The 144,179-nt window shown below is 41.2% G+C and overlaps 1 protein-coding gene and 1 long non-coding RNA gene across 3 annotated transcripts; one reads left to right on the top strand and one right to left on the bottom strand.

Moving 5' to 3' along the window:
- Nucleotides 1-30,802: 30,802 nt before the first annotated feature.
- SESN3 (sestrin 3) lies at nt 30,803-107,625 on the bottom strand. 2 transcript variants are annotated; one of them, XM_046015097.1, is made up of 10 exons: nt 107,209-107,625; nt 61,804-61,869; nt 58,886-59,083; nt 56,802-56,984; nt 52,519-52,755; nt 51,659-51,833; nt 45,516-45,655; nt 44,551-44,741; nt 41,027-41,171; nt 30,803-38,741 (listed from the first exon to the last, which is right to left on the bottom strand). In XM_046015097.1, exons 1-10 carry the CDS (start codon nt 107,284-107,286, stop codon nt 38,655-38,657), a joined length of 1,500 nt encoding a protein of 499 aa, XP_045871053.1. In that variant the 5' UTR covers nt 107,287-107,625; the 3' UTR covers nt 30,803-38,654. The 2 variants fall into 2 exon arrangements, with proteins under 2 accessions (XP_045871053.1, XP_045871054.1); XM_046015098.1 differs by having other exon boundaries at nt 45,516-45,634; nt 107,209-107,624.
- A 2,765-nt stretch (nt 107,626-110,390) lies between these two features.
- On the top strand, nt 110,391-125,628 carry LOC123948335. The gene is made up of 3 exons (XR_006819964.1): nt 110,391-110,522; nt 120,903-120,961; nt 125,139-125,628. It is a non-coding gene; the product is annotated as an uncharacterized LOC123948335 (long non-coding RNA).
- Nucleotides 125,629-144,179: the final 18,551 nt, after the last annotated feature.

Raw genomic sequence — 144,179 nt, 5'->3', positions numbered from 1 at the left:
AGTGACGTGGAGCACTTTTTCATGTGTCTGTTGGCCATCTGGATGTCTTCTTTGCAGAAATGTCTGTTCATGTCCTCTGCCCATTTCTTGATTGGATTGTTTGTTCTTTGGGTGTTGAGTTTGCTAAGTTCCTTATAGATTTTGGATACTAGCCCTTTATCTGATATGTCGTTTGCAAATATCTTCTCCCATTCTGTCAGTTGTCTTTTGGTTTTGTTAACTGTTTCCTTTGCTGTGCAAAAGCTTTTGATCTTGATGAAATCCCAATAGTTCATTTTTGCCCTTGCTTCCCTTGCCTTTGCCGTTGTTCCTAGGAAGATGTTGCTATGGCTGAGGTCGAAGAGGTTGCTGCCTGCATTCTCCTCAAGGATTTTGATGGATTCCTTTCTCACATTGAGGTCCTTCATCCATTTGGAGTCTATTTTCGTGTGTGGTGTAAGGAAGTGGTCCAATTTCATTTTTCTGCATGTGGCTGTCCAATTTTCCCAGCACCATTTATTGAAGAGGCTGTCTTTTTTCCATTGGACATTTGTTCCTGCTTTGTCAAAGATTAGTTGACCATAGAGTTGAGGGTCGATTTCTGGGCTCTCTATTCTGTTCCACTGATCTATGTGTCTGTTTTTGTGCCAGTACCATGCTATCTTGATGATGACAGCTTTGTAATAGAGCTTGAAGTCCGGAATTGTGATGCCACCCACTTTGGCTTTCTTTTTCAATATTCCTTTGGCTATTCGAGGTCTTTTCTGGTTCCATATAAATTTGAGGATTATTTGTTCCATTTCTTTGAAAAAAATGGATGGTATTTTGATAGGGATTGCATTAAATGTGTAGATTGCTTTAGGTAGCATGGACATTTTCACAATATTTATTCTTCCAATCCAGGAGCATGGAACATTTTTCCATTTCTTTGTGTCTTCCTCAATTTCTTTCATGAGTACTTTATAATTTTCTGTGTATAGATTCTTAGCCTCTTTGGTTAGGTTTATTCCTAGGTATCTTATAGTTTTGGGTACAATTGTAAATGGGATTGACTCCTTAATTTCTCTTTCTTCTGTCTTGTTGTTGGTGTACAGAAATGCAACTGATTTCTGTGCATTGATTTTATATCCTGACACGTTACTGAATTCCTGTACAAGTTCTAGCTGTTTTGGAGTGGAGTCTTTTCGGTTTTTCACATATAGTATCATATCATCTGCGAAGAGTGATAGTTTGACTTCTTCTTTACCGATTTGGATGCCTTTAATTTCTTTTTGTTGTCTGATTGCTGAGGCTAGGACTTCTAGTACTATGTTGAATAGCAGTGGTGATAATGGACATCCCTGCCGTGTTCCTGACCTTAGCGGAAAAGCTTTCAGTTTTTCTCCATTGAGAATGATATTTGCGGTGGGTTTTTCATAGATGGCTTTGATAATATTGAGGTATGTGCCCTCTATCCCTACACTTTGAAGAGTTTTGATCAGGAAGGGATGCTGTACTTTGTCAAATGCTTTTTCGGCATCTATTGAGAGTATCATATGGTTCTTGTTCTTTCTTTTATTAATGTGTTCTATCACATTGATTGATTTGCGGATGTTGAACCAACCCTGCAGCCCTGGAATAAATCCCACTTGATCGTGGTGAATAATCCTTTTAATGTACTGTTGAATCCTATTGGCTAGTATTTTGGAGAGAATTTTTGCATCTGTGTTCATCAAGGATATTGGTCTGTAGTTCTCTTTTTTGGTGGGATCCTTGTCTGGTTTTGGGATCAAGGTGATGCTGGCCTCATAAAATGAGTTTGGAAGTTTTCCTTCCATTTCTATTTTTTGGAACAGTTTCAGGAGAATAGGAATTAGTTCTTCTTTAAATGTTTGGTAGAATTCCCCTGGGAAGCTATCTGGCCCTGGGCTTTTGTTTGTTTGGAGATTTTTGATGACTCTTTCAATCTCCTTACTGGTTATGGGCCTGTTCAGGTTTTCTATTTCTTCCTGGTTCAGTTGTGGTAGTTTATATGTCTCTAGGAATGCATCCATTTCTTCCAGATTGTCAAATTTGTTGGCGTAGAGTTGCTCATAGTATGTTCTTATAATTGTCTGTATTTCTTTGGTGTTCGTTGCGATCTCTCTTCTTTCATTTATGATTTTATTTATTTGGGTCCTTTCTCTTTTCTTTTTGATGAGTCTGGCCAGGGGTTTATCAATCTTATTGATTCTTTCAAAGAACCAGCTCCTAGTTTCATTGATTTTTTCTATTGTTTTTTTTTTTGTTGTTGTTTGTTTCTATTTCATTGATTTCTGCTCTGATCTTTATGATTTCTCTTCTCCTGCTGGGTTTAGGGTGTCTTTCTTGTTCTTTCTCCAGCTCCTTTACGTGTAGGGTTAGGTTGTGTACTTGAGACCTTTCTTGTTTCTTGAGAAAGGCTTGTACCGCTATATATTTTCCTCTCAGGACTGCCTTTGCTGTGTCCCACAGATTTTGAACTGCTGTGTTTTCATTATCATTTGTTTCCATGAATTTTTTCAATTCTTCTTTAATTTCCTGGTTGACCCATTCGTTCTTTAGAAGGATGCTGTTTAGTCTCCATGTATTTGGGTTCTTTCCAGCTTTCCTCTTGTGATTGAGTTCTAGCTTCAGAGCATTGTGGTCTGAAAATATGCAGGGAATGATCCTAATCTTTTGATACCAGTTGAGACCTAATTTGTGACCTAGGATGTGATCTATTCTGGAGAAGGTTCCATGTGCACTAGAGAAGAATGTGTATTCTGTTGCTTTGGGATGAAATGTTCTAGAATATATCTGTGATGTCCATCTGGTCCAGTGTGTCATTTAAGGCCTTTATTTCCTTGTTGATCTTTTGCTTGGATGATCTGTCCATTTCAGTGAGGGGAGTGTTCAAGTCCCCTACTATTATTGTATTATTATTGATGTGTTTCTTTGATTTTGTTATTAATTGGTTGATATAGTTGGCTGCTCCCACGTTAGGGGCATAGATATTTAAAATTGTTAGATCTTCTTGTTGGACAGATCCTTTGAGTAGGATATAGTGTCCTTCCTCATCTCTTATTATAGTCTTTGGCTTAAAATCTAATTGATCTGATATAAGGATTGCCACCCCAGCTTTCTTCTGATGCCCATTAGCATGGTAAATTGTTTTCCACCCCCTCACTTTAAATCTGGAGGTGTCTTCGTGTCTAAAATGAGTTTCTTGTAGGCAACATACTGATGGGTTTTGTTTTTTTTATCCATTCTGATACCCTGTGTCTTTTGATTGGGGCATTTAGCCCATTAACATTCAGGGTAACTATTGAGAGATATGAATTTAGTGCCATTATTAGTCTGTAAGGTGACTGTTACTGTATATTGTCTCTGTACCTTTCTGATCTACTACTTTTAGGCTCTCTCTTTGCTTAGAGGACCCCTTTCAATATTTCCTGTAGAGCTGGTTTGGTGTTTGCAAATTCTTTCAGTTTTTGTTTGTCCTGGAAGCTTTTGATCTCTCCTTCTATTTTCAATGATAGCTTAGCTGGATAGAGTATTCTTGGCTGCATGTTTTTCTCGTTGAGTGCTCTGAATATATCATGCCAGCTCTTTCTGGCCTGCCAGGTCTCTGTGGATAAGTCTGCTGCCAATCTAATATTTTTGCCATTGTATGTTACAGATTTCTTTTCTCGGGCTGCTTTCAGGATTTTCTCTTTGTCATTAAGACTTGTAAATTTTACTATTAGGTGATGGGGTGTGGACCTATTGTTGTTGACTTTGAGGGGGGTTCTCTGCATCTCCTGGATTTTGATGCTTATTCCCTTTGCCATATTAGGGAAATTCTCTCCAATAATTCTCTCCAATAGACCTTCTGCTCCCCTCTCTGTTTCTTCTTCTTCTGGAATCCCAATTATTCTAATGTTGTTTCGTCTTATGGTGTCACTTATCTCTCGAATTCTCCCCTCATGGTCCAGTAGCTGTTTGTCCCTCTTTTGTTCGGCTTCTTTATTCTCTGTCATTTGGTCTTCTATATCACTAATTCTTTCTTCTGCCTCATTTATCCTAGCAGTGAGAGCCTCCATTTTTGATTGCACCTCATTAATAGCTTTTTTGATTTCAACTTGGTTAGATTTTAGTTCTTTAATTTCTCCAGAAAGGGCTTTTATATCTCCAGAGAGGGTTTCTCTAATATCTTCCATGCCTTCTTCGAGCCCAGCTAGAATGTTCAGAATCGTCATTCTGAACTCTTGATCTGACATATTACCAATGTCTGTGTTGATTAGGTCCCTAGCCTTCAGTACTGTCTCTTGTTCTTTTGTTTGTGGTGATTTTTTCTGCCTTGTCATTTTGTCCAGATAAGAGGATATGAAGGAGCAAATAAAATTCTAAAAGGATGGCAAAGACCCCAGAAAAATGCGCTGTAACCAAATGAGAAGAGACCCCAAATTGTGGGGGGGGGGAGAAAGGGGATAAAAAGAGGTTCAGAAAAAAAAAAGGAAAAAATTTAAAAAATAAAACAAATAAAGAAAAAATATAAAAAAGAAAGAAAAAATATATATATTTAGATAAACTAGTCAAAAAACATTAAAAAAGAAAAGGGTAAAAGTTTTAAAAAATTTAGCAGGAGAAGAAAAAAGAAAAAAGAAAAAAAATTGAAAAAGAAAAAAAAAATTGAAGTAGCCACAAGACTAAAGAATCATGGGGAGAAAGCCATGAGTTCCATGCTTTGCTTTCTCCTCCTCTGGAATTGCGCTGCTGTCTTAGGAATTGAACCTACTTTCCTTGATAGATGAACTTCGTCCTGGCTGGATATTTTGTTGATCTTCTGGGGGAGGGGCCTGTTGTAGTGACTCTCAAGTGTCTTTGCCCGAGGCGGGATTGCACCGCCCTTACCGGCAGCCGGACTAAGTAATCGGCTCGGGTTCGCTTTTGGGAGCTTCTGTTCCCTGAACACTTTCCGTAGAGTTCCCGAGGACGGGAATGAAAATGGCGGCCTCCTAGTCTCCGGCCCGGAGGAGCCGAGAGCCTGGGACCCACTCCTCAGTGCACCCCCAGAGGACAGCACCCAATCACTCCCATATCCCCAGCCTCTAACCTCGCTCCGAGCTCACCCAGCCTGCGACCAGTTCAAGGTAACCCCGAGCTGAGAGTTCAGTCCTCGGCTCTGTCTCTGCAGCCGGCTTCTCCGTTCTAATACCTGTGAGCTCTGCGACACTCCGACACCCCTGATCCTTCTGTGACCACGCGTGGGCTTCCTGGTTTAGCCTCTGGAGCAATGCCCCTCAGTGGAACAGACTTTTAAAAGTCCTGATTTTGTGCTCCGTTCCTCCGCCGCTTGCCGGGAGCCGGCCCCTCCCCCCGCGGTCTATCTTCCCGTCGTTTTAGATTCACTTCTCCGCCAGTCCTACCTTTCAGAAAGTGGTTGATTTTCTGTTTCTAGAGTTGCTGTTCTTCTTCTCTTCGATCTCCCGTTGGATTTGTAGGTGTTTGCAATGTTTAGATAAGCTATTGAGCTGATCTCCTGCTACCTGATGTAGTCTCAGCCTGCTACTTCTCCGCCATCTTGACTCCTCCCCCATCAGTCTTATACAATTCACAGCACTGAGAACTTGGGTGCCCCCTCTGCTGTGGTTTTTTCTCCCTGTCCTTTATTTTATTTTCTTCTAAAATATTTTATTTATTTATTTATTTATTTATTGGAGAGAGGGAGAGAGAGCACAAGCCAGAGGAAGTTGGGGGCAGAGGGACAGGGAGGAGCAGACACCCTGCTGAGCAGGGATCATTATACAGGACTGGATTCCAGGACTCTGGGATCATGACCTGAGCTGGAGGCAGACCCCTGACCAACTGAGCCACCCAGGTGCCCTCTCCCATTTGATGTGTCATTTGCTATCCGTGCTGTTGTGAGCCATAGCCACATAGCCAACTCTTGTGAGCAAGAGTTGCAGAAAAGCAGCTGCTGACTTCCAGTGCCAGCTGCAGGAGGATGGAGGTTGCAGACCAGGATGTGAGCTGTCTTCACCCCTGAGCAGGAAAGGAGGAAGAGGAAAATGGTGGAGTTGTGCTCGTGGGGCACCGACACAGACGGGAAAACAAATGGAGGCCCTTGGGACTGATGCCAAATGGAAGCAAGAATGAAGGTCTGTCTTTATCATCTCTCTCTAGGAGAGGTGTCTCCCTCTGCTTCCCAAGAGAAGACGAGGACTGTCTCATCTGTGCCATGGACCTTCCGTTTCTCATTGAAAATAAAAGTTCTAACCCTATATCTGTGGGAAGCTCATGGTGTGTGAGACATTTTTTATAGATAATTTTAAGAAGCCATAGACGTGGCTGTGTGTGGGAACCCGGGATGGCTCATAAATTGTAGCAGCTTTTTAGCTACTTGGCCGCAATGAACACTGAGTGAACCCTTCCAAGATTTAAAACAAACAAAGAAACAAAAAATACCTGGTTTCTGCTGTCCATGAAAATTACAGCCTGTGAAAACCTTCATGTCACTTTTGAAGCCTGAGAAAGCCACTTAGGCTGTCATTTGAAATGGACGTGGACTGGGCTTCCAATGGCAGCACCTAGACTGATACGAACGTGGATGAAGGAAATTTCTGGCATTTTTCTGGACCCACACATAATGGGAGACATTTTCTCGTTGTTCTCTTCTCTTCACTTTCTTCTTCTTTTCGTTTTTCTTGTTTGGCTTTGGTCGTTCCAGCAGCCGAAGCCCCAGTGGTCAACAGACCCAGGGACCGCCCTCACAGAGTCCGAGGTCCGGTGTCCAATTCCAGGCCCAGCCCGCCTTCCTGGAGAAGGGGGAGCCTGGGCTGAGAGGGGCAAGTGCCTGTGTAAATATTCAACTTCAGGATATGGAACGAGAAGACAAAGAGCCCGAGAACTGCCACTCAAAATACAAGCTTGTATGCAAAAAACAGATCGGCAGGAGCCAGAGTGCGGGGAAGGTGTGTGACTGGAGCTGGCTGACCATGCGGTGGCTCGCCCATTCCCTGCTGGGGACGTGCAGATACCGCACTGGGCCATGCTGTCCCTGCGCTTGTGCTTGGGTCTGGCCTTGGTCTCAGTCATCTTGGTATTCTGCCCCCATCGGCGCCCACAGAGAAGGGGTTAATAAGTAACTGTTGGATTGAGCAAACTTGCCTGAAGGAATGTCCTCCCTGGGGGCCAGGTAGAACTAGAAGAATTCCAAGATTCCTTTCTCCTTAGAGATTTTATGATCTTAAAGAGAGCATGGGACAGGGGCTTACTAAATATTGATTCAGAAGATGTCTGGTTACTATTGAGTTTATGTGTCCCCATCTTCTATCTCCAAGTGTAGTAATCACTGATCAAGCACTTCTTCCGTTTGTCTGCCTTGTTTCCTCTCACAAGAGCCCTAGGCGGGAGAGTTTGGGTTTGTACTGCTGCATAACAAACCAGCCCATAATTTAGTGGTTTCAAGCAACAGTTGATTATTCCCTGTCATGGTCTGGGGTTGGACTGGGCTCAGCAGGGCCACTCTTGTTGGGGTCTCATGGAGTCACAGTTGGCTGGGGCCATGAGCATCTAACGGCGCCGTGGGGAGAGACATCCAAGATGGCTCCCTCCGTTGGCTGGTAGTCGATGCTGTCTGTCCCTGGGGCCATTAAACTGATATCTCCACTGCTAAACTTCTCCAAGTTCTTGGCCTTCTCACAGCATGGTGGCTGGTTTCCAGCGGGGATGTTACATGAAACCCAGACAAAATGACCTGGTCTCATGTAATCTAGCCTTGAAGCTCCAGAACATTGTTTCTGCAACATTCTGTGGTGATGGGAGTCGCAGAGGCCAGGCTGGATGCAAAGGGAATGGGAATTAGATGTTATCTGTTGATAGAGGAATGGCAAGCTCATTTTACTTATTTATTTTTCATTTTTTCTTTTAAAAGATTTTATTTATTTATTTGAGAGATAGAGAGAGAGAGCATAAGCAGAGAGAGGGAGCAGCAGACTCCTGCTGAGCAGGGAGCCCTATAGGAGACTTGATTCCAGGACCCTGAAATCATGACCTGAGCCAAAGGCAGATACTTAACGGACTGAAACACCCAAGCGCTCCAAAATGACAAGGTCATTCTGGAAGAGCAGCTGGCGTGAGAAATATTACTGTAGACATTCAAGGAAAATACCATCTGTCATAAGTATCTACTGTTAATATCCTGTTCTACACGTGAGGATATTTTGCCGTGATTTGCTAGGGCGTTTGGTTAGTTTGCTCACTTACTGGCAACCAAATCCACTCTCCCTCTGATTTCTTAACCACTTTGCTTCACTTAAGACAGTGTTCTAAAACGTTAATAACGAGTCACCTCTTTCAAAGATGCAGTATTGTTTTCGAGAACATAAAAGTATATTCTAGTAAAATGTATAAACTTGACATGAAAGTTCTAGTAGGATTTGAGATGTCCTGTTTAATGAATATTAAAGAAAGAACTAACATTTTGAGCTGCTTCAGTGATCCAGGTACTTATACACTCCATATGAACTCACTTAATCTTTACTAAAATCTTTTCCCCCAGGTGAAAAGCGAAATTTAAAGGTTAGATAACTTGCCCCAAATCACATAGGTACTAAGTGATAGAGCCAGGATTTAAACCCCGGTCTGTCTCAGCCCACCTTCCAGGCAGCTCCACGGTGAGCTTGGGCGCTCCCAGGAATCAGACGATGAGATGAGATCAGCATGAAGGAAGGTCACTGATGAGATCAGGGATATCACCTGAAAGGGGATGTAAGGACACAGCATCAAGCAAAGGAAAAGGTGGGCTGCTGCTATCATAACAAAGGACTCAGCAGGCCCTTGGGGGGCTCTGAAGCCGGGATAGCCCTTCAGAGTTGTCCTGAGTAAGGGGTCTTGTCTTTATTACCACCCACTCCCCCGAGCTTGTGCAGGCATCATAGTAAATCGTTGCTGAATGAACCAATGCCAAGCCATTGATCCAGACTGAACTATAAAAGGAGGCAGCATCGTGGGGGGTAAGGGGTGGGGAATGCTGACATGCCAGAACAGCCAGCCATAACCCTGGACCAGGACAGCCTTTCCTGTAGCACACTAGAACATTCTTCCTCAAAAGGAGAAGCCAACTCTCTAAGCCCAAACAAAGCACTAAGATGAACAGGGCAAGTCCGTTCATCTACTTGCTCAAGGAGTCCTCAGCACAGACAGGTACATTTTTAATGTTGTTGAGTTTAGGCACGACCCCAAAATGAATCAAATTACAGTATTGAGGGGCGCCTGGGTGGCTCGGTGGGTTAAAGCCTCTGCCTTCGGCTCAGGTCATGATCCCAGGGTCCTGGGATCGAGCCCCGCATCAGGGTCTCTGCTCCACAGGGAGCCTGCTTCCTCCTCTCTCTCTGCCTGCCTCTCTGCCTAGTTGTGATTTCTCTCTGTCAAATAAATATTAAAAAAAAATTACAGTATTGAGTTTATTTACTCTAGGATTCCACGCTGTGACCACACACCCAATGAAAAGTTCCTACAAGTAAATAATTCAGGAGCTGTTTACTCTTTGATGCCGCTGGTAGGAGCTTGCTAGGTGATAAGCTATTAACAGCCCATCATAATGACAATCATCCAAATAGGGTGGAATGACATGAAGGAATCACACATTTCCCAGACCTACCCTTTGTCTCTGGGCTTGGTCCAGCCTCACTTTCCATCTCTGTACAGAATGGGAAGGGGGAGATGCAGGGAGAATCAGAAGTCAATGGGGAAGAGGAAAATAAAAGACAGCTTAAGGGAGATAGGGCTGCTTTATTGAATGTGTTATCCTGCTTAGCCCTTCTTGTGACCCTATGAATTATTCTGACTGCCAGGTTTCGATGAGGAAATGTGGGGAGGAAGGGGGAGGAGAAGGAGAAAGGGGTGAAGGGAAGAAGGAAGGGAGGGAGGAGACTGGAGTTGAGCCCATTTATCAGAAAAGGGGGACAATTTTTTAAATGTTGCCAAAACATACTCATGCTGCCAGAAAACCATGTTTTCTCCTTCTGCACCAGAAAACCATGTTTTTTTCCTTCTGCACCTTCTGTTTTCAACAGAAAACAAGAAGGAGGTAAGTCCCTGAACCCCCAGTCCTCATTCCACTTTCGCTTCCTCCTTTCAAAATAGCTCCAGGTCCTGCTTGAGGGGCCCGAAGACCTCTGATGGACCGCACTTCCAGAGGTTTTTTGACATGTAATGATGGAAATCCTTTTTTTGGCTTCATTTCTAATCGAACTGCCAACAATGAAATGAACACTTACTAAGCACTTGCTGTATGTTGGAAACTTTCAAATGTGCTTCATTTACTCTTCACAACAGCCCTGCCAAGATAAAGACTTATTAATTCTGTTTTTGAGGAAGATGAATTTGAAGCTCAGAGAGGCTGAATAACTGGTCCAAGATCACACAGCGAGTGTTAGAACCAGGACTCTAAGCCAGACTGGAACCTGCACAATATTTCCTTGATCGTCCTGCCTCAAGGTTACTGAGGTCCATGAGCCCCGCATAGATTACCCTGGTCTTGCTTTTGGTTGATGCAAACATTCAGCGAACATCAAGGACTGTAAATTTCACAGGGATCAGTTATCTGTTTCTGGGCATTTTATTTTTATTTATTTAATTCAATTGTGTGTGTGTGTGTGTGAGAGAGAGAGAGAGAGAGAGAGACTCTTGGTACCTGTAGAGTATACAGGCCTCCCTCAAATAGGCAAAACTTCCCACTGTACTGAGTCATTTGGCAAGAAGAAGTGGTCCATGGCCAGTGCAAACAGAGGAGGAGTGCAGGCAGGGACAGGGAGGGGTGGGAGGGGAAGTTGGAAGTATATGGAGATGTGAGTCCAAGCACCTCATTTTTGCCTCCTGCAAAATTACCAGCACCCCATATATGAATATTTTCCCCAGGAGTCACCCAGTCTGGACTTTCCGTCTGTGGGTCCCTCAGTGACCCCATAGCCAGCATCCACTGCTCTGGGCTTTGGCAGTCATCTTTGGTCTGGGACTGGCTCTAGCTTGTGTGAATGCCTGTGGAGGCTGCCAACAGTTGCCCAAGGTGGAGAAGGTAACCATTATTCCCAGCACCCCTGAGGTTCTGCCCTTTTGCGGAGCAGATGGCAGGGATCAGGTCTTGGCAGTGGACTGAGACACTGGCAGGAGTATTGAGGGAGGATGGACAAACCAGAGCCTGAAGGGAGAGGACCATTCGGGAGGTACACCCAAGCAGAAGGCACTACCTCTCAGATCTAAACGAGGAGGCAGGGGGCCTGTGCCAAGGTGAAAGAGAGAGACGGAAGGAGGAGGGAGTGGGGAGGTGTTCCTTCCTGGGGCACATGGGAGAACTCTCGAGCAAATGCCAGCCACAGTTTTGGAGGCTGTAGATGGAAAGGGAACAACATCAAAACACCATTAATTCTCAACCCTGGGTGGTGGAAAGGAAAAAATGTACATGTATAAATGCATATATTAATTTACGTGTGTGTAAAAAACGCATGTGTGTATAAATTCACACATGTATACATGTGTGTACATATGTATGCATACTTTCTCTACAACAGGGCTGGGTTTGGGACCCCCTCTACCATTCCACAACTGTGGACCTTGCACCAGGTACAGAACCTGAGAGGAGGAATTCCTCTGGACAAGGCTGGCAGGGAGGAGCCAGGTGCCTGCCAACACTCAAAGAGTAGGCCCTCTTCCCTTCCCTTCCACTACCCCCCAGCAATTAGGAAGGTCACTTTGTTTCCTTCCCCAGCAGGGACCTGAAGCACAGTGAAGCTCCAGTGGAGTCCTCGGAGAGGGAGCCCTGGGCATGGAGGGTTGGCCTCGGGCTAGGAGGGCGGGCTACAAAGGGGCATTGTTCCTGGAGGGCTGACTGGGCCAGGCGCCCACTCCGCCCAGGGCCTGGGGTGGGTAGGTTTGCTCCGGAGGGGAAGTCCTCCAACCGAGCCCATGGTGGCCAACCTTCAACAATAGTTTGGTTAAAAATCAGGAATGCAGGAAAATGCCAGAGACTGTTTCTTTTCCCCTGGGGTGGGTGGGGAAGAAAGCCACTCCTTTTCTTGGGCTGAATCGAGGCTGTGCACCAACCTCCCTTCTCACTCCAAGTTCCGAGGTCCTCCGGGAGGCAGCCAGGTGACAACACTGTCCCTTCCTCTGGGCGACAGCGCGTCCTTCCGAGCCCCGTCTGCCCGTTTCCTCCGGCGCAGAAAGGACAGGCTGATGCTTAGGACACCAGGGCCCGAACTGGGCTGAAAACTTTTCCCCTGTCCCAGTCAGTACGAGGAGCCTGAGCAGGTGCTCGGTTCCGAAAGCGGGCGGTCCGGCAGCTGCGATCAGGGGTGTACACAGCGTGCCCTGCTACCCGGACTGCTGGCGCCTCCTCCGACAGCCCCCCGGGTCCCACGAGGGCGGCCTTGAGGGGGCGGGAGCGGTGCAGGAGGTCGGCAGGGCTGTCGGGGCTGTCCGACGTCTCGGGGATCCCGAGGCGCTTCGGCAAGAACCATGCTTTTCGAGGGTCCCGGCGGTCCCGCCCACCCCCAGGGGGCCCTCCCTGCGGCGCCAGTCGGCCGAGTCCGACGGCGGTGGCCCTAGGTGGGGTCAGGTCCGTGGAGGGGGCTACGAGTCCAAGGGCTCTGCCCCATCCCGCTCCCGTCCCCCACCCGCTCCTTGCATCTCTGGTGACCCTCGCCGCGGCGGGGAAGACGAGCGGGAGAAGGACTGCGACGGGCGGGGCCGCCAGCGCTCCCCGGACTCGGGACCTCGCGTCCCTCCTCCCGGCGCGGGTTCTTCCCGGGCTTCGGGCTGGGAGTCCGAGGAAAGCCTTACACTCCCAGGACCGGCCACTCTCATCCACCCAATTACGCATTGCCCCCTGGGCCTCCCTGGATCCGCTGAAGACCCCGGCGGGGCCTGATCCTGCAGACCCTCCCCAGGCGAGGCCAGAGCAGAAGCTGCTGAAGACGTGAAGGCAAAGCGGGGACTTAGATGAATCAAAGGTACAGCTGCGTCAGGCTCGGACCGTCTGTTGACCCATCTCAGTGGGACCGTAGGGCCCGCCCTTCCCTAGACCCCGTGTCCCCTCTTTTGGTGATGCGCCCTGAGAGGTGTTAAGAGGGGCGTCGGGTTATGGTTAAGCCGGGCTGAGGTTGGCGCCCTGTACCCCCGCCCCGCACTCCTCCACCGCGCGCCGATTCCACAGGCTCGCCGGCAGAGGGCAGCCTGGTTCCAGGTTCTCGCCCCACCTCCCCGGTGAGGCGGGACCTGGGTACCTTCTTCCTTTACAGCGTCTCCATCACTGGCAGTAAGGCGCGGGGGTGGGTGCGGGGGTAGGCTGCTCATCTCGTTTCTAGAAAAGCCAGCATGAGCCCAGTTGACTTTTCTTTTACTCCTCCTCTTGAGAACTGTTTACATTTTAAGGAGCTACGAAGTCTACGCACACGAAGTGTCCTTAGCGGGCAAACCTCTGACGGAGGCTGAGGGAAGACCTTCCCTGTTTCCCGAAATCATCTCAGATGCTAATTTGGGAGCATACAAAAGCACCTGCTCTGTGCCAGGCACTCCACTGCACACTGTCTTGGTGGAAGAACCTCTGGGTTCGGAGTTATAAAAATCCAGCTGAAATTCTGGCTCTCTCCCTATGAGTTGCCTCTTATTAGAGGGATTCTTCTTCTTCTTCTTCGTCAAGATTATTTATTTATTTGACAGAGACAGCGAGAGGGAACACAAGCAGGGGGAGTGGGAGAGGGAGAAGCAGGCTTTCCGCTGAGCAAGGAGCCAGATGCGGGGCTTGATCCCAGGACCACGGGATCAGGACCTGAGCAGAAGGCAGAAGGCAGATGCTTAAGGACTGAGCCACCCAGGCGCCACCAGACTGCATCTCCTTATAGCACTTAACCGCTATAGTCATTTTATCCGTTCGACACATATTTATAGAGTCCTCACCGTGTGCCAGTAAAGGATTATTTGCTGGGTTTGGAGTCAGACAATAAGCAATACATATAAAAGCAAAATCATATCTTTTGGAAGGGGGCCCATTTTACAGGGCTTTGTAAAAATTTAATGGACTTTGGCATTCATGCGAAAGAAATGGGGAATCATTTGTAGGTTTTGAGCAGCGAGTGGGCATTTGCTTTTTACATTGGCTGCTGAATTGCACATAGATGGTAGGAGATCATGAGGCAACATGGCCACAGCAGGGACCCAGGGGAGAAGGGTGTTGTCTCGGGCCAGGTGGGGGCTGCTGGAGGTGGAGAGAAGTGGTCACATTGTGAGTATACATTTCAAAGTAGAATAAAAACAATTCCTGTCTGCTGTAAGGTGCGATTGATCAGAATCGAAGATGGCTCCAAACCTCTGGAAGGACCGAGACTGGAAAGCTGTGTGAAAGACACGGAGGAGCTGAGTCTTGGTGGTGCTAAGCTGGAAGGGTCTAACAGAAGAAGTGGTGGAGAAGCTGACTCTCGACGTCTGGGCTGGAGAGAGGAATGTGGGGCTGTCGGGATACACCGAGGTGGTACTGGAAGGTCTGAGATCTGGAGAGATCTGGAAACAGCGAGTGGGACATGAGAGTGTAAGCACGGAGTCTGGGGCTGCCCATACGCTCATCACGCCTGGACCCTTTGCTCAGCTGTAGTTCCCGTGATCCTCTCTGGTTCACGGTTCCATCCCAGCACCTGCTCACAGAACTTCTGATTCTTACATGTAAGGCAAGCAAAACGGGATGCCTACCTTATTAAGATGGTTGCCGGGAAATGCTAAATGGGGCAATGAAAGTGAAAATGCCTTCTAGATAGTAGGCACTCAGTATGTTTTTAAGATGCAGGCTTGAGGATCCCATTCTTATTTATAACTCAGGTATATATGAACTTCATAGACTCTATTACCTGATAGCAACTTCACAATTAATTCCTGATGCATGCGGGCAAGCACTGTTCTTCTCATCTTCTAGAGGAGGAAAGTAGGCTTGGTGAGGTAAAAGAATGTCCCAAAGGTGAACATCTAGTGCTCATACCAGCTGTTCATCTATTTGAGCACGTCTGTGTCAGGCACTGTGTTAACGATTTTTTTTTTTTTAAGATTTATTTATTTGACAGATAGAGATTACAAGTAGGCAGAGAGGCAGGCAGAGAGAGAGGAGGAAGCAGGCTCCCAGCCAAGCAGAGAGCCCGATGCGGGGCTCTATCCCAGGACCCTGGGATCATGACTTGAGCTAAAGGCAGAGGCTTTAACCCGCTGAGCCACCCAGGCGCCCCTGTGTTAACGATTTTGATTGTAACTTGGCAACAACGCTCTGAGCATAGAAAGAATGGTTACCGTAGCCAAGGTTGCACACTGAGTGCGTGGCAGAGCCTGGGGCACGAAGCAGACCCCACTCCCTCCTGATCCTGCCCAGAATGTTCTTTTCCCAACTCTGCAGCTCTTCTCCCTCTTCCATGAGCTAGACCCCCAGCATGGCTGGGCCCCACCCCTCACGAAGAGAGGGGCTATCTCTTTGCTTTGAAGGTAGCGAAATTCTCAGTCTTTCCACTTCTCTCCTACCAAGCCTGCTGCAGGATCTGAAAGTTCAGTCACACCTTGGAAGTTTCTAGAGCAAGTGAGGTAAAAGCATTTTGGTTCTTTGCTTCCTCTCTCTGGCACGCCCTTTCCCTTGTTCTCTATCTGGTGAACAACTATGTGTTCTTCCACGTTCTGGTGAATTCTTATGTGTGTTTTCACAGCCAACTCATATGTCTCTTCCACTGTGAGGACTTCCCTGGTTGCACTTGACAGAGTTAGTCTCTTCTTAATTCATGGGACACTTTGGTCATACCTCTGTTGTAGCAAGTGTCACAACAAAAGGGAAGTTTCCTGTGGATTTGATGGATGCCACCGTAAGATGGAGATTTCCTCTGGAATGCTTTTTTTGTGTGTGTCTGTGTATCGACGTGGTATTTGCTTCACACATATGTAAATGAATGAAAGGCCCATCAATAATCGTGATCAAAGCAATTATGGGTGTCAAATAATGTTTCAGAGACGAGGAAATAGGTTCAAAGAAATTACTTGCCCAAAGTCACTCAGCTAATTAAATATTGGAGCCTGAGCTCCAGAGAGATGATGAGGTTAGGTTTTGCCTCCTGAGGTCTCTGACAACCCCGGAAGCCTGAAGCCTTCAGGTTGCTGCTACCTTCTGTTTCCTGGAGCATGCAGGGTCACTGAACTCTCCCCCAAATGATCCTGCAGGTGGCAACAGAGGCCAAGGAAAGGTGCCTCATCCTGAGGGAGCCCTGATCCAGGGGGTGTGTGAGGAAGGCAGAGCCACCAAGGGCAAACAAAGGCAAGGTGATTTGAAGAAATCCAGGCAAGGGATCGCACTGTTTGCCTCCAACATTTGTAATTCAGGAAGAAATTGTTTTGACTCTAAAAATTGACATGAAGAAAGAAAAAAACAATTAAAGGAAAAGGACATCAAAAGGTGAAATGAAACCTTATCTCTGGATGAAAAAGCCACATGATCTGTCCCAAGTCACAAAGATAGAAAAGGCAGAAGGGAGGGTCAGTCTCTGGACTCATCTCCTATGTCATCGGCGGAGCAGGCTGCTCCTGACGGCCAAGCACAGAGAAACCAGGTGTAGCTGCAGGTGCATTTGACAGGCCCTGTAGAGTGTTTGATCATGGACTGAGGGCCCCCTAAAGGGCCAGGATTTACGGCTTGTGGGGCTCTGTGCCCACCTCTGCCTTCAGAAACATTTTCATCAACGGCTCCCTAAAAAAGCAGAGGGAAGGTCTTTAAGTTCGCCAAGGATAGGAAGCTGACCGCTTGCGTGTGCCCCTGGGGACGAATGGGGAACTGTGGAGGTCCAAGCAGCATGGGCCCATGGGGAAATGGAACAAGGGGACATGTCACCCTCATGTTCAAAATCCTCGGCCAAGAACAGCATGGAAGAGACATGACTTTAGCAGCCCGTATGTGGAAAAGAATGGGGCTGGGACCTTGTTTATGCCGCACCTGTAAGGCATTCCCACTGTCTCTTTAAACCTCACCACAGGCCATGAGGCGCGAATGGGGAAACAGGCTGGGAGAGTCTTGCCCCATGGAGCGCTGGAGCTACGGTGTAGACAGTGTTTCTTTAAGTCTTGGGTGGCTTCTGGGCCTTTGCTCCACATCTCTAACCAAGCTGTAGAATCTGTCCATTCTTTCCTCCGACCCTCTCCCCTCCTGCCCAGCCCCCTATTGAGTTAGAGGAACAGGTGGTCTATTCTCTGGGGGCATTTTGGACAACTTCCACAGTTGATCTTCTCTATTTCCTCCCAATAATCTGATCCATGCCAAATGGGTAGGCTTGCTGGATTCAGCCAAAGCCAAAAACCAGAGGCTCAGTTAAGTTTGAGTTTTGGAAAAACAATGAATAATTTTCACTGAGACATACTGGTATTAAAAATATTTTTTTTTTTTGTTTGCCTGAAATGCAGATTTATACTGGGCATCTGTGTTTAAATGCCAATGGTACCTGTGAGTATGAGTTCTGAAAGGCCATTTCCGTTATTGTGAAAGCATCCAGTTTTCCTGTTACCTGTCTGTAACCACAAGATCAAGTCCCTACCTGCCTGGACAGGTAACATAAATGCAGGAATTGGGTGATCAACAGGAGGAAGGGGGTCTGGAGCTGAACTGAAAATTGAAGCGAGGCAGGGCGCCTGGGTGGCTCAGTGGGTTAAGCATCTGCCTTTGGCTTATGATCTCAGGGTCCTGGGATGGAGCTCTGAGTAGGGCTCTCTGCTCAGGGGGGAGCCTGCTTTCCCTTCTCTCTCTGCCTGCCTCTCTGCCTAGTTGTGATCTCTCTCTCTGTCAAATAAATAAGTAAATTTTAAAAAGAGAAAAAAAATTGAAGAAAGGGGACACTTGGGTGACTCAGACAGTTAAACTTCTGCCTTTGAATCAGGTCATGATCCTGGGGTCCTGGGATCCGGTCCGCATGGAACTCCTTGCTCGGCGGGGAGCCTGCTTCTCCCTCTGCCTGCCACTCCTCTGCTTGTTCTCTTTCTCTCTCTCTGACAAATAAATAAAGAAAATCTAAAAAAAAAAAAATATCTTGATGAGCGAATCTTTCCCAACCTCAGACATTCAAATTCAGATGTTGAAAATGTATAATAAATCATGTTATAGCAAAGAGCAAACAAATACACACACATATCCATAGCTGTCAAGAGTTTGGCTTCCCATCTGGAACCTGCTCAGATGAACCCCAGGCTCAGATGGTGTTGGGGGCTCCTGCCCAAGCGTCCTGCCGTCCTCTCCCATGCCCCCTCTCATCGGCCAGCTCATGCTCCCACACCACGGCCCACCTCACCCCTGGCCGTCTCCTTGCTCCCTGTGGCCACAGGGGCCCACGGCAAACTTTCCCTCTCTGTGGTCAAAGCTCTGCTCTCTGCCACCAACACCTCTCATGGTCACATCACTTCCTCTCCAGCAGCCCAGAGAGCAATCAGGAGGTTACTTTAAGAGGTCCCTATCATGTGCCAAGTCCTTTGTACACAAAGCTTTGCTTACTTTTGGCCCCTTCTCCTCGGGGAGGTGATGAATCACTCAGAGGGTGACGTCCTGTGTTAGACACCTTCAAATTCCACCCTGACTTTTAGCATGAAGACGTGCTAGACAGCACAGACTTCCCAGTAGGGCCAGGAGTGTGCAAATTCATGAACTCAGTCACTGCAGACTGGGAGCCCCACCGTCCCCCAGTGCTTCCCCCGCCCCCACATTTCCTGACCACCTCCCAGGTGGCCTCCCAATTCTAGCTGCAAACAGTTTTCAAATCTGACATTTCAGCCTGAGTTTGAGCTTTGGCTTCAAATAATAACATTATATGTTAACAACAACAACAAAAAGCTACTATGATAAAAAAAAATCCCTTTTTTACAGAACTGATGAAGACCTGAATTTGAAAGACGTGTGTTCTGTTTTGGCCTCTGTCCTGCCGGGTAGTTTCGCTTTATTAAAAATTAGCCAGAGCACCTTCAAAGGCCTCCTCTTGTGCATGTTGAACTGCGCCAGACTTGGAGTTTTAAAAGGAATGCCATTCTTGGCAAAGCCGTACCTTTTGTTGTCGGGGGAGGACAAGGAACACGGATGATTTGGGCAAAGGACCAGTTGGCCCCAGACCTGATCCACTTCTGATGGGAAACACAAGAATCCTGGAAATAACTGAGTTAGACGCTAAACGGGGGGTGGCAAAGGAAGGGACAGGCACCTTTCCATCCTGCTGACTCTGAAGATTTTTCCAGGGTCCTCCCTCTCTTGGGATTGCTGCCTCCCCAGCTCCATTCTGTCCCAGATGTGTGAGGGCGGGGCTAGGCTCAGCCAGCTCACCTTCCTCTGACTTGTTAGCTGCCTCCTAGAGCTGCCTGGCCAGGAAGGGACCTTTTGAGGTCCGCTGTTACTCTTTTCTTTCTTTTTTTTTAAAGTTTATTTTATTTTATTTTATTTATTTGACAGAAGAGATCACAAGTAGGCAGAGAGGCAGGCAGAGCCGATGCGGGGCTCAATCCCAGGACCCTGGGATCATGACCTGAGCTGAAGGCAGAGGCTTAACCCACTGAGCCACCCAGGCGCCCCTACTACTCTTTTCTTTAAAAACAGAATCCCCTCTTTTCAATGGGAAAAGATGTCGCGACCAATGCTATGTCTCTGTTTAGAGTTAGGCTCCAGATTTCTCCAAGGGGCGGGGGGGGGGGTCTTAAAAAAGAACAACAACAACAAAAAACTGGATGAACTAGAAGTTCTTTATTATACATCAACTTCAAAGAGACTGTACTTGGCCCCTTGGACAGGACTCATAGCAGAATTTACCAATCAGAAGTCAGGGACAGAAAGAAAAGACCAGGACACATGGGTGAATTTTCCTGGATTAGTGGTTTTTCCTATAATAATCGGGGGAAGGAGGTTGCATGTGCTTGTTTGCCAGGTACAGGGAGGGGGTGGAGGGAGTGAGGGGCGGGGACACAAAATGAAACTCAGTCATATCCCTTCTGTCCCGCTCCCCAGCTCCTGCTCTCCCAGCCTCACATGGAGGAGAGAGACTTAGGCGCCCCGAACCCGGTGTGCTGTTTATGGCACCAGCTTTGCAATCAGAATTTTCCAGGGGGTTTGTGCACTTGTTCTGCTGCTTATGGACTGTGTGGCATTCGGCAAGTTACTTAACTTCTTTGCCTGACATTCTGTATCCTAAAAGAGAGTTAATTACAGAACTACACTATAGGTTTCATGGCGCTTTGATGAGTTGAAAAGTTGAGGTCCTTCAGGGCCCTGCTTGGCCCCGTGTTTACACTCGTTCAGGTGTGGAGGAAGTGTGTGGGAGTGCAGAGAGGCGAAGCTGACAGCCCGCCCCTGTGGGCAGCAAAGGAGGCTTCAAAGACCCGCTGGGGATATTTGATTTGCACGGGGAAGGTGAGTAGGAGTCGGGTAGAGCAAGGAAGTGAGATGGAACCGGCTGGAGAGTGCCTCAGAGAGAGTGGAGAGGAGGTGGGGCTGTTCGGAAGGAGCAGAGGCCAGTGTGGCTGGAAGGAAGGTCTGGCATCTGGTCTGGGGAGGGAGTAAGGGTGCGAGGGAGGAGTGTGGACCAGGAAAGCCTTGAGTTCCACGTCATAGGTCATTCATTCCTTCATACATTTCAGCCACGTTGAGGGTATCTGGGGTACCAGAAGTGCTCAATTGATATTAGCATCATTATTATTACTACTATTAACATCAAGTCCTCTCCAGGCATTATGTCACTGAATTCTCAAAACACCCTTGGGAAGTAAATTCTATTGTCCTGGTCTAGAAGACAAGAAGGAAGGTGAGTCCTGCGTCATTTGGCCAAGGTCACTGACTCTGTGGGGGCAGAGCCAGCAGCTGGACTTAGAGTCGGGGTCTTGAGTCCAGAGCCAAAGGACTCTCTTCCCTGAGACTTGGTACTTTCTCAATGTTTAAGGCCACTGCCCTAACATAGTGCTTCCTATCTGCCTCGCTAAATTGGATTGTATATGAACAATGCAATACCATTTACATGGAAAAGAATTAGATTAAAGGAACCCAGTAAATCAGTCAATGAAAGAGTATACCTTGAGTCTGGGGTGTATTTCAGATAGCCTGGGAGGGGGAACTCCCAAGTTAGATCCCCAAGGCCATCTAACTCCTTGCTGTCCTCACCACAAAAATTGCCGTGACAACCCTTGGCAGGGCTGGGTGTTAACTGACACCCTTTGGGCCACTTTGTTTGGAACAAGGGCTTGACTGCCTTGGGGGTCAGTGTGGACTGTCCCTGTCCCCAGGCTGTGACCAAGTGCCCAGACATCTTCTCATTGGCCCAGGGCCTGCGGTAGCTTCTCTTCCCCCCATTCACCATTGAGGCATTTGGGTCAATTCACCTGGTTCTCTCCCCTTCTTTTGGGAGACATTCACTGGTCAAAGACACTTGGTCATTAGGTACCTGTTGGTCCTTAACCCCTCCTGGCAAGTTGCTGGGGAGGGGAGAACCGCCCCCATGAGGAAGCAGACGGTGGGCCCCAGGGAACCACCCCCTTCCACCAAGCCCTTCCCGTTCACTGGGCCCTAGTTTCTTCAATCCAGATGCTGAAGAAATGAGTGTGGATCCTGTGGCATTGGAACAGCTGTCTCTCCTTAGCATCCCATGCCGAGGGGCCGATCTGCAGACACGTGGCTTCCTCCGACAACCCTTCTCTGCCCTCCGCCAAATCACCCTTATTCCCTGCCTTTTCTTTTACAACACTTCCTCTGACTTGTAGCTCATTTTGTGGATGGGAAACTCCACGTTGGCAGGGTGCATGTCTCCTTATCTCCTGTTGGGTAGCCAGCCATGAGCGCATGTGGGGTGCGTGGAATTTCAGCCTGCATCTCTGGACGTCCCTGTGTTACCCCCTTTTCCTGCTTAAGTGCCTTCTCTGCTCTCTGCCTTCACTGCTGAGTCCCTGGAGGCTGGCTCTCAAGTCATCTTCATTCAACCCTCCCTCTCCCTCCCAACCCATCAGGTCCTAAGCCATCCTAAGCATCAGGACCCCTACATGACATATTTATATGTCTTAAGGGCACCCCAAATTCCTGTGACCAAGGCAAAGACACATGACCTCTTCCCTACGGCTTGGCCCCTTCCTGGAGTTCTCTGAATCAGTGACTCCATTGGGCAGCTGTTTGGGCCAAGCGGGATGCTGGGAGTCATCCTGACTCCTCCTTATTGTCTAAGCCTGCCCCCCACCCCGTCTGATCCAGGCGGCTCCTTATCTGTCCCCAGATCCCTCTTCTTCTCCCCCTGTCTGTTGCATCCACCCCAGTCCATGCTCCCTGCTCCTCTCCCCCCTGCCTGCCTCCTTCACCAGTCTTCACACTTCTGTTCTGGCCCCTCCATTCTCCACACTCCTGCCAGAATGTTCTTGAAATTCAAATGCAGTCACGTGGCTGTCATTCCTCCCTCCTCCACACGCTCAGTTTAAAACTCTGCCGCCGATTTCGTTGCTCTTACACTCACAGCCGACAGCAGGAGGGGGACTCGGGAGATGTTTTCTGGGGTCGTCTCTGCAGACACCACAATCTGGCCTTCGTGTGGGGTGAGGCATCTCCCTCTGGCAGGGCCCCCTCTTAGACCGTGTCCCTTGGAGATGCCCCAGCCTGGTTACCCACCACGGTCTGCTCTTGGCCTGCAAGGAGATCCGGCCTCCTGGCATGCCAGGTGCTGGAGGGCCCTTGTGCTTGCCCCTTGGCCTCCGTCCTGTACCGGCCCACCAGTGAGGGACACTCAGGAGTGCAGTTCAGCTGCGGGCTTTCCTTTAGATGAGAGTTGTAGAGCAGTCTGTTAAATTCCCCTAAACTCCACACGACCTGTAGAAATTCCTTAGGGTGGTCTCCGTGAAGGGAGCAGGGACTCCAACCCAGTTCTCGCTGAAGAAATGTTCTCTTCCTGCCTTTCTCTCTCGGCTCTTCCATAGCCAGGAGGAAGGGTCAGCAGAGGAGTGGGGTCACCTCTGTTGCCGGCCGGCCGTACACGGGACATCGTTTCACGTTGTAATCTGGGGGCGCTATATTTTCTCCTGAATCCTTCTGGGGGCTACAGAATTCTAGTTACAGAATCCTGTTTTACACAGAAAGGGCTCAGGATTTGGTTAGAATCAACTATTATGAGGCAAGAAAGGGAATGTTCCTTCTGGAGACCTCCAAGCAGCTAAGAGCCCCATAAGGTCCTGGACATGGAGGGGCTGTACCAGCTGACTGCATCCCAAAGTCAGGGTGCGGGGTCTTCTGCGGCCCTCAACTTCCCCCTCTCACCCTCTCGGTCAGCCCCTAGATGCTGTCTGGGGTCCCAGTCATACACTGAGCACAGAGAGCATATGGACAGTCAAAGCAGACCTCAGGCCATGTGACTGTGGATAACATTGTCCAAGGGCACTTGCTTCCCAAACGTACATGTTTCTCCAAAGGAGACTTCTGAAGGATGGTGCCTAGTGCATACAAAAAAATGTGTGTGTGTAGCTTAGCAATAGGGAAATCATAGGGGCCCTCACCTTCCAATCTGATCCGGTAAGTCTTGGTATTTCTGGGAATGTTCATTTTAAACACTCTTCCCTATAGATTCTGATGCTTAGAGAAGGTCTGAGAACCACAAGTTAGACTATGATGGAGCACAGTACATTTAATTTTTAAGGATTCCACGTCTTGTTTTCATGGCTATATTTCATTCTAGCTGCAAAGCAATAGGGAGAAGAGCAGTGACAGAAGACACCATGTGGCTTGTGCACATAGAGATACATAGGAATTCAGACACATAGACATGTGGATATAAAAATGTAGAAAAATCTAGAATGACTTCAGTCTGCAAAAGCATTCTGCTCACAGGTCAAGAATGGGCACTTGCCTTCTTTTCCTCGGGGTCCTGGGAAATGGGTGTGTGTTTCCATGCTCACCTTCCCAGAGATGGCTGAGAGTCCCCCTAAGAATGTGGTCTTCAAAGAACAGGGAATTCCTTTTCATTTGTGCCTAATCTGACTGTGTCCTCTGACTGTGTCATTGTCTGCAGGTCAGAGCGGTAAATCAGGGGTGCAATTTTTTCCACTGTTAGGAAGACATTCATTCAGTGGAATGTGTTTTTAATTCTGCCCACTGGTTCTCAAAATGTGCTGGACATTGGAATCACCAGGAGAGATTTCAAAACCAAATGTCCTGGGACACCTGGGTGGCTCAGTGGATTAAGCCTCTGCCTTCAGCTCAGGTCATGATCCCAGGGTCCTGGGATCGAGTCCTGCATCAGGCTCCTTGCTCAGTGGGGAGCCTGCTTCTCCCTCTGCCTGATGCTCCCCCTGCTTGTGCTCTCTCTTCTCTCTATCTCTCTCCCCGACAAATAAATAAAATCTTGAAAAAAAAAAAAAAGACCAAATGTTCTGGGTGTAACTCTAATTCCAACAGAATCTCAGGGTGGGTGATCAGTTCTCAGATATTAGTATTTTTAAAGTCCCCAGGGGATTCTGAGTGCATCGTGGTCGAGGACTATTAATTTGACCTACATTCCACCCAAGGAAGAAATAAAAGTATAGCAGGAACGTTCACTGAAAAGCCAGGAAAAAAATATTCCTTTCCCTTGTGCCCTTCCCGCACTCATGATTTCATGATTATTTTCTGTATCCACTTGTCCTTCTGTGGTTTGATTTGCTTTTTTCCTTTTTCTTTTTGAAGACTTCAAAGACTATCCTGTGGTATGCACCTGTATTGTAGTTTTGGTACATTCAGAACTGGAAGGATCTTATGACCCAGCTGTTTTGCTTCAAAGTCTGACTGCGTGACTGTCAGTTATCTGGATGCTTTTTAAAGAAGGACGCTCCTAGTCTCTGGCGGATACTCGCTGAATCACAATTGCTAGGTGTGGTTCCATGAATCTGGATTTTTAACAAGTTCCTCAGTGATTCTTTTACTCCAAAGTTTGGCTATTTCTGCCCTGAACTCACTGGTCCAGTTACAGCACAGTCATGCTTAGGGTCCAAAATATTGGGGTGAGGATGCAAGAACAAGCTTAATAGAACTGTGATCTATTTTAACCCCAGGAAGATGAACATTCTGAGAACAGGGATGAGCAGAGGGCTGATTTTATTTATTTATTTATTTAAAAAAATTTTTTTAAATTTATTTCTTAATTTTTATAAACATATAATGTATTTTTATCCCCAGGGGTACAGGTCTGTGAATCGCCAGGTTTACACACTTCACAGCACTCACCATAGCACATACCCTCCCAAATGTCCATAACCCCCCTCCCCCTCTCCCAATCCCCCCCCAGCAACCCTCAGTTTGTTTTGTGAAATTAAGAGTCACTTATGGTTTGTCTCCCTCCCAAACCCATCTTGTTTCATTTATTCTTATCCTATCCCCCTAACCCCCCATGTTGCATCTCCACGTCCTCATATTAGGGAGATCATACGATAGTTGTCTTTCTCTGATTGACTTTTTTCACTAAGCATGATACCCTCTAGTTCCATCCACTTTGTTGCAAATGGCAAGATTTCATTTCTTTTGATGGCTGCATAGTATTCCATTGTGTATATATACCACCTCTTCTTTATCCATTCATCTGTTGATGGACATCTAGGTTCCTTCCATAGTTTAGCTATTGTAGACATTGCTGCTATAAACATTCGGGTGCATGTGCCCCTTCGGATCACTACGTTTGTACCTTTAGGGTAAATCCCCAGTAGTGCAATTGCTGGGTCATAGGGTAGTTCTATTTTCAACATTTTGAGGAACCTCCATGCTGTTTTCCAGAGTGGTTGCACCAGCTTGCATTCCCACCAACAGTGTAGGAGGGTTCCCCTTTCTCTGCATCCTTGCCAGCATCTGTCATTTCCTGACTTGTTAATTTTAGCCATCCTGACTGGTGTGAGGTGATATCTCATCGTTGTTTTGATTTGTATTTCCCTGATGCCGAGTGACGTGGAGCACTTTTTCATGTGTCTGTTGGCCATCTGGATGTCTTCTTTGCAGAAATGTCTGTTCATGTCCTCTGCCCATTTCTTGATTGGATTGTTTGTTCTTTGGGTGTTGAGTTTGCTAAGTTCCTTATAGATTTTGGATACTAGCCCTTTATCTGATATGTCGTATGCAAATATCTTCTCCCATTCTGTCAGTTGTCTTTTGGTTTTGTTAACTGTTTCCTTTGCTGTGCAAAAGCTTTTGATCTTGATGAAATCCCAATAGTTCATTTTTGCCCTTGCTTCCCTTGCCTTTGCCGTTGTTCCTAGGAAGATGTTGCTACGGCTGAGGTCGAAGAGGTTGCTGCCTGCGTTCTCCTCAAGGATTTTGATGGATTCCTTTCTCACATTGAGGTCCTTCATCCATTTGGAGTCTATTTTCGTGTGTGGTGTAAGGAAGTGGTCCAATTTCATTTTTCTGCATGTGGCTGTCCAATTTTCCCAGCACCATTTATTGAAGAGGCTGTCTTTTTTCCATTGGACATTCTTTCCTGCTTTGTCGAAGATTAGTTGACCATAGAGTTGAGGGTCTATTTCTGGACTCTCTATTCTGTTCCATTGATCTATGTGTCTGTTTTTGCGAGAGGGCTGATTTTTAAGTTACTATCTACGTGAACTCTAGAGATATAAATGAAAATCCTTAAGACTATTCCCCAAGGCTATCCTTAATAAACTGAGCTAGGAGAAATTTCCCAGTCCAGATTCTGTATGGGATGCGGTACTGACTGCCTCCAGCATTTCCATTGTATTGGCTACCTATTCTCACAAACATGCTGCGGAATATACAATCACAGGACCTCAATAGCACGATAAGAAATAGTGAGCTTTGGGGCGCCTGGGTGAGTTGGTTGGTTAAGCATCTGACTTTGGCTCAGGGCATGATCTTGGGGTCCTGGGACTGAGCCCCATGTGAGGATCGACCATTAGTGGGGAGCCTGCTTCTCCCTCTCCCTGTGCCTCTCCCCCAGCTCATGCTCACATACAGGCACTTGCACACGCAAAATCTCTCTCAAACTCTTCCTCTCTCTCTCTCTCTCAAAAAAAAAAAAAAAAAGAATGAGTTTTGCCCATGTGTCTGAGTTGCCTGGGAGATTCCTCTGATCTGGACTGGGCTTGGTGATTGAACAATCAGTTGTAGATAGGCTAATGTTGTTACTGATCTTGGGTGGGTTTCTCCAACCCAGGCCTTGGCCAGAGCATCTGGAACAACTCAGCGGGCTGTGGACGTCTCATCCTCCAGCAGGCTGGCCCCAGACACGGCGGGATTCCGAGAGACAGCAGAAGCATGCAAGGTTTCTCAGAACCTAGGTCTGTGACTCGTACCATGTCGCTGCCTCCGCACTGTTGGAGAAGCCAGGTCACCTGATGAACCCAGATTCGAGAGAAGTAGATGAGAGAAGTTGTCGAGTTCTAGTCCAAAGATGGTTGCTAGAAGGCTGCTAGAAGGCCATTAACTGCTGCACTTATGCAATCTCCCACATCTATTACTTAAAGTTTGCCTGTTTGGGTAATGCCTAGCTCGAAGGCGCGGAATTCTAATGGCTCCAGATTGGTCCTGGGCATCAGATGGCTCTTGTGGGGAAAGGGATGACCTTGCATGGCCATAGTGTGCTCACAGGATCTTATACTTTACTGATGGGAGCCTGGCATACATCGTCAGAGGGGAGGGGCAAAAGTATCCAGGCAGAAAACTTCCTAAAGATGGCATTGCACTTTCTTTGCACATCTTGTTTCCGTGAGCCCCTGAAATTCTAGGCAGGCTCTGGTTGTCAAGGTGATGCTGTGGTTTCAAAGTGGGACATATCAATTCCTGTGCTCAAGACCTACTGAAAATGGCTTTCATCTCCTTTTCCGAATGAATAAATACAGTGCTTTAGCCTGACCATGACAACCCTGCATGGCCTGGGCAAATGACACTTTCTAAATTCATCTAATGCAAAGCCTTACACATCTGGCCTGAATATTGTACTTCGGGTTTTTGCTCCCTCGGTCGTCTCTGCCTAATTGTGCTGTTCCTTAATCTCTGCGAACCCAGATCTTACCAGTTCTACCCGTTAAACCTTCACTGAAGACACCAAACAAAAGGAAAGACTTTCCTCTTTATTTGGCAAAGAAGAAACAGAGCAGCAACTAAAATGAAACAGACCTGACAAAGTTCTACCATCCACCTGTTTGACCTTAAACAAGTCGCTTATTTTTTTCACCTATTTTTTTTTAATGCTTTCAAGGGGGGAGATACCTACCTGAAGGGTGACTATAATAAAACTAATGTATTTAAAGTTCCTAACATTTAGAAAGTTCTTGATAAATGATAGTTTTATGACTCCCTGCTATATGAACTATTCCCTTATTCTTTCCTCTGTTGTCCGATGTCCCTAAGGTAGCCTCTTCCTACCCACACTTCCCCTTTCTTCAGGACAGGGTCTAGGCCCTCCTTCATACTGTTATCTGCATTTTACAGAGGAGGAACTCGAAACCACAGGATTAGGCAACTTGTTCCAGGCCAGACAGCTAGCAATGCTGGCGTTGAGATTTGAATTTATTCTGGGATGTTTTCTAAATTCCTATCCTGTACTGCCTTATCTTGGTCTAGGCTATCCTGGAAGCAAAGCCAGAAACCACTGTTTAGGAGACTGGAGAAAGTGGAGAGGATAGGGGAGGGAGGAGGGAAAGAGGGAAAGGCAATAGAGTTGGGCCAGTCCTTGATTCTCCAGGCCCCCGGAGTCTCTAGACCATTGCCTGGGAGATTAAAAGAAGGAAGCGTCCATCCTGTCCTTATGGCCAGGGGTTAACTGTTCACTCCCAGCATTTCACATCCCTCGTGCAAAGGCAGTTCCCTCTGGCATCCTACAGTAGCACTCAGGGTAGCCCCCCTGAGGAGAGTGGTGAGCAGAAGCCTGATGTCAGTAGTCCCAAGGCCACCAGACATGCTCCCCCGCCGAACCTGGGTCAGCAAGGGGCTACAGTGACTGTGCAATGGTGTTGAAGGGACATGCCCTAATGCCTCTGGGCAAGTGAAGGAGAGAGCCAACGGGTGGTGGAGAGTTCTGTAACCGGGCCTTTTTCCTAAATTTCACCTTGTTACGAAGAGTAAGGATTTGTTCACGTTCATTTTAGGAGCAGGCTTGTGCCAGAGAGAGTATGAAGTCTTGCCTCAGCTGCTTTCAAAAGAGTTCTAGGGAAAGGTTTGCTCACCTGTGTTTCGAAACGTGTCAAGGATGTGAGATGAGGGACAAGAGACGTCTTCTGTGTGAGAAAGTGAGGTGCGTTAGCAACTATGACTTTCAACTGGTGACTTCCACCACTTGGTGGAATGGTGCTGAAAACAGAAATGTAATATAGTTTTAAGCTTTCCTGAGTCCTCTCTAGGATCAGGCTTGTTGTTCTCATGGGGGAAATTCTTAGCCTTTGAATTTACAGGTACAGATTTGATATAATTGGTTTGGGAATCTTCCCACTTGGGGACCATCTTTTAAATCAAAGTGCCCCTACATGACTAGAGGAAAGAAATCCGATTTTTTTAAATTAAAAAAAGTTTCAAGTTAGCCGGATAGGAAAGTTATCTAACCTCTTGTTTGGAGCATAGACTATCCTTCAAGTTTTCAAGTAAAATGTCGTGTTGGTAGTATTTACACCATCATGCAAGAAACTTAGATTGAACTAAGGTAGGAAGTTCCTTATAGGAAGTGGTATTAGAAGGACAGAAGGTCAAACCCTCACTGAGCGAGGTTCTCTGATACTCAGTTTCCTCACCTGTAAAATGGAGGTAACAATTCTTCCCAAAGTTAACCCGAGGAGTAAATGAGATCATGTATGTGAAAGGACAAAGCACACACAGAAACCTGGACTTTTATTTTACTTTTAAGAATGGTTCAAAGTTAATAAATTCCCAGAGAACAAGTATCAAAAAGGCGGATTCTTGGGGATGGGGGGCGGGTGTCTTGGGAAGGGCTGGGCTGCTGAGTTGGCTGGATGTATCCCTTTCCTCTCCCGTAAATGTTGTCTATTATTGAAAGAGACAAGGTCTCATCAGCAAGGATCTGGGTTCTGCCAATTTTCAGTGGACAGCTGGACACAGGGCCCAAAGGGAGAGCTCTCGCCTTTGAAACGAATTTTTATGTAATCAGCATAAATCAAAATTAGGACTTTCATGAAAGGCTTTACACATCCTCTGTAGCTTTCCAAAAGCCTGTCTTCCATATCTCCTTGAGACCTTACCATCCCTGGCCATTACAGGTGAATAACCTCCCCTTCCCCATCTGTTGTCCTTCCCAACTCTTTATTTCAATTAGAAACAACACTGTTGTCAAGCTTTCTCATCTACCCTTTGAAACCCACTACCGTTCTGTATATTTCAAATACATGATTACATTTCACCTCATTCTCCAACAACCACATCAAGAAGGTACCGTTCCCTTCAGATTGTGGTGTGGAAATTAAGTTTCCCAGAGATTAAATTACTTCTAGGGTTGCAAAGCTAGTATTAGAATGAGAAGAAAAAGTTTTTAAAGCCAGGCTCTGACCCCAAGTTCAATGCCCCTTTCCCATTCTGCATTACCATTTTGGCTAACAAGAGACAATAGTGAAATTAATGTGCTTTTTTCTGTGAACACAACAGACATTGTAAAAGGCAGCAATAATTATATATTTTGCACTACTTATGCTATCATAAGATTCCATTAATGCAATATCGAGTGATTATAAGAAATGTCGCCCAAAAAACCGTGGGTCGGGAATAAAGGGAAAAAAAAAAAAAGACAATTCTGATGTGTTTCTGAAAGCACATCTCAATATCGCGCAGAAATGAACCTAGGCAAGAATGCTACTCCAATGTAAAGATAAATATATATAAAGCAAATAATCAGAGTTTAGTTTTGCCAATTTTATTGAACCAATAAAATTCCTACTAATAACAATGAAATAAATTTTTGCAAGTATAAATGTGATACAGTTTAACAAAACCCATTGTTCTGTACCTATAAATAGATTTTCAAAATGTCATAAAAAGTGCAGTTATGAATTGTTGTTAACATGTTTAATACACAGTTCCTTTATTTCAAATGTGTTTGTCTTGACCCACTAACAGTTCCTTCTGCATCTGTTCAAATAATATTACCCATCCCTCCAAAAAAAAAAAAAAGCCATTAAAGCACTCCAATATTACACATAAACTGATCCATTCAGGTCAGCTTTAGTCAGAATTGTAAAATCGGCAACATAAGAAAAATAAAACCTACTTATACATACAAAAAGCTTTCATGGGTTCTATAAACTCCTTTACGGCTGACTCCCATGGAGGGCATAATATAGTTGAAAAGGCTTATATGGTTAACTACCTTAGACGACTACATCTAGAGCAAGGTCTGGTTTGCCAGAATGAGTTTAAAGTGGCTGTTTATCAAGTCTGCTATTTCCAGAATTGAAACTATAAATACAGGACCGCCGTTTGACGCTGAAACCTGTGTGAATCCTAAGTTGCATCAATGATCTATTTGATAAAAGCTTATTCTAATTGAAAACCTTATATAGTAAGACTGACCTATATAGCAGTCTCAAAGATCATGTCATCTGCCTCACATTAGTCCAAAGTCACGTGCTTCGTAAAAAAAAAAAAAAAATTACAGTAACAAAGCACAGGACTACAAAGGCAAAACATCACAGCTTCTGATTACATTGAATAAAAAGTACCAAAGAACGCAAAAGATAAATCTGTATTAATACTGATGAATTAAAAACTATAATAGACATTTCACAGCATGCTACATATATCGCTCACAACTGAAGGATAAAAGGATATCTAAAATTGAAAGTCAAGAAGTTGGCAATCGGATTTCATGTGCAATTCAGCTACAAAGTCTTAATATATACATTCATCATGTAGCCGCCCTGCAACAATCAGGAATTTTTTTTTTTTTTTAAAAGAGATTTCAAGTTCAAATCCTATTTCATAAGCTAAAGGATACATCCAGTTCTTCCATGACCAGGAAAGTTATTTTCGGGTTCAAAGGAGCTAATCTGAGGAGCAAGGCCATGTTCCGAGTTGACCTTACAGGGTTCTCTGTCACCTCGCTCAGACGGTGCACGTGGATGGGACTATGCTTTAGCATGGAGAAGATGCCAGACTGGCTTGGTTGGCTTCCTGTGTCTATCTTAATTTGGGCTGAAAAGAGTAGATATGAAGAGAAAGAGGGAAGGGAAAAACCGTATTTTCTTTCCGAAGAAGATCTATGGATGCAAAGAAAACATGCCCTAGATAGAGTTTGGCTCACTGTCCTTGACAAACAAGGGTACCACTGAACTCTTGCCTTTCCTTTTAGAGAACTCGTGAAATTCAGAAAAGAGAAAAACAATCTCTCAGCATCACAAAGGAAATGTCTTCCTACCCAGCTGATGGGTTTCCTTTATCCTTCCTTTTGATCTTTCCTGATGAGATTTGGAAGTCTGTGGAAATCTGTTAAGACGGATTAATTTAAGAAAGAGATGTAGAGCCACTTTCATTTGCTAAGTGTCGTAAGGCACACACACTCAGCCACTCAGAAGTCATGAACAATACTTCAGCATTTAAGACCGGAGGTTCTCTCTCCCTTTGATAATCTTTCTGTGGAAATTATACATTCATTTTTTTAAGAGGTTCAACCGAGGGGTACAAGAAAAATAGACTGTTTTAGCAAAATTTATATACCAAAAATTCTATTTATCATACTTAGACTTACTAATGTTTGATGTTGTCCTATCAGCTATAATTAGAATGGGGTGTTTGTTCTAAAGGCTATTTTAGAAAGTACATTTCATTATCTCAAAGATTTCCACAAGCACTGGGAAAAAATCAGATATTCCTTCTATTCTTCCCACCCCCAGATTTTTCCTTTTTCAATTCCCTACTTCACGGTGGTGCAGTCATAATGAATTTAAAGCTAGAACGAACACCTCATGACGTATGATTTAGTAAAAACCAACCCTTCAGCGTCTATTATTAAGTCTCATTTCTTAACGACACATTGATTCACTTCTGGGCCCCTGAAGGCATTTCACTAGACTCTGCTGTCCGGCTGGGTTGCTCAGGAACAGAATGGACAGCATTTGAATACCACCTCAGATTGTAATACTTTCTACTTCCAAACAGGGTGGTTCATCCTCAGGTCAGACAACCATTTGTAGAGCAACACGCCCCCTGTTAAAAACCTGACAGGGTTTCCATCCATGAAGGACACAGCGCGGGCACTGGCTGGAGAGGAAGAACTTGCTTCTTCCTCCTCTGTGCACATATTCCTTAGTGACAAAGTCTGGATAGACCTGAAATGCAGCCAGGGGAAGACAGACTACAAAGTCAATGCATTCCCTTTCTGTCCCGTCTCCTCCCCCACCCCCATGACAGCAGGGTAAGAAAGGGGATGAGAAGCTGAGTCTGACCCAGGAAAGCTTGTCCAAACTCTGAGGTACCCAATTTTGTGTTATTTTTTTCCATGTTATATATCAAATGGTTTGTGTGATCCAATGGGATCGCCTGAACACCCTTTGTCACATGTTCTTCTATCAACAATTGTGTTTCACGGCCCAAGCGACAGCAATCAAACAAGTCTCTGAAACACCAGCCGTTTCTATGCCAGAAGCTTCCTGTTCCACCAAAGGGTTATGGATCGATCTGGATTGCTAGAGAATTTTAAATGTACATTCAAATAACTTGGACTGACACCAGTATTGATTCCCTAATATAGATCCAGTTTAGGATGGTAACTCAGTCACGTTAAAGTCCCACTAAATGCTAAGTTCTGCATGATAGAAATAGTTCCATTTCTGTATCATGTATAAATATAAAGACTTCTACTTTGATAGAAGGCAAAAATCTTCTACGATTTATTAAAATATGGAAGTAGCATTACTGAACAACAGAGAGTGAATCCATGAAAAGTTTGGATACTCTGAATTTATAGGCTCTTTGGGGATGAGGTAGAGGACAGCAAGATATTTTGGCAGTCGGGAAAGGGAAGAAGAGTATGGGATGGACAGGACTCCACTTGGTGCTGCATGGCATCTGGTAGGGTGTCCAGGGCAAAGGCTAGCCAAAATGTAGCTGGACGGTTGAGGCATGTAGGGGAGCTGGGACAAAGTCCTGTTCTTAATGAGTGGAGAAAAAGTAACTCAGAAAAGTAAATGCTGGTGACTATCAGCAGGTGGCTGGTGATGTTTGGCTTGGATGGTGGCCAAGGTGAGCTGAGGGCAGGGGCGGAGGGGAAGCAAGCGTGGAGAAGGTTGAGGCACTTGGGGGAAAGAAAGCAGGCAGGGAAGGGTGTGGATCTAATGCGGGTCGGAACTCCCACAAGGGAAACTTCCTTGATACTAGGTGTAGGATGCTGAGGATGGCCACACTCAGAGTGATACTCCATGTGTTCTTTGACAACCTCTTCCTTCCTCACAGGGCTCTCTCTGCCTCTGCCTCTAGGGTTCCATTTCGCCACAGCTGTTTTTGTTCTAGGTCTCACCTGAGTGGACTTTGCTCACAAAGCCAAATTAGCATGGAAATCAGCTCCACACACGGGGGCATTTAAATTCTGGTGACTGAGAGGAATACATTCATGTTACAGTACTGTTCTGAGGAAAAAGACTCCATAATTTGATTCTCAGTCTCCAGAGGGATATAGTAGGGAAACACAGATAAAGATGACGGCCACCGCGTGTGGGTTCTGATGAGACAAATTAAGTAACTTTGCACTCGATCTGAACTGAGGGGCCGCATGTCTCTTAGGGTGCTGTGGAATTACACCACCAAGAAAATTCCGGGTACTGTTTATATATCATTATTGTTGCTTACTTTTTACTTCATGCAAGACCGCCTATTTGCAGAAAAGAAGAAAAAGTCTGTTAGATAAAGAGTGTAAGGTCTTGCTTTTCAGAGGAATGATTTCGAATTGTCTTCAAAACACAATACAACACAAAACAAAAACTTCATTTTACTATCCCAGTGCAAATCATTTGTATCACATGCACTGAAATTTATTATTTTTTTTCCCTTGATGAACTAGTTGTCTTTAAGAGTTTAAAAGAATCTTATGGTCATATATGCATGGTGAACTATTTTTAAGTATAGATCTTTAATTTTTTGCCAATCATTTTATTTTGCCATGGCATAAAAATCCAAGATTTTTGGATTAAAAAACTCTATAAGGTGGAAGAGGAGAAAAAAAAAAACACCTGCTCTGGAATAATGTTGTTTAGTCTTCAGAAGAATTTAAGAACTTTAGGAGACTTTATAACTCAATTAAAATAGGGGCTCTGGTTCAAATATGGTTTTAATATAAAGTTTCCACTCAGTTTTCTGTTCTAAAAAAGAGCCCTGCATTGCTCTGCTATTATTTGGGTTTAAAGCCATAATTAAAGGCCAAGGCCATGGCCTGGATTCCACATTAGCCATCTTTTATGGTAAAAGTACCCCAGATGGGATGAAGATTCTTCCTGGGACTGAGACAACACACGTGGTTCAAGAAGGTAAAGAAGGGAACAGGTGGTCTCATCTCAGAAAGCCTCTTTGCCGCTGATTATCACGAGTCCATCTGAGAGGGTCTAAACTGAAGGATCAAGTGGGGCAGCTGCCGGGCCACTCCCACTGCCAAGCAACCCGCTCCCGGAACAGAGTCGCCTTCTGACCGGAAAGTATTCAGGTATTTCCTACGGTGATCTGAGAAATCACGAATTACTACTGAAGCTGGGAAGTAAATAGACATCGATCAAGCATATACATCAGTGGGTTGTTAGACTAATTTAACATGATAAGCAAGGAAGTCAGAGAATTCACATTCGCATGTGCTTTTTTTTCCCCCCAAGTACACTTGCACGTTTAAAGTTTGGCACAATGTGAGCCCCCAGGTGTAGGTTAGCATACCGTAGAATCACGTCGTTACACCAATTGAACCAGATATCTCTTTTAAAAATATCACATTTTAATATAAAAAGCTATACTATAAATTACTACATAGTAAATTCAATACTCTGAAAAAATACCACCCTGGAAAACCACATCAGAATTTCAAGTTTGCGTTAGAGAAGGTTCCCAGCAAACTTGTTTAAAATGGGATTCATCCCTGGAATGCTGCACGTGCTGTAGCTTACTGGGGGTGCCTTAGCACCCCCAGAGGTCGATTTTTCTAGGCTGGTTCACTAAGGTTCATAAATATATTGTTTTGTTTTTGTTTATAGGTCCAAGTCGACTTAGGTTCCTGATTACTGAGGAGATAGATCAATGCGGAGCTAAAAAGAAACTTTGCTAGAAAAGAGATCTAGTAAAGGCACTAAATATTTCCAAAACCCAAACTCCAACAACTTACATTTCTGGAGGTAAAAAAATAAAAGACAAAAACTAAGTGGCCATTTTCGTTACTTACACCTTGTTTCCCCTTTTGGTATAAAGCTCATATGGTGTTCTGTGAAAATTTCTCTTTTTCCTTTTATAAAGATCATTTCTAATCCTGTAACACAGGTCACCTGCACAACATAGAGGGCTATTAAATGAAAGGACTGTATGAAAAGGAAACAAAACAAGACAAAAAGAACCAAACCCAGATGTCAAGAATAAAAGACATCCCCAAGTTGAAAAGTTCTAAGGTTGGGGACATCAAATGAAAATTTATGCTATCATCTATGTTTTGTAATTTTCCTACTTTCCTTGCAGTTAATACATCTCTGTATAATGTGACGCCAAATAAAATCAACATATGGTATATGCAATTAAACAGAAGAGATCTGGCACGAATTCTCTGAATAGTATCTTTAAATAAACCACCCTGTCTTAAAAAATATTAGTGATTTTTTTCCTCACACGGAAGATCTCACACGAGATCCTGGGATCGAAAAATGCAGAACGGCCTCATGTTTGTAGGCTTACAGTCACCTTTCTATTTTCTTGTCTGGAACAAAATCTAAAAGAAAGCAACCTAACGTGTTGTACCAGAAACGGATGATGAATGGATGGGCCAAATGATCTAACGAAAACACTCATCCACGGTTCTTTCATGACAAAAACTCCTATAGAACAAGTAAGGAAGTAAGTCTAAGACGAAATCTTTGTGGGAACCCTAATGGAGAATTTCAACAATATTATTTACTATGAACAAATGGAGCAGTTTTTTTTTTTTTTAAATCAGCATGTTTAAAATTCAAGTCACCCTTAATTAACCAAAAAGTGTTTAAGCAGTGCAGTCGTGTCCTACTGGATAGCTGTAAGCATCTCTTCAGGCACTTCACTGGTTCATTAACACAAGACAAATTAAAGCTATAAATACATAAGGTTGTGCTCTGTGAAGATAGTCTAATCAAGCAACATAAACCAATGCAAAAATGTGACTTTTTGGATGCTTATTCCTCCCCTAAGACTTGATATTTTTTAAAACCAGTTGTCCAAAGAGATTTTTTTCCCCCCTGGGGAAGGGGGTGCTTTGGCATTAGGAAAAGAATATCGTTCAACCCCAGTAAGGCAAAAGCCTTGCGCGATAAAGAAATTGGAACAAATTTCTTTATGGCTCCGTTCAAAAGGACACTTCTGCAATGACGTAATGGGGGGGGGAGTTCCGCGGAGTACTTTTTCCCAACATATTGCACTTTTTTTGTTGTTGCTGTTCAATCACATTAATGCATAGAAACACAATTTTTACCTCTGAAGGTTTTACCTCTATTAGAAGGAAAATAACAGGAAAGAAGTTCTAAAAGCCTACTAGGAAAAAAAATACAAGTATATTAACCTTCCCCTGCTTAACTGCAATACAGAAAACGCTATGAGAAAAGAAAAATGTGCAAAGAAACTTTTTGGTCAATCTTGTGTGGGTACAGGCTTGTACGTGCCTACCGAATGAACTGTGAGCAGCTCTGTGAGCTCTGATTATCCCGGTGACCGAGGATGGCTGTCTGTGATAGAAAGGATTGTGCATAATTCCACTTTTAATATATACATCTGATATGGAAAACGGAAACTTCTGTTTCCGAAGAGAAAGAAAACAGCTGAATTTGGCATTTCAGTAGCATGCTATAGAATTCATCATGATTAATTTCACATTAAATTATGGACAATGGCTGTATCACATTTCACGTTATCGCCAATAGCAGTAAAAAAACCAAAACCAAAACAAAACAAAAAACAAACAAAAAACCCAAAAACAAACAAAAAACCCCCCACAAACAGTGCCTGACAAATAATCTCCTGGGGACACAGACACGTGTCCTGTGAGCAGCTTAGTTCAACAGCGCATGCTTCTCCTCCACCAGATTTAGGACACAACATTAAAGTGTAGAATGGCCAGAGGAGGTCATTCTGTGCTGAATTCCACTAGCTGAAAAACAATTGCTTGAGCAGATTGTAAGCGCTTTTCCTTACTTAAAAAAAAAAAAAAAAGAAAAAAGGAAAGGAAAGAATACACATACGTACAAACCCCAAAGCGCTGAAGTTAAGCATTAATAAACCAGGTTCATGATTTATGATCAGTACCCAAAAAATCCAGCTATAAAACAATGCAAAGTAGTGCTCCTCAGTATTATTTTTGCAATTGTTAGTAATGTTAAGCATCAAGAAAAAGAAAACACGTCATTGCACATTACAGCCGCTGGAAAGAACGGCTAAACTTTGCCACTAGAGAATTGAAAAATTTTTGATGCTACATCACAAACAGCTTCTGATGTGTGTCTTGTGTGAAAAGGTCTTTCCACACGTAGGACATTTTCGCTGGGTGATGATGCTATCAGGTCAAATGCCGAGTTATGGCACGAAGCGCATAAAGGAGTTCGGCCTGCATCCGTGCTTCCATTAGAAGTAGATTCACATGAACCTAGAAATGAAAAAAATGTTATCTCCTTAGTGACTGGTGTAAACAACTGAAAAAAACTTACTTTTTTTTTTAACATATCAGACATTCATGAAGGTTTATCATGCAAATGGGCGTTATCTACACACATAAATGACGTAATGCTCATTGACGAAAGCTGTTAAAAAAAAAAGCAATGGGTCTTGTGAGCAGTGAAAAGGACCGCTAAAAGCCTGGAAAATACCAATCATTATGTCAGGATATATATTAGGTAAAGCCAATCAATCTCCTGGATTATGCAATAACTTTTTAAAACACACACACACACACAGGAATACTATGCAGCCATCAAAACCCCCCAAATCTTGCCATTTGCAATGGCATGGATGCACCTAGAGGCTATTATGCTAAGTGAAATAAGTCAATCAGAGAAAAGCAATTATCATATGATCTCACTTATATGAGGAATTTGAGAGGAGGGTGGGGGCGGGGGGGAGGTCACGAGGTAGGGGGGTGGGAAGGGAGGGAAAAACGAAACAAGATGGGACCAGGGAGGAAGATGAACCATAAGAGACTCTTAATCTCAGGAAACAAATTGAGGATTGCTGGAGGCGAGGGGGTGGGAAGGAAAGGTGGCTGGGTGATGGACAATGAGGAGGGTATGTGCTATGGTGAGTGCTGTGAATTGTGTAAGACTGATGATTCACAGACCTGTACCCCTGAAATAAATAATAAATTATATGTTAATAATATATATGTATATGTGTATATATATATATATATTTATTTATAAATAACAACTTTCCTGCAAGTGCTACTATCTTTCAGTCATTAAATCTTATAGGTCTAAATCTTAGAGGTCTAAAAATCAGCTCTACACTCATTAGAGCCTATGTTCATTCCTTGGAAAGCTTTTAAACAACATTTTTAAACAACATTTCTTACTGGATCCTTGAAAGATTCTAAGGTGAAAACCCGAAGCCGAATGCAGTTTGTAATTAGCGTCTGGTCCTTGTTAGATTTGGGTAGCTTCCCTGTAGTCTTTCAGATACAACTGTGAACAAGCCTCTAAGTTTTGGGGGAGATACACCCTAGCTGATAGATTAAAATGAATATCCACTTTTTTTTTTGAAATTTACTACAATGTTTTTGATATTATATTTATTTTGATAATAGGTTAGACATGCTGTTAGACATATTCTCTTGATGAGTAAAGAGAATTTCTAGATACAACCTGGTAAAGGGAGAAAATCTAATGCAAACATATAAACAGGGCATAAAGATCCATCAAGAAGACATGCTGGCGGTAACATGGGTATTTATCTGATGTGGGATTGTCTCTAAGGCTTCAAAAAAATTGGTTAGGTTTGAAGGTCGTAACATCCTCTGCCAAGGTCATAAAATTAACTAGTGACTATTGGGACCCTAAAGAGATTTTTTTACTCTCAAAATCTTGGAAACTGGTATAAATGAAAGATTCTTCGACTTATAGGTTGAAAAGACCTAGGATATAAGGTTCTTACACTATAATGTTGGTAGAGATCCTTAACATTTATTAGGTGTTTTTTTTAAAGATTTTATTTATTTATTTGACAGATAGCGATCACAAGTAGGGAGAGAGGCAGGCAGAGAGAGAGAGGAGGAAGCAGGCTCCCTGCTGAGCAGAGAGCCCGATGCGGGGCTCCATCCCAGGACCCTGGGATCATGACCTGAGCGAAAGGCAGAGGCTTTAACCCACTGAGCCACCCAGGCGTCCCTTATTAGGTCTTAAATAATGATTCCTATACATTTCATCCAAAGATATACATTCCAAAGAATATATATATTCTTATATAATGATACATACATTTGGCTCAAAGGTCATGCATTAGATAATCAAAATACTAAATTACCAAGTTGGAATGAGAAACTGTTGTTCTAATAAGCCAACTCTAATGGCTAGAGTTAATCTCTAATCCGACATACCTTCTGGGCCTGGCCCAATCATTAGGTTTGATTTTTATGAATCATGAGAATGGTAGACATTTTCCTAAAGGTACTTTAAAAATATCAATATCTGGACCCAGCCTTTCAAAGGCTGATGCTACAAGTGTGCTGTACCCACCACGTTGGCTGAAACACAGAACCAAAATTTAGTTAATATTCAATAAACCGGAATTTAAACACATTTTGAAAAGACAGCTGAATGATGTCACTTTTCTTTAATGGCACTAACTTATCAATATTTCCCTGTATAATGTTTGCTGATTGTTACTAATTATACCAGACACAGGCCTAAGGTGTCTATAATGTCGAGTCATGAAACACACCTTTTCTGAGTGCTTGAACTGACGCCAATAACTATCATACATGCGCTTGGTGGTTCTCTCCGGATAGCAGGTCACTGTCTTAATGTAAACCTTCAGGCTTCGTTCAAGTAATTGATTAACTTCTCCATAATCATAGTCATCATACCTATGAGCCAAAGACAAATGAAAAAATCAAAATTTCTGATTTCTAAGACAGTATCAAGAGATGTTTATGGTCTAGCAATTCATACCAAAAACTCATTAACTACTTGTTGTCACAAATATTTACTGGGTTCCTGTTAGGTGCCGTGTCCTTTCCATGGAGCTTTCTAGGCACGTGATACAGACGAACAGAATAAAAAAGATCTCCAGTCCCATGGAGTTTCAATCCTACTGGAGAAGAAAGTTAAAACACAGGCAAGCATGTGATCTGTTGGGGGTTGTTCACTGCTGTGGAGGGAAAGGGAAAGGAGGCTGTGAGAAGAAAAGCTGCACTTTTTAGGGAGGGGGCGAGGCTGTTCTCTGAGGAGAAGGTGTCAGCGGAGAGCCCTGAGGCGGGAGTCATCATGGGGGGCAGAGGGAGTGACCCACTGTGTCCCATGCTGCTGATGAATCAAATGCGAAAGGAACTGAGCCCCGAGCCCTGGGAGCAGACATGAGGAGGGTCACAGGCAACCTCGCCCAGAGGGGTTTTGTTGGTGTGGTGCTGTAGTGCATTCAAGAGGGAATGGGGGATAAAATAGTGAGCAAGTAAAGGACACTTTGTCAAAGAGATGGGCTCTGTGTGGGAGCAGGAAGAGGAGGCAACGGCTAGAAGACAAAGAAGGAGGAAGAAAGGAATTTTTTCTAAAGAAGAGAGAAGTCACAGCAGTGTGTATATACTGATGGGAAAGATCCAGTGAAGAGGGTAAAGTTGGTTTTGCAAGAGAGAGAGAAGGAAGAATTATTATTATTATTATTATTATTATTATTTTTTAGGTAGGGGCTTGAACTCACGAACCTGAGATCAAGACCAGAGCTGAGATCAAGAGTTGGATGCTTAACTGACTGAGACACCCAGGAGCCCCAGGAAAAAGGAACTTATATATATATATTTTTTTCCGATTTTATTTATTTTTTTTTCAGCATAACAGTATTCATTGTTTTTGCACAACACCCAGTGCTCCATGCAAAACGTGCCCTCCCTATTACCCACCACCTGTTCCCCCAACCTCCCACCCCTGACCCTTCAAAACCCTCAGGTTGTTTTTCAGAGTCCATAGTCTCTTATGGTTCGCCTCCCCTCCCCAATGTCCATAGCCCCCTCCCCCTCTCCCAATCCCACCTCCCCCCAGCAACCCCCAGTTTGTTTTGTGGGATTAAGAGTCATTTATGGTTTGTCTCCCTCCAAATCCCATCTTGTTTCATTTATTCTTCTCCTATCCCCCTAACCCTCCATGTTTCTTCTCCATGTCCTCACATCAGGGAGATCATATGATAGTTGTCTTTCTCCGATTGACTTATTTCACTAAGCATGATACGCTCTAAGGAACTTATTTTTTTTTTTTATTTATAGTTGACATACAATATGATATTGGTGATCGGTGTAAGACACAGTGATTCAGCATTAATACGCTCCACAAAATGCTCCCCACCCATGTAGTTACCATCTGTCACCATACAAAGTCATTACAATCTTACTGACTGGAGTCCCGGGGCTGAGACATTGCACCTCCATGACTTACTTATTTTGTAAGTGGAACTTTTACCTCTCGATCCCCTTTACCCATGTAGCCTTCTCCTTCCTCTCCCCCAACAGCCATCAGTTTGTTCTCTGTATCAGTCTGTTTCTGTTTCCTGGTTTTGCTTTTTAGATTTACCCGCAGGTGAAATTATACGGTTCTTGTCTTTCTCTGGCTTATTTCACTTAGCATTACACCCTCTAGATACGTTTGTGTTGTCACAGATAGCAAGATCTCATTCTTCTTTGTGGCTGAGTGATATTCTAGTGTGTGTGTGTGTGTACACATACATACATATATGCAGTATGTACATCCACATGCATACGATATACTGTCTGTCTACCACATCTTCTTTGTCCTAGAATAGGGATCTTTAAAGGAGGGGAGATGAGACTTCGTGCTCAGGTACACAGGGCTACAGACAGTCCATCCATCTCGAGAGAGAAGAGAGTCAGTGGGCACAGAGACAAATAAGAGGGTAAATGCAGTAATGGGAGCTCGTGGGATTTCTTTTCTTTATTTTCAGTTAATTTTTTTTAAAGATTTTATTTATTTATTTGACACAGAGATCACAAGTAGGCAGAGAGTCAGGCAGAGAGAGAGGAAGGGAAGCAGGCTCCTCGCTGAGCAGAGAGCCTGATATGGGGCTTCATCCCAGGACCCTGGGATCATGACCTAAGCCAAAGGCAGAGGCTTAACCCACTGAGCCACCCAGGCGCCCCTTCAGTTAATTTTTAACCCAAACATATCCTTAATTAAAAAATAAGTATTCAAAAATCTTATATGAGCTTTATTTGGTAGCATCCAACAGTTCATATAATCACCATAACATTTGTCATGTATCGTCTCGTCTTGAAAATAATTTATCACAATTGAATTGAATTATTAGTATTTATTTTTCTTAAAGTAGGTAGTTATGACGTACATGTTTTAAAATGTGATGATTCAGTGTTAAGTTATTGTCTGGAATGATAAATGAGCAAACGGCATAGTTAACTACCATCATGCCAGTATCTTCTAGGTAGAATGCTTGACTATTAGCTGATGTTGCAGGAAAATTTTTTTACATTAAAATGATAGAAAATACTTTGCTTAGCAAATAGAATTCTAACTCCATGCCATAAAGGCTTTCTGTGATTATATTAGAAAGGAGAAAGTAGAGTCAAACTGAATGTATTCATAACTGGGCATTTTTTTCTTTCTGCAAATCTATTTCCATAAACGCCTTCAAAACCCAGCTCAAAAAGGCACACTCTCCCAAAAAAGCTTTCCTGATTAGACCATTCAATCTCACTCACTCATTTACTCACTGTCCTCTCCATGCCAATTTTCTAAATTTAGAGGCCATTAATTTATATTGACTGATAGTTTCATTTCAGTGTTCTTATGTGAGCTTTATGAAGACACAATCTATCCCAGTTTTATTTATACCCTAAATACCATTCCTTTAAAAAATATACAAACAAACCAGCATTTATTACAGTGGGCCAAAGAGATACAATAAACGTTTTTTAACTGCCTAATTCTTCCAGGAAGGATACTTAAATTGAGTCTGATTCTATCATATCCCCCCATGATTACTGATACATTTTTTTCCCTCCTTAGTAAATTCTCATTACTGTATTTACAGGTGCATGCTAAGATTCCGAACAGTCAAACAAGGAAAAATGTTCTTCTATAAACTGGAAGTCATTTTTCAGAATCAGAAGTCCACATGTAGTATTTTTCTCCCCAGGGCTCTATAGAACTAAAAAGGACAGGAGCAAAACTTGCGTCAGAACTGTCACTTAGAAACGTTTAAAACGGTCTCGACGATGAACATACCTGATTCCAAACATACAGTGAACGTAGTTAAATAAAGCTCTGCGCAGCGTGGTTGTGTCAACATCCTCATGGGAGGCCATAGTGTTATAGGTGAGATTGTAGACCATGCGGAACTTCTCATCAAGAAGATGTCCAATGTCAGAATAAAGTCTGTTCACCAGGGAGAACCCATGATTTTCCCAGGTATAGTCCTGAAAGAAGAAATTGTATCCAGTTACCAAATGGGTAGTCTCCCATTTAAATTCCATGTTTGTGGGAAACAACTACTGAAGCAAGGAAGTGAAGATATTTCAAATGTATTCTAAGTTGACAGCCTTACTAAGAACCCTTCACATCGGTTCCTGGATCAGAGCACCATGCGGTTTCCTCAGTGGGGTCCCTGGTTGGACATACAGGTGATGAACTCTGGCTTCTCCCTGCAGTCAGTACTACGCACACTACATCCTTATCTGGAAGAGCCCCAGGAGATCTGAGAACATTCCCATGTGACCAAACCTACTCAGTGACACAGACAATTAGCAGATTAGTGAAACAAGTGCAAAAGAGTCTGTTTTAATTCAAACGTCCACTCTCTTTGGGAGCCACATCGCTACTGTGACTCTGTCCTCTAGGGGTTTTGGTGGGGTAGCCCTTAATCCCAGAACTACTGGTATTTGATCTTACTACAAAATGCCATTTTATTATAAATGTAACTTTATCCCTTGATTTTCTCCCTGCTCCTTAAGAAAAAATTATACAATTACCATGTAATGTTGCAAGTAACCGAATGAAACCATTTCCTTTTGCCTTCTTAGAGGGGGAAACATTGAAATAATAATTTATCTACTGGGAGATCAAATTAGACTGGGCCAAAAAGACCTACAGACTCTATCAATTTAGAAGGCGATGGACTTACATCTTAACATTTCACAGTTAAAACGACAATATTTCTTCACTAGTTTCTCTGAGTTAAAGGCATTTTATACCTGAGCTCGGAATGTTGGCAAATGTTCTTCTCCTCGTCTGGCAAAGTCCTCATACCCAAAACCAGGGTCTTCAATATATCGGGAGACATCAGATGTTATAATCATGTCATCTTCAAAATCTGAGGACAATAATGAGCAATCTAGAATAAAGGAAACTGTGCATAGAACAACGAAACGCTCCATTTCCCTCCACTTTTTAGCTTTCCCATGGATTTTTGAAGTGACAATATTGACTTCCTGGCTTACGTTTGAATTCAATTTCAATTCAATTGCATTACCAAATACTGGCAATCTTAACATTGTACTTGTCTGGGCAAAAACATGATTCCATTGAAATAGCTAAGCAGTAGCAGTGAAGAATCAATACCCTAGCTTTCCTTATTCAGAAGAGGAAGAGGGCACAGTGCTTTGATGTGGATGTGTTCATGCTGAAAATCAGTGCAATCTCATCCATTTTTGGCTCACAAAGAGGCATTTAGGAAGAAGGTCTGGGAAGGGAATTGGGACAAGGAGGAAAGTGACCTTCTGGGTGCCACCATTATTCAGTTGGCTTGGGCACTAGAATAGGAAGGGTCAGTGTGAGAAAATCCATTGAGTTTTACACCTAACCTACGTGCGCTTTTCTATGTACATGGAAATAAAAAGGCATACAAAGTACAAAGTAAAACAATGTGTTGATGAGATTGTGATCAGAATATTATAAGTGGCATTCAGGAAGATAGGAAGACTACAACAATCTTTTAAGACAGCTGACTTCTGCATACTTGATAATATTAAAAATCTACCACTGAAAAATTTAAGTGCCCAATGCATGTTAATTTTGCTTCAAGAAAATTCTAACTCACTTTTTTTTAGGGTAGTTAGTCTGTCTTTATAATTACTTTTTTCTGATTTCAATCACCGAAAGAGAATGAACAGCTTTTATTTACCCACTCCTATTCTAGAAAATGAACATACTGTTTTCAAAATTTAAAAAAAAAGCTCCTTCTATGCAAAGAACAATATTTTCTTATTAAGAATTTTAATCAATATCAAATAAATTTAATGCTTAATAATTAATAAACAAGTATTAAACAGTTTCTAAAATAATTTTTTAGCATTTTATTTACTTACATGAGAGACAGAAAGATAGCACAAGCATGAGTTGGTGAGAGGGGCATAGGGAGAGAGAGAAGGAGACTCCTTGCTGAGCAGAAAGCCCTACCCGGGGCTCCATCCCAGGACCCTGAGATCATGACCTGAGCTGAAGGCAGATGCTTAACCCACTGAGCCATTCAGGTGCCCCCCCTAAACAATTTGATGGCATAATAACTGGACAGTCTTGAGAGGTTTAAAAGAACAGTTACAATTACAGTAATTCATCCAAAAGATGTAGTAAATTAGTAGTGCCTTCATTATCTTAATCTTTGCTATTTCATGAAAATCCTAGCAATAATTACTCTTTCCTCACAAGGCTGAATCCTTAGGTCAATGCCATGGACTAACAGGGTTCTCGATAATGGCAGGAAAGATCAACTACCCAGGCTATCCAACTCTGGGAATATTAAAATTCTTACCTAACTTCTTTATTACCCATGATGCAAAGAGATCGACATTTGTTGAGCACTTTTTTTATTTGTTTGTCGAGAGAGCCCAAGCAGGGAGAGTGGCAGGGCAGAGGGAGAAGCTCTCTGCTGAGCAGGGAGCCTGATGTGGAACTCGATCCCAGGACTCTGGAACATGACCTGGGCCAAAGGCAGACATTTAACTGACTGAGCCACCCAGGTGTCCCTGCTGAGTACTTAATATATACCAGGTACTATGCTATGTGCTTAATATCAGTTTTTTGTTTTATTAATGCAAAAAGAAATACCTTCTTAAGAAATTAGTAAACTGTAAGCTACTAATAGCACTTGTCCGTACCATAAGTAAGAACTACAACGCAAATTAGTTTAGGATGGTGTGGAAAATTTGTGAACTCTGAACTACTTAATCTGATCTGAAGCTTTTAAGTGACTTTCAGTTTTCTAAAGCGAAATCTCGGGCTTATCCCTAGCCCAACCCATGACCGCTGCTTTGTCTCCTTGGGCTGCAGAATTCTGTTCGGGTAAATGGAAACACGTGGAAAATGGTGTTTTCAATGTTTTGTCTCTCCGTATTTATGGACGAGGTTATGTTTTCCTTAATTCAGTCCATCACATACTAATCAACAGAAACAAAGCAAAAAAAAAAAAAAATTGAAAATGTGGTTTGCGATCACCGACCCTGCTAAGAACAGTAGGAGTTTTGTGGGCTGTGAAGTAAAATCAAACCCAGGATGGGGAGTGAGAACTCAAATGTCTGCAAAACAAGTTTCTCCCCTGATGTGATCTCTCCGCCCACATTGCACAAGCAGTTGATTTCACAGGGCAAATACCGATTCTGGAGTTGACGATCACACAGCTGGTTCATTTGATGTTGATGTTAGTTTCTGATTTGCCCATAAACATTTTCAACTTGTCATACGACTTTGAAACATTTTAAAATAAGCAATAATGAGCACCTGGACTCCAACAAGATAGAATTTATCCTACGAATAATATCCATTTATTCATTTTAAAATTAGGAGTCAATCAAGACCTGTCTTCTAGACCATTTTGTTCACAGAAAGAAATGTACACAGGTCTCTCAAACTACAGATCCTTTTTTTCAAATTTAAGAAGTTAAGATCAGTATTCTGATCAAGAAATCTAAAACTCCAATTCTAATTTTTTTTTTTTTAGATTTTATTTATTTACTGGACAGAGAGCATAAGGAGGCAGAGAGGCAGGCAGATAGAGAGGGGGAAGCAGGCTCCCTGCTGAGCAGAGAGCCTGATGTGGGGCTCGATAGATCCCAGGACCCTGAGATCATGACCTGAGCCAAAGGCAGAGGCTTAACCTACTGAGCCACCCAGGCGCCCCTCCAATTTAATTCTAATTAAACAAATATTTCCAAGTCTGGACTCAAAGGAAATAGCATTTTGCACATTGGCTCAATTCTGCTGTCAAACATAATATAGAAAATGCTCTATTATAGTAACGGAACAGCCTTCTAACTTGAAAAACGAAAAGAGAGTAAGAGCTGGTTAACTCTTACCAAGCTATGGAATATTACCTCTATAGAACATGTTAAACATTTATTTTCTTCCAGAGGCTTGAATAGCTATTCTTAGAATTTCCACATGGAATCTGGAATGCTTTATCACACGGGTCAAACCAAGAAAGTCATTATAGAAAAAAATACATTTCTATTTCCATTTTAAAACATGGTAAGGTTATAAAAAGGACTCATGTAGCCAGTCCACAGAGTCATTTTTCTGTTACCTTTGTGTGACCAGCAAATGTAGTACTGGGAATGCTGAAGGGTAAACAATGAAATGACTTATTTCCTTGTCCGATTTACAAATGATACAGCCTCTTCTGTCAAAACTAGAACATAATTTTTTGGTGAGAATCTAAGACTTGCTAGTCAAAATTCACTACTGTACGAGGCAGGAGTCCCTGCTCAAGGATCCAAGAAGGTAGAGGCGGGGGCCCAAAATATATTTTCAAGGGGCGCCTAGGTGGCTCAGTCAGTTAAGTGTCCAACTCTTGATCTCAGCTCGGGGCTTCCTCTTGGGGTCATGAGTTCAAGCCCCACATTGGGCTCCACACTGGGTGTGGAGTCTACTCAATAAGAAAACAAAACAAAACAAAACAAAAGAAGCTCTCAGAAGAGCTTTGATTAAAGAAACAAAATCTATTTTTTAAAAAAATTTTATTTTTTTATAAACATATAATGTATTATTAGCCCCAGGGGTACAGGTCTGTGAATCGCCAGGTTTACACACTTCACAGCACTCACCATAGCAGGAAATAAAATCTATTTTCAACATTAAAAAACGACTAAGGGAAATAAAACATTTATATCCCTCAAGCTCTAGTGATGTTTGAGAAGCTCTTAAAAATTAATGTCTAAAAGCAAATAGGGGGCGCCTGGGTGGCTCAGTGGGTTAAAAGCAAATAGAGATTACTAGCCTTAATAAAAATCTTTACATTTTATAATCTTGGTTTCCCTTGAAGGTTCACCCTAGGCTTATGATTTTCCTCTGTCCCATGTTTTCCCTCTGGTTGGTATTTATAAACAACTCTCCTGGTTTTAACGCCCAATCATATGCTGATAATTTCCAAAATTTTGTCTGGAGTTTAAAAGTCTGTCCTGGCCTTCAGACCCTCTGCCAGGCCCTCACTACTGCAGGTGGTTTGTAGACTGGCAGCCTGGCCACCATGTGGAGGAATGAGAGCCGTGTGTCCTTTCAGGTCCTAGACCAGACTGAATCAGAATCTGCCTTTCGGTGAGATTCCCAAGTGACTCAATGCAAAGGAAGGTTAAGAAGCAGTGTACTAGACATCTCCAGACTTCAGGTTTTACAGGCCTCTTAGCTCAAAATGTCCAAAATACAACAGGCTGCGTGCTTCTTAAGGCTAGAAAAGTCATCATGATAAAGCCTCTGTTTATCTAACCAGCCTATGTGACGACATTACATGCTTCATGATTTATGCCCACTCACTCCTGTGCCCGGCATCCTGTTTCCTTAGCAGGGGGCCTTGGCTCCATTGATTGTTTACCACCAACGCCAGCTGCTGCCTGACTCCCTTGCACTCAAGTTCCTAAGACTGGAAGAAGTCTTCCTCGAGGACCCCTTCTATGCACACTTTCCCCACTGAGGCTGGATTCAGGGTCCTCTTCTAAGTTCATATACTGCTGACACTCTGCTATGGATTGAAATTGTTTCTCTCCCACCAGCGAGAGCGCCTGGAAGGCAGGAATCGTCTCTTATTTAGCCTGAAAACCTCAGTACCCACTACAGGGCTGAGACCATAAAGGGTACCAGTAACTGTAAAATGGATATTAAGGCAATAACTAAAACACCAAGTTTCTTTATTTGGGATTTCCTGCTGCTTAGAAGCTCTGAGAAACTAGAACCTAATATAGTCAATGTGGTGGATAAAATCTTTCATAAAAAAAGACCACAGGGGAGATGATAAAAAGGGTTTTTGTTCTTTCTGGCGAAACTTCTGAGAACTACTGGTCAATGCTATGTTTAACATTAACAAACAAATTATGGCCCAATCAGTTACCCTCGGAATTTATGAGACTGATTGGCCTTAAGACTAAACGTTTCTTAAACCAATGGTACTCTATTTTTAAAATATTATGTAGATTGATGACTTTGGAGGGCTTTGGTTTTCTACTGAGTCAATGCTATTTTTTAAAAGACTTATTTTATTTATTTTAGAGAGAGAGATAGAGAGAGTAGAGGGAGGGACACAGGGAGACAGAGAGAGAGAATCTCAAGCAGACTCCTCGGGGCTCGAGCTCATAGCCCTGAGATCATGACCTGAGCTGAAACCAAGAGTCAGATACTCAACTGACTGAACCACCCAGGCGCCCCAAGGCTATTTTAATAACATTTACTATGTGGTGTTCAATATCTTTTTAGTCATAACTGAAAGATTGTCTAATTCAAAGTCTCTTAGAGTATTAGGGGGTAAAAAGTATCTTTTTAAGACTAGAGCAAAGACGTCTAGCTTTTAATACAGAATGAATTCCTCCAAATTCAGTATAAGAAAATGACCTAAATAATGCATTTTTATAAAATCCCAAAGATGTCTCCAAAGAAATGCAAATGTGAGTACAATTTTAGAACTAATCTGGAAAAGTAGCAGCACAAGAACAATCCTCCCACATACTCCCCACACACAAAAAAGGCAGAGATGCATGTGTTGTTTTTTTTTAAATTTTATCTATTGAAAGAGGATTTCACTTATCACTTAAAAACACCACAAAAGTAGAACAAATTAGGTATCTCTCTCTAGCTTTACAGGCAACTGCTCTGGCTTCAAATCGCGTTTTATCCAGGATGAGTGTGGACTACAAGGTTGGGAGTCCCTCTCAACCGGACCTGGAGTGTATTCAAAGATGCACCAAAAGAAGAGGGGGGAGGAAACAGCATCAGGGGGGCTGTAGGAGGAGGAAATAAAAGGGACATGGTAGTAGAGGCACTTTTACAGATCCGTATGGAAAATATAGAACATGGTCTGTCAGGGATGCAACAACTCAAAGGCAAAGAAAGTACAGGGCGGGCTTGGGGGGGAGCTCACCTGAATGTGGAAAGGAGTGAAAAGTGTCTCCAGAAACCACAAAAAGACTTTCCTTCTTCTCCTTCTCAAAACGAGTGGTCATTTCTTCCTGAGATGCCTCTTCATCTTCCCTCTCTTCTCGAAGCCTCTTCATTCTGTCCATCAAGGCCTCTAGCTCACTTAGGGAATCGACAATCTGGAGCCAGGTAAGATGGTGTTGGGTGTTAGTAATACCAAGAATTATTCCGGTAAAGGTCCCTGTCTAGTAAATGCCACCTGATTATGTACAAAGGTGTGGGCCCTTAAGTTCCTAAGTGGGTTTTCCATTAATGCCAAAGAAAATCAAATGACAGATTCAAACGTTTTCCAGAGTATGATGTTTTTGTTGCAGTTATAAATCTAGAAAACTTATAAGTATAGATATATTTAACCTAGAATCTGAGCATTTGGTATATATTAAGTTATAGTTTATTTTTAAAAATAAGGTGGCCTTATCATTTGTCATAATATCTATTTGCTTTATTATTTTTTCCAAAGATTTTATTTACTTATTTGAAAAAGAGAGAGAGAGTGCATGAGCAGGGGCAGAGGGAGAAACAGACTCCCTGCTGAGCAGGGAGCTCAGTCTCAGGACCCCAGGATCATGACCTGAGCCAAAGGCAGACGCCTAACTGACTAAGCCACCCAGGCACCCCTATCTATTTGCTTTAAAAGCCTTATCTTTAAGACAATTCAGAACTTCATGTACAAGTTAAGTTTTTACAGTAGTAAAAGTTGTGCAGAAATAGTTCAAGTATACAATGTCCTGTTGAGTCAGACAAACTCTTTCTAGGTATTTTTTAGGCAAAGTAGTGAAGAAAAACAAAGTTCAGAACACTAACCCCGAAGTTGTTGTCTGTAAGGGATGCATTCTCTATGTTGTTATCATTGGCGAGATCGCAAACACAAAAATTGTTGACTGATATTAGCCTGAATCCATTGGAGATTTCTGGATCTCTCTCTGGATTGATGCCACTACCAAAAACAAAGCTTGCCAAAGCATGATAATGTGCCAGTAGGACCACAGCGTGTACCAGCTCGGGCAGAGACCAGTTATTTTCTCCAGTTTTGACAAGTTTCTGTAATGAGAAAGTGAATCAAAGTAAGAATGAAAACCACAGAATACTGCAAAACAATTTTAGAATGCATGGAAAATCCACCAAATTTTTAGGTCCATTTATAGCAATCAAATTTAAACTTTTAAAACTCCCTTTTAAAACTTCCTTTTAAAAATGTTTCATATAATAAAGATATGGCTTTGGTCAAACAACATTATATTCAACTGGCAAAACTAACAATATAATAATGTTGTAGATTATTCTGAATTCCTTATAGGTACCATGGATCTTCTGTTTCCAAAGCACACTTACATATGGTGTTGTTTCAATAAGATAGTTCAGAGAATCAAAGAACACTGAAGCTAGAAGGGCCTTTAAAGATTATCTAGTAAAGCCATCCCCTTTAAGGTTTTTAGGTAAAGACTTGACCTTAAAAGTCACATAAAAAGAAAAAAAAAAACCCAAAACCCTAATTCATTAAGTCAACTTTTAGGTGCCTTTCCTGATGGAGAAAGAGCTGATGGCAGAGGATAGGAACAGTAGAATTACTACCTCACCTTTGAATAAGAACTTTGAAAGTTTCAAAGCACTTTTTTGTATGCTATTAAACTTGATCCTCCAACTGAAGGATGGAATCACAAGTGAAGGCATTAAAAACAATGATGTCTCCATCCCCACTTTCTCCAAGAGCCAATCCCATCTGTCAGCACATCAGAGAGTCTTTCCCATCGATGTCCTCTCTGTCTAGCTTGGTACACATGTGCGTGCATGTTCTGCTGCTACCTACATTTCCACACTTTAAATTCTGCTCACTTCACAGCCAAGCCCCCACCAGAAACCTCTTTGGCTTTACTCTCCATTAACTGCCCTCCCCTCCAACACACAGGAAATTTAATATATTACCAAAAGCTTAGTTAAAGGAAAAGGAAAAATTAATCAGATTCTACCACCCTAAGATAACTTTCCCATATTTTATTTTTATAAGCATAATTATATAATCAGAGTAACACTTCTAATTTTCTCTGCTTTGCAAACGTGACATTTTGACATGTGCATTTCTCATAAGGCTACAATGTCTTAGACTGAGCATGGCCTTTATACGCATAGAAATGGATGTAGAGAGCTATTTCTCCATTTTTTTTTTTACTCTTAGATATTCAAATTGCTTCTAAGTTTTTTTTCTGTTTATTTGCTATTATAAATAGCACCTTCATTTCTTGCTGTATCTATGCTATAAATAGCATCTTTAATTCCTAATGGGATTTTGAGGGCAATCATATTTTAAGGACTTTTCATAATACTGCCAGAGAGTCTTTTCCAAAAAACAGGTAAATTTACAATGCCTTTGTCAGTCTTTCCAAGAGTATGAAACCTGAAAGGATAGACAGCCAGCACTCATCACATCGAAATTCTCATCTCACATTCATTTCTGTTTCTTTAATTCATTACAATTTGTTCTCTTTTTTTAAGCAGCCTCCTGAAAACAACTTTTGCGAAGGTCAGGTATGACTCCCAATGGCCAAATCTAAGCATTTCTTTTTAGTAGTTATCCTATTGGGTCTCTGTAGGATTTATGCTTTCCTTACTTTCTCCTTTCTTGAAATTAATCTCCCTTGACTTCAGCAGTTCCACTAAATTTTTTTTGTACCCTCTCTCCCCTGAGATGCACGTTTCCCTGTCTTTCTCTCAGCCCACTTTTTCTGCTTGCCTCCAAATGTTGGCTTACTCTATTCGACCCCAGATGGATCATTCATTCCTTCATCTTGAACTTTGCCTACTGCCAATAGCTATCTGATCCTATTTCTAATCTATCCTTTATCTTGAGTTACAGACCTGTATTTCCTTCAGTAACTGGACATCACTATCCAGAGGTAACAGTATTCTGCTTTCAGCCCAGAGTGTGCTGTCCTTCTCATGGCATTGCCTTCCCCAAGTCAGGAAGGTAGAAACCTTACTTATTCTCATGTCCTTCCCCTCTCCTCCATCTTCACATTCTGCTAGTCACCATGTCCTGTCTCTTTCCATGCAGAATGCTTACATAGTCTGATCTCTCCTTTGGCTTTAAAAAAAAAAATCATCTCTCACGTGGACTACTGCAATTGCTTTATGATGGACTCCCCTGTTTCTAGACCGTACCATTTGTGATTTACCTCCGGCATCACCACACACGTTCATATTACAACTCAGCTCAAAAACCTCTGATGACTCCTAATTATTCATCACACTCATCTCCAAAATCTTTTGACCACATATACTACTATTTTTTTTTTAAAAGATTTTATTTTATTTTAGAGAGAGAGAGAGAGGGAGAGAGCACGAGCAGGGGGAGGGGCAGAGGGAGAGAGAGAATCCCAAGCAGACTCTGTGCTGAGTGTGGAGCCCTACATGGGGCTCGATCCCAGGACCCTGATGTCATGACCTGAGACAAAATCAAGAATTGGACACTTAACTGACTGAGCCACCCACTGCCCCTTGATCTGACAGTAACAGTTGCGGGATCCAACCTCTGATAGTATGTATATTTATTTATAAATAAACACTTATAAAATACAACATTTTATATAGATGAGTCATACACATGTACTGTAATACTAATATTGTAAAATATACAAATAGAGAAATTTATTAAGATAAGAATACATGTGGGTGCACACACACAAGTAATTTTCCAACATTTTGAAGGATTGCCTTCTGCGTCCCCTGAAGTAATATAATATAACTCTCAGGAACACAGGTTTCTGAGGATAAAACATAAATTCTTTAATACAGTACTCACTGTGTCATAAGGACATGCTCCCCATTCTTCCCATCTCCTACCCCCACACCTCACATAACCTTCCCTACTGTCAGTAACCTAAAGCTGTTAATTACTTTTCCAACATACAATGTTTCAGAAGGCCCCCCCACCTGACTCTCCTTGAAAATTCCCACTTACTCTTCAAGACCTATCTCAAATGTTACCTCTTTCATACAACTTCCTGCTCCCATTCTTTCTGTTCATGTCTTCATATACCACTGTGCTGTGTTTATTGTCATTATCTCTCCCTCTTTCTTCCCCTAGATTCCAAGCATGCTGAAGGGCAGGGTCTACCTTTTTGGACCCACCAAAGTACATGGCACAAAGTAATGAACATAGGACATAAAAATAAGGATCAATTCTTCTATCTAAGTAACATCTTATCAAGTCAGAACATAGAGCTGAGGGCAATGTTATGTGTCATATATTCCCAGACAGGTAACTCAATTTCTAAGAGTATAGAGACAGACAAAAGCTCAGTTTGGTTTAACTGGGCAAATAACTAACAAAAATGTAGTCTAACCGAGAGGATCAACAAAACCAAGGACATGTCTACTCATTAGAAGCAGGGAATTTAAATACCTATGTATTGAATAGTGACCAAGTGCCAAGTATAGTGCCAAGCACAGTACCAAGGCCTCACCCTGTGTGCCTTTTATGGGAGCCCCTTTCCATCTGCAAGTATTCTAGCCAACTGCAACTCTGTTTCTCATCTAAGCTCTAGCTTCTAAAGGCACTGAAGTGTTCACACCAGTTGGCACATCGCTTTTTATTTGCAAAACTGTAATTTGCAGATCTTAAAATTATGAAATGTTAGAACTAGAAAAGAGCCTGGAACTCATTTAATCTAGGCCCCTCATGTTATAAAGAGGGGAGCTACTGAGGTACACAGAAGTTAATTTACTCAAGGTCATGAGCATCAGAACCCAGGGAGTCCATTGTGGAGTTTATTTTGTCTACCTCCTGCTTGAAAACAGAAATCAACTTTTCTCATGGCCACTCACTAAGGCACCTGGATAGCTCATTATTGATTACCTTAAGAGGAATATCCATTGGTACCTAAATTTAACCCACAGACTTTCTACATTTATCTTTTCTGTATACTGAGAGCCTATGTTGTAAGTTTCTAATATGCAAGTATTTTAAAATTAAGTCTTAACCAAAAAAAAAAAAAAAAGAAAGAAAGAAAGGAAAAAAAAGAAAAGAAAAATGAACTCTCAGCCAGAATCATGAGCAAATCTCTTTTTCATTTCCAAATAGCACTCAGTACCTGAATGTGCTCTTTTGTGATCAGCCAGGGTCGGTGTGCAAGCAGCTTGTTAATTTCATTAAGATTTTTCAGTCTTTGCGGCACATATTCCAAACCATTCAACCACTCGGCAATACCTCCTGTCTTTAAAAATTCATCCACGTGCATGTTTATTAGGTAGGAACACTGATGTCTAGCTGCAGCCTAAAACACAAGAAGACTCTGTTGATACAGCAATCATGGTACATGTCTCATTCTACTAGTTCTAAACCAATAATAATAATAATAATTGATTTGGATTTTAATAATTTTAATAACCAGTAATTCTTTTCTTACAGATTCCTCCTCCTCCTCCAACTTCTATCACAATATGCCATAGATTCTTGAACCAGTACACGTAGTCGATATTTGTACAAGCAAATAACTGTCCCATGTAGGCAATTGCCTTCTCAGCCAGAGGTGGGTATGGATTAACCTCGAATGCACTTCCTGGTTATATCAAGAACATACACGTCCCTTTCATGATGGTAAATGACATAAAGTACGTTCTATTTAAAACTCAGTAAAATCTCACTAACTTGTATTCTACCCATTCAGAACACACGCTAATTTGGGTGTTCCTCTTACCCCCCCCCCTTTTTTTTTTAAAGATTTTATTTATTTGACAGACAGAGATCACAAGCAGGCAGAGAGGCAGGCAGAGAGAGAGAGGAGGAAGCAGGCTGTCCGCAGAGCAGAGAGCCCGATGTGGGGCTTGATCCCAGAACCCTGGGATCATGGCCTGAGCCGAAGGCAGAGGCTTTAACCCACTGAGCCACCCAGGCGCCCCTCCTTTCACCCCCTTTAAGATAACTGCGATTTCAGTCTTATCTGGGTGCATCACCTACTGAGATAAGACAAGTTCGGTGACACCTTCCCGCCCGTGCAGTCAAACCAGTCTTGACACGGGAGTTTGGGAAATCCTTGCAAAGCAGACTTTTCACCGCTCCTTTCCCTAGGCCTGCTTCTCAGGAAAACAGTATCATTTCTTCATTCTATTTTCCATATCTTGCTTATCTCCTAGTTTTTGATCATTCTAAGCCTGCCTGGGAACTCGCTGTGGTCAAATCTGTAAGTTGGAATTACAGTCTTGGTCGTGTTCGTCCATGAAGAAACACAGAGCGCTGTCCTTTTCTTGTTTAAAACTTTGATGGAGTGCATAAGCAAGATAATCAAATCAAAGTTGGGGAAAATGAACCTGCTGACTGCCAGCTACCTCTGCCAGCCAGCTGTTCTCCTAAACCACCCCAACACAGGGCACTGAGACCACATCCTCTGTCTTTTTCTCCAGGAATAGTCCACCTGTGACACTGTTCCTTTCTACCTTTCTCATCCCGATTTATAATTCTCTCCCCACCCATTAACTAGTTCACTAGTTTGTACCAAGTACTATATTTAGTGGGGTTATGACTCATTTAAGAATTTTTCCCCCATTGGTGCTAATGAATACTCTGCTCTCCTCTGGCCAAATCAGTAACACTCTTCAAGTAGAAAATGACTAAATCAGATGTCACAACCAATCTGTTTTATATTAATAATAAAAATACAAGGGGCGCCTGGGTGGCTCAGTGGGTTAAAGCCTCTGCCTTCAGCTCAGGTCATGATCCCGGGGTCCTGGGATCGAGTCCCGCATCGGGCTCTCTGCACCTCAGGGAGCCTGCTTCCTCCTCTCTCTCTGCCTGCCTCTCTGCCTCCTTGTGCTCTCTGTCTCTCAAATAAATAAATAAAATCTTAAAAAAAAATAATAATAATAAAAAAACAAGGCATCAAGAGCCAAAACACGACCTGTGGAATCTTAGGGATAGTCCCTTGGACCCTATAAGCGTCATCAACCGTAGGTGAATAAACTGAAAATTCAAGGAGAAACTGAACACTTTAAGACATGTAAAGCATTCCAAATGCATCCCAGACACGCGGTATCCTAAAGACCACAGGCTTCTTCAAGTCTTATTTCTAGAAAAGGGTACTGAGCTCTATACACACAAACACACACACACTAGGAGCGAGGAGAAGGGACTAGCAAGGGCGGTGTGAAGGGAGAGCAGGCAGTTGGGAAGCGGGCGCACCATTATCGCGATGTAGTGCCTGTGTGGTAGAGGAAGGGGGCCATCCATGCGCAGCATATAGAACTGGCTCCGCAGGAAAGACTCCAGGTACTGAGTGTGCAAACTCATGACCTGCGTGATGTTGTCCAGGCGGCCGGAAGTAGAGTACTCTTCCACAAGAAAGTTCGTACGCTCATCCACCGTGTTCGCTTGGACAACCTGGTGATGGAGAAGCACACAATGAGTACTGAGAAGCAATGGATCTTTTGTTTACACACACGATGCCACTCTGGAAGCAAACGAATGTTCTCTGGGTAGGAACAGAACCCGAAATTACACAGTTGCTCATACCAGCGATGGAAATAAAAAAAAAAAAAGAAAGAAAGAAAAGAAAAGAGAAAGAAAAAACCACTGCTCGTTTTTGGCTCTGGGACTGCAATTTATTAAACAACAAATGTCAAATCATCAAACACACAGCTCTGAACTTGGAGAAAAGCAGCTTGCATCTGCTCTGCCAGGTGTGTAAGGCGCAATTTCCAGGGCCCACTCGCCTGGCCGTTATCACGCCAACTGGTGGAGCGGGAAACGTTGGTATTCGATTCCCACAGTTACAATTTTATCTCAATGGCCTATGAAGATATTTAATCACATTGTCTTAAGACAAGAGTTTCAGTCTGATCTTTGCTTGTTTTTGTTCAACATAAAATAAAAAGCTTTCTGAAATCTTTTTAGGGGCAAAAGAAAACATGACAATTTGTAGGAAAGTGTTAATTGAAAAATTAATAAGGACACTAGAATACTGTCATTCCTATTTTCAGCCTATTGTGTTAATTGTTAAAAACAAGGTTGGTTATTAAAATGGACATCCTCTATCCCCGGGAATCAAAAGAGCTTTCTCAAAAATAGATTATTATATGTAGCCTTATACACAGTGACAGCTTGGGCATCACACCAAGAATTGGGTCTGAAGGTGTTAAGAGCTTATTAGCACCTTGTAGAAGGACCCGGCTCTGTGGGAATTAATGGACATGAGATGAATATTTCTAGGGCTGGTTCATTATTTATTGATATTTTAGAATTAGAATTCTAGACTTAAGAATACATTTCTTATTTCAGATTCAAAATTAAATTCAAGCTCATGCACCTAGTTAACCGCAGAGCCTGGTCTAGAATCCAGATTTTCTAAAGTCCAGACAACTGGTCTTCCCAGAGATCCATACTGTTATTAGAAACTCTGTTTACTCTTTAAGGCTGGCTTCACAGTCTCTTCTGAAAAATAAGTACAAATTATACAAAGGCACTATTGACTGAGGAAGACGTAATCCCAAAGGAAATAGAATGTTTGGAAAGTGTGAACTGTGAGGAAATGTTAATTACAATGGCATAAAAAAGCAATTTCAGTTCAGCTAGTTATAAAGCCAAGTACACTTTCATTTGCCCATTTCCCCCCATTTTGTCAACTACAGGGACCAAGTGATGTCAAAAACAATAAGCTCCGGATTAATTGCATGTAATTAAGCATAGAATATTTGTTAATTTTGTTTTGTCTTCTCCAGCAGAGTTTCTTTTGCTTAAGCAATGCCAAAGGTGTAAACAAATGCAAGAGGTCCTGAGAACAGCCGTGGCTTCTGCAAACCACCTTACCTTCAATATATAGGGTGAAAAAGACTGTTTCAGGAAGTCTTTATGTAAATGAGGTAATCACTCCACCAAGATCCCTATGCTGTAGGAGAAAATGGGCACAAACACAGCCCTTTTAGTAACTACTGGTCCCACCTAGATCAGCTAGAGATGGAGTTCCCAATGTTAACTTGTTAACATGTTTCCCATGTTAACATGACTGTTAACATTCCTTTAACCTTTCCATTCAGATGGTAAGGTCACTCAAAAAGCAAAATGAAGATGTAGGACTACTGACTCTGGCAAGGACCTGGCATGTATTTTTTAAATTTTATTCATCCCTTCTTTTAAGACAATGCCTGGCACATAACAGGTGCTCTGTGTATCTTTGTTGACTGCTTTCAGAACAATATAGGAATAATGCTGGTGCTTTAAGATAAATGTCTTTGCAGTAGTGAATCAGGATATACAATCATATTCAATAAGGCACTAACTCCTTCCAGCAGAGAAAAACTCCCCAGTTTAGTGGTTCTTAAACGTTTCTTACCTCAAGTATCTATTTTAGAGGCATCTAGGAATCTAGGATGTCGGGCACTTTGATGTGATCTTTCATAAGGAAGTACACCCACAAAAAGGCACAAATCTTCTCTTGATTGTCATTGTACGACTTCTCCTTCTTGCAATTACCATCTTGCCTCCCGCCCCCCCAACTAAAGGTACATATTGTACAGACTGAATTGACATTCTGTCCAAAAGACTTCTTAGAACCAAAACAAACAAAAGAGTAACAACTAATTATGTAATGTCATTACATTACGTACAATGTAACGACTAACGTCGTTAAATTAGTAACAATTAATGATATTCCGCTTAATAGGGTTAGTTGGGAAACTCATTTTTTCAACTCAAATATATTTTCCTAACATTTATGAAACCTATAATCACCATGAAACAGTGGACATTTAAAAACCTAAAACCTTTGGGTTAATATTAAACTTTATTTAAAAGAAACTTTATTACTGTTAGCAGCTTTGTTCAGTAAAGTTATATTTGAAATCAAATATGGTAAAATTCACTTTTTTCTAACCTTGCAGAACTCTAACTCTAAACTAATTCTAAAATAAGATGGCAGATTACTAAACACACAAACTTTTAAGTGAAGTTCAAAAGAAAATATCTCTGTGGTTCTCTGAAATATAAATAAGGAACAAAAAGCAAAACACAGGTTTACTCCCAGATTAAAAATGGAGATATTCTTTGATACAATCCAGTTATTTTTTTGTATCACACTTAATGTATTTTAAGACAGATAAACTTACTTCCTTCTCTGGAATAAAGGCACTTGGTCCTCTTGTCAAGGGCTGAGATACTCTGATTCTTTTATCCTGTTTTCAAAAGAAAAGTTTTATGTGTAAATGATGATGTTCTAATTAAAGTTAAATTGGTGCAAATATATTGCTGAGGTACTGAAACAAACTGAATAAATAGAACATAAAATCAAAATAAGGGACAGGTCTCAGATCACAGAAAATCCACAGGGCTAATGTGTGAATAAGATAATGGGGCAAGTTCCTCAAAAAGTTAAAAATTGAACTTATTATCCAGCAATCACATGACTAGCTATTTACCCCAAGAACATAAGAACACTAATGCAAAAGGATACATGCTTCCCTATGTTTATAGCAGCATTATTTACAATAGCCAACATACAGAAGCTGCCCAAGTGTCCATTGATTCATAAATGGATAAAGAGGGTACAGTATATATATACAACAGGAGATTATTCTGCCACAAAAAGAATGAAATCTTGCCATTTGCCACAACATGGATGGAGTCAGAGAGTATAATGCTAAGCTAAATAAGTGACTCAGAGGAAGACAAACACCATATGATTTCACTCATATGTGAAATTTAAGAAACAACACAAACTTGCAAAGGGGAAAAAATGAGAGAGAGAGAGATGAATCAAGAACCAGACTCTCAACTGTAGGGAGCAAACTGATGGTCACCAGGGGGAGGCGGGTGCGGGGATGGGTGAGATAGGGGATGGGGATGAAGGAGGGCACTTGTGATGAGCACCAGCTGATGGTCAGAATTGGTGAATCACTATATTGTATACCTGAAATTAATTTAAACACTGTATATTAACTAACTGGAATTAAAATAAAAACAAGAAAAAAATGGATAATGGGGCAAGTGCCTACCTCAGTCCAAAATTTCACTTCCCTCAATCATCTTCTACATCCCTGGAGATTTTTAGCCCATAGTTAGCATCACTGAAACTATCGATCTCCATAATAAAATCATATCTAACAGTATACTGCTGCACTGTTAGACCTCAATCTGGAAGCTCCAGGAAAGATTGAAATCAGAGGATTCCATGCAATTCCCCAAAGCAATGACCTGACCTGTGGGGCTCTTTTTCCACAATAAAATAGGAATAGACATATCTAATATAAAGTTTTGAAGCTTTAAGTAAGAAAAATGTAAAACTTGGAGAAGTAGAGGTTAACTTAAGGTAAGAAATGGAGAACTTAGCAATCTATATTGGCCCACTTGCTATTCTATTGAGGACTAACTGGGAGATTGTCAGTGGTATTCTGAGTGTTAGATTTATTTGAAGTTTTCATTTTTTTTGTTACTTTTTTTTTTTTAATATACTAATAATATTTATTTTTTTTTCAGCATAACAGTATTCATTCTTTTTGCACAACACCCAGTGCTCCATGCAAAACGTGCCCTCCCCATCACCCACCACCTGTTCCCCCAACCTCCCACCCCTGACCCTTCAAAACCCTCAGGTTGTTTTTCAGAGTCCATAGTCTCTTATGGTTCGCCTCCCCTCCCCAATGTCCATAGCCCGCTCCCCCTCTCCCAATCCCACCTCCCCCCAGCAACCCCCAGTTTGTTTTGTGAGATTAAGAGTCATTTATGGTTTGTCTCCCTCCCAATCCCATCTTGTTTCATTTATTCTTCTCCTATCCCCCTACCCCCCCATGTTGCTTCTCCATGTCCTCATATCAGGGAGATCATATGATAGTTGTCTTTCTCCGATTGACTTATTTCACTAAGCATGATACGCTCTAGTTCCATCCACGTCGTCGCAAATGGCAAGATTTCATTTCTTTTGATGGCTGCATAGTATTCCATTGTGTATATATACCACATCTTCTTGATCCATTCATCTGTTGATGGACATCTAGGTTCTTTCCATAGTCTGGCTATTGTAGACATTGCTGCTATAAACATTCGGGTACACGTGCCCCTTCGGATCACTATGTTTGTATCTTTAGGGTAAATACCCAGTAGTGCAATTGCTGGGTCATAGGGTAGTTCTATTTTCAACATTTTGAGGAACCTCCATGCTGTTTTCCAGAGTGGTTGGACCAGCTTGCATTCCCACCAACAGTGGAGGAGGGTTCCCCTTTCTCCACATCCTCTCCAGCATCTGTCATTTCCTGACTTGTTAATTTTAGCCATTCTGACTGGTGTGAGGTGATATCTCATTGTGGTTTTGATTTGTATTTCCCTGATGCCGAGTGACGTGGAGCACTTTTTCATGTGTCTGTTGGCCATCTGGATGTCTTCTTTGCAGAAATGTCTGTTCATGTCCTCTGCCCATTTCTTGATTGGATTGTTTGTTCTTTGGGTGTTGAGTTTGCTAAGTTCCTTATAGATTTTGGATACTAGCCCTTTATCTGATATGTCGTTTGCAAATATCTTCTCCCATTCTGTCAGCTGTCTTTTGGTTTTGTTAACTGTTTCCTTTGCTGTGCAAAAGCTTTTGATCTTGATGAAATCCCAATTTTTTGTTACTTTTTTAATTAAAAATATTTTGGTAACCCCATTTAAGTGTGATATCTATAAAGTTGCAAACATTCCAATCAGGTAATAACTTCCTTCTCTGCAGGCAGGTTGGAAAGCTGGAATAGTCAGAGAGAGGCTCTCAGGGCTCTGAAGTCCTTGTTAGCCAGGAGGAGAGAGAGAGGAGATATGGTCACTTAATTTTCTATACTAAAAGTAATATTCTAAAGTTCTAAAAAAGAAGCCCTCTAAAACTGTAACATAAAAACAGGGACTATGCTTACACCATACACAAAAATTGACTCAAAATGGATTAAAGACTTGGATGTAAGACCAAAAACCATGTAAGTCCTAAAAGAAAACATTGGCAGTAAGCTCCTTGAATTGCTCTCAGAGGTATTTTTTTTGGATCCGACTCCAAAGGCAAAGGCAACAAAAGCAAAAATAACCAGGTGGGACCTCATCAGACTAAAAATCTTCTGCACAGTGAAGGAAACCATCAATGAAATAATAAGGCAACCTACTGAATGGGAGAAGATATTTGCAAATCATACACCTGATAAAAGGTTAATATCTAAAATACATAAAAGACTCATATAATTCAAAAGCAAAAGCAAAAGTTCAATTTAAAAAATGGGCAGAGGACCTGAACAGACATTTTTCCAGAGAAGACATTCAGATGACCAATGGATACATGACAAGATGCTCAACACCACTCATCATCAGGGAAATGCAAATCAAAACCACAATGAGATATCACCTCACACCTGTCAGAATGGTGAAACTCAAAAATGCGAGAAACAACAAGTGTTGATGATAATGTGGAGAAAAAGGAACCCCAGTGCCCTGTTAGAGGGAATGCAAACTGGGGCAGCCACTGTGGAAGACAGGATGGAGGGTCCTCAAAAAATAAAAAACAGAACTACCCTATGATCCAACCATTCTACTTCTGGGTATTTATCTGAAGAAAATGAAAACACTAATTAGAAAAAAATATATACACCTCTATGTTTATTGCAGCATTATTTACAATAATCAAGGTATGGAAATAACCTATTCATGAATGGATGAATGGATAAAGAAGATGGGGTATACTGTACAATGGATTACTCCTCAGCCATAAAAGACAAAGAAATCCTTCCATTTACGACAACACAGACAGACCTTGAGGGTATTAGTCTAAGTGACGTAAGTTAGAGAAAGATAGATATGGCGTGATTTCACTTACATGTGGAATCCAAATGATGAAACAAATGAACACACAAAACCAAACCAAACTTCCAGATAGAGAAAATAGGTTGGTGGTTGCCAGAGGGGAGAAGGGTGGAGAGGTGGGCAGAATGGTGAAGGGGGTAAAGAGGTACTAACTTCCAGTTATAAAATCAGCAAGTCACAAGGATGTGATAGACAGTGTGGTGACTACAGTCAATAATATTGCATAGCAAATCGGAAAGTTACTAAGAAAGTAAATCTTAAAGGTTCTCATCACAAGACCAAAAAATGTGTCACTGTGTGGGGTGACAGACGGTAACTCGGCTTAAGGGGGTGATCATTTTGGAGTGTATACAAATGTCGAATCATTATGTGGTACACCTGAAACTAGTATAATGTATGCCAATTATACTTCAATAAAAACAAAAGAGGGACTCGGTCATGGTTTGCAAAAATTATAAAGACTGTGTGGGAAACTGAAGAACATGAGAACAGGAGTCTCCTGGAAAAGAGTGCATTAAGCTTCAGGTGCCACCAAGACATCCTCAGGCAACTTCCACACCAAGGAAATGACTGTAAATAGTTCCTTATCCAATGTTGGCAATATCTATTTCATGTGACCTTGTCTCTTGTCCAGAGCAGATCAGACGAATCAGCATAGAAACAAATCTGCTGCCTATGGGTGCTTTGATGCAGAAGTTCTGCCCAAACACAACTGAGGGCAATTTGTTGGACGCGTTAAGATTCTAGAGTTACTGGAGGTATATGCAAGTAATGGACCCTGACAACAAGAACAACAACATAGCACTCAGAAACAGGGGCAGAGAACACAATAAAGATGCATTAACACGTGTCTGCTGCTAAGGGTTTAGCGTTTCTATAGGGTCACCAGCGAAGTCAAGTCTAATCATGGGCTTTCCTCCCTTAATCATGTGTCTTTTCCTCCCTTCCATCCTCCCCTCTTTCTCTCTCCATAAGGTAACTGGAGTCTTTTTTGTTCCTTAAAATCAAAGAGCCTACCAAACACAAAATAGTTATTCTAATCCATTGCTTTTATTTTTTTTAAGATTTTTATTTATTTATTTGACAGAGACACAGTGAGCGAGGGAACACAAGCTGGGGGAATAGGAGAGGGAGAAGCAGGCTTCCCGCTGAGCAGGGAGCCTCATGTGGGGCTTTTAGTTCCCAGGACCCTGGGATCCTGACCTGAGCCGAAGGCAGACACTTAACGACTGAGCCACCCAGGTAACCCTCAACACCTTACTTCAATGAACAGCAGTTACAAAACCAACAGACAAAAGGAGACAGTCAGGCGTTCAGTGATTTTTTTGAGAATCTGATCAGGTACTGTGACAGACTCAGAGGATAGAGAGCAAGCAAAAGAGGGAGGGTCGCTGCCCTCATGAGCATGGCATACAACCTCCATCAATTTTTAGAATTCTATTGGACTAAATATATTGAGTAATGATAACCTAAACTGGCTCAAGTTTCAGAAAGGACCAGGTATTTAGGTTGTATTTATAAAGTGATGACAAATATATCTTAACCTGCTGGTCAAAAATACTAGAAGACTCCATGTAAAAGGGAGTGATTTAGAAATTCTAATATCGGCATTTCCTGTCTACAGCAACCCAAATCTAGTTTTACCCAGAAAAATAATTTAAAAGAAAATAACAGATTTCTTCCCTCTGCTAGCTGCTGTGAGTTATAGGAAACAACATTTCAAATACTCTCTCTGTAATATAGCTTAATGTTATTCCTATGTGAAAAGCAATTTCCTTGATGACGAATCATTTCAAATGAATAGAGCAGTTAAGAGAAACTGATTGTGAGGACCTACCACAGGTTTTAGGAGAAAAAATGCCAATGGGAAGGTAAGTGGGGGTTTTTGCTTATATTTATAAAAAATACATAAAATTCAGAGAAAAGACAGGGAGAGAAAAACCAAAAGCGTATGAAGGGACTTCGGGAAACAAAGAATGATTTATTACTAATATGATTTGTTTGTAAAAATCAGCTTTGAGACATTTATCAACTGAACTTACCGTTACATGCTTGATATTGTTATTCTGCCTACCATAATATTTTCTGGAACAGAAGATGTTTAAATCTGAAATAAGTCTTCATTACAAATGGAACTGCCCACTGCTGCACTTCAAAGAACATAACATCTCTTCATTTGACCAATTGATAAGAAGCAACAGAGACTCAATTTCATTTGTGTCAACATTCGTTTGCTCATTTAGTCAGCAAACATTGAGAATCTACAATGTGCCAGACACAAATAAGGATTAACCTGATGGAAATGCCTACAGCCAACCACACGGCATATGACAGAGCCCAGAGCAGGTGCATACCCACAGTGATGAAGGAAGAGATCATTTTAACAATTACCACTTGCTCAGTCATCCCCCTTTGGTTGAATACTGAAGTTATATCCAGTTTTCACTATTATAAATAATGCTATGGGGGTGCCTGGGTAGCTCAGTGGGTTAAGCCTCTGCCTTCAACTCAGGTCATGATCTCAGGGTCCTGGGATCGAGCCCCACATCAGGCTCTCTGCTCAGCAGGGAGCCTGCTTCCCTCCCTCTCTCTGCCTGCCTCTCTGACTACTTGTGATCTCTGTCTGTCAAATAAATAGATCTTAAAAAAACAATGCTATGATGAGGATCTTTGTATAAATAGATTTGAGGGCAGACTGTGGTACTCAGGATAGATTCTTTAGAAGAATCCCTGATGTGAATTTCCTGAGCTTTAGGTCAAATAGCCTTAAAGTTCTTGTTGCAAACTGCAAAGGTGCTAACAAAAATCTTTTGCCAATTTTATGTTCATCAGCTGAGAAAATGCCCACTTATCTCATTCACTTCAAAAGTGAAAAACAGCATCTAAAAATGTAATTGAAACTTTTCATGATATCTGAGGTAAAATTTCTTACATTGAGATGTGTAATATAATTAATAATAATACAATATTTTAAATAATTTTTTTTAAAAAAATAATACAGTCTGGGGGTGATGTAGCCCATGAGCCTGGGACTAACACAAACAAACCAACTAACAGAAACTCCTCAGTTGGGCAGTTACTGCAAAAGCCCGGGGAGAGATGATGTGGACTGACCTAAGAGAGTTGCTTAAACACTGAAGGGAAGGGAAAACTAACATCATTTAAAAAAAAAAAAAGATTTTTATTTATTTGAGACAGAGCTCATGAGCTTGGGGAGGGGCAGAGAGAGAGGGACAAGCAAAATCTGCAGTGAGCATGGAGCCTGGGGTGGGGCTCGATCTCAAGACCCTGAGATCATGACCTGAGTGGAAACCAAGAACCAGATGCTTAACCAACGGAGCCACCCTGGTGCCCTTGAAAACTAACATCACTTTTAAGTTTTGCCGTTATGTATCCTTCTTCGGTTACGTTTTTTTTTTTTTTAAAGATTTTATTTATTTATTTGACAGAGAGAGAGATCACAAGTAGGCAGAGAGGCAGGCAGAGAGAGAGGAGGAAGCAGGCTCCCTGCGGAGCAGAGAGCCCAATGCGGGGGCTCAATCCCAGGACCCTGAGATCATGACCCGAGCCGAAGGCAGTGGCTTAATCCACTGAGCCACCCAGGCGCCCCCAGTTACGTTTTTTAAATGGCACCACTACTGAAATGATCAGCCAGTTCCTGCTTCTATAAAAGGAGCACCCTGTCTGGTGAGGATTCTAGTACTGTCTCAGTTAGCTGCTTTGTGTATTTATAAGAAGGTGAAAAACAAAATTGAAAAAATGATCATGGCAGCTCATAAATTCTACTGTGAACTCCTTTTTCTAAGTACCGCACCCCTCAGCTCACCTACTTTGTCTCTATGTTTTGAAAGTTGATAAGGTCAAACCCAAAAGAAAGAACATGGCACCAAATCCCAAAGATTCATCTTCAAACCCTAAGCTGAAGCTCTGGTCTCCTGTAATACCCTGTGACTCCTTTCCTCAGCTTTTTAATTTTTTTTTTTAAATTGTATTTATTTATTTTTTTTCTTTCCTCGGCTTTGATTTCGAATCCAAAATGCCCAGGACTGAGTTGCTACCTCATTCACACCCTGATTAACTTTTCTGAAGTCTCTAGGCCTATGTTGCCTTGTACAGTAGCCATCAGTCACATGGGATGACATTTAAGTTAATTAAAATTAAAGCTAAAAGTACAGTTCCTCAACCATGCTAGTCACATTTCATGTGCTCAACCACCACATACGTCCATGGCTAACATAACATAAAGGACAGTGCCGACATTCCCCTGCGGGAACGCAGAAAGTTCTGCCAAATAGCACTGCTCTAGAGTCTTCATTTAAATTAAAAAAACAAAAAACAAAAAACAAAAAAAACCCCACATCTTTGGCATTTTTTTTATTATATTTGAAGATAGGATTCATTTTTACTTATTTATTTTCAGTGTAACAGACACATCTTTAGCATTTTAATGGCTTTTTGAAATGATAAATGATTTCTCTGCAGTTATTGATTTGATGATAGGATGAACTACTCAATCCCATAACCAAGCATTTTAATGTCATTGCAGAAATGCTCTCAACCAAATTAAGAGTGAATCCAGATAAGGGTAATTCAGGAAAAACAAACAAACAAACAATCGGCCAGTTCCAAGAATCCCTGTCTCAATTTCTGCTCTTCAGACAGTTTCCAGAAAAATCAAACCTTTCTCTCCCTTTTACAAAATTATGGTAAAAAAACACATACCATGAGATCTGCCATGTTGACAAATCAAATGTACAGTATAGAACTGCTCACTGTAAGGACAGTGTTGTACAATAGATGTCTAGGACTTTCTTATCTTGCGTAAACGAAACCTTATACCCATTGAACAACTCCACATTTCCCTGACCCGCCAGCCCTTGGCAACCACTACTTTGTGCTTTTTATGTCAGCACACTCTTCAGATCCCAGCTGAGAAGCTCCTTACATAATCACCAGCCTTCTCGCTTCCTCGCACCGTTCAGATCTGTCTCCTGTGCAACTTCACTCTTGGTTGCGTCTAACACTGGAGCACTCATCCTACGGAGTCCTTGACCACTCGTGCACTTTCCCTGGACATCCCTGGCATTTCTTTCATTTGTATTCATTCTCTCAAGTCAGCATTCTTTTCTAGGGTTTACATCTTCTTTCCATAAACCAAATTTACTAAGTTGTGTGACAGTCCCTGTACCGGGAGGTGGGAGGTAGGGAGTGGAGAGCAGGGAAAAAAGGGCATGTGAACTGAAAACGAGCAAGCCAGGCAACTGACTCCTGAATCCTGTTCTTTAGCTCAGAGCTAGCTCTTCCTGGCCCTGCAGTCTGGCTGTGGGGCATTCTGAGCTGCCGTTGACTTCATCTGTTTGTAATTTTTGCACCTTAAAATCAACACACTTGAAACCATTCTTCAATGGTCTGACTTCAGCTCAGTTCATCATCTCAGGGTCCTGGGATCAAGCCACAAATGGGGCTCCCTGCTCGGCAGTGGGGAGAGGGAATGGGAGGGTCCTTATTCTCCTTCTCCCTCTGCCCCTCGCCCCACCTGTACACTCTCTCAAATAAATAATGAAATCTTAAAAAAAAATCTTCTACATCAAATCCACTGTCCCTTCTCACTTTCCTGATTGAGTTGTAAAGTCATCACACATACATAGCAGCAGCCTTGGTTCCAATGGAGAGTTAGCTTTGACTCCTCATCCTAGGAACCTGCATTCAAACAGTTGCCAAACCCTGTTAGCTGCCTTTTCCCAACTCAATCTTTAAGTCATCCTCTCCACAGACCCTCCTCAGCCATAAGAATTGAGAAATAGCTTCCCCTCACAACTGAGAATAGTGTCAATTCAGCGTCTTAGCTTTCCCTCTTGTGGGGAGGCTTTGAGAAGATAACAGATAAAAAATGCAATGCATAATTCAAAATGAGGCCTTAGTTTTAGTTTTCTTTCTGCCAATTTCCCCTGAAGTAAAACAAGACCAAACACCCCAAATAAGAATAGCTATATTTTCTCAACAGACGCTACTCTAATAGAACTCAAGGGTTGTTCTAGAAGGGAAAGTTACCTGCAGCCACACTAATTTTGAGGAATAAGACCGCCATATTTTCCTCTTTTTAAGTATAAAGCTGATATCTTATTTGGCAGAAGCAAATGGCTTTGATCATACCAGCGATTCTTATACAATGGCCTTGTTTTGTTTCTGTGAAAGTCTAAAATCCCAGGGCGCCTGGCTGGCTCAGTTGGTGGAGCATGTGACTCTTGATCTCGGGGTTGTGAGAAAAAGCCCCACGTATGGTGCAGAGATTACTTAAAAAAATAAAATGAAAAAAAAAGTTAAAGAAAATCTAAATTCCCAAAGCTAGCTCTCGAGTTTTTTAGCTGCATTGTCTATTACATAGTCACATGTGGCTATTTCCATTTAAGTTAACTTTAAATAAAGTTAAAAAATGCAGCACCCAAATTGCATTCCTGACCTTTGAGGGTGTACAACAGTCACAGGTGGCTACTGAGATTTGCACAATGCAAATCTAGGATTTTTCTAATCATTGCCAAAGTGTCTGTGGTACATCATCGCTCCATAGCATCACTTAGTCCTGATTTTGGCAGCTGGGATGAAGCAAAGATACAAAATGGTTAAAATTTCAGGAATGAACAAAAACATAATAAACGTGTTTTAAAGTAACTTTAGGGCACAGGTGGCTCAGTCAGTTAAGCAGCCAACTCTTGATTTTGGCTCAGGTCATGATCTCAGGGTCCGGGGATTGAGGCCCATGTTGGGCTCTATGCTCAGCAGGGAGCCTGCTTGAGACTCTCTCTCCCCCTCTCTCTGCCCCTCCCTGGGGCCCACCACTCATGCTTTCTCTCTCTAATAAATAAATAACTCTTTTTTAAAAAAGTAACTATAGAAATAAAATAAAAATTGATTTGCATATTAAAACTGGAAAACCAACAACTACAATGGCAGTAAAGTTGGACGATACCATTCTTCGGAATCTCAATTTGATGACAATGTTCAAATCACTATGTAAAAAGAACATCTCTAAAATGCTGACTTTGGTGTTAAAAAAATAAAAGGGCACAGAGAATTTTAGGAAACTTTAAACAATAGTAAATGTAAGTAGGCTTTGTTTTCAAATGTCTTAGACAGTAGTCACAGGATTTGTTTAAATTTTTTCCATAAAATTCCATAATTTCAATCAAGAAAAGAAAACTAGGTATAAAATAGGAACCGAGACTTTGTCAGTTCTATGTGTTCTAAGATTGTCTTACAAGGGTTGTAAGGTCAAGAATGCTACCATGAGGAAAGTTTCATTTTCCAGATATGTTATTAGAGCTGAAAGAAGTTATGTGTGAAATTCATCAGTGGAGATTATGCCTATTAAGTCATTATCTGCTAGAAAACAAAACACTGTAAGGATGAAGATTAATTACATTTAGAAAACGGCTTCTTTTGACGTGTAACAGCTAAGTAATTTGCCAGATAACTTTATATAAGTCAATTTCAGACACTTGGAAGTCAGGAATTCTTAAAATTATGAGTTTTTAGAGGTAATCAACAAAATATGTGGCCCTAAAAAGCTGATTACCCTGCAGAATTAAGTGCTACAACTTCCTGCTCCTAAATACTTGAAAACTATTAAATTTCATTTTCACTTATCTCACAGTTTATCACAGGAAAGCAAAACTCATGCATATCCCATTTATTAAAATGTAAAAGCTATGTATGAATTTATCTCTTTAGGAGAGAAAATATTGAGTAATATGTATCATTAACTTTACACAGAGACACTTACGAGAGGTTTTTAAAATCTTCAACATATAAAAATTATGGCAAAACAGAAATCTGACTCCAGAGTGCACACTGATCCCATAGCTTTTAAAGATATCCTGAGGGGCCGCCTGGCTGGCTTAGTTGGTAGACCATGTGACTCTTAATCTCAGGGTCGCAAGTTCAAGCCCCACATTGGGTGTGGAACTTATTTAAAACAAAATAATAAATAAGTAAGTAAATAAATCCCAAGAAGGCAATTTAATACCTTCAACACTCGTTTTTTTAACATACAACAATGACAAAGCATACTGCCTATGAAACACATGGCCCAAGCAAAAATTTTAAGTGTGACTACAAGAAAGCTAACTGCAATGATCAATACGAACAGTACATTTCAGTTGTTGAGTCTCCTTCTACTCTTTACAGGTGTTTGACTTTGGCACAAACCACTGCAGGAAGGGCAGAGATGGACAGGTGGCTCCATGCTATTAGGTAATGCTGATGCCATCTTTTTGATCCTTGGCAGACGATTTCAGGGATAAGGTCTGGGTTTAGAGAAACTGATGACATTGCATATTTCAGAGGAAAAGGGCAAATGGAAAGGAACATAGAGATTAAAAACTCTTATCACTACCCAAAGGAGAAAAGAACAGGCTCTAAGATTAATTATAACAGACTGGTAATATTACAGTAAACTCAAATTTAAATTTCTGTAATGATCTGGAATATACGTTGCGTTCCCACCATCTAAATGGCCTAAAAGACAATTTAACAAAGTTGTGACTTCTCCTACACTAGATTAAGATATGTGTTGATCTGCATGATATAATAACTGAGATCCAAGGTCATTTTGTGAGAAAAGATCTGGTAGTGGAAAATGGCAATAGCACCAAAGATGGGAACCTTTCAAATCCTGCCAAAATCTCTCCTATGACTTGGAGCTAGTGTGCAAAGAACCACTGACATCAGGAGCCCCGCCAGGCATCGTAGCACGTGGCAGAGATGCACTGATACTCCAAAGAGTGCTCAAAATTGCCCTTCACAGGTGGAAGACCCTGCCTCATTTCCAGGGCCTGAGACCAGGAGTGGACTCCTTTTAACACACCTCGTAAAATGAAGCCTACCAAGTCCCTCTAGCAACAACAGCTCCAACCCGGCCAGAGTCCCTGGAAGAACATGCAAAGACCTTGTTAACTTTGAATTTCAGCGATTCCTTATGAACACATACTGGCTAAAATTGTACCTTGAAATCTCAAAACACTTCCACTAAAAGCAATGCACTTATCCAGTGTATTTTTTGTAAAGATTTTATTTATTTACTGGCGGGGAGTCCAACCTGGGGCTTGATCCCAGGACCCTGAGACCATGACCTGAGACAAAGCCAGATGCTTAACCAACTGAGCCACCCAGGCACCCCTATCCAGTGTATTTTAGCGATTTCTTTACCTTCTCATTCCCCTGCTAATGCGTCAGCTCCTGGTGGTCCTGCATAGTGCTTTGCCCATCTTTGAGCATTTCAACTTAATACAGACTACAGTGTGAGATAAACATCTGGTCCATTTTTGAAAGTTTTACGTAATGATCATTTGAATAACGGGATTTTTTTTTCTATTTCATTTTTCCAAAAATGAGTTCCAAGAAATGAGGCATCATGAATAAGCAACTCTCATTAAAAACACAAAAAACCTTGGTGTGCCGTTTGGTAGGAACCATTTGGTAAATGTGTTTTACCAACAGTGGGCTAAAGATAAATAAATTCACCTACTAAGTAGGACTATTATCAAGCAGAAATCAGTAATAATAGTTGCTGTAGCAGATGCAGTCAAGTACACAAAGATGAATGGGCCTCATCCCATCAATAAAATAATTAAACATGTATGTCCATATAGCAAAGGGGAGCTAATGAGTTAAACTTGCACTGCAGTATAGCCGAATTTCTAAATGAACTTTCCCCTGGCTAGTAACAAAAATCTCTTAAATTTTATTCATTAGAACACATAGTGAACTCCGTGCAAAGTGCAGCCAAGTTTTTTTAATTTTATACAGACTATGAAATAGCAAACTTGTAAAAACAAAAGGACCACTAGCAACCTGTACAACCACAGACTGACACCAACTTACAAAGGTAGGAATATTAAAAGCAAATATGGGAAAGGTGTCTGAGTGGCTCAGCCAGTTAAGCATCCAACTCTTGATTTCTGCTCAGGTCATGATCTCAGGGTTTTAAGATTGAGCCCCACGTTATCGGACTCCACGTTGGGTGTGAAGTCTACTTAGGATACTCAATCTCTCTCTCTTAAAATAAAATAAAATAAAATAAAATAAAATAAAATATGGGGCTGGGACAGTCTTAAATTACTTGAGTAGCATCATACTACAAGCTAATCCTTTAAACTGGAAGTAAATCTAAAATCATGTTCATGTCCAAGGCCATCCCGAGGCAAGGAGTAAAGAACACACATCATTTTCCACTTTTCATGTAATGCCACAAAGTAGCATAAATCTATCAAGTTAGTTTCACCTATAAATTAAAAGTTGGTAGTTCTTTTAAAAGATTTTACTTATTTGAGACAGAGAGAGAGAAAGAGAGCTGGCTGATCAGGAGGGGCAGAAGGAGAGGGCCTTCCTCCCACTGCTAGCTGTGGGAGTCCACCTGGGACTCGATCCCAGAGCCTGAGATCATGACCTGAGCCAGAGGCAGACGCTTACCTGACTGAGCCACCCAGGTGCCCCTAAAAATCGGTAGTTCTAATACGACAGGTCTTTTCTGTATTCTGTGGAACTTAGATATATTTAACCAGCACTTCCTGAGACTCTGCCTTGCCTTTTCGATATCTATTGAAATTCTACCCATTCCCCCTTTAAGACCTGGCTCAAGTATCATCTCCTTTGGTCTCCCCTCCACTCCCACCAATTCCCAAGACCTGCTTTGAATTTAAACCTATTCTTAAGATTCACAATTGTGTTCCTCTCTTTTATAACTATTAACATATACCGTTATCTTTTCACTACTTTCAAATAATAAATAAGCTCCTTAGAGAGCAAGATCAATTTCTGATACAGTATCTGTAGTGTGACAGCACAACAGCATGAAAACAATGGGGGACAGGAGTCTGGTACAGACTTTTGCTTCAGGGCAAAAGTATCCTGTGTACTTGAGGCCATTGTCTGTCTTCTCAGTGAGAAAAAACAGTAAGTCAAACTCATAAATACAGTCCTGGACATCAGTCCATTACTTTCCCTGCACCCCCAGGGTTCCCAATGTGACACTTTTTCCTGTTTATTTTCGTATATTGATAAAAAAAAATCTGCAATTTCCCATAATTTGTAATATTTTCTAGAAATCAGTAATAATATTATTACACGCTGTGACACTAATAATCCGTAACAACAAATGCTCCTATATAAGCTTTTCAGCATTGAGAACTTTTTTTTTTTGAGATGTGGAACTAAGAAATATACTTGCTAAACATGTTATTAAAATTTTGGGCTCAAGCCCAAGACAATGAGGAGAGGACTATTACTCTTTGTATCTGAGATAATGGGAGTCCATAATAACTACCTAACTCAGTACTTCTCTATTAATATATAGACAATATACTTTCCTACTACCAATTACAGGATTTCTCCCCAAGTCCCACAAAAAGTTCTAAGAAGGGCTTTACTTCTCTACAATGTTTCAAGTTTTGTTTTGTGTAATAATAAAAACTCTCTTTGATTTTTAGTAAGTTTTCTTATTAAAATTAGGTCCTAATTAGATTAAAGGAAATTAAAATTGGGAGTTTGAGGAAGTAAGACTTTCGAAGAAACAAACAAAAAATGCTATGAATGTAGTTTCATTGGTATATGAAGGAAACATAGTTTCGTTTTTTAAAGATTTACTAATTTATTTGAGAGACAGAGCATGCAAGGGGAAGGGGTAGAGGGAGGGGGGGAGGGGAAGAGAGAGTCTGAGCACGGAGCCCTGAGGTCATGACCTGAGACGAAACCAAGAATCAGATGCTTAACTGACTGTGCCACCCCGGTATCCCAGGGAAACACAGTTTTAAATCAATCTTCTAAACTCAGCATCTACCACCTAGGTGTAACAAAATCAAAAGGCCGTTAGGTTATTCTAATGCAACACAGGATGCCGGCACAGTTTCCAGATCTTTCAAAACAGGATTAACAAAATACAGATCACTTGCTTAGCTTAGAGGAATCAGGAGAAAAACATCAAATACAATTGATTTGTAGATTTACAAAACATCAGCATTTTAACCACCTGAAAACCAATACTTCTTTACATACTGAGTAGTCAAAAATAACAAGAAACTTACGCTCTAATTTAAATTGAGAAATTACCTTTCACAGCCTCCCAGGAACACAACACCTGAGCAAATTAAAATGTGCTCGATTTTACACTGAATTATATTCAACTTTAGTTGTAATGAAATTTAAAAGAAAAACAGAAGTTTTTGTTTCTTTTTGGAAAGAACAGTCGTGTTTTAATTCTTGCCTAGAATAGAAAGTCTGATTTGAATAATAAAATAATAATCATAATCTAAGTTAATTCTCATTAATTTTATTTCTGATCTATGGTGTCAACCCCTAAGTCTACAAGCAGAGAACTACAAAACTGTGCTTTAATGAGCATAGGTAAATTTAAAGCCATTGAAATTACAATTAAAACCATGAGTTGTTATGCTCATTTATTTTTTTTATTAAAGATTTATTTAGTTTAGAAAGAGAGAGGAGAGCGCAAGATGAATGGGGGGAGGGAGGGAGAGGGAGAATCTCAAGCAGACTCCCCAACCCTGAGATCATGACCTGAGCTGAAACCAAGGGTCCCAACGCTCAACTGACTGAGCCACCCAGGCAAAAAGTTTGGTTCACAAACTTTTTGGTATCAGGACCTCTTTATACTAAAAATTATTGACTCCAAAAGCTTTTACGTAAGTAATATCTATCAATAGTTACCAGGTAAGGAATTAAACCAAAGAACATTTTGAAGTATTTATTCATTTAAAACTAAAAACAGAAGTAATAAACCCATTACATGTTAACACAAGTGAATTTTTTGGAAACTGTAGACAGAAGCAAAAAATCTTTGAGAAAAAGCATTATTTTACATTTGAGCAAATATCTGGCTTAATTAAAAAGAACTGGAGTCTTGTATTTGCTTCTGCATTCAAAATGTTGCTATCTGTTGTAGTGATTGTACAACGTGAATGAAGTCTGGCCTTCACAAAGATGTAATTGGAAAAGGGAGGTCTATTTTAATAGACTTTGCACACCATTTTGCACATTCTTTGATACTACACTAAAACTGGACAAATGGTAGCTTTTATAAGTTTGTTGCAATGTAGAATCTGAAGCCTTATTAATAAGTTTCTTACTGTGCTACATTAAAATCCACTGGCTTATCTTGTAATAAATGGATCATTTACCCATATATGATTTTGTAATGTTAACCACTGGCCATTTAGAAAGTATTGGTTCCTTGAGCTTTGCAAGTTTTTAAAATAGTGATATATATAATATAATATTAAAAATAAAATTTGTTAATACCACCACTCATCACATCAGAGGCATCTGTAAGTACGGAGAAGTGGTCAAGCTCATGGTAGAGGATAGCAGTTTTCAAAAATTCTTTTCTCATGAAAGCTCACATTTTATCATTAGCAATAAGTTCTGTCAGTTGTTTTCCTCAAAGTGGCAGGCTCACTTGGTTAGTTTTTGTGACTTAGTTATAGAAACTGCCAGATACCCAAGTCTGAGTAACCATCAGTCATTCTTTCACGTGCAAATGGTGTTCAATAAAATGACTAGTGTGGCTCACAACTCAGTCACACATCTGCTTTCCCTGGAGATACCACGTTACTTTGGCATGGTGCAGGGCTCTGTGCATAGTTTCTATTTTGAAACAGAGACTTAAAAGATAAGTCTTTTTGCAAATGACTGAAACCGTTTATAAGGTTACCTAACTAAATGAGAGTTAGGTATCCTTATAAAGGGTTTCAGTCATTTGCAAAAGATTGCCACATTTCACCTTCACAGTAAGACAAAGTATCAAGAAGCTCTTAGAACAATTATGAAGTTTTGGTTTTCTCATTACTACAAGGTCATAGAACTTCTATGGAAGTGCTCATTTTATTTGTAAAATAAACTTTCAATCGTTGAAGTACATACAAATGATCAAGAAAACTCTGTAGGAAAAGAAAAGCACAATTTAGGAGGGATACAGTCCCTACCATATAGTAAAATATATTTCTATAATTACGAGTTGTATTGGCATATGAACAGATTCACAAACCGATGGAACATTTGTAATTATGACTCAGTATTTGAAACTGGTAATTCAAACACACACACACACACACACACCTCTTTTACACGTTACAAAAACACCATAGGCAAAATCAGATGACAAACACCTGAAATTTAACCCCAAACAATAGTTACCTCTCTAATTGTTTAAGGAGCTCCCAAAAATCAACAGGAAAAAAGCAAAACCAAAGAAAAAAAACTGGACAAGGAACAGGCATTAACAGAAGAAATTACTCATAAAAAGAGAAAAGCAAACATTATATTTCATATATCAGATTGGCAAATAACCAAGTTAGGCAACATAGTATTTATTGACAAGACTATGAGGGAACGGACACTCTCAAAAATTGTGGGAATGCAAGAAGAATCCAACAACTCTCAGGGACAGGAATTTAACAATATCTGGAAATATTACACATGCATTTATCCTTTGACCCAGCAATCTCACTTCTGAGAATCTAACCCATCGATACAGCCATAAAAAAGGACAAGGAAAATGTTCATGTACTAAAAATAACTTGAAACTGAATCTAATCAAGCTTTTAGTCCAGATTTCAAAATAACAGGAAACAGAGGGTGAGAGGCAAAGTTAAAAGACAACATGAGAAAACAGAGAAAAATATCCTGATTATGAAAGATCCTATAGGAAAACTGACCCAATTGGTTAAAGGCATGAAAACAAAATCAAAAACAACAACAACAACAAAAAAACCAGCAGGAGCAATGAAAGAGGAGAGCCTATTCTGAAGACAGACTTCAAAGACACAGCTTCAGAGAACTTAAGTCAGAAAAAGTCAACTCTAAAAAGATATGGAACAATGAGAGGAAACTGAATAACATGAAATATTACATGATATCACACAATTATTGCCAATTTTGTTAGGTGTGATAATTCCCACTGCAGTTATACAAGAATGCATTCATATACTTTAGATGCTAATGCAGCAGGGGTAAAAGAAAATGGCTTTGAGATTTAATTAATTTAAATTACTTCAGTGACAATAACAGCACTGGATTGATGAAGTGGCAATATCTTGCAATATTGAATTTGGTGACGGCTTTTGGAGGTTTGGTGTACGATATTTTCTGCTTTTGTATAGCTTGATGTTTTTAATGATCTTTTTAAAAATTTTATTTATTTATTGGAGAGAGAGAGAGAGAGAGAGAGAGCGCATGCACAAGACAGGGGGAGTGGCTGCTCAATCAACTGATCCCCCCCAGGTGCCCCCCAGAAGTTTTCTTTCTAAAAGTTTATTTGAAAGGTCTTGGGCTAGGTACTGGGAGTACGAAGATAATGCGTAAGCGCTAACCTCAAGCAAACATCATGTAAATAAATATGGATGTACAATTACAATAGACATTAGGAGCTATAAGTGAGATGACCAAAACAGAAGTACCTAACTCTGCCTGTAAGGGGATGGATCAAAAGAGCCTTCCCGATGGGACAGATCTCTAGGAAGGCATGGAAATGTGTCAGGCCATCTAGAAAATAGATGGGTGTATATGCATACAACATTCCAGGTAAAAGGAACAGAATATGCAAAGTCATGACACGTTTAGGGAATTATATGCTGTTCTACCCAATCCCTGAACCTCTCTCAGGGAATAAGCCTAGAGACATAGGCAAAAGTCATATCATGAATACCAGACCAAAGAGCCTGGACTTCATATGAAAACAGACAATATTAAAAAGATTATATTTATCTTTTAAGAAAATATTTCTGACATCAATGAGAAAAAGGATTGGTGTGGGGTTGTCTGGAGAATGTAACACCTGTTAGAGGACTCCTATAATTTCTTGGAGAGAGAAGACCTGGGTTCACTAAGCAGTGTGGATTAAGAAAAGGCATTCTGTTGAGAGCTATTTAGGAGACAGATTAGACAGTACGGAGGGGCTGACTGGATAGGAGGGGGAAGGAGTGAGAGAGGTCTAGATTTCCTGTCAAGTGACTGTATGGATGAATAATGGTGGTACCAAGTGATAGAAAAGAAATCAAGAGAAGGGGCAGCTCAGATTTAGGGTGACTCTAATAATCCATTGATATAATTGTATAAGGCGGGAGTATAGAAGGATATAAGTTTCAGGGAGAGGAGACCGGCAAGAGTCAAGTGATTATTTTCATCTGCATTTAAGGACTCAAACTTCCTGTTAGGCTGAACACTCTAACACTTAATGGCAACTTCTCACCACCTGTTCACAAAGTCTCCGTCAGTGACTAATATGTGTCCCACCTCCACCACCACTATCCCATATTATACACCATTGTATCCCCAACTATGCGGTGGGAAGGGGAGGGAAGACGGTAGAAAGAAGGTGAAGTTTTTCATATTCTGGCCCTTATCTAGCTTTCCAATGCTTGTTTCCCAAGTGGTCCTACCATGAACACCTGGCTTCAACTACCCTGATCTGCTGACTCCCAAACCCTCCTTTGCGTATTTCTGTACCTTTGTTCATTTGTCCTTGAACCTCCACCTGGGGAATGCCATGTCCCTTCTTCATCATATTTATCACGGTGTTACTAACTTCTCTCCACAGGCCCAACTCAGTTCCTACATTCTCTATATTGAATCATTCAACAGCAAGTTTGTACCCTCTTCTGGTTTCTCACTTAAATAACACCTGATCTACCTTTACATAGCTTTGTCTTCTATTTCACTAATTTAATTCTAGAAGTCATTCCACTTTACTTGATCATAAATTCAGATCCAGTGCTTAGCAAATGTTGACTGACCCCATAACCTCTTGAAATATTACTGAGACGATTACACGTTTAATGATATTAAGTAGCTCTTTTGGGGCAATGACCACCTCAAACAATTTTTTTAAAGATTTTATTCATTTACCTCAGAGAGGAAGAACGAGTACACGCAGAAGGAGAGGCAAAGGGAGAGGCAGATTCCCTAGCGAGCAGGGAGCCAGGCATGGGGCTCTAAGTGGGGCTCAATCCCAGGACCCCAGGATCATGGCCCGAAACAAAGGCAGACACCCAACCGACTAACCCATCCAGGCACCCCCTGCCTTAAACAATTATTGTCATCCTGGACTCAGGCTAGTCCCAAGACACACACTCACACACACAGAGACAATCACAACTGAATAGAATCAGCCCACATCCAAACGTTTGGAATTTGGGCAACAAAATGAGTTCTCAGAGTGTAGTTTTGGTTGAAAGAGCTATAATTACGTTACAATTAAAATCCATGGAAGGTATCTTCTAATTATCAAAAAGACTGTCTTTAATTTGTTATTCTCCTGATATCTCCTCCCATTTTCCTGATTAACTTCTATATAGATGCTATTCACACATATTTATCATTCTGTGTAACTAATTTAACTTGTTAACTAAGGACAGCCTCGTCTTCAGGCCTCAGTGTTAGTATATTAATCCCTAGTTTTTTAATCAACTCAGAGATGAGAGGGGCTCTTGGGTGGGTCAGTTGGTTAAGTGTCTGCCTTTGCGAAGCTCAGGTCATGATCCCAGGGTCTTGGGATGGAGCCCCTGCTTCTCTCTCCCTCAGCTTGTGCTCTCTCTCCCGCTCTCTCTCTCTCTCAAATAAATAGAAACAAAACCTTAGAAAAAAATAAAGATGCGCATTCATATGATGTAAGCTTTACTAAATTTTTGGCATTAAAAAGACATCAAATGGGAACCAGAGCATTCTAAGTTAAAAGCACATTCAAATAAGCCAACCAACCAACAAATCATTGTGCACTAACTGGATTCTTCATTAAAAAAAAAAAATTATTTACTTATTTGAGAGAGGGGCAGAGGTAGAGGGAGAAGCAAGCTCCCTGATGCGCAAGGAGCCCGATGTGGGGCTCAATCCCAGGACCCCGGGGATCATGACCTGAGCTGAAGGCAGACACTCAACTGACTGACTGAGCCACGCAGGTGCCCCTGAATTCTTCATTGTTAAACAGCCTGTGTAATAGCACTTTTAAGACTATAAAAAGTAAAAAAAACTGCCTAAAGGATTTTACAAACTAGTTGGTGAGATTAAACATAGGTACCTCAAACAATGATAAACAGAACAGTGTGTAACTAAATGCTACTGGCAAGGTGATATGATGAAAAAGGTACCAAAAACCTGCGTTCTTCTTCAGCACTGAGAGAAACTGTTCAATTTCCAGGGCATCAATTTTCTCACTTGAAAAATGAAACAGATCATCTCTAAGGGCCTTTTTGTATTCCCGTTCTCTGGTCATACAAAATGCTGTAAGCAACTCTAAAAAAACAGTCTTCAGAAACAAATAACCAAAATACCTTAAAATTACCTTCTCGTTATTTTTACTAGTTTAAAACAAATTCTATTTTTTTAAATAACCATTTTATTTAACCTCTTAAAAAGCTGATAAACTCAGATTTTGAATTTTTGGTAAAATATCATGAAACCAAGATTAGAAAATAAACCTTATTACAGATATACTACATAACTGACATATTTTTATAACAGAATGACTTTCACTTTAAATTTATTTAAAAACTTTTTCAATGTTCTACATTTTCTGTTCTGTATAAATGATCCAGTTGAGAAGACATTTAATTGTCTTCCACCAAAATTTTTAAATTAAATAAAAAAATCTATGTCCTGTAAGGATTCATGTTGCTTTATAAGATTAAAAATCTCTATTATTGTAAGTGATTTTTCCAAGTCCTCACAAAATGATGTATGGACTTGTTGTTTTCAGATATTTCTATTAAGAAATGTATTGTAGAATTTTATCTTCACCATTAAGGATTATTAGGCCTCTATATATTAGTGAGTCTTTATTGTCATAATTTATTTTTTAGGGAGTTCATATAATTTTAATAGATCTTCAAATACAGCTATTTCTTCACTAGAATGCAATCTCCAAAAAAACCCACATTTTTTCTCTTCTAAAAGAAGGCACGTGGGTTGGGGCCTCTGCCTTCAGCTCAGGTCATGATCCCAGGGTCCTGGGATCAAGCCCCACATGGGGCTCTCCGCTCAGTGGGGAGCCTGCTTCCTCCTCTCTCTCTCTGCCTGCCTCTCTGCCTACTTGTGATCTCTGTCTGTCAAATAAATAGGTAAAATCTTAAAAAAAAAAATTTAAAAAAATTTTTAAAAAGAAGTCGTGACCATCGGTATGCCTAACATGTATACAATGATCAGAAATGATGGGTTGGCCACTAAGACAGGATGCCTTCCTCATCTGGCTGGTTGGTGCTGCCTTTTGGCTAGGGTGCCATGCTTCTCCTCCATGTGGGCTGCTTTTGCTTCCTCCAATATGGCAGCTACGTTTCAGAACACCACACAACCAACTGGTAAAGGTTGAAGCTGCAGGTCTTCCCCATGAGTTTTTATTGATAATTCTTCAAAGCCTAACTTTACTTTCAAAAGCAGAAACTTTTAGTTTTATTAGTTGCACCCCAGCCTACCTTTTTTCCAAGATGAGTGTATTAGAGTGGGAACAACCTAGTTCTTTAGGCATAATTACAAGTGCAACCAAGACCTACAGTCTAAGTTCACAAAGACAAAGTATCTTTCCAATCCAACAGAACTTGATTCAGAGACTAATCAAATGGTGATTTTATATTATGATCAAGAGCAGAAGTGAACTTAGTGATGTTAAATCACTCTTACCCATCATGTAAGTAAAGTTATCGTTAGTAAGTCTAAATAGATATGTGATTATTTAAGCAGAATTTAGTTGGCAAATATTTGTAAATACTTTTAACATACCAAAACAGACTTCTGCATTTCAGGAGTCAATAGTTTCTTTTGTATTTTATAAATGCTATTATTTGATTTCTTAGTGAAACTAATTAAGGATGCTATATGAAACCTTACTTTCACTGCTAAGCAATGAAATGACATTTATTTCTATAGTGGCAAAACACAAAATACAGATTTGTAAGTCCTGCATGGCAATATTCTACAATGTTATAAGGCTATGGTGTCCTTATCCACAAAAGCTAACAAACTTTTTCCCCCAGAAAATGTGTTTTTGTAATTTAGAGAACAAGATGATCATGTTTTTCCTATTACAAAAAGACAGACACGTGTTTCAAAATACACATTTCCCTTGAGAAAAAGAGAAGTAATACAACAGGAATACTGAAGCATTAAAGCAGCAGGTAAATATTTAATCTCTTCCAGCCTTAATTTATTCTTTCATATAGCAGGGATCTCAACCTTGTGAGATTGTTACAAGGATCGAATGAGATAAGGTATGAAGAATAAGCCTAGTACTGTGTCAGGAATATAGTAGGCCCCAAATGAAAAGCAGCCTTATATTCAAATTTTAGGTAGAATTTCTAACAAGATTTACTAATTTTCCTACATTCTGGATTATGTTTCCCTGAGACCTTCATTAAGAACCAAAGTACTTTATTGTTAGTACTATAACCCCCCTCCACACCCACTTTTGAGTTACAAAGCAGTGGAAAGAGGATTCCAAAGCAATGGAAGGCCTCACACCAGAGGAGGATGGGCGGAGCTCCTAACACTGGTGGCTGAGGTAGAGGGCAGATGTTTGAGGTACATGTGTGTGTGTGTAGGGGGGGTTATTCCTAGGTAGCTCAGGTCAGATGGGTGCATTTTAATGAATTTACCCTATGTTTCTCACAGAAGAAATTGCACAAAGTAAGTGCAGAATTCACCATTATGCTCAAATCATTCCCTTCCATATCAACTGGAACAAATTTGCCTGAGAGCTGCACCAGAATGGACAGAATTTTGCATTCTAACACTGTATCACTTAAATGCAGCTCTTTTTAAGACAGAAAGGAAGACTAACATTTATTATTATTATCCCACTATGCCAGACTCAAGACTTGGAATACATGCAAGTTAAATTTTTCATGCGCAAAAAGTTAACTTAGGCAAGATGAAGGGAGAGAAACTCAAGTATGGAAAATCTGCTTTCAATCATGTCATATAGTTTATTATAAATAATACTCTATAAATAAACACTTGTCTTCCTTATATCAAAGATCTGGCCCTATTTAAAAAAAAACAACAGAGTTAATTTAGGCAATTTATAGTTAGATTTGCATTATCTGAAAGCTAGATTCACGAAAAAGATAACCAATTTTATCAAGAAAATTGAGATGCCCTGATATCATTAGCGTAAAAAAATAGTATATATATCTCAGATAATAATCAATTACTTCCTGGTGTATAGACAAAGTCCGTTAGTTAAACAGTAGTGACAAATTAAGTCTGCAAGTTCTAAAATTGTAACCACGCAAACCAGCAAAATTCCTATCAACCAAAAGACATTCTATGTCTTTATTAAACATATAACTTACAGAAACACTAGCCTTTAGAAATGGAGACCAGTAGACCATTCCTTCTATACCAGGTGGAATAAAATCCAAATTATCAATTATTCTGTTTCAAACACTCTTAGAAGAGGAAAAACGAAAACTATCAACTCTCTTGGTTAAGAACTACGTCTCTTAACTCTCACTCAAGAAATGCAAATGTATCTCACTATATTAGAGTTTACAGACTTATAAAAGGAGAGGAAATAAAATCATCAGGGCACTTAGATGAAAACTCAGCAATTAGTAATAAAAACACTGGATCAGTTCATTTCTATATACTTTTCTGTTCTTTTTGGGTACTGAGAATTTCTATCTAGGTTGAGGGAAAGAAAACATATACGAAAATCCTTGAAGGTACGGTGGTTATAGTTTTAAGGAAGTTACTTTGTGTACCTGATATTCGCATCCATGAGATGGGGATAATAGTAACACCTACCTCAAAGGGTAGTATGTTGCAAAGCCTAAAATTAAGGCTCAACATTATGAGTGGCCTTGACATCTGATAAAATAAATAGGATCTCAAATAACCTAACTATAAATTCCTATCCTCACGCTGTTCACATGGGTAAGGTCCCCAGACCAAACAACCCTCCCTACCACATGGACGAAGTACAATTACGGCTTTTCCCCAACTAGCAAGTTTCAATTCCCCACCAGTCCATGGAATTATTCAAACAAGCCAATCACTGATTCCCACAGGAACCAAGGGGTATCTCAACCTCTTGATATGACAAAGCCTCCCACCCACAGTCCTTAATTTTTCACTCCTGAGTGCAACTTCTATGCAGCCCTGCGGGGTGTGCAGTGTTTTCTTTCCCTGAGCTGTCAGTACGTAGAACAAACTGCTGATCTCATCTGTTCAGTGCTGTGTGTTGTGTGTCTGGCCGTCCTATGACCCAAAGTTGGGGATCTTTCCCTCACCAAAGGGGTCAGTAAGAAGCCATTAAAACAAGTTGTGACAATAATTATATGAGTGAATATCCGTAGACTTCTTAGAACAGTGTCACATTATCAGCTACATATCTGCTATTATTAGAATTAGTCAACATTGAGTTCACAAAGTACAATGTAATTAGTCAAAATCTTTAAACGTCACCTCACAAGTTAAAGGAAAGATTTATAGAATAGACTGAATTTATAAAACTATTCATTGGCTCACAGTAGTCCCTTAATTCAAAATTTTGCTCATCAAATGTCTCAGACAATTAAAAATGGAAAACAGAATTGGAAAATACAGCCACTTAAGTGAGGAACACTCACTAACACAGTAACTAGTTATAGATACTCTTTATTGAGTAGATGATCATTTTCAAGAATTAAAATTGAGACTGAAAAAATTCTTAAAAATAGTAACCATGACCACATCACTCTGCTTTGAAAATTAAAAAGGTATTTAATACTTAACTAGTCTTTTCCACACACTGTATTTACATGATTGACATTTTATTCATGCCTTCATAACTGTTATTAAAGTAAGAATCGATGAATATCTGTAAAAAGCCAAAATAATGTTTTCCATTTTTACCTCCTTTCTTAGCTATTTAGAAAATATATTTCTCTCCAACCACATAGTAACTGAAACCTAGGACATATTCTGTATGCCCTTTTATTCTTCAAAAATGCAGGAATGTAAATATAAATTAAATAACCGTAAATTAAATTGTTTCAGGGGCACCCGGGTGGCTCAGTCAGCTAAGCCTCTGGCTTTGACTTTGGTTCAGGTCATGATCTCAGGATCCTGAGATGGAGCCCCGAGTCTGGCTCTTGCTCAGTGGGGAGTTTGCTTGAGATTCTCTCTCTCTCCCTCTTGCCCTCCCCCTGCTGGCACAAGCTGTCTCACTCTTGCTTTCAAATAAATAAACAAATAAATCATAAAAAATAAATTATTTCATACGGTAACCATCTTTCCTTATCCTTAGGTCTTAATGAGTAACACCTCGAGATTAACACATAATATTCAAATTAAATATTTGATAAATTCTTGGAATTTGTATGAGAAGTCTTATCTACCATATAGTGTAAAAGTAGAGCAATACAATAGCAGCTATCTTTTGAATTCAAATTTAAAAATAAAAAAAACCAGGGCGCCTGGGTGGCTCAGTGGTTTAAGCCGCTGCCTTCGGCTCAGGTCATGGTCTCGGGATCCTGGGATCGAGTCCCGCATCGGGCTCTCTGCTTGGCAGGGAGCCTGCTTCCTTCTCACTCTCTCTGCCTACCTCTCTGCCTACTTGTGATCTCTCTCTGTCAAATAAATAAATAAAAAAAAAATCTTTAAAAAAAAATAAATAAAATAAAAAATAAAAAAAACTAAATTTCTGTTTAAATACTAGTAAGTACAACAGGTTCCTAAAGAGAAATCCTGGAATGATGCATATGATAACAGAAAAGAAACTGCTACACAGATAGCTACAATACCTTCATTCATTTCCAGATTGTATACATCGATGTCTACACGTTTCAGTCCTTATTAACCACCTGCACACACAGTATTATTCCCTGGGCAATTTACCACAGCTACTATGGATATCTATTATATCTATGAGCTTTTGTTTTTGTCTCAATGGGCCTTTAATTTATCATCTCATTTGGATTTGCTCTCTTCACTGAAATTATTTGTTCTACTTATTTCAAAATAGTAATAGTTCTTAAAATTTTTATGAAATACACATTTATTATGGAAACAAAAGACAGTAACAGGAAGTAAATGATAAAAATAATTTCCAGCAATCAATCCCATCGCCTGGGAATTGACATTACTAATTTGAGTCCACTTCTTTTTTAAGTAATTATTTGAGAGAGAGAGCGGGTGTGAGTGGGGTCGGAGAGGGAGAGAATCTCAAGCCAACTCCCTGCTGAGCATGGAGTCCAATGTGGGACTTGATCTCAGGACCCCGAGATCATGACCTGAACTGAAATCAAGAGTCAGATGCCCAACCGACTGAGCCACCCAGGCACCCTTGGAGTCCACCTTCCAGTTTCTTTACCTTTTTAAGAATGAAAATGGGGGATGCCTGCGTGGCTCAGTGGGTTGAGCAGCTGCCTTCAGCTCAGGTCAGGATCCCAGCGTTCTGGGATCAAGTCCCACATCAGGCTCCTTGATGGTATGAAGTCATATGACATCAAAGGACATCCTTTAAAAAAAGAAACCCAGCCATTTCTACTCAATAACCTATTACAGACAATACATTCACTATTCACTTCAATGCACAAATCTAATCCCAAGAGCAGTCCAGTATACCACTGCATTTAGGTCACATATCTGTTCAGTTGATTCCCTTATTAAGAGTAACCTTAGAGCAGGAAGTATTTACTGATCATACTTTAAAAAGTAAGAGATGATTCACCTGGAAATGAACCCTTACTGAGATAAGGCTTAGTTGAGAAGGAAATACATACAGAAAAGACAAAAGATTACAGATGATAATGTGGTTTTATTCTTTAGCTCCTACTAAACAGCACTCTCACGGACCTTTATGGAAGGCGAGGTGGCCCAACAGTGAGAACCAAAGTTTTGCCTCTTAAGTAGGTATGGATGCAGGAGGGAACAAGGAAGGCAGGCAGGTTGCCAGTGGAGTCTCCTAAGTGATCTGTAGACACAAAATTATAGGAAGCAGTTGGGGGAAAAAATAGGCACGAAGTGTTGCTTTTATTTTTAATCTTGTCACTGCTTCCAGTGTTCCCCAGAGAATTCTATTTAAATATAATCAAGAATGACCCATAATTTAGTATTTTTATTCTTTATGAGAATAAAATTACAACTAGAGCTAGGCAACCCTTTTTCCCTCAGGCAAGAGCCCTAATCCTAAACTTACATCTGAGCTGCTCAAATTTTCCATTAATCTGAAGATAATAATTATTGCTCCTTAATTAAGAGAAGGATTGTTGTATAGCATTTTGAAATGCTCAGATGAAAAGTGTTATGTAAAAAAAAAAAACACCAAAAAACATGTTATGCTAGCTTCATCAGACAGGCAATAACTGACAGGAAATATTCTCATACCTTCCTTTTGCTGCACTGCTATTTTAGGCCATGAAAATGCCTTTCTAAATTTCCTTTTTTATGAGTCTCAAAGTCAAAAGCTGACTGCCCATTGCCATGGAGACAGTTCTATTTAAGGTACTATATTAGTCCTTTCCTCGCAGAAGGATAGAAAAGTGGTCAATAGAAAAGCATCACTCTCCATGGGTTAGAATTAAGTAATTACATATGGTTCTGGGGGCAGCAAACACATAAATAGAAATTTAGGAGTAGGGGGCAATTTAATACAGTTTGTTATTTTTCTTGAGAAAGGTCAACACAGGTTAGATTTTACCACTAAGCTAGAGACGATAAGAGAAAAACTCCCATTACCTCAAAATTATATGCAACCAAATAAGAAGATAAAATTATTTCTATTTACTATCCTAGAGAGAACTGCAACTGGCTGAAGCAATTTTTCCTTTCAAAGAGCAACCTTTTATCCTTTGGATTTATAGAAAGCCCACGTATAAGAGACATTCCATAAGTTTCCTTTGTGTTAATTTTCAGACTTCCTGATTTGTTTTTCTGACTTCCCATCTGTAATTGAAGAGTAAGCTACCAGTTTATAGGTAAAGAGGAATATCCATAATTTACACGTATATTTAAATTTGTCTAAGGGACTCAAAACAAAACAAAGAAACAAAACAATCAAAAACTTCCAATCTTTCAATCCTAAACCTGTCTTTAGGCCAAATATTATCACTTCTCTTTCTCTTTCAGAAAAAAAAAAAAAGTTCCATTCAAAATTATAATCTTCTGTGAAAAATAATTTAAGATGGTGAGACCCATCCAAGTCTATCAATGTTGGTACTAAAACATTATTTTTATGTAAATAAGCAATTTCAAAAAATATTTTCATTTGAGTGCAGTCATAAAACAGCTTCTAAAACACAACTCTCTTTTTTTCCCTTAAGCTAAAGTTCAGAATCCAGCAACAATAAAATAAGACATTATATTTCTTAGGGTAAGAGCATGTTGCACCAGATGGTCTCAAATCTATATTTTTTTAAACAGGCAAAGAAATCTTTCTGATTCTAGAGCTGATACTCTTTATTATCTATAAAGAGTAGGGATTTCATACTGACTTAATTTGAAACAATTTCCTCTTCTTACCTCATTTCTCAAATAATCGATAATGCATATTGGAAATAAAATAGATACACACAATTTTGATTTGTAGAAGCATTTGGTTAATAACTGTAGACCAGTGGTTCTCGATCCTTAAGAACCCATCAGGATCACCTGGAGGGGTTTTTATAATACAGATGGGCAGGCCTCATCTCCAAAATTTCCAATTCAGCAGAGCTGGGTCAGGGCCCCAAATAGTGCATTTCTAACAAACTCCCAGGTGATGCTGATGTTCCTGGTTCCAGGACCACACTTCAAGAACCATTGTCCTGGACATTAAGTAAGTTTATTTGCTTACAGAATTGTTATTCTATTAATATATCACTTCCATCTTTCCCCAAAGGAACCATTTTAAATAAAACAACAGCTTCGGTCTCAGGGGTGGATCTGGGGAAGGACAGTCAATCTTAGCAATTTGGAAGGGATATCCATTCAATCAAAACCAAGTTAATTCCTAACACTTGTTATCCAGTGGTTAGGCAGCTGCTGGGGTTACAATGACATTCAGGAAAACAAACCTTTGACCAACAAAAAAAGGTTGTGTCTCCTGTGGATTCAACTGGCCTTGAAAAGCAACTATCTACTATAAACGTGTGCAGAGAAACTTAGTAATTGAATGTAAATTTTTTCTTAGAAATAACTGTAAACCAATTATGCATTTACATATGTTCCAGAAAACATATGTATCACATTTCTGGGAGTTCAATCTAGCTTTCCCACTGACTTACATTTTCATTTTAGACATTCCTTATCTTGAATTGATTGATCTACAACTGATAGCACATTGCATTTTGGTTTTCAAGTGCTCTATAGCTCTGTCAAATAGTTGATTATCCATAAACACTAAAATGCATTAAAATGACTATAAAGATAGAATAAAAAGAAGCATCCTTTTATAACAACAATATACTTCTCTACTGTTTATGGGTATGAAATGCATACCTGTCACTGACAAAGTAATGAGCTAGCTAGAATTACCGGTAGACAAACTACTTCATTCTCATGACATCAGAGTACCTTTGATAAATGATAACACTGAGGTTTATTAAAAGCTAAAACTGCTAAAATGTACAGGCAGGGCAAGTTCAGACTTAGTGGCAATCTAAAACAAAAGTTGTAACACCTGATAGCATACTGACAGTAGGATTCTGAGTGAGTTTCTTACTCAGTTTTTTAAAAAATTCAACTGTTTCTATAAATATCTGAAGTTAAATGGAGTTGTCATCAAGATACTCATTAATGATCAATTCTTTCCATTTGCCACTGTGACAAACATGTTCTCTGCAATAGCTTTAATAAAGACCATTAGTAAAGGAAACAAAAGAAAAAACACATAGATGTACTTACCTTTAAAAGCTTACCATCAATTAAAAGTAAATTATTTTCCATGAATAGCTGCTTTTACATCATAGGATTTGTTTTAGAAACCCAAGTGCATCAATCCTAAAATTTATGTGGAACCATAAAAGATCCAGAACAGCTAAAGCAATCTTGAGGAAAAAAGTAAAGATCACACTCCCTGATTTCATCTATTACAAAGCTCTGGCAATCAAAATAGTATAGTATTGGCATAAAACAGATATGTAGATCAAAGGAACAGAATAGAGAGCCCAGAAACAAACCCAAGCATATATTGTCAATTACTTTACAACAAAGGAGGCAAGAACATATAGTGGGGAATGACAGTCTCTTCCAAAATAGGTGCTGGGAAAACTGGACAGCCACACACAAAAGGATGAAATTGGACCACTATCCTAATCTATACACAAAAACTGACTCAAAATGGATGAAAGACTTGAAAGTAAAACTAGAAGCCATGTAACTCCTAGAAGAAAACAAAGGTGGTAAACTCTATGACATCATTCTTGTTTTTTATTTTTTTTTAATCTGACTCCAAAGGCAAAGGCAACAAGAGCAAAAATAAACAAGTGGGACTACATCAAACTAAAAAGCTTCTGCACAGCAAAGGAAACCAAAATAAAAAGGCAACCCACTGAATGGGAGAAAATATTTGCAAATCATATATCTGAAAAGGGATTAATATTGAAAGTATATAAAAAACTGGTACAATAACAAAAACCTCCAAACAACCCAATTTAAAAAATGAGCAGAGGATCTAAATAGACATTTTCCCAAAGACATCCAGATGGTCCACAGGCACATGAAGAGATGCTCAACACCACTCATCACCAGGGAAATGCAAATAAATCAAAACCACAATGAGATATCACCTCACACCTGTCAGAATAGCTATCATCAAAAGGACAAGAAATAACAAGTGTTGGTGAGGATGTGAAGAAAAGGAAACCCTTGTATATTGGTGGTGGGAATGTAGACTGATACAGCTACTATAGAGGACAGTATGGAGGCTCCTCAAAAAAATTGAAAGTAGAACCGTCATATGACTCAGCAATTCCACCTCTGGGTGTTTATCTTAAGAGAACAACAAGCCTAACACCTAAAAAGGTATCTGCATCTCTAGTTCACTAAAACATTATTTACAACAGCCAAGACAAGGACATAACCTAAATGCCCATGAATGAATGAATGGACAAAGATGATGTCATTTATATACACAATGGAATACCACTCAGCCATGAAAAAGACTGAAAGCTTGTCATTTGCAACAAGGATAGACCTTGAGGGTATTATGCCATGTGAAATAAGTCACACAGAGAAAGACAAATACTGTATGGTTTCAGTTACCTCTTGGAAATCTAAAAAAACAAATGAACACACAAAAAAATCAAACTCATACAGAGACTAGATTGGTGGAGAGGAGAGATATGGGGGAGAAGACAGTGGAGGGGTGGGCAAAATTGGTGATGGGGATCAAGAAGCACAAATTTCCAGCTATAAAATAAGTAAGTAGTGGGGATGGACTATACAGCATGGTGACTGTACTACTGGCAGCACAATGGAAAGTTGCTAAGAAAGGAAATCTTCAAAGTGCTCATCAGAAGAAAAAAAAATGTCATAATTTTGTGTGGTGTCAGGTGGTAACTAGACTTATTGTGGTGATCATTCAGCAAGGTATACAAAAGTCTAAGCATTATGCTGTACATCTGAAGCTAATATAATGTATATCTATTATACTTTAAAAATAAAACCAAGAACACCAGATTAGTGCTTACTTCATAACATAAAAGAGAACTAGATAAGCATAATCATACATATCAGTACTTGGGTTATATAAATTTAATTCTCCCATATAGAATCACAACAATATGCAATCACAACAAGAGTTAGTCAAAAGAACTCCCTACCAGATCTAGTATGAAGCACACAATATTAAAATGCATAGCTTGTCTGTCAGTCTTCACTTCAGTGAAAATTCTGATTCAGGGTCTGAATCTTGCACTTGGTACTGGCTTTGTCATTGCTTAGACATCATTAGATCTCAACCACGGAAGACATCATATACTGATACTTTTACAAAGGTGCAACCCTGGTAGATCGTGCCTTTTTATATTCACTGACTAAATACTCGGTGTGAAATTTTAAAACTCTTCGTCTTAAAAAGTATCCTGGATAATTAACGATTTTCCATTTTTGAATTATTGATAGCCATCACTTCTGCTCACCAGAGGAGGGGTTTGTTTCCACTGAATTACTCTCTCCTCACACATACTGTCCATCCCAGCACTCGGGTACTACCCTTGTCAGCTCTGCAGTATGTGTTTGTCTCACTTACCATATGACACAGTTCTTGAATGCCACTATGTTAATGTTGGTGGAGGAATTAAGACAATGAGTTCAACACTTTAAAATTCACTATAGAAAAAGTATGATGCATGTCGCATTGCCCATCTGTAGTCATAAGAAACGTCTAGGGAACTATCCTATATTCTATTCACTCAAGACCTCAAAGACACTATGGATGACAGAGCTCTGAAATCCTAACATGGGGACTCTGACCAGCACACAGAACACATTCAGAATCTTAAGCAACCAGTTTTGCACTATGCTCTCTCCAATCAAATCATTCGTTAGTTAGGTTTTGCAAAATTCTCAAAATGTAACTGTAATTAAAATGTAAGGCTATGGAATATATAATGGTTCTCCTACTAAAACCCCAACAAGGGGTGATGTGGAGTTACTGCAAAGGAGCTTTAAAAAAAAAAAAAAAAAAAAAAAGGACTCTGTGTTTATAAGTGCTTAATGGCCTGACAAATGTGCTTTCAAGGATATTTAGTATTATAGATTTTTTGAAATTTTACTTTGAATAGATCCAAATTGTATTATCTATCCAGATACTAAAGACAGGTCATTCTAATTAGATGTTTCTGCAGATGTGCTGTTTATTCATAGTCAGCTTTGGATTCACTTTGCACACTAATGAAAATACAGTTCGATGATATAGGAATTTTTTTTTTTAGGGAGGTAATATACTGTCTATATGTTAGTAATGAGCAGGCACAATCCAGAAAGGTCAGTTAATGTAGGCCTCTGATGCCCACTTCCTTGCACTGTCCCTTATACCAAGAGGTCAGCTAGCTAGACTGCTGGCTACATCCAGCCTGTCGTCTCTTTTTTTTACTGTCTGGGTTTTATATTTTTAAATAATTGAAAAAAAAAAACCCAAAAGCATATTCATGACATAGGAAAATAATATAAAATTACAACTGCAGTGTCCATAAACAAAGTTTTATCAGAATAAAAGCCACATCTATTCCTAAGTATTCCTTGACGCAAGAGACAAACTTAGCATTTAGTGCCCTTAAGAATGAGGGGAAATATGTGTTTAGGCAAATAAAAATGTAAAAACAATTCTTTTTTGATAAAAATATACACATTCCCATTTTATGCTTATTCTCTACGAGTTGTCTATGGCTGGTTCTGCCATCCAAGGACAGAGTTGAGCTGTTGTTGCACGGAAACTACCTAGGCCTCACTTTGGACTTGTGAACCTAAAATACTCACTATCTAGTCCTCTGCAGAAGAAATTTGCCAAACACTATTTATACCATCTGTCAAATGAGGGGCATAATTGTGAAGCTCTCTTTCAGAGATCCAGATGTATCGTCACCCAGCTTATGCCTGGTGACATCCTCACTGTCTGTGTTTTCAGCACCTAACAGGTAGGAGCATCTGAGGTTTGCTGAATGAATATATTAAAAAATGACAGCTATTCATATAATACATGAGTGGTTTATAAATGTTAACAGCCTTTACATTTCTTGCCTGTTTAAAAGTATGAAGGCCATGAAGGAGTAGTAACATTGAGATACAGAATAAGCATAAAATGGCCATGATTTATACATGGTATGTATTTCTATGGAAAAAGAGAATTGTTTTCACATTCATATTTGCCTAAACATATCTTTTCCCCCATTTTTAAGGGCACTAAATACTAAGTAGGTCTCTTGCATAAAAGAACATTTACGAATTCATACTAGTCTTGGGTATTCAACAATGCACTTTGCCTAAAGAATGTTAAAACTCAGACCTTGTGGTTATCTTAATAGCTACCCAATATAAAACAATAGCTTACGAGATTATTAACTATATAGGTCATACTCTATTAAAAAAATTAAAGTACAACACAAATAGATATTCTGCACCCCCCAAGAATTCACTAATTTCAGCTAATATATTATACAAAAAGGCTTATAGAAAAGAATTTGAATATTATTTGGGACTTAGTGCTGAGATACTTTTAGCTTAGGTGATTTTTGTTTTAATCCCTTTTTGGTGGAGTAAATTTGCTGGGTGTGTTTTCCTTTACTAATTTATACCAAAAAAATTAAGATATACAAGTTAAATCCCTAATCTCATCTAAAGAAGGAAACTTTCTGAGGGGTTAAATTTTTTTTTCATTTATATTACCTTAGAGACAAAATGTAAAGTAAAAAATATCCCACCCAGCTTAAAATGAACTGTGCTAGGCCAGAGCCATAGGAAGAAAGTATAAAGCATACAAGGATAAGCCAGCTTGATATTGGGCCCTTGGTTATCCCAACACCTCACCATCACCCAGTATTTATCCTCCTCTTCATTTCAACTGTTACTTGAATACTGGGTAGAACTGCATCCACGGAATTTTCCTGTTAGATAAACAACCAAACATAGTCTCAGAGGGAACATACGACAAAATATTTTAGGTCAAAATCGTTTACCCTTTTTACTGTTAAGCATTTAAGTTAGGAAAGCCCTCTAGTGAAGCAGTTACTTAGATTTTGGAATGCAATTTCCCCTGGAGACAATGTTATACCTAGTGGTTAGGTTTCCAAGCTAATGAGTAAAGGCGTGTTGAATATAACTGTAATATTAATAGTAGTTAACTAGATATCTTACTGTGTTTCTATGGACTCTCAAGAGTTCTAATTTACAAATAGCAGGACCACATCTTCCCACAAACTCCTCTCCCCAACATAAACCCTTTGTAACAATGGTAACTCCTCCGTAAGTCTTCTATAGATGTTGCATACAAAAGGTAGGTAAGGGGAGGCCAGTGGCTAGACACCAGGATCTGGACTTCCTTCTAGCATCATTTTTGCCTTACCACAGAAAGCCAATATAAATGGTGGAAAAGAGCATTTATGTTACATCTTCATAAATAACTCTTTTTTACTGCAAAATGTCACTAAAAATTGAGAACATTTCTTTAAAGGTCCTACTCAAGAAACAAAACACTCAGAATGTTTCTAGACAATGTCTTGTGTCAGGTCTATGTCAGCAGTATTGAATGCATCAGTGTTGCTGAACTAATGAATGTCTGATTGGCAAAAGAAATAGGTCAATGTTTGCTGGAAAGTTAAGAAAAATCCATCCTGGGATTAGGAAGAATGATCAAATAATTAACAACAGACCTAGGTAACAGAGCTAACTAGATAGGCCGAAACTGTCTATGAGAATCTCAATTTGTCAATTGATTTAATCTTTTAAAGAAATTTGCATTTCTAATATAAAAATAAAGTAGAAAATATCTGAATTTGAAATCCCTATTAATCTCTTGATGAATCAAGTCCTAGTAAGTTTTATTAATTTCATTTTGTAAAAGTTGTCCCATAAAGAAAACGTGTAATGTAAGGAAATTCAGTGTTTGTATCTGTATAAGGAGATAGACCTGGTTTCAAATCCTGAGTCTACCACCTATTGGTACTATGACCTTAAACAAGTAATTAAAGCTGAGCCTTAACTCTTCAACCATAAAATGTAATAATTCTTTATAGGATCATCACGATGATTAAATGTGATACATATGCAGGGCATATAGTTAAGTTTATGGCACACAGGAGGTATTCAAAAGAAGCTAGTGGGTCGCCTGGGTGGCTCAGTCAGTTGGGCGTGTGGGATGGAGACCCACATCTGGCTCCCTGTTGAGTAGGGAGTCTGTTTCTCCTCCCTTTTCCTGCTGTTCCCCTTGCTTGTGCTTCCTCTCTCTGTCAAATAAATAAAACCTTAAAAAAAAAAAAAGCTAGTATCGTTACTGACATTATAAAATGCACTTCAAGACTAAGAGTTATGATCTCAGGTAATTACAATAATCTTTCACAGAATCCAGCTTTAGTCAGCCAGGAGGTTAATTTCAGCCTTCTCAATATTCAGCCTACATCTATAACTGGAAAGAGAAATTCCATTTCTTCAAGTGACTAGTTTCATCTTTGCAATAGAGGGAGATGTAAAAATAAAATATGTACCTAGAAATGAGAACATAGACCTACCTCCACTACAAGTAGTTGCTAATTAGTAGAAAAAATATGTCTCACTCAAATGTATATTTTACACTTTAAGAAATCTCTGGTGCAAGAAATAACATGGCCCTAAATCAGCCATTTTTATACTTGTTCATCCTTATTCATATATGATATGTTTAATACATTCTTCATGAAATGTAAGGTTAAATGCCTGTTACTCCTTATTGGAAGCTTTGAGCAACAAAATGCAAGGTTATTCCAAACCACCATGAAACATCCCATAATATTCATGTGTCCCTCCGGGGGCAGTCAATATCCTGGCCCATGGACCAAAAAGTGACTCACTTCTGGGTGGATCTAAAAAAGTAAAGGCTAACTAAGGGGCAGTCCAGGCCCAGGAACAGTTGTCTGGTTCAGTTACCAAGGGAGTGCTTGCTGGCCAAGGGGATCACAGCTGGCTTGGGAGATTTCCAGAATAAAGGGCTTGGGGAAAGTGGAAGAGGGAAAGGCTTAGCTGGAATAATATGTGAAAAGAACCTTAGAAAGGGGCCTACAGAGAATCTTGGAAGTTTGAAGGTATGTCCTTAGAACTCCAAAACTGCCATCCCTTATGGAACCTAGCACATTCCAGGAGGTAGACTATATGTCCATAACAAAGCAATGGCTATTTTACATTTCTGAAAAAGACCAATAGCTAAGGCCATTGTCCTGACCCTCTTAGTGAACTGACATTCCCACCCCCTATCTGAACTCCCTCCAAAACATAGCTTATTTCACTGAAACATTCCCATGGTCATGAAGATGGTAAAGTCATCTTTGCCACTGAATTCAAAGTGTTCTTTCTTCGTAGAGAACAAAACATGACTGTAAAGACCAGACATATCAGACAAATATCAAACCTATTCTGGAAAATATTTGGGCAGAACAGCAGTCCTGAGGAGCTAGAAGGAAAGTGGTTTAAAGATCAGGAAACACTTTGGAGATGTCACAAGCTCTGAAGATTTTTGAAAGACAAATCGGAATTCTACATGTTAACTGTGGACTCTGATGGTATAGGATATATATTTTTACGTAGTTTATACCTCATCTACTTATGCACTTAAGGTAACTGTGTGGGACACATCACCAATCATTTTGGTTTTGCCATGTATTTACTGTATATGGGTGAAATCCACCTCCTCCCCCATCCCTGGCCCCCACCACAGTGGTATCGTAGGGATAGTCTAGATACTGGCAGTCATTTACAGGTCTCACCAGAGCTAATCGAATAAATAGAGTCTTATGCCCATGCCTTCAGGACCACACTAAACTGTAGGTGGCTGTCTGTTGTAGGCTGTCTGTGTGGACAGAGTAACCTGGACCCCCTACACACAAAATAGAAAACGCCCTGTCTTTGAGGATTACAGTATTTAGGGACTCCCACATTCAGAGCTGTCCTATCGCCTATCTATAGTGGTGGTTTTCTTTTCCTTTATTCTAGCAATGCTTGTTATCAGCAGTCTACAGTAATACTTCTCTGATTCTTTCTTGTCTCTTCTTCTTCTGTTGCTTCTCCCACATGTCTCAACTTTCAAGAAAAAAGGCTAACCTGGCTAGTCTGAACCTTTCCTTTTCAGCCAAGAGCCAATTGATTAGAACACAATGGACATAAACTTTGGATCTGACCATTCTTCATTGCCGAGTACTTAGAATATTCTCTCAGAGCCAGAGACGTTTTCCCCCCTCCCTGGTTTTTACCAGATAAGGGGATGCTCACAGAAAGTAAAGATCATTTCTAGTTAGCCTAACCCTTACTGCGAGAGTGGAGAAGCTTCTCCGATGTCATTGAAAAGGTGCTAGGTAGCCTCTGCAAGTGATCCTCACACAGAATAGAGGTGACTGGGTTGGCCTCATCTACATTTTCTGTGAGCGGTATCTGTCTTTTGTTTTCCCCATAGATTCCTGAGAATTACATTTATATGCACCATACACGTATATGAACTCAGGCTCAACAGTTCCCAAATGTTCTGGTCTTGGAAGTCCATCACACTCAAAAAGTTCAGAGGAAACCAAAGAGATTTTGTTTGTGTATGGGTTATAACTATCAATATTTACTGCATTAGGAATTAAAACTGAGAAAATGTTAAATGTTAATTCACTTAAAATAATAAATCCATTACATGTTAACATAAGGCACATATTTTTAGGAAAATAACTTTATTTTCCAAAACAAAAAACAGTGAGCAGAGTGACATTTATGGCTTGCAGATCTCTTTAGTATCTGTTTAATAGAAGACAGCTGAATTTTATATATGATTCTGTATTCAATCTGTTGCAATGTTTTGATTGAAGTATGAGAGGAAAACCTGGCCTCACACACACATTAAGAAGTCGGGAAATGAAGGAGTTAACTGTGAATATGCTTCTTTGATAGCACACCAAAACTCCACAAGCAGAGCTTTCTAATAGTTCCTTACAACGTGGAATCTTGAAACCCTATCAGGAAACTGAACCTTCTCTACCCTATTATATTAAAATCTATTTGCCTAGCTTGCACTTCCAATGGATCTTTTACCCATGTAGGCTTTTGATAAACATTTGCCCCAAAATGAGCATTTTTGCTCATTGAAGAACCACTGATGACATTCATTGCCAGGAAGAGAAAGAATGGCCCAGGTGGAATGTTTGGGGGATCTAGAGCTCTTCACAGATGCTGAAGATATTCCCTGGCAGCTTCAATACTTCAGGGGACCATAAGAATATTGTTTTATTACAGAAGTGGTTCTAAGAATTAAATGGACCCTTTTACTAGTTGTAGGATAGAGGTCACGGCACTTAAATTTTTTGTGAGAAGCAACTGAGATGTGGAAGCACTCTAAAAACAGTGAATGAAAGTCTAGATAAAACTTGAGTTATTACCCAATACTTTCAAAAAGGAAAAAAGGGGTAGAGATGGGGAGAAGAGACTGACACCTTTCCTCCCATAACTCTTTTCCTAAATTAGAACTATTCTTGGCTTTACCCTAGATATCCCCAACTTCTATTAAATATAGTCATCTTTGACTTTTTAGTCCTTTCAAACTAAATACTAATTTTCTCCATCTGCAGAAGTGTTGAAAAGGCGATTTCATTTTATCTAATTATTGAAAAAAATAAAAGCAATGCACTGGATTAGTACGTAAGAGGGGGAGGAGTAGGTATAAATAGAAATATGCAAATCAAAAATCGTATGTTGATCATTCTAACCAAAGCATAGTATCTTTACCTCTCATTTACAGACATTATAGTTAAAAAGGACAGAAAAGTGAAGACTAACCAAATTACTCACTATGTACTGAAATATATTGCTGTAACTCACAAAGAACTACAGTGACCTGGAAATATAAATAGGCTCATATGTTTCTTATATTTATAAGTTACACTTTATGGTTTACAAAGCACTTTAACACACGTTCTCTCTAGAGCTATGCAGCAACCTTTAAGTCAAACAGAAATTATCTATATTTTTACAGAAAAAAATTTGTCTTCAAGGAAATTAACTAATTTGCCCCAAATTAAAAGACCTGCCAGAGATGTACCAAACTACAAGATCTATCAGAGACCATGAGCACATCTAGTGGCTTCTCGCATCACAACATCAGAAGGTATGTTTTGGCAGTTCCCATGGGGTGGGAAGGTGGAAGAAGCAACAGAATCCCTTTTACAAATGAAATTTCAATTGGATCCGAACTATGCAACATATAAATATACAAAACAATGATTTTAATGTGTTTTAGTTATGGAGTAACAATTACTGTTAACAGGAAGTTTGTTAACAAATAAAACTATAACAGTAGAAATATAACATGAGTAGATACACGTGGGAAGGATACTTTTTAAACCATCTTTCTTATCAATAGCATATTAACAAAAAGGTTCAAATACATGTACAAGCATTGCAGAACAAGCTTTAATTCACAGCCTACACATAATAATCTTGTAACAAAAGATAACTTTTAAAACAATTTGTTAAAATTTGGTAAAACATATTTTGGGGTAGCTGTATTTTTAAGTTATGACTTGAGAATAAGTGTAATTGTATTTAAAAAGGGATTTTAGGGCTTCCTAAAACACAGCTTGAAAACCATTGTATAATGGTTTGCTATCATATATTCACTGCTTCATCTCTACCTAGCTAAGATAAACTAAGATAAAATAAGGAAAAGGATAAATTAGTAAAAAACTGGTTTTGATAATAAAAAAATATATGTATATATATAAGAAACCTAATTAACCAAGAGTACAGCTACAAAAAATCAGCCAAATCAATTACATTCTACATTCTATTGAATGAACCTTATAAAATTGCCATTGACAATTTTAATTATAAAAGTGAGGTTCATATGGTTCAATTTAGTATTTCCCATTTTATTTTTGGAGTCTTTTCACTTAAAAACCACCAAAAAGTTGCCAAAATAATTGATTATAGAAACAAAGTGGAAAAATGCGACACCCAACAAAAATCTATCTCTAGAACTACCTAAACCTAGCACTGGCAGCTCCATACTCAAAAACATTGTAATATGCCCCCTTTCATTCATCAGAAGATTAGTGGACTGACAGTTACCTACCTCAATGCAGTTTGGTACTCCACTTTGAAATTTATCCAGTTGTCACTGGAATTTCTTCAAGAAACACGTATTTTACTTCAGAACTCATTAACTTTTCCAAAGTAAGTGGAAGCATTTCCTTTTTTATTAAAAACTTTATTGAATTATTTCATTGATAACGGAACTTCGGAAGAGTTATAGATGTGAGGATAGTTTGTTGTTCCTTCATTTGTTTCCCTGTATGGGAAATATATTCTTTTTGCTAACCTAGGCTACCAAATTAGGCATATTCAATATTTTAAGGAGTCTTTCTACTTTGGAAGACACTGAATCAAAATTGTAAAAGCACTTCTAATAATCAATGTGACTCTCATACAATATATAACTCAATTTTCGGACATTGTGTAAACCAAGTTATTTCATTGAAGGTGAATCCAGTTCCTTTTGAAGTCCCCTCCCCCCAAATTCAACACATTGCAACAAATTAAGCTACTTAAAGAAAAAAGCTTCATGCCACATAAAAGGTGACTCTTTCCCCATCATTAATGAGGATTATAACAGCAAAGAGTAATTCACACTGGGTGTGCATGAGTTTCATTCTTCATTATGAACTGAACTAAAATTCAAAATGCTATGACTCACTTGGTTATTACTGAACACTTTATTAAGTGGAAAACAAGATAAATTCAAAGAATCACACTTTCAGAGTTACAGATGAATTTTAAAGTTATATAGTTTCTATCAAAAAGAAAGTCATCTTTATTAGAAATAAACTCATACATGCTATTTTTAGAATGATGAAGAATTTAAAATGCTAAACACTTGATATCTTTTAAGAGCACTTAAGAATAGCGCTCTTTAAAAGCTACAAATATTGCCAAGTCATGTCATAACTGGCTCAAACAATCCCATTTCCATCTAAAGTTATTTCATGCTACTGCATGAATCAATATTAAATACCCTGGAGTTACTAAAAGCTGGAATATTGGCAGAGGTACATAGCAATTACAAAATATGAAAATGGTGAATATCCATTTTCCATATACCTCTTTCTTTTAAGAATGACTAGAAATGAGGATGTTCTTTCTAGGCAAATAGAAATAAGTTTCTTAAAAGCTAAGAGAAAGATATAAAGAATGCCAGCAGAGAGTGATGGATCCATAGTCATGGTTCTCTTTAAAGAAAAACTAGATTTTGAAGCGTAATATCACCTCCAAACATGTTATTAGCCTACCAAATTGCCAGAGCCATTTAAAAAAAAAAGTCAAAGTCAATATAGTCCTTTTGTTCCTTATTCAGTTAAAACAAAACAAAACAAAACAACTAGCTGTTATTTTAACCAGGCCTGAGTTTAATCAGATGTGTCTCAACCAACAATTTTTTCATGTTAAAGACATAACTTACCACTTTTGAAGTCAGGAAATAATAATAATAATTTCTTTTAAAAAGCTAGTTTCCTATGACATCTGACCCTGAAGTGAAAGAGTTAACATTCAACTAAGCTGATCTGCACTTCTGATCCATTACATTTCTCACAAGCTGCCCTACAATGAGCTGAGCAAGTATCAACTGTAATTTGATCCCAGAGTTTATGGGAAAAAAATAACTGCACATACTCAACATGCACATTTAATAAAAATCTGTTTCAAGAGAAACATATCCAATAAACACAATTTAAGGCATATTTAACCATTCGATTAACTTCAAATCTGCAATCCTTTTGCTTTCTTCATGCTCTCAAAATAGTGGGGGGGGGGGAGGGAAGCAGCAGCCCTACTGCAGGGAAAAGAAGCTTGAAAAACAACTTTGATTGGCACTTGGCCTGACCCACAGAGGAAGAAAAACAGTTTTTGGACAAAGAGCGCAAATATTTGAGCTTGCTTACTTAAATGCTTTCTTTCTATTTTTAATATATAAATAACAATCCCAATTGCACTGTATTTGGAGAAACTGACTAAAAACAGTGCCGTATTCGTCTTAGTCTTTCAGTCCCGATGCATTTGCACAGCTCAGCAATTTTAATTCATTTGTACTGGACAAACAGAAGCACCTCAACTACTGTTTCCGCTTAATGAAATGTAAAAATACAGTTTGGAGAAAAAGAAAGTGATTATTATATTATCCAGTGGAGGCCGTTAAAGTCTGATTAAAAGCTTTTCTCGGTCTAAAGCGACATCTTCTCATTCCCCTCCCCCACCCCTTAACGGAGTGATTAAGCCAAGTAAGCTAAACAATTCTGGAGTAAACTTTCTATCAGTCACTCGGGGAAGCAATAAGCTGATTTGTACGTCTGATTTTTCTGGACCTCCACGGGGCGGGGGCGGGGGGGGATTGCTGAGGAGTGATAACCCGCGTCCACCTCGGTCTCCTCCTCCCCCAACCCCAGAGGGTAAGGTCGAATAGCATTTCCCATGGGCATAAAGTTCAAGCTGCTTTACCAGTTCCTTTCAAGATTGAACTATAGACACAAGACTGCCGTCAGGAGAATGCAAAAAGGCGTGTTAAGGGAGAGCGCACAAGAAAGGCAGAAACGACCGAATAAACAAAAACCACCCCCGCCAAGAGTTAGCCACACAGCAAAGAGGGAGCCAGGTTCCTCAAGACCAGACCAGGCTGTTCAGATTCCGCACCGACCTCCATCCACAGCACCCGGAGGAGGATCGTTCCCTCTCTCCGCCCGAGGAGCAGGCCGGAGGTGGCAAGGCAGGGAGGTGAGCCGAAAAACAGACTACTGGCAGCAAAAACAAAATCGGGAGAAAAAAAAAATCCCCAACCCCTCGGGACTAGCATCTGTCCCGGCGGAGATAAAACGCAGCAGTGCAAACCTTCACCCTCAACCCACGCCCCCTTCTTCGGTCCCGGCGTGGGGAAGGTGCCCCGGGATCCCTTTGAGCCTCGCCCCAACCGTGCGCCCCGGGGCCGAGCGGCCCGAGCCCAGCCGGCAGGAAGCGCCCCTCTCGGGCTGGACCCCAGGCCGAGCCCGTACCTTCCGCAGCACTTTCCGGCAGTTGGTACAGAGCAGGTAGTTGGCGGCGGCCGACGGGCTGCTGCCGCCCCGGTTCATCGTGGCTGCGGGCGCCGAAGGCGAAGACTGACGGCGGGGCCGGGGCCGGGTATCACTGCGGCAGCCCGCGGCGCTGAGGGGTCCGACAGTCCCCCTGCCGCCCGCTGCGCTTCAGCCTCAGCCTCCCCCGGGCGGAATGTCGAGATGGGAGGCGACGGCCCGAGAGCGAGCGGCGCTGCCCGAGGCGACCACCGCGGCGGCTGCCGAAGCGCCGGCGGAGACGGCGGCGGCTGCTCCTCACCGGCCCGTTGTTCCTTCCGCCCCCATCCTCCAGACCCCCGCCCCCGCCAGGCTAGGACTAGCAGCCGCCACCGCTGCCACCGCCTCCGCCGCCGCTGCAGCGCCTCAGTGCGGCCCCGCCCCCGCCTCCCCACCACCTTCACCACCTCCACGCTCCGGTACCGCCCCCTCCCGCCATTCGGACAACCCCGGCCACGCCCCTGGGCCGCTAGCCCGCAGCCAATGAGCAACCAGAGCCCGGTTGGGAGCCGCGCCGGCCAATCACAGAGGCCGAGGACGCCTTGAATCTCCGGGCAAGTTAAGTTTATCTCCGAGGCTCGGAACTGGAGAGAGATGGCGGGTTAGTTAGGTAGTGGGGTGGAAGGGAATACAGTTTGTGCTGCTCCGCCAATAGGAGGAAGAGGGTGTGTCGTATGCAAAACATCCCTGGAAGCCCAGCCCCTCCCCGAAGACAAGCCACGCCCCCTTCTCTAGGTCCCTGCAAAAATGGTAAGGAGAGTGAGATAAAAAACTGGGAGCTAGAGCCTCGCTAGAGGGTCTCAGACTGAGCTAAATATTTCCTGGTTTCTTGAGAAAGGCTGGGAACGGGAGAGAGGCGGTAGCTAAAATGTTCACACTATCAGGGCAGTGATTAGGCTTTCTCTTAGCTTAGCTGTAAAGAAGACTGCAGTCACGTAATGCTTGCCATCCAGGGATCTCAGAGAACTTTTTGCATCGTGCATCTTGCTTGAGCCTTGTTTTGCAAAAGACCAGTTACCTGAGTCTTGGGTGGGGAGGGGGGTAGGGGTAGACGTCTGAGATATATTTACACCACTAATCGAGTTGGTGGGGGGGGTGGACACAAAACCTCCGGTTTAGCGATTTCCTCCTCCATCTGAAGTACCTTCTCTCAGTCCTTTCAGCAGTGAAAGTTCTTCATTTGTCCAGCACGAAAGGGCCAAAAAGACAGGTTTATCCTCTCACCCAGCGGTCCTTTCTGAGACAGTTGGTCAGAAACATGGAGAACACAGAGCCTTGCTCGGGAAGAAAGGTTCAGAGAACAAATCGTCTGTAAACTATTGGGCTGGACTTGCCTCTTCCAAAGCTAAAAATGGTGAGTCAGGATTTTGGCGTCCACGCTCTAGGGAGAGAGGGCACATGTAATTGGGGAAAGCTCTGGCTGGCAGAGTGTGGGGGGACAGGCGAAGGGGTAGCCAAGTCTCTCGAGGAGGCCAGCAACGCGCGTGCGGGTCCAATGCGGGTTCCCGACGCGAGACGCCCGGAAACCTGCTCCCCAGTGAGAACAAAGGCAGGCGCCGAGCGAGAACCTGATTGGTGCCGGGTCCGCATCAGTGTCCTCCTGGCCCCGGAGACAACTTGCTTCACCCACTGGCGCTGAGCTCCGTGCTCACTGGAGCCCCGGCTCCCCACCCGCCCTTGGCTGTGACCACACAGGACTGTGCGTTATGACATCACCTGTTTTCGCTCTTCAGAACATGATCTGTATTCTCAGCTTCTCCTTTTTTAAAGGTCTCTAGTGGGCCGGGATTTGTGAAGGCCTGCAGTCCGCAGAATGAATCTGGAGATGATGTAAAAGAACGGTTTCACTGGTTTGCATTTCTTTCTTTTCTTTTTAATTAACACACACACACACACACGAACAAACAAACAAACAAACAAAAAACCCTGGTTTCCTTAGGGATTCAGTGTGGTGTTGTAATGCAAAATCAGAAAGGTACACTTGGAGGAGCTAGAAAGTTTAGCATATCAAAGCTATCAGACCAAATTGTGCGGTTAAAACTGTCAATCTCATTTTTCGACAGCTGCCTCCTCTGCCCCTTTTAGAGACCAATACACATACACCAAAGTCTACACAAGGAACAAAGGAAGTGGAAATCTGCCAGTGCCAGGTTTGATTAGATTAAAATCGACTGGAAAACCCCTGAAGGGTCTGAGTTTTGTGGTTTGGTAAATGTGTTGATCCATTTAACTAGTGATAGCCAAAGATCCCTTGATGCTGTTGTAGACATACATAACCTAGAATAGCAATGGTGTGGGGAAGGTGCTTAACAATCAGAAACTGTAACAGCAAGAAGATTAGGTAAGGAGAGAAATCACCACCTGCTCTTCAATGCAGAGAACGGAGAAATCCAGGGAGAAAGTTAGCAAGGCACAGTTTTCCTAAGAACTGAAACACATATGTGTCCCCATTTAGTGGTAAATTTCTTGGGCTATGTTCCTGGCTGGTTCTCTCTTGTAAAGCAGATTTTATGTGAATACATTTTAAAGGATAGGAAATATTGAAGGGTGAAGTGAATTTTTGTGCAGAGATTGAATTTTCTCAGATAGTATTTTAGATTCAAATTGGTTTCAATCATATTCTTCATATAACTTTTCCTCTTAGTAGTTAAAATCCCTTTACAATGATGTTCTTTGAGCTCTTCATAACTAAGTTCCCCAGAAAGGATGGCCAGGAGAGTGTAATCTACAGCTCTTTTTGCTCTGACAAAGATGGCTAAAGGGAGGTTACAGGGGAATAGCTTCATTGATACATGTAGGTGACCAAAGGATGGCTCTCTCCACCAAAATCCTCCAAAGTTTTGTAACATTAATTATCCAGAGGGACATTTATTTGACATTTAAGGTGTGCTGCATTGTGACATTTCTTATATTGAACCCTTTTATATGTGTCTATGTATCACCCCTAAAATCTTCAATTCAGTAACTCATTCTCAGCACACAACCTTCACCCTTTCTTCTAGTCCTCACAACCCCCACTCTCCCACCGTCTTTCTCTGTGCTCATGTCAGTGTTCAACTTGTGGATCCTTCCATTTTCTTCCACTTTTCACCTGGTCTCCCTTTCTTTTCTAACCAGCCCGGATAGCATAAAGAGAATATGATTTAAGAGAGTGACTTGTGGAATCCTGGATCACACCTTTAAGAGGAAAGAAAACAAAAAGCAGTTCTTTTGATTTCACACAGGATAAGGAGAAACTCCCTCCTTTTTGTTGTCTGGTATGTATAAAATAAGAAATACCTTCAGAAAAGTAAGATATGGGTGAAAATTACAACCAACATTGAGAACTATTTTTTAATGTTCTTATTACAAAATTAGGATGATACTTTATTAACTGATATTGTTTTTAGAAATAATTTTTGCTTGTTTTGAAATATTTCTTAAAAGATGATACACCCCCCCCACACACACATAGGACGTTCCATAACTTCTTTAGCCATTACCCCATTATTGAACATAGAATCTGTTTCCAGTTCTTCATGGTTATAAATAATGCTATGATAAGCCTCCTCGTACATAAGTTTCTGGCAGCCCCTCTGATTCCTAGATATGGAATTTCTAACTGAAAGGATGTAAATATGTTTTAAGGCTCTTGTTACAATTTGCTAAAATATTTTGTGGATAGGTTTAACCAATTTGCACTCATCCCACAGTGAATGAGAACACAGGGGAGAGAATCATTTGGAAAGCACACATCTGAACTGTCATTTGCCGGCTTCAGGCCCATAAATAGTCTACTTACCTCTACTTCTAATGCTTTCCTCACCCTTCCGCCTGGTGATTTTCATCTCCTGTTGAAAGATCTTCTGGTGGGGCGCCTGGGTGGCTCAGTGGGTTGGGCCTCTGCCTTCAGCTCAGATCATGATCTCAGGGTCCTGGGATTGACCCCCCCCCCCCCCCGCCTACTTGTGATCTCCCTCTCTGTCAAATAAACAAATTAGAAAGAAAGAAAGAAAGAAAGAAAGAAAGAAAGAAAGAAATCTTCTGGTGGGTCAAGCAATTGTCCAAGTGTCTATGGTGTCACCCTCTTATCTCTTCTTTAGCACAATCTCAGTATTGAAATGATTGGCTGAAATTCTGTTTTCTCATTAGATTGTGAACACCTTGAGGGCAGGGATGAAGTTACATTTACTTTATATTCTCTTTTTCTCTTCATCTTCTTCTTCTTTTTAAAATATTTTTATTTATTTATTTGGGGCGGGGAGCAGCAGAAAAAGAGGGAGAAGCAGACGGAGCTGATCCCAGGACCCTGGGATCATGACATGAGCCGAAGACAGATGCTTAACCGACTGAGCCACCCAGGGGCCCCTACTTTGTATTCTCAATTCCTAGCTCAACAGGTAGAGAAGTGCTTTAAAAACCTTGGAAAAAAATAATGTGTTACTTTCCTAAATACACCACTCATTCTTCTAGGATATCTTTTGAATCTCGAATAACAGTGATAGCATCTTATAAAAGGGCCCCAGTAAATATTTCTGAATTGAGCATTTCACAAAACCATTGCTTCAGAACAGATTGGCTGGATTCATGTCCTTATCTGTCACCAATTCCTTGTCTGATGTTGAACATAGTGATTACTATGACTGGGCCTTGCTATTGCCTTTATAAAATGGAAGTTCTTGCCAGAAACTCAACGTGTAGGGAGGGTTGGGGGCCACTTTTCCTGTTCAGTAATTTTGAAAGAAGGTACCCTGTTAATAACATGCTGTGACTTTTGGACTTGAAATTGTTTACTTCTCTAGATATTCTCCTACTGACCTAAGAACTGGGCCCCATTATAGTTCCTAAATAAGGATTCAATTGAAAAAAATCAATTGCTAAAGATATTTTTAAAATTCCATTTCTTGAGACAATAGGTCATTTTCTAACATTTTGCCTTCTCAGACTTCTTTTTCCTTCTCCCTGGGGCACCCAAAGCATTTGGATAGCAGAAAGTGCTGCATTATTTACAAATTTGCAAATACTGTAATTTGTTTTGTGCACAAAGGAATTTGCACTTCACACAATTGTAAATTGATTGCTCCCTTTGAGCTGTTAATTAGATTCCTGCTATTTTTTTTTTCCCAAGGCCCAAGACCATTACTACTCCAGAGGAGAAATTAAGAGGATCTGATTCAAATGGGCTGTGGCTTTTGTGCCCATTTCCATCCCACACCCAGAATCACCCACCCCCACCAAGAAAATTCTTACTGAAGCCCATTTTTCAAAGAACCACTATTCTATCAAGATCCAAATTTCTGTCCGTTGTTTCTTGTAATTTCCCATTTCAGAGTTCCCTGCATTTAACTCCATACAAAATAGACATTCAGGGAGAGGCCTAGGGATGTGGAGTTTGTTGTTTGTTTGCCTGCACAATGTGAGCCAGCACAGGGGGATTTTTTTTTTGGAAAAAAAAAATTACTTTAAAATTTTTACAAGTTAGGAGATTTTACACCCCAAATCTAGATTTCCAGTTTCTCTTGAAAAATTGTGTGATCTGGTCACACTAAGCTTCTTTTGGTGGAGCCCAGTACCTGCTATTCGGGTTTGGAATATTCTCTACTTTACCAAGGTCACTGTCACTCCTTGGGGGTTACATTTTGCCACTGTATTTATGTTATCTTTTTGCCATTTGTAGGGATTTGCAGCCTCTATAAACTTTCTTCGGCATCTCAATCACTGATCTGCTGATTGCCATTCTTACCTTTATCACAGAATATGAATAAAAAATAAATTTGCCATCTCTAAGGGACAACCAATATTGAGGACAGGAATCAGATGTAAGGAAAATCATACATATAGGTACATGCCCTCACTACCCCCCCCAATCTCCACCAAGAAAATTCTTACCTGAGCTCATTTTCCAAAGCACACATACTCCACTAAGATCCAAATGTGTATGTGTGTACAATAGGATTATATGTATGTGTGTGTGTATCCCACAAGTTGGAGGACAGATGTCTAAGCGGGTTACTATGTCCTTTATGCTGCTAACCCCCATCTTTAATTCTGCCCATGTACCCATTCTAATTTTAACTTTAGGAGAGAGGGACCACAGGGAATATGGCAATAGTAGAAGGACATTGAAAGTGTTTTCTTTGATGGACATTATCATGTAGAGACTAAAAGCCCTGGCCCTAGAGTCAGGCTTGGGCCTTTGAGTACTGACTTTGCCTCTTATGAGACACATGACTTTGGGCAAGTCCTTTAATTTCTCTACATTTCCGTTTCTTGTCTCTGAGACGGAGTCATAATGCTACATATCTTAACAGGCAATTGTAAAGATTGAATGAGATAATGCACTATAGCTCTCAACAAAATGCTTAGAACATTCGTAAGGTCTCAGAAAATGTTTGCTGCTAACTCTACAATACAGAGGATGTACCGCTCTCTGTACACTGTGACATTGCTGTACGTACTTAGCCAATTTATGGACCAACTTTTTTTCTGAAAATGAGGATATTATATTAGTTTAGTCACAGAGTTGTTTTGAGGACTAAATGAGCTATATGTAAAACACTTTCGAACAATGCCTAGTATATAAGAAATGCTATATAAGTGTTTACTATTATTACATACCGTGGTCAGGGGAATTTTTTTTTTTTTTTTTGCCTTTTTTTTAAAGTGGAGATCTTAAAAAGTTCTTAAAAAGAGTTAAAAAGAGTTGGGGTACTTCTCAAAAGTAAGATAATATGGGGGCGCCTGGGTAGCTCAGTGGGTTAAAGCCTCTGCCTACGGCTCGGATCATGATCCCGGGGTCCTGGAATCGAGGCCTGCATTGGGCTCTCTGCTCGGTGCTTCCCCATCTCTCTCTGCCTGTCTCTCTGTCTGTCTCTCTGCCTACTTGTGATCTCTGTCTGTCAAATAAATAAATAAAACCTAAAAAAAAGAAAAAGTAAGATAATGTGGGTTAAAATAGCAATGAACAGAAAGCCAGAAGACCTAGGTTAGTTCAGGACTGCTGTGAACTATGTGATATGGTCCGGCCTCACCTATTAAATGTGAAGAGGTGATTAAGTAGGCCAGGGCCAAATCCAGGTTTTAGGGATACTAGATCTTATATAATTCTTTTTTTAAGAAAAAAATAAAATAAAATTTTGGATGCAAAATTTGTTATGAAAGTGAATACTTAAAATCAGTAACAAAATCACAATGAATTTTAAAAGGATAAAAATACCATAAATGTCACAAAATTCAAATAAATGTTTATTAATTAGCTATCTGAGACAACCCTTTATTACATATTTCCCACATTTGGGGGGCTGATTTCCTCTTCATATGACAATGATTTTTGCAATATTCTTCTCTCCAGAGAGAATAGAAAGGTAATTTTATCTTTTCCCTACCATCCCTTTCAGTGTTGAGTGCCTTAAGACATATATATATATATATATATATATATATATATATATATATATATATCTCATGAGATAGCCCCTAATCCTACATCTTTGGGACCTGGTGCCAGTAAATTGGCCCAATGTACAGTGAAACTATTTAGAATTCATCCTTACACTAGAACAGCTCAAAGGAACAGCCACACGCTGAAGTGACTGAGATCCACGTGTATGTGTATATAACCCAGTAAACCCAGACCAATGGTATCTCCATCTCAACAGATCCCTAGCCAGAGCAAAACAAATGCCCACAGCTTTCCCAGTACCAGCGTGAGGGTGAGTTTGAAGGAGGTAAGTTGGGCTGCAGAGACTATGGTCTTTACCAATTATGGTTACGTTTAATTAAAAATGTGACCATGTGAACACATTGCTCGGATCTCTTCCAAGGCCTTGGGAGGGGCCAATGCTAGCGATGGACCCTAAGGCTTAAAGTTCATTATATTTGTGGCTAATCCACATTGGAGTAGAGAATTGCAAAGACCCCTTCGAGCCCTAAAATTCTGTGGATTTGTTTTGTCTCAGTATTTCCATGAGAATCTAGTGTAAGCAGGATACAGAAGTAGGAGCATTTCTTCAAGTGGACAGGAAGAAAGTGAAACTTGTTCTCTTCTCAAAATTGCCAGAGTTGTGTTGGTTTTCCTTTGTCACTCAGGGATTATTTCTCCTTGTTAGCGTGTTTGTCTCCTTGGTATTCCAAATCCATTGTCCCAAATTCTCTATACCCTTCTTTTAGAGATTAGGAAACACTGACAGAGAGATATTTTATATATTTTAAGGAAATATTATTGTGAAATATGCTGTCTAGGTGTTAAAAAGGAAGGTGGATGAATAAAGTAGAAAAAAAATCCACATGATAGTATGGAAGTTTGGGAGCAGAGTCTAATTAGTGGGAATACAGAGGAGTTACCATCTCAGACTCAGAAGTCTTCAATACAGGTGGTGGTCTATTGTGAGGGCTTTGCAGGAGTCAATGTGCAGGACCAAGGTGAGACTGAAGGGATCCTTGAAAAAGAACAGTCTACACTTCAACCTTCAGACCCTTTGACGGTGACTATGGTACTTGAAGACTTTGACCTTCTCCAGGGACATCTGAATAATTCAAGTGCTTGAAACCTAAGGGGTGCTCAAAAAAGCTTATTGAATGAAACGATTGGATGTATCAGAGTTTGTTAACTAGAAAGCAAGTGGGTATGTTATTTTTACCAACAATAAAAATATTTCATGCAGGGATGCCTGGGTGGTTTAGTCAGTTAAGCATCCAACTCTTAGTTTCACCTCAGGTCATGATCTCAGGGTCCTGCGATCCAGCCCCCCATTGGGCTCTGCACTCAGCAGGGAGTCTGCTGGAGATTCCCTCTCTCCCTCTCTCCCCTCCCCCTCATTATGCTCATACACATGTACACACACACACACACACTCTTTCTCTCCCAAATGAATAAATCTTTAAAAAATATTTTCATGCAAAGGTAAAACTTGCCTTGTTATCAAGAAGAAACTTTCAACATTTGTGTGAATGGTAACAACAAAGAGCAATTTCAAATATAAAATGTTGGCTTGAGATGTTATAGTTCCAAGCTTGGAATCACAACAGCAATTTGTGAAGTTCTAGAAGGCTGCACGTTTTGATAGTATGCTTTGAAATATATGCTGTCCCAAATATTCCCTTACTCACTCATTTATCTATGGGACCTTTACCAAGCAGTAAGTCCTGGTGATAAAAATAACAAAATCCCTGTTTATAATCTAATAGTGAGACTGAGGTGTAGTCTCTGCATTGATATAGAAAATAGAAGATAGGATATGGAGAGTGGAGGGTAAGAAAGATTATTAGCAAAGAGCTTAGAAAGACCTGAGGATTTATGCCTTTAATTGGATGTCTTGTGGCGGTAGAGACATAGGATGCAGAATTCTTGCTGTGTCTCAACGCAATTTATAATGTCAACAGGAAGTCAGGACTAACCCTTATAAATATTAGAGAACAATGCAGAACAATATATGATGAAATCACCTCTGAATTCCAGGTACATTACTTAATTCAGTCTTGCATTCCTGTCCTCATTCACTTGGCGTATGTTTGTGGCATACCTACCGTGTACCAGGAACTTGGCTAGTTGCAGATATAAAGTGATGAATATGAGTCAGGGTCTTAAAGATCTTCCAACCTAGAACAGAAAATGGACTTTAAACAAGTCATGCCTTTACGTAGTGAGTATCTTAGTAGGGAAAACACAGGAAGAGAACATACAGCCGGGGACTCTAATCTGGTTTAGGCTTCCCGGAGGAAGTGAAATGTACACCCAAGCAGTGGGCTGTCCCCTGGTTTCTGACTGTGACTTCCACGTACTCCATCCAGTGGGTCCTTTCCATTTGCAGTTCTCGATGCTTTCCGTGGAGTTCATGTTCCAGTTATGAAAATCCAAGGCACCCTGGCTCTTTACATTACCACAGATAAACTTTTACACTAGGAGCAATTCTTTCTTTTCAAAGAGGCATGATCCCTATTAAGAATTCACCAGAATTTAAACCTCCTTTTCCTGATTAGAGACTATCACCGAACATTATTTCACACATAACATTTCCCACTTACGCCACCATTCTGCTGAATTCCACTTGTGTATGTGCAAATTCTAGGTATGCCCCACTTCTAATACTGTATCATCACTCTTAAGACTGTATAGTGTTTGAAGATAATCCTCTTAACTCTCATCTCTATTCCTCAATCCCCATAACACCCATGGTAACGATATTATAATCAAAATAGTAATAGTAATAGAAACATTACTGCTACTTATTGAGAGCTTACTATGTGCCAGTCATTTTGCAATAACTTATGCCTAAATTTTCTTGTCTAAATATTAATTTTAAAAAATTATTATAAACATTGTCTTGCCTAACTGTATACAAAACCCTTATGAAGGGGTCATTATTATATCCACTTTACAAATGATTTATGGGGAGTAGCAGTTTTGCCAAAGTCTCACAGTTATTATAAGACAGCTGTGATTTGAAATCATATTTGCTTGATGCCAGGGTTTATAGTCTTTTGTAACCCTGCCTTGGCATTTACCATTAGTCATTATTGTAAATACTCTCTCTCTTTTTTTAAAAAATTTTATTTATTTATTTGTCAGAGAGCACAAGCAGGGGGAGTGGCAGGTAGGGGGAGGAGCAGGCGCCCCACTGAGCCAGGAGCCCAATGTGGGACTCAATCCCTGAACCCTGGGATCCTGACTTGAGCTGAAGGCAGAAACTTAACCAACTGAACCACCCAAGCGTCCCTATTATAAATATTCTTTAAATAATTCTCTGGATTAGGTTACCAAATGGTGAGGTCAGCTGACTTAGATCTCCCAACACTCACCAAATATAGTTTGGCCACCTGCATTAATTGGATTCCTATTAATATACATGCCATGGGAGTAGGCAGAGTAATATCTATTATCCCTATTTGAATATTTTATTGCCCACTGGCATGTTACTCTAAAATAAAACCATTGAGTGGTCCTGGAACATGAAAAATACGGTTGTTGGCACTCTGTTGGAATTCCTCATGCTTTGATATCGAAGTATGCAGATTCCTAGGCGCTTGGTCGTCATGGAGACGGTGGTAGATGGATGGGCTGGCGGTAGAGGTGATGAAGGTGATTAGCTGAGACAAGCTCCTCTCAGAGAGAAGATGAGTACGCTGGTTTCCACAGAATCTGTTGGCAAAGTAGAGATTTTTATCTCAACCTGTCCCATCCAAATGCTTCTCTAAAGAAATCCTTCTGTTGGTGGTCTCCTTCTAAATAGTCATGCTCCAGACTACGGTTTGTCCCTTGTCTCAAATGAGTGGACCAAAGGGTAGACACGATTTGAAGGCAGCCCTTTCTGTAACCCGGCCAGCCATCTGTATAGACTAGCTTAAAATGATAAGTGGGGCCAATCAGATGCCTGTCTTGGAGATTTGGCAATGGAAAGCTGAGACACTCAGCCAGTTGGCATCCAAGTCAGATTGTGGGAGGATGCCGTGAACCATATGCAGGCTCAAACTTTGAAGGATCAGAACAGATAGAGAGTGAAGGTTGAGGAAGTCAGAGTAACACACAGAAATAAAGTGAAGGCGGTAAGACAGGATTACTTAGGGATACCTCCAGTCCTGGTGTGTTTCTGGTCCAGTCCTTGCTGGGTAGTGCTTGAAACAATTCCCTCCCCCGATCTCATCTTCTCCCAGTGCCAACTCTATGAAGTAACGTGAGCGCACCTCTCTTTCTTTCAACCAAACAAGATTGACTGAAACAGTCTTCCTTCATTTTCATGTCAAGCACTTACAAATATGAAATATTGCTTTTAGTTCTCATTAGCAAATAGATGTGAAAGTCAGACATTCCCAAAGCAAGAACTAGAACTCCCTGTGCCAGAAAACCCCATTTTGGTTTTTGCACATAAAAAATTCTTACAGCCCACATTTCATTAAGAAAGTCTGCTCTGCATAAACCTCAAAGTTTTTAGAAACTTTTTGCCTTCTTAGTTAGAGAGTAGGGACCAGTCATTCATTACCCAAGCTTCTTCTCCCCTTCATGTTTAATGCCAAAGTGATTCTACTGTGTTTATGTGAAGAGAGGCAAAAAGCATTCTCCCTTCCCAGTCTTTATCCTTTATTCAGACTTAATGCATCCTGGCCCCGTTTAATGATGGTCTAGGGTTTTTTGAACCAAAAGATTTTTTAAAAAGTAAAAAGAAACAAATCAAAGTTCAATTTCCTCAAAAGTTTCCAAGAACGAAATAGCTGAGGAAAAAGATAAAGTGAACAAGGGTGACTTTGTGTCAAATTGCAGGTTAAAGATCACTGTGGTGGTCTTCATGGGGCATAAAGGGGATCAGACATATTCCAGGAGGCCACTTTGTTTTGGAAATATAAACACATGTGAGCAGGGAGCCCAATGCAGGGCTCGATCCCAGGACCCCAGGATCATGACCCGAGCCAAAGGCAGACGCTTAACCCCGACTGAGTCACCCAGACAACCCCCATGTATAAGTGTTTTAATTTGCTTCAACTTACCAGATGTGGTAAGTGCCTAAATGACAGCTGTTTGTGTAGAGCCCATCACTAGCCTTAATAGATCTGGGCTTTTCTTGGTTTTCATTCCCGTGCCTCATATGCCTTGTCTGTGCGGGAGTCCCTGCTTCTTCCCCTTGCTGAGATCAGTCTCTCTCATTCTCTCTCCCTCCTTTCTCCTTCCCCTTCTCTCTTTCTCTCCTTTATATTATGCTCATCTGCAGTTCAGCAACCCTTGACCTTTTATCTCCTAGGTAAATAGTTCTGAGGTTATGTTAAGCCCTTAGAAAATGAAGGCAATACTTCACCTTATTAATGAGGATCGTCTTTACAGGTGTGCCTTGCCACACCTTTGGAAACGTGGATGCAGAACCAAAGGAAATGATGCTTCTCCCTGAGCAGTCCTGGAAGGCTTTGGTTGCATCGCTTTTCGGCCTTTTGGCTAAGATCAAGTGTGGAAGGCTTTGTTTGCTGTGGATGTGATAACTCTACTTCCGTAGAGACAAGACCGGTCACTTTGCATTTTCTATTTCTCTGAGAAAGTATGAACATTCAGAGAGGCCTATGTCTACCAAGAACTAGAATGCTGAGGAATGGAAGCACATGGAAGCATTCATCTACGATACAAGGATAACTTTAGCTGTGACTTGGAATATATTGTCTAAGAGCTCTGTAAGGGTGAAACTGAAAACTTTTTTTTCCGTCACAGGGTTGTATCATCTAGTCACTGATCAAAAGTCTTCAAATTTCATTTTTTAGTACTTTAGAGGGTTTTTTTGAGGAGTAAGTGAAAAAATATATGCAAAGTACATAGAACAGTGCTCCTCTGATTATGAGTACTGAGCAAATGCTAGCTATCACTATTTTTAAAAGGTTTCATACAACAATCACTCTGTTTTCCAAGAGGAATTGAAATTTACTTGAATTTTAATGTTCTGGGTTCCCTGATACCATTTACCAGTGCTTGCTTTGATTTAAAAGGGGCCTTGCATACTTGATAACATGCAAGGTTTAATATTAAGCATCTTTATTGCCCATTGTGTTTGCAAAGAACATTTTTGTTTTCCACTAGCCTATCCAATCACATTCCAAGATAGAGAACTCCCTGTCAGAGATAACGTCGACTATTAAAGAACCTAAGTGCTTGCAGAAATGAGATGACAGCAATGTATTCCTCATTCTAGCCACCTCTAGGTGAAGAAAGATGATCTTTTCTGAACCTTGGGCTCGTGCATGTGTACAGGTGAGTGTGTGCACATACGTTGGTCTTGTGCTGGATAAAATCTTTTTTCCTAAGCTAGAAATAGCCAGTTACCATTATTATTTAGGGTTTTAACTGAAGAATTGCAGTTGGCTAACTCATATGATTTCCACTGAAAAGCTGGAATTCTGAGATAGCATGCTTCGAAATATTCGAAGTGTTTTGCCTACTAGCCCATAGCTAAGGATCTCCCGTTTTAGTCTGTGGGAGGTAACCACCTCTTGTGTTGTGAACAAAATCAGGAAAGAAATTTGCCTGATGTTTTCTGTATGACTTGAGCAAGAGCCCAACTATATTAATAGGTCTGGTTTTTTAAAATATGGGTCTGGGCTGAGAGGGTCCTTTGGGTGGTGTCATGGGCAAGATATTTAAAGGATGGACCAAGCCGTCGCTTCTGTCATCTTTCCCTTTTACAGTTGCCCTCTGTTTATAGAAGCCTATTTGTGAGTCTTCCTTGGTCATCAGGCAAAATGCCTTGCTTCTTTCCTGGTTGTTTACGAAACCAAGGGCCCAGGCTACAGGATATTTATACTGTTGTCTGTCAAAGCATTCCCTGGGAGAGGAGATAAGCAAGTCATCTGCCAAAAATATTGTGGCTTGCAAATTATGGGTGCATGTAAGAAAGGTCACTGCATTACCAAGTCATAAGTAAATGCTTGTGTTCTCTTGAGCAAATGACACAGCTCATTAGGTTGATTTCACCTTCCTCGGATGTCATGAACGTAACTTTTGCTTTTCCACGATGGTTCTTAGCCCAATGCACAGGACATCTCAGGTAAGAAAGGGCTGAAGCAAGTCTGAGTTGGATTCTTCTGATAACACCAAGAAGACTGTCTCCCCTTTCCCTAAGAACTAGGGAGCATACTTAGCCAGACAGGGATAGGGTTCTAGATGTGGAGGTTAGCAAGAAGGGGTAAGACTTTTTTCTAGGTAGGAAAAGCAAAGTAGGGAAGGCAAATGTGTGGGTGAGTTGGAGCCATAGTTCCTGTAACGTTGGCCATCCAAAGTAGCTTCAGAATGGAGCCCTGGGGTCTGTCCCCCTGAACAGGACAAGAAGCTGAGGTGACTGGAGGCTAGCCCCAGCCTGCCAGCACCACCTCAATTCTGTTGTCTTTGTCCTTTGTCTCTGGGGCTGCAGTAACATTCCAAGGGAGGTCTGGTGAGTTGCCCAGAGCCCACGGATCCCAGGGACATGTTAGCGACACTGACTTTGTGTCACACTGCGTCTGGGGCGCCAGAAGCAAATTAATCAAGAGTACAAGAGTACAGGATTTCAAAGGCTTTTACTGTCTCTTGCCTTCTGCCGTCACTTAATCTGAGCTACTTCCAGTTTTTCATGTTCCAGTCTCTCCCTTGGATTAATCTGCTGCTTCTCCACCATGTTAGCCATATTCCCTGCTCCATTCTAACTACAACAAACTACCAAACCCCAGGACCTTTGCTCTCTTGCTCACCTTCTCCTCAAAAGTCACCCAAAGTATCCTGGAAGCAAAATAGAAGTGCTTAAACACATTTTGCAGTGAAAAAAACAAGGGATGAGCTCCCTAACAGGGCCAATTCACTGCTACCGTTCTTGGCTCCTGCCAGAGGGGAGAGTTATGGGTGGGATTTTGCCCAGACACACTTTGGCTATTTTGTGTTTAGTGGTGTCCATGCTGCCAACAATTGTTTAAACAAATGAAGGCAGGTGTCCTTGAGGAATGGCAATGGAGACTTTGGTGACATTCACTTGGCTGAAAACTTGCAGGTTATACCTTAGTTCCTTTCCCATCCATGAATTGAATCTCAACCCAGTCATAATTGTACGAAAGAAAAGATCATTTTTATTGTGAGACTGTAAGCTGTCTGAGACACACATCTCTGTCTGGGTTCTATTCATTTGTGCATCCTAGGAGGAAGGACTCGAGCCCATCCCATTATAGGTGTTTGATAATTCTGTTCATACAAATTCCTACCTGATGAAGTTATACTCTAGCAGTACAGTTCAACAAATAGCACAATATCAAATGGGTACAGAAGAGTAGGTTTTGATATGCTAGTTAAAATACACAGAGAAAATGATCCTTGTATTCATCTTGGGGCTTTGAACAGATGTGAGCCTCTGAGGGCAATGTATCTCAGAGTATAGGGTTAGGAAGAGAGGGGAAATACAAGAATATCTTGTATACGAGATATTAAGGAATATCTCAAAATGAAGGGTAGGTGATAAAAAGAGAACTGATTTTTTAAATTATAGAAATGTGAAATAGATACAATTCCCTGTTTATCTGAAACACCAGGTATTTTCTTAGGATTTTAATGTTGTTATTCCAAAAAAGGGGGAAGGGATTTAGACTAGCTAAAATCCCTTCCTCAGAGGCGCCTGGGTGGCTCAGTAGGTTAAACATCTGCCTTTGGCTCAGGTCATGATCCCAGAGTACTGGGATCAAGCCCTCCTCTGGCTCCCTGCCCAGCAGAGAGCCTGCTTCTCCCTCTTCCTCTGCCCCTCTCCCTTGCTGGTGCTATGTCTGGCTCTCTGTCAAATAAATAAAATATTAAAAAAAAATCCCTCCTCATCTAAAAAGCTATGTACCTGTGATTATAAATGATCAAAAATTATACAAAATGAATAAAACTGAGGACTTTCTCTCTCTTTTTGGAATGGACCTAGCCCTAGAACAAAGAATCTTAACCTAAAGTCTATGGTTATACAGCCGTGTGTCCTTGAATTCCCTAAAATCATGCACAAAAATTTTGTATATGCACATTTTCCCTTGCGGGACAAGGACTCATAGTTTTCATCAAGTTCCCAGGAAATTTTGAGACTCCAAAAGCCTTATAAGCCCCTGGATTTATAGAACATTTTAGACTGTCTCCTTATAAGGCTTGGCAGAACACTTTGTAGCGCCAGTCATTATACTAAACGTTTTGTATGTATTACCTAATTTAACCCTAACTTTATGATACTGTAGCTTTTCTGAGAAGCAACAAACTTTTTCAGAGGTTTACAGCCAACAAGTGGGGAAGCTAGGTTACCAACCCAGGCCAAACCAGAATCCCATGCTTTTGTTTATCACATCAAGTCACCTTCGTTTTCAGGAGACAGCACAGTTGCCAAAAACCCAGAGCCTTTCCAGCCTCAGCCATCATTTCCCCTTTAAATCATCTTTTATATTTATATAGTAACTGCTTTCTAAGCATCCCCAAACTTCACCACACGCAAGCAGCATTTCTCTGTGGAACCTTTGAAAGTCTTCTAAAACACAGAAGCAACCCCCGCCAGACCGCTCACCTCAGTTTTTTTCCATTGTGCAACAAGGCTGCAGTAAACATAATTTCATCTTAATTGTCTCCTCTAGACTCAAGTCTGGCCACATGGCACAATGGACAGCCCATACATTTGGACAGACTCCAAGAAATCCATCCCAAGCACTGAATGGTCCTGGCACTGTTCCAAAATTTTACTAACTTTCCACATGTTGTGATTCCAGACACGTTTATACCTTGGTCCCCAGGATAATGGAAGCCACAAAAGAGACAAATTAAAATGTCAGCCCAGCTGGGCCCACATTGTAGGCCAGCAATTACCATGGAACCCCTTGCCTCTTAGATCACCTGAGTGTAGCACATCTGGGCTCCCTGTAAGAGGGAAAACGAAATAATCCAGAGTGGTTTCCTAGATGTTCCCCGACTCAGTGTAAGTACGGTGTGCTTCTTAATAACTGCTCACATTTCGATAAGCAACAGGGAAAATTTTTAAAAATCAGGCGAAAGGCAGGGAACAGAATCCTGGGGACTTTGTAATCCAACAACCCCTGCCATCATTCAGGACCTAACTAACTTGAAACACACGATCAAGGCTGGAGAGGCAAATAAAAGAGAGCATCGGTGTTCTCCACCTGAGGGAAGAGTGTCATTCAAAGCTCACTGCAGATTCTGACAGAAGGTATGAAGGAAGGAAGCCATGTCACTACAGATGGAGCAAAGAATGTCCATAGCAAAGGGCACATCTGAGAGGTCCTACCCCTTGTGGGATCGTGGTAGACGTTCAAAGCATCCACCTGAGAGAAATAAGGAAAACAGGACCGGAGTCGGAAGAATGGGTGACATAAGGAATTAAACGGTGTGGGAATCGAGACATTGCTTTTCTCCTCACTCTCTCCTTTTTTTTATTCTTCAGAGACCCAGCCACTGATAGGAGCTGCTCATTTCATCAAAGTAATCTGTTGTTTTCTGTGCTCTGGAGGTGGTGACTTCAGTGTCCACGATGGGACGTCCATGAGTGTTTGTTGGGTTTGAAACTGAGTGCTCCAAGCCAGCGGATAGCATTTCTTCTTCTGGTGGGCCAGGGAAACACTGAGATTACTTCAGCAAGAAATAACTTTCCTTCCAATCTGTATCATCACTCAGAGAGGCAGCTGGTCAGGTTAGCAGAGAAAATGGATATTTAGTTACGAAGAAGATTGATTAAACTTTGGCTTTATCTTTTTGTATCTTGATACGATCATATGGAGATAGGTTATTTCCTCACACTACTTGTCACCTGCTCTGTGATTTTTTTTGTCCTTCTTTGCCTGCTCTATGAGATTGTAAGCTTCATGAGGACAGTTTTTCTCATCATTATATCCTCAATACAATAAATTTTTTTTTTGAAGAAATGAATAAAGAAGGTCAATGCGCAAAAGTCCTCTGGTTAGTGAATTCTTACCAGGTTAGTAAAATGTAGGTTGAATTGCTTGGGTGTATTTGATAACCCGTGGTTGTCAACCAAATTTATATTATGTGCAAGAAATGGAATATTGAATGCAGTTACATGTTTTATTGTTGAAGCAAGGATCTAGGCTGTGGGGGCAAACTGTGGTTTTGTCCTCCTGCTTTTTTTTTCCTTTTTTTTTTTTAAATTTGTTTTCAGCGTAATAGAATTCATTGTTTATGCACCACACCCAGTGCTCCATGCAATACGTGCCCTCCATAATACCCATCACCTGGCTCTTATTTTTCCTTTGGGTAAATTCTTAGCCCGTTTTAGTCTGAGAAATTGCCCTCTCTTCCATTCTCAGCCCTGTGTCTGTCCCCCTCCCTCAGGTGCACTGGATCCAACATTTCTATGTGATTCTCTGTTTTATCAGAGAACCGCTTTCCTGGGGCCATGGGCTTCTCTCGGCCACAGTTCCAGAAGGTTCCTTCAGAGGAGCTGTAGGGTGGGGGAATGTCCTTCCCTTGTTCTGAGAGAAGCGAGCTGGAGTTATGGGGCCAGGGGTTCTTTACACTGAAGTCAGCACAGGGGAAGGCCGGGGCTGGGAAGAGAAAGAGGGACACCTAATGACTCCATCTGAGGCAATAAATCACACACGACTTAATTTTTTTCCCTGTTATTTGCCACAAATACAACTCTCACTGGTCCAGAGACTTAAGTCGTGTCACTTAGTTTTTATATTTGAAAAAGAACGAAATCATTTGGGTGGCTCCTAGAGAAAGTGAAATTTGGTACATCTTGGTCTTGTTAAAAATTCGTCATTTTATCGGACTGAGATCTCTACCTTTGATAACAATGTTCAAGCTCCTGACCTACAGATAATTCAGAATGCATGCAATCTTTCCTTTACTTCGGCATTCCATAATGAAGAGAGCTCTTATGGCTCATTTGTTCATTCAGTCCATAAATATTTATTGAGCACCTACTATGTGCCGGCACGTCTTCTCTAGGCTTCATGTTTAGATCATTATTTGAATTGTTTCTCATGGGGATTTTGGACCAATACCAATCATCCTTCCTTAGAAGGACTCCACTGTGTCCAAGAATCCCCCTTAAAATATTACATTTGGAGCAGAGCACAGTAACATTATGCATGCCTGACATACCAGCCATGTGCCAGGCATGAAGGTTACAGGGTGAATGAGACACCATTTTGTACTCAGAGCACTCATGACAGGAAGGAGAAGGCCGCCCTTTAAATGAACTGGCTTAGCACAAGGAGCTGCTGCAGAACCCAAATTGGGGAGCGGCCAATTCTCCATGAGAGAGGAATCCTAGAAATGCTTCTCATAAAGGATCGGGAGTATGGATTTCCGACAGGCAGATGGAGCTGGAGAGGGTAATCCAAGGAAAGTCAACTGCCCCAGCTAAGGTAGGGAGGGATGGCACAGCCTCGTGAGTTCAAGGATCCACATAAGCTTTGAGAGGCCAAGAGTGTGGGTGCAGGATTGGTGACGCAGAAGAGGTAGGACCAGAAAAGTAGGCAGGGTTAAGCCTTGAAGACCAGACTGAGAAATTCAGTTTTCATTTGTTTGTTTCTTCTTCCTACAAGGTGACAGGCAGTCTTTTATTAAAAAAAAGTCTTACATAAAAAAATAAAGTTTTTATTTATTTATTTAAAGATTACTTATTTATTTATTTGTCAGAGAGAGAGAGAGAGAGAAAACACAAGCAGGAGGAGTGGCAGGCAGAGAGAGAATCAGGCTCCCTGCTGAGCAGGGAGCTCGATGTGGGACTTGACCCCAGGACCCCGAGATTATGACCTGAGCTGAAGGCAGACACTTAACCGACTGAGTCACACAGGTGTCTCTGTCTCTAACAGTTTTAAAAGAAGGGGAGAAACATGATTAGGCTTACATTGCAGAAGGACACTTTGAAGGTGTGTGGCCCAGGGGCTGGACGTCTAGGAAGAACAGAGGCAGGAAGAGCAGCTGGGGGACCAGACCGTCTGAGTGAGAGATGTGAGCAGATCACGGAAAGGCCTGGGAGGATGGAAAGAAGGGGTTGGTTTAAAGGCAGAGAGCATCCATGAACTCCCAGATGTGGCCTCTCAAAGTCAATCAGAAAACCAGTTCTATCAGCATTATCTGGAACAAATGCAAGTCAAGTGTTATCCTAGACCTGCTGAATCAGAATCTGCAGCTTACCAGTGTCCCCCAGGTCACTCATGGGCACTCAAGTTTGCGAAACACTGGCCTAGGGCCTCGGGATACAGTGGTGGAGATGCAGGATGGCCAATGTCTCTGCCCTCATGGAGTTCATGGTGTGTAGCAGTGAGTGTCGTGGCTGAGCCTGACATTGAATGAGGACTGCAGAAAGTGTTAAAAAGGGGACACATGGGGGCGCCTGGGTGGCTCAGTGGGTTAAAGCCTCTGCCTTTCGCTCAGGTCATGATCCCAGGGTCCTGGGATCGAGCCCCGCATCGGGCTCTCTGCTTGGCAGGGAGCCTGCTTCCTCCTCTCTCTCTCTCTGCCTGCCTCACTCCCTACTTGTGATCTCTATCTGTCAAATAAGTAAATAAAATCTTTAAAAAAAAAAAAAAAAAAAAAAAAAAAAAAAAAAAAAAAGGGGACACATGGTTGGGAACCAGGAGAAGGTACAGTAGAGGACTGGGGTCTGGGCTGCAGTTCAGGGAGTGGTTCCCTGAGTTAGCTAAAGCAACACGCCAGAGGGAGGCAGGAGAAGCAGGTAGAATACGTGTGTGAGGTGGGCTGGAGGGGAGTCTTTGCTGCAGAGCGCAGCCCTCCTTCAGGGGTCTTGGAGGAACCGAAAAACTGGAGCTAGGTGAGGAAGCAGAGTCCCCTCAAGTCAGAGGTCAGAGGTCAGGAGGCATCAGGTCAGCCTTCTAAGTCACGCAGAGGATTCTAATTTTGGTTATCAGCTTAAGGGGACAGGAGGAGAAAGCCCAGAGCAGCCTCAGGAAAGTTGTCCAGGAGAGGAGCATGGATAGCCTTTCCTGGGGCTTCAGACCACAGCCTCTTCCTTAGTGGAGCCCTATTGCTTTAAGCTTTTTCACTTTTGACCCCATTTAAGAAAGTTCTATAGAGCTCATACTCTGTATTTGTCCTATGGTCGGCAAAGAAGGGCTATTAAAATATTTAAGATGCGATCCCTGCCCTGAAGGAAACTACGGTTTAATGATGACATTTGGTTTCGTTAAAGAAGCCTGTAGTCAAACCAAGATGAACTTCCAGTTAATCGTTCCCTATGTCTTCTCACATAGGCTGCTTCCCAGCCAGTTCTCTCTCTCCTCCTGTTTTTATATATTTGGTTTTTTAATACAAATTTTTACATTTTTCTTGGTTTCAGGCCATCCTCCCAGCCTGCTCGATCTTTCTGAATCTTACTTTCCTCGTCAATTCGCTAACTCTCTCCCAACTTTCTGCCATATGCTGATCGGATAAACATGTCTTCTTTTTGCTAATTTAAGACCCTACTTTTAAAATTGGTGACAGGTCTCAGAGGGACTTTAAACCCCCTAGCATGGCAGTATGAGAGATTCCCTTCTGGGGGATTATTGATTGATCAATCAGCACGTGTTGGATGCCAGACAGTATTTTTATCCTGGGAAGCATCTCCCTATCTTGTAGCCAGAGAGAAGCGCACTACTGATGGGACCCACGGCCCCTGTGGATCACGGTGTTTGCAACATTGTGTCTTACTTCAGTCCGTAGGGAACGGCTGTTTTACTCATCCCTGGATTCCCCACACCACGCACAGTGTGCCGTATATAGTGGACACGAAGCACACATTTGCTTGGGAAAGTAGCCTGCATCGTTTTTTATGGACTTGCAGAATTATACAAACCAGCCAGGTTATCTGATACATTTTCAGGACTGAAATACAAAGTTGAGCCTTTCTGCCACTGCCCAGGTCTACCCGAGTTAGTAACTTGGGCTCCCGTATGTTTCATAGAGTCAGAGCCACCCCACCATAGGCTTTGCTCTCCAGAAACATTTTCTGCTATTTTGTAAAAGTTTTTAGTCTCTGTAATTTATCCTAGAGATTCTGCAAGTGATATAGTGAAATCAGGAGGAAAGGGATGTGTAACTCCTTCTATGCATCGCTGATCCCCAATTTCATTTACTGAGGATATCAAAAGGGGTAGATTTTGCCAACAGGACTCTGATTAACAGGCTTACAAATGTAATAAAAGCCACAGTTTTATTTGGCAAAGTTCATGAACAACAACAGCAACAAAAATCCTTCTTTTTGATGTTAATCATCTAAATATATTTATAGTCTTTCATACTATGCCTGCATATTTCACTTTTTCCCCCCTTTAATGGAACTATGAGTGCCACTGATATTCATTCTTGAAATTTGCTTTCATTCATTCCTCATTATCTTGATTTTTTTTTTTTCCCTTAAGGCCTCTGAATTTTTGTCTGTTTGGCAAAAATACGCAGTAGCCTTTACTGGGATTCTTCCATATCTCACATCCTGGTTCTGTGATATGGATTTCATGGGCCTCCTCCTCTTTAATCCTCGCCTGTAAGAAGTACATCCATGACAACCCTTGATTTATTAAAGAAAGAAAGAGAAAGATGGGCGGAGGTTAAATTATCTGCATGTCTATATTGGTTTCTGTCCCTCCTCTCAGTCTCCTGGTGTGTTGCAGAGCTGAGGTTTGAATGAAGCCTGGTTCCAGAGCCTGAACTCTTAACCCAGTAGGCATGATTTTGCAAAGGGTCTGAAGACCTAGGCAGCCAGGCTGGCAGTGCCCTTTGAGATCATCTAGCCCAGAACATGATGGCTGCTCCTCGCCTGACTTTATCTGTCACTGTCTAAGAAAAAGGAATCTCCCCATGGAGATCAGAAGGCAGGGAGGGGAGATTGGGTGGATTAAGAGAAAGGGGTGATCCAGCTCCTGGGATCCCAGGAGAGACATTTCATGCCTGGAGCTTTGAAAGGGGCTGGATGTTGTCCAAATGTCCTAACCTACGTTAACGTATTTCTTCATCAAAAAATACTTGTTTAAGTGAGGTTGGGATCTAATTTTAGTTTTAACCACCACCAACTAGCATTGCGGCTGTAGGATTTTATTTTTTTTCTTGAGCATTTACTGAGAGCTAACTTTGTGCTTTTTGGAAGACATACATTTCTTGCAAAGGGACTGTAGGAGCAAAGATGGGGTTCACTCGCTCAACAGAGGGGGGAGAATTGGATGCGGAGACTTCCTAGGTTCACTCCGGAGAGTTCGTGAGATCAAGAATCTAGTTTTCAATATGAAAAATGATTTGTTACCTCAGAATAACACCAAAAGACAAGCATCGGTAAGCTTGTACTTCCAGAGGCAGTGAAACCATGAGCATCTGAGAAATATAAAATGAAGCCTTTTCAGAGAGAGACTTTGCTGAAATTAAGAGTGACCCACGTAAATATAAGTTGCACACAGGAGTCAAGAAGCATGAGGATTGAGAGGGACATGGAGCCTCAAAATGTCCCCCAAGAGGGAAAAGGTTACTATTGAGAGGATGATGGAAGCATGCAAAGTACCTGAGATCAGCTATGTCAACTGCAAAGCGTAAGTCACTGTACTATGTTTTGGGGCTGCAGTAACAAAGATCAAGATAGAAAATAAACACCTACAGTTCCACATCTGAGTCATCTGGGCCAATCACTCCCTCATCTGCTCCTCCAACATTTTAAGTCTCCCAAGTCCTTGTGGAAGGAGTCTGTCTGCTTTAAAAATAAGGATGGCTGAGGGAGTATTGTTTTTGCCTAAGCAAACCAGATGTGGTGGGATCCAAGGAGTGTACTCCGTGGTTTCTTGCTCTGCTTGTGTAAAAATAACTTAGGGAGGCTGACATATCTCAAATGTGTATTAAAAGTTGAAGTGAGGGGGTGCCTGGGTGGCTCAGTCTGCTAAGCATCTGACTTCTGCTCAGGTCACGATCCCAGGGTCCCCTGGATCCAGCCCACTGGAATCAGGATCCAAGCTTAGTGGGCAGTCTCTGTCTCCCTCTCCCTCTGCTCACTACCCTCCTCCAGCTTGCACACACACACTCTCTCTCTTTCAGATAAATAAATAAAATCTTAAAAAAAAAAAGTTGAAGAGAGGGAGGTTTTGGAGCAATGAATGAGATGAAAGCAAAGCCCCAGCCAGGGGAGATGGAAGCCAAGCAAATGGTTGTTAATCATCCCAGCCGGAGATCAACAAGAGAAATCCAGGGTTGCCTGGAGAGATGAGATGAGATGAGGAGCCCCACTTTCCACCACAGAAATGCCTTTGCCACCTAAGTCACTGAGCTGGTACGAAGCCTGCTATTTCTGCTCTGTCAAAGTCATCCCATTAAAACTTAAAATAAGCCTGCAACTAGAGAACCTTACCCCTTATAGAAGCCTTATGTAATGTATGCAAATGTGCATCTGAATTATTAGCCTTCTATTTTTTTTCCCTTAAAGCTTTGCTTAATAAGTAAAAGCTTGTGAAAGCCTGGGGACTTTTAAAATAAATGTGTATCTAAGAACATCCTTAAAGAAAACCTTTAGAATAGTGTCTTAAGAACTCCCAAGAGGTTTAGAAGAAAAGGTCTTATACAGAGAAGGAGAGTTGCTGGGTCAGTCCTGGTACTGGTTTAGCCACTTTGGACTGACCCTTGCAAGTCAAGAAGTCTCCCGAGGCTGAAAGATGCTACATCCCAGTGGGCAGAGTCAGAAAGACTGGATTTGAGTCCCAGCTTTGTTATTTTTGACTATGTGGCTGGCAAAGTGTTTAATACTGGGGTGGGGGGGCTTGTTTCCTTATCTATAAAATGGAGGAAGCAATATACTTAGTTCATAGGATTGTTGTGAGAGACCAATAGAACGAACATAAAAAGCACTCTGCAAACCGCAAAGGGCACTAGCCCAGTTGGCCTTTGCCTTCCCTTCCCCCTGTATCAACACCTCACAGAACACTGGGAGAATAATGAGGGCTGGGAAGGTATTTATCACAGTAAGTCTGAAGTACTATTTCACTACTGCTAAGTCACAGTAGCAAGTAAGAACGTACTCTAGTTCTGTTAATAAAGGCAAACTTAAACTAATCAGAAAGCCAGCCTCATCCGGGAGATGTAGGCAACATGGACCGTCTACACTCCAAGAAGACAGATATTCCAGAGGGGGCTGGGATTGGGTAGCTTGGAGGAGAGAGTGCCACACAAAAGCTTTTGCTCCATTATGGGGTAGGGTGGGCAGGCACCTTCTCATTTGAGAGGTGGAGGGTGATGGAAGGATCCCACAAGAAGGAGAGCATTCTGTTCCAGCTACAATATGATTTCCCTGTTGAGTACAATGTCCCCTTCACCAGAATCTGAAGTCAGGATGGACGGCAGCGAGGCAGTTTTCCACCCAGCAACAGGATGATGTCAGCGGCCAGGAGAGCAGCCAATCAGCAGGCAGAATGAATCAGAGTGTGCTGGGATTTTGCTCAACCGTTTCCTAGCAAAGCAAACTCAGCTCTCAAGTGCAGAGGCTATTTGCACTTCCTCTGCACTTGAAGCTGAGGCTAAATGGCTCCTTAGCTGAAAGGGTACCAATGGGTGTGCAAGCAGTTAAGATTATTTGCATCCAAACAGTCGGTCGGTCCTGTGGGTAATAAGTCCTATCGAAGCAAGTGGGTTTTTGTTTTGTTTTGTTTTGTTTTTGCCTCAAAAATTTCAGCGTCAACAAATATTTTAAATGCTTGATTTATATGTGGTGCCTTATAATTGTTTGAAACCTGTTTTGTGCACTCTGTGCTGCTGGGCAGCTCTTGGTGCATATATAAAGAGCAATACTGCACCTTGTAGGGTTTGAACCTGTTTCTGATGTTTCGGGGCTTTTCTCTCATGACGAGCGGTATGGAAGCCAACAGCTGTTTCATTTCTGGGTCGAAGGCTCCAGTTCTCCAATTTCGCTAAAATGTGTTTTTTGTACGCTTTAAAAATAAGTCTAAGTGGGAAGGTTATGCTGTGACTTGTAGATGTTGCCCCATGGTGGGGGAGGGTAGACCTCTGTAGTCATCCTAAAAGCACGCTGTAATCTTCTGACATGTTGCCAGGGTTTCTGACCTTAGTAGACAGAGTAAGCAGTCCCCAGAAAAGGTACAAAGGGTTCAACCTCCCTACCTTGGTGTTGGCATCCCTTGCACTCCATTACCCTTCCCAGGCAGGATCCTTGCCTATCTGGCCTGCACGGGGCGGGCGGGCGGGGGGGAAGGGGCATGTTGGGCACAGGCAGTGTGAAAACACATCTTCCCAAAAGAAAAAAAAAAAAGATGCAACAAAGAGGGAGTGATTTTCCATCGCGTCTTCTTGCAGAGTGATTGGTAGAGCTCAGGACGCAACAGAGACCACGAGGTATTAGCCCAGACCTGCACCCTACCCTCCCTCTCCTCTGACAGACAGCTTGCCTCCTGGCTGAATGCCTCCTTGTCCTTGTTACTGAAACAAAAACAGAGTTTATAAGAGCTAGCTAATCTGCGCTAGAGATAGGCCATTCTGAAATACTGAGAAGACTGAATTTGGGTATATGCTCTAGAAGGAAGCAGACTTAATACATTCGAAGGCTGATCAGGACCTGGAGGAGGGTGAGAAGGGCAGGCTCCCAGGGGTTTGAATCCCAGCACCAGGACCTACCTGCTCTGCTACTTGAGCCAGGTGCAGACCGGGGTAACACTGAGCTTCAAGGAGGCCCGCGAAGATGAAGAGAAGCAATCTCTCATCCAGTACCAGCAAAACACAGGATCGCCACTCAATAATTCATAGACACTTCACTCCTTTTAAACTGGAAATAAACAACGTGTTGGCAAATAGAAATCCCGGAGGGACCTGCTTTCACCGCACCAAAGGGTTTGTAATTAGCATGTAAAAGGATTGCTTCCAAGCCTTGAAAGCAGGTTGTCCTTTAAAGTCTCTTAGGCCGGCTTGAGAAGTCTTGTTTACACACTAGCATTAATTTGTTCAGCAAATCCTTACTGCCTGGGCAAAATTAAATTTTGTTCAGGCTCTGTTTGAATGACCCCCAGCTCCAGATGAAGGTGCTTTAGTGTGATTGGAGTTTCACTTTTCTGGGAGCCTTGAGAGGAATGCAGTGGGCCTTTCGAATGTTTCTACAAAGCCCTGGCACTCTTTACAAGAAGAATGTAAAACAGAAGGATCTGCCCTCATCCCGTTCTCGTTCTCATCCTTCCCCTTCTTCATCCTTCTTCGTCCTTCGAGGGGCCGCGCTTCCGATGCCCACAGGGGTTGAGAAAGCCTTTCTGCAGACTGGGCAGACTGGGAGTCTGTGGGGATGTGAAAGTCCTGGCAGGTTAGAGGTCAGAGCAGCTGTGGTGCCCAGAGGAGGCAGGAGGAAGTGCGGGGAGTGCATTTCCTGGGCGAGACCAAATCAGCTATTCTAGAAGCTCATTCCTCATTAGTCAGCAGTGGAGAAGACTACAGAATGCTAACATTCTATTCTTTCCATGGGGCCTTTCTCCTGAAAAATGCATTTGCTGTGGAAAATAGAACGTCATAGATTGTCCATCCAAGCCTTTGCACCACTGAGAAAGAATCAAGAAGCTGCCTTCTTCCCACTTGACAGACAGATAAACTGGCAGTAATGTGATTTTGGACAGGTGACTCGACCTCACTGATAGAAAGTTTTCTTACCTGTGAAATAGGGGTAGAGCAGGCGACCCCAAAGAGTCTAAAAATCCTTCGAGACTATGCAGTGACCTCCGGATATTTTATAGCTTTTCTTCCTCTCACCTCTCTCATCTGGTTCTTGAATCCTTCCCCATCTCTCCAGCTGTACTTGCCCTTGAGGTTCAAGACCCAGTTATTTCTTGCCTGGAAAATTTCAAAACCGGGCTCCCCTACAAGCTGTATATATAGCACGAGTGCCTGAGGGATCTTTGTAGACACAGGTCTGAAAACATCCACCCCTTACATACTGATTCTACAGCTCAAGGCCGCCCACAGAATAATGCAGTGGCAACTTTTCAGCTTGGCCTGAGGCTCTTCACATCAGGACCAAGCCCCTCCCTTCAGGCCAGCCTCCCCCCAGCTCCCTGCCAAGTTCCCCGCACCCCCAGGCTTATATATTCTTGCCAGGCTACCTCTCCTAACCAGCCTCGAACTTCCCTCTTCTAAAATCATTCACCCATGGATTCCCCTTACTGTTTTGTAGTTCCCACAAGACCACGTGACTTTTTTCACTTTTTTTTTCCTCCCCCACCTAGCACTTTCTTTAGCACGAAGGAAGAGCTTGGTGAGTATGAACTGAAGGAAGGAATCTTTTCTTCTTTGCGACCCATTTCAAAGGTTTTCTGGCTTAGTTTTTTTTTTTTTTTTTTTACCCATGTGAATACCTGAATTAGGAACTCCCTCAGAGCCCCCAACATGTGCCCTAAGTTTGTTACACGTGTACCCCCTTATCCACAGTTTCTCTCAGGGTCCGAGTTACCCAGAGTTACTCACGGTCACACAGCCCCCTGGAAGCTGATGATCCTTCCATCAGATCACCAACAGTAGCCCAACGCTCTGTCACAATGGCCGTGTTACTCCTTCCTCTACTCAGGCAGTCGTCTTAGCATCTCATGTCATCTCCAGAAGAAGGGGGAGTACAGCACAGTAGAACACTTTGGGGAGCACCACATTTCCTTAACTTATTACAGTATGTTGTTGCAGTTGTCTTGTTTTATTATGAGTGTTTGCTGTTACTGTCTTACGGAGCCCACTTTGCAACATCAACTTTCTCACAGGTTCTGTGTGGACAGGAGAAAGTGCCGTGTATGTAGGTTTCATTAGTCTCTGTGGTTTCAGGGATCTGCTGGGGGGGTCTCGGGTTGCAGCCCCTGCCGCTAAAGGGGGGACGATGTATGTCAATTCTCTACGAATCCTCTTGCTTTATACGTGACTTTGCACATGGGTACCAAATAAATGCTTGTGCAGTAAAGGGACAGATAAATGATGGACATATGATTACTCAGTGTTTGTGTGCATTTTTTGTTTAATTAGTGTGAAACTCTCTGAATCATCTGCAGGAAGTGGAAAAGTTTAACCCCAACTTGATCAACTTTTTTAAAATTTCAACACGTGTGACCGTAGCGGTTTAGTTCAGTTGGGCCAAAACCTGTGCCAATGATTGGTTTCCTATAGAGTCCTGCCCTTATTTGGGGTTAAGCACAGCCAGCTCCCAAACCCCAGATGGCCCTGGGCAGTAGTGCAGGGCAGGGCCCCCTCCTCGGTGATAGAGGGACTGAGTGAATGAGTGTGAGGGGTCGGCACAGACCCACCAGGAGAGTCAGCCGCTGGGGCTGGAGAGTAACGCGAAATGGGCCCCATGCAATGTGGGTCCCTCCTTTGGGATGTGTCTCTCGTTTGGTGTGTCCCCTTTCCTTCTTCTCCATGGCTAAGTTTGGCCAAACAATGCCCTAGGTGGGTGTGGAGGAAGCAAAGCCTCCTGGGAGGTGACACGCACACTCCTCTCCTTCCCTGCTGGTCTTCTAGCTGAGGGGTCTCGGTGCAAGGCATCATGGCGAGGCTTAGTTATAGCCACAGGCTGGGAGAACCATCTTTTGGATTGTGATGATAGATAGATCAATAGACAGGTAGATAGAGATGATATGAAGTGAACGTGTATGATATGTACCAATATGTGCATATGATTAAAGTGAATTGTAATAACTCCGCAGGTAGGTGTTATCCCCATTTTCCAGATATGGACACTGAGGTGGCATGTTTAAGTCACATAGCTAGTGAGTGGCAAAGACAGGAATTTAACTCAGGTCATCTGATCTCATAGACTTTGCTCCTTCCCAGTCCATTAAAAGCTATCAGATTAATAAGTTAATTAAGTAAACAGTCTGTATTTAACTCCTACTGTATGCCAGTTCTAGTTGAGGTTCTAGGGATTATGTGGCAAACAAGACAGATAAAGTCCCTTTCAAGATAGAGAAGACCAGAGCATAACTGGCAGCCTCTGAGACAGCCCTTAAGGACCTTCCCCTCTGGGTGATCATGTCCACCTGTGATCACCTGAGTGGGAGCTGGACCCAGCGACTCACTTCTAATAGAACATGGTAGAGAGGAAGGGATGTCATTTCAGAGACTAGGTCACAAAAAAACGCTTTTTTAAGTCCTTTGAAGTACTTTATGCATATGAGATTCAGTGAAATGCACATGTTACTTATGTAACATTACTACATTAATTTACATTCCGTTATGTTAACCAGCAATTAGCCCTAGAGACAAACCTGGGATTTTAAAAAATATTTTGTAAAAAGAAGAACTCCAACTGTTGATACCGCATGTGTTTAACTTCTGAGAGACCAACAGATTTTTATACCTTCTACAAAATTTTGTTTAATATCCCTGTCCAGGTCATTCTGAGTCCTCAGTTCATACAGTGGGTTCGTTCTGATGTTCTCCAATGACCCAGACTTCTGAGAGCTAGATGTATTAAAAGCCTGACCTTGACTTTTATGGGTACTAAAAAGCAACATTAGGTTTTCAGGGAGTATTTTTGCATTTTCTCAAGCTATAAAGAAATATGAGATGAGAAATTTCTTCAATTAGACCAGGCCTGAACAAGAGTTTAAAAATTAAACATTTATGAATAATAAATACAGAAAAGAGGTATAACCTCACTAAAAAAAATACAAAGATGATGATGAAATAGAATTTTTCACCTTTCAAATTGGAAAATATGATCCTTCATCCACATAGAATACAGCAAAATGCAGTCTTCAAGCAGCTTACATAGGAGAAATTACTGGAACAACCTTTCAAGGAGGCGGTTGCCCACAGGTGTCAAGATTCTTGACCATAGTCTACCTTTTTGGCCCAGTAACACCACAGGGCGGTAGTCCCTCAATTGCAGCTGGTGGGCACATCCTGGAAATTTAGTATTGGTGGGATTAATTAATTAATTAAATCGGATACAATGCTAACAGAGCCTAAAAAGTCGTACTGTTAAAAAAAATGTACAAAGATGTTTATGGGAGCATTTATGTTAACAAGGGAAATGGAGACAGCCTGAGTGCCTAAAATAGAGGTTTGATTAAACAAATTGTAGAATATCCACTTCGTGGAATATTTTTCTGCCCTTAAAATGGGACTTTAGGGGCGCCTGGGTGGCTCAGTAGGTGACGCCTCTGCCTTTGGCTCAGGTCATGATCTCAGGGTCCTGGGATTGACTCCTGCATCAGGCTCCCTGCTCAGCAGGGAGTTTGCTTCTCCCTCTCCCTCTGTCCCTCCCCCTGCTTAAATGCTTTCACTCTCTCTGTCAAATAAATAAATAAAATCTTTAAAAAAAGAATTCATTTGTAAATGTCAGATCTGCTCCTCCTCTTCTTCCAAATCTCCTTATCCCAGTCAACGCTATGCTCTTTGCCCAGTAATCTCTTTCTCATCCATCTGATTCCTCTCTCCTTCCCTCCATTTGCTAGTAGCCTCCAAGTTTCTGATCTCCCTGGGAGCGTCTTCTACACCGGCCTCCCCCAATCTTTCTCAGTCTCTGTGTGTGCCAAATAAATAAATACAATCTTAAAAAAAAAAAAATAAGACTTCAGAAGAAATTTTAGTCACACAAAGCACAACAGGGACAAAGATTGAGAAACTGGGGTGGGTATACCGTCATTCTCAATCTGCCTATTTAGAAGGCAAAGACCTAGCTATGCATAGGAAAAACCCATTGACAAGAAATACTCCAAAATATAAACAGTGGTTGTCTCACAAGTGACTTGTTTCCTTCTTTATTGATTCTATATTAAAATTTTTTTTCTACAATGAACTTCCATTTACAGTTAGGAAAATAACAATACAAATATTTTACCAATAATTTTTCAAATCTGGGCACCTGGTTGACTCAGTCGGTTAAGCATCTGCCTTTGGCTTGGGTCATGATCCCAGGGTCCTGGGATTGAGTACCGCATTGGGCTCTCTGTTCAGTGGGAAGCCTGCTTCTCCCTCTGCCTCTGCTGTTTACCCCTGCTTGTATGCTCACACTCTCTCTCTGTCAAATAAAGAAAATCTTAAAAAAAAATTTCAAATCTAAGCCTACAAAATTTAGACCTCTAAACTATGACTATGTATCAAGCCAAAAGTTTCCAGTAAACAAGCAAGCTAATGGCACTTTTGGTCTTCCCCAAATGTTTAGAACCTTGCTAGTTCTTCTCCTTTTATTGCTTTTAAGCCAGGTAAATCCATTTGGGTAAGCCTACCATGTGGAAGAGTGGTGATGAGCACATGCTCTAGAACCAGGCTTTGCTGGTTTACACCCAGGCTCTGACACGTGATGGCTGAGTGACTTTGGCAAATGATTTAAGCTCATGGAGTCTCAGTTTCTTCATCTGTAAAATGTAAATATTAATAGTATCTATCCCATAGGATGATTGCATGTATTAATATATGTAAAGCACTTAGAACGATGCCTGTCACGTGGTGAGCGGTACTTGTATTTGCTATTGTTATCGTGTGATTTCTAACCAAGTAGAGTACTATTCCCCGTCAAAGGTTTGGAATCTAAACTCTTTCCCTTTTCTTCACAAAGCTAGAGAAGCATCCTGACAGTGAGGTTCAGTATTATTTGGATATCTGTGTATGCACGATTCATAGAAGAAATGACACAGATGATGTATTGAAAGAACTTAGATGAACTGAACCTTAAATGCTGTGGTCTTTGGAAGCAAACACTTGGAAATGCACTTTACAATGGGCACTTGGAGTTCTCTTACCTTTGAATTGTAGAAAATAATCTTAAGCTCTCCATCCCAGAGGAGTTCTCTCAGCCTTAATGGAGGAACAGAGAAAGCTTGGGAACTTCGGCCCTGGGAAATAGAAGGGTCTCTTGTTTTGAGCACTGAGCAGACATTTGAGGTCTAGACCCTGTTGTTTCTCCTCCACAAGGATGTCTCTCTTGGTCTGCTCAGCAAGACCAAGTTCTCCCTCTAGTAAAGTCCCTGAGCCCTTTTGCCAGAGCCCTACGGTGACTGTTCCTGCTTCTATCTTGCATTATGATTATTATGTATGTGTGTCAACACAGATCTTAAATTTCATGTTGACTCTGCAGCTATATAGGGCATCGTAGAACCTCATTTTTTGGGAGTCAATTAAGTAACAAATCACATAGATACTTGGAGCTGGGACAAGATCTGAAAGATGCCACTTTTAGAGCCAAAGATCTGGAAGTATGGAGAATGGAGAGAACCATAATCTGTAGTCAAAGAGACCTTGGGTTTTAATCCAGCTTTAACGCTCATAAACTGTACAATCTTGGGAACTTTCTAACCTTTCTGATAATCATTGTCCTTATTTGTAACCAGAGGATAACAAGTCTCATATCATGGAACTGAAAATTGGATATAGGCAGGTAATTAACTTGAAAGGGGTTGTCCCTCAATAACACAGTGAAAAACGTTGCTCAAAGCCACACAGCTTGGTAGCTGCTAAAGCCACTGCACTGTACCCTTTTGTTTCTCTTTCTTTGATCAACTTCGGGGTTTTCCCAAATACTGTGGCTGTCAATGAGGATCTCTCAGAAGAGGAGGGTGAGGAGAGGAAGTACGATCTGTTGAGAGTCAGCTCTGTACCAGACAGATCCACCCAGAGATTTACCTATAGCCTTTCAAGCTACTCTTGATGGCAGAACCCACGGAAATGGGTGGAAAAGTCAAATGAGCTGATTTTATATTCTTACATTTTAGGCACTCTAGTGTTTTCTTGAAATCATGCTTACTTGAGTCCCATTAATTCAGACCCCAAGATATCTGGAGCTAGCAGATCAGATCACTGGATGAAAGCTCTGGGAAGTGAGAGGAACATTCACCATGTGGGAGGATTGGGACTTGCAGTGACTTGAAACACCCTCTATTATGAAGTTTGCAGAGCTAAAAGGCTAAACCCAGTTACTCACCGTCCTGTGACGTTTCCAGCAGCATGATCACTTACAGTGCTAGATAATGTTCCACGGTCAACCACCTGGCAAGCACTCACCACTGGCTCATCAATGGCTTTTTTTTCTCCATTTGTTTATTATTATTATTTTATTTAATTCTTTTCAGTGTAACAGAATTCATTGTTTAAGTACCACACCCAGTGCTCCATGCAATATGTGCCCTCCCTAATACCCACCACCAGGTTCCCCCGGCCTCCCACCCCCCCCGCCCCTTCAAAACCCTCAGATTGTTTTTCATAGTTCATAGTCCCTCATGGTTCATCTCTCCTTCCAATTTCCCTCAACTACCTTCTCCTCTCCATCTCCCCATGTCCTCCATGTTATTTGTTATGCTCCTTTCACTTTCACAAATAAGTGAAACCATATGATAATTGACTCTCTCTGCTTGACTTATTTCACTCAGCATAATCTCTTCCAGTCCCGTCCATGTTGATACAAAAATTGGAGGCCTCTGATGGAGGCATAATACTCCATAGTGTATATGGACCACATCTTCTTTATCCATTTGTCCGTTGAAGGGCATCTTGGTTCTTTCCACAGTTTGGCGACCGTGGTCATTGCTGCTATAAACATGGGGTACAGATGGCCCTTCTTTTCACTACATCTTTTCACAATACCCAGTAGTGCAATTGCAGGTCATAGGGAAGCTCTACTTTTAATTTCTTTTTTTTAAATTTTAATTTAATTTTATTTTATTTATTTGACAGAGAGAGAGATCACAAGTAGGCAGAGAGGCAGGTAGAGAGAGAGGAGGAAGCAGGCTCCCTGCGGAGCAGAGAGCCCGATGCGGGGCTCGATCCCAGGACCCTGAGATCATGACCTGAGCTGAAGGCAGCGGCTTAATCCACTGAGCCACCCAGGCGCCCCTCTACTTTTAATTTCTTAAGGAATCTCCACACTGTTTTCCAAAGTGGCTGCACCAACTTGCATTCCCACCAACAGTGTAAGAGGGTTCCCCTTTCTCCACATCCTCTCCAACACACATTGTTTCCTGTCTTGCTAATTTTGGCCATTCTAACTAGTGTCAGGTGGTATCTCAATGTGGTTTTAATTTGAATTTCCCTGATGGCTAGTGATGATGAACACTTTTTCATGTTTCTGATAGTCATTTGTATGTCTTCATTGGAGAAGTGTCTGTTCATGTCTTCTGCCCATTTTTTGACATGATTATCTGTTTTGTGTGTGTTGAGTTTAAGAAGTTCTTTGTAGATCTCGGATATCAACTTTTTGTTTGTACTGTCATTTGTGAATATCTTCTCCCATTCTGTGGGTTGCCTCTTTATTTTGTTGACTGTTTCCTTTGCTGTGCAGAAGATTTTGATCTTGATGAAGTCCCAAAAGTTCATTTTCGCTTTTGTTTACTTTGCCTTTGGAGACATATCTTGAACGAAGTTGCTGTGGTTGATATCGAAGAGGTTACTACCTACGTTCTCCTCTAGTATTCTGATGGATTTCTGTCTCACGTTGAGGTCTTTTATGAATTTCGAGTTTATCTTTGTGTACAGTGTAAGAGAATGGTCGAGTTTCATTCTTCTACATTTAGCTGTCCAATTCATCAATGGCTTTAAAAAATTATAGACAACTCCTGGGGCGCCTGGGTAGCTCAGTCAGTTAAGTGTCTGCCTTTGGCTCAGGTCATGATCTCGGGGTCCTGGGATCGAGCCCCATGTCATCGAGCTTCCTGCTCAGTGGAGGGGGGAAATGTCTGCTTCTTCTCCCGACCCTCCCTCCTCTCCTGCTCTCTCTCTCAAATAAATAAGTAAAATCTTAAAAAAAAAAAAAGAATTAGAGACAATCCCTGCCTCTGAAAGACAAGAATTTTCAAGCAAGAATAAAAACAGCCCATCCCAGATGTAATCTAACTCTTTTGATCTATATTTTACAAAAACGTGCAACCCAACAAGTGGATTTTCCTTTTTGGAGGAAAGAAACATTAGTGGAGACCTACCATGTATCAACACTCTTGTTGGGTGCTCTGCCAAGTTATACTAGTTTTCCTTCACAGTCAAACCAAATAACACCATTCTTACTGTACAACTCAAAAGCGGTTTGCTAATAGGCAGTATGTCCCATACAACACAGTTCTTAATAGGAAGGAATCAAACTTTTTTTTTAATCTATAGGGTCAATGTTTTTTTGGGCACACTATATATCTCATATTTGATTATCTTCAGAGTGATTTTAAAAAGTAAACAATTATTTATTAAGTTCGTTCAACAGACAATGGTTGACAAGGAGTGTGTTCTAGACATAGAGTAGTCAGTAGAGATACACATTTGAAAGACAGTCTGTTTTCTCAAGAGATTCACTTTACAGTTTACTTACTTTACAGTTCACTTTACTTATTTTTGAGGATGGTGTGAATCTGTCTCTAAGATCAATTGATTCTCTTTCGATCTGGTTAACAAAGGGATGATATTGACTAAATCACACCAAATCTCAGTAGTGACATCTATGTTGAAGTAGTAAGAATTTTTAGAATGTAATTTACATGTTAATCATTGACTCAGTGTGGGGAGAATGGAAACATTGTAAGTAATTTGCACTGTTAGGCATGTG

Source organism: Meles meles, chromosome 8 (assembly GCF_922984935.1).
Source record: "Meles meles chromosome 8, mMelMel3.1 paternal haplotype, whole genome shotgun sequence".
NCBI classification, from domain to species: domain Eukaryota; kingdom Metazoa; phylum Chordata; class Mammalia; order Carnivora; family Mustelidae; genus Meles; species Meles meles.
This window is presented reverse-complemented; position numbering and strand designations above follow the sequence as displayed.

Excerpts from the sequence above, each read along its gene's own strand:
- SESN3 (XM_046015097.1), bottom strand. The coding sequence starts at position 107,286 with ATGAACCGGGGCGGCAGCAGCCCGTCGGCCGCCGCCAACTACCTGCTC. Across the intron at positions 61,870-107,208 it reads GCCGGAAAGTGCTGCGGAAG|GATAAAAGAATCAGAGTATC; the intron begins GTACGGGCTCGG and ends TTTTGAAAACAG. Across the intron at positions 51,834-52,518 it reads TTACAGACAACAACTTCGGG|ATTGTCGATTCCCTAAGTGA; the intron begins GTTAGTGTTCTG and ends ACCTGGCTCCAG.